Here is a 121,896-nt window from a genome sequence, read left to right as displayed (position 1 = left end):
AAAGAAATTATAAAACAGCTTCCTGAGAGAAAGAGCCTAAAACCTGCACATTAGCTCTGCAAAAATGACACATTTAATCCCCACATCTCTTCAGTGACTGGTATGACTTGCTTTGAGGTGTGCCTTGTCATATTTTCTTGTTTTCCCTTTGGAAATTGTGGCTTGAGAAAACTCATCATCTACTGCACATTTAGCTCTCACAGACTTGTCCATGCTCAAACGTGTGTAGCTAATTTGCATTGACATGGCCCCCACTTTGGGAACCACTGCCGTAATGCATTTCGGTCCACATTTACCTCCTTGTGAGAGATGGTAGTGCATTCAAACTCATGCTCATATCCAACTGTACAATTTAGAGACTATGAGAAAATGGTAGAGGTACTCACTAGTGCCCTAAAACATAAATATGGGGTCATTTATGTTTACAGCCCTAGATTCACAGCTAAGGGTTAGAAAGGGATAACTTCAACCATGTCTCTACAGAAAAAAGCATTTCATTTATCACATAAGTAATCAGCCAGCTCCAAACAGCACCCAATATCACAACACCACACAGCTTTGTATGCCAGAAAAAAGTTCACAGAAATTCAAATCTCCTCTCTTAGCATTTCTGCCAGCATGATCTAGTCAATAAAGGTTTCCTCAATAAAGTTAAAAAAATATGCCCCAATAGTTTATTATCTTGAGCAATATCACAGTATTAATAATCCAGAGGCACTAATTTCATTATATAAATTAAATGTACAGTTGTTCTGATTGAACTCACCTGTTCAATTTCTGGAGGCCGAATTTAGAATTTTGAGAGAGAGAGAGAAAGAAAGAGAGAAAGTGAGCACATCACTAATGACTGCCACATATTCATACACATTCACATAAATCCAGTGTATAAATGTTTATTTCAGCAATATCCAATAATATGTTGTATAAAGTGAGATGCTCAACCATTGTCAACAACTTCAGCATGCACAGGGTAGTGAGAACAGATGTTAGAGAGAGAAAATCTATATCTGCTACAGGGGAAACCTGAGTATGTTTAACCCAAGGTCACAAAATGAGGGTGAGGAAACACCTAGAGAATCTGTGAGCAATTTGCTGGGGATGATAAACTGAGAAACCACACAGGGTTACGCTTAAACTCAGGTCACAGTAACAACTGAGGTCATTTTCACATCTGAGCTGGCTCTAACTTATTCCTAAGGCTAGTTCAATTGAGTGGTGTTCAAAAAGGGGTAGAGTAAAATCAAGGAAATAAATTAAGGGAAGGGTCTTACCTCCTTTAGATTTGTCTTTTCTAAAGAAATGAAATACAGTGAGAAATGCAGAATTACTGTGGTGCAATGCAGCTTCAGTATTTTTAAAGACAGAAGTAAACAGAAGAGAACTGACTCTAACTGAGAATAACAGGATAGTTTCAACACTTAAATAACTGCCTGTTTCTTTTCTGTTACAGAAAATAGAAAGCCTAAATTAAAACACATTACCCACCTTTTTGTGTAACAGAAGAGATTTCCCATAATCCAAGTCCTGCGGAGTGTGAGTTTGATGTCTGAAGAGTGAGAGTTATAGCAAACGAGAAAATAGAAAGAGACAGACTGAGAGAGAAAGAAAGTGAGTGAGAGAGAGAGAGAGAGAGAGAGAGAGAGAGGAAGGAGTACACCACTCTAGCTGCAGGGGAGGACAAAACAGTCAGCTCACATCCTTTCACAACCAGATATCAGAAAGAAGGGGGGTGAGAAAAGGAAAGAAAGAGAGAGGACAGAAAGGTGAAAATGAACTATTTATTTCACGCTGTTTCCTGCATGCAGTGGCTTTATGATCTTAAACACATGTCGCACAAAATGTGCAAGGACTGAGTCAATTCATAATATGTATAGTTTAACCTTATATAATTATTATCATTTGTTGTCATTGTCAGTGCTTTATTTATGAAAACCTGCTGTGAATTTGCATAAATAAATGTCAGTTGGATGCATGGAAACAAAGAGTTATGTCAGGGCACATCTTGCTCAAAGACTAAACATAAACTCTACAGCTGTGTTTATGTTCTAGCTATTGTTAGCTTCTTGTTGCCTGCGCTTGTATTTAAGCATGTCATCTTAGTTATTTTGAAATGCCATTGTATACACTTATACAATGTGGCAAATTTCAGTGGTGGCAAAAAATAATTATAGATTAACTCAGTGGTTTCCAAAAGAGGAGGTATTACGGTGAGTGAGGCATGCAGCAATATGTAATTTTATTTATTAATTAGACAGACACTAACACTATATGGACTAATTAGTCACTGACAACAACTTTTGAGATACAAAATCTAATGAGTTAACCAAGTAACAGGTCATAAACTAACCAATCACACATTAACTACTCAAATTCCAACACTTTATAGAATAAATAGTCATTAACTTACAACATGAATTCTAACCAATCAAAGTCTAGCTAAACATAACTTATCATGGTTTCGATAATGATAAACTACCCATTAATATACTAACTAGTCAGAAATTAACCACTCATAAACTAACTAATCATACATCAACTAGCCCAACACTAACCATTTATATGTTAACTAGTCACTGACTATGAGCTTATAAGATAACCAATCATGCTCACTAATCATAAGTCATATTGTAACTAGTCTCACTACTAATAATTTAAACAGTCATAGTGTAACTACCCTACACTGTAAATTTTTTTTTTATAGTGAAACTACAACATTAACTTTATCGCTGTAATTATATTGCCCCTATATATTTCCTAAGTACAATAACTTACTGCTAATAGCAAAGGATGTTGTGAGACTGACTGTTCAGCAGGAAACACCTGTAGCATGAGGAGTTTGACTTGTGTTTAAAAAATATGAATCACTTGTTTCGAAAGAGATAGTTTGTTCATAAGATTATTTTCAAGACATATTTTCATTTGCATTAATATTTTACCAGTGTTAACAGAGTGGCATTGACAATACTAAGGTCCATACAAGGGCTTTTATGTTGACGGGCCTGAATATGGGTGAATGGGGTTCAAGCTGAGAGCTGTGGCAGTTTTAGCTCTGGAGATCCTGAATATGGGTGGAGTACAGTGTTGTCTCAATATCTCAATATCCTATTTAGAAAAAAAGTGAAAGAATAGCCGGTAATAAATTTCATTCAGTCATTCATTTATTGTCTGTGGGTCCGGAGCCTACCTGGAATCACTGGGCGCAAGGCAGGAACACACCCTGGAGGGGGTGCCAGTCCATCGCAGGGTGACACACAGTCACACATTCACCCAGAGGACATTCACACAGACACGGGGAGAACACACCAAACTTCTCACAGACAGTCACCCGGAGCGGGACTCAAGCCTTCCACAAATTCCAGGTCCCTGGAGCTGTGTGACTGCAACACTACCTGCTGAGCCATCGCCCCTCGGTAATAACTTGTATTTTTGAATAATAACATCATGCTGTAATTGTTATTACAGAACAAGTATTGTAAAATTACACACAATACTGGCAAAACTGCTGCCCGTAAATAACTGTAAATTTACAGGATATTTTTTACAATGTAACTTCTTAATAATAAGTTTGCAGATATGCATTACATTAAGACTTGCAGTTGCTAGACAAACTGTTGGCAACAGAACAAAACTGCCACATTCACCCAGTGCATCTGTGCATGACAGTGCCATATTTTCATATTCAGGCAAGCACTGGAGATGAGGAAAGAGTATCCTGATGTAAAACATCATCATTCCACACAAAAGGCCTTTTCTGCTTATAAGGATGCTTTGTGTGCAAGGGGAATTCCCTGGATGAGGAATCATGGGATGTTTGCCCTGTGCACCTGACATCCATATTTCCTACATTCTCTTACTTTCTTGTCTCCTTTGAGAGTAATTATAATCATACACCGGTTAAGATGTAAAATATCCTATGCCAATGAATTAGAGCTTCACATAGGGCCCACCCTATTTTCTTCTGACCTGCAGCCACAAAATTCCTTTGTTTAAATTCTACATCTAAACACAAATGTTGCTGTAGCTGTTTATGAACCAGTTAGCAACCAGCTACAAATAGCAACATTTAAAGAAGTTAAAACACAGATTATTTAGAGCTGGGTCTAGCGCACAAAACGCTTCCTTCCTTGATCTGGTTCATTAGAGTACTCAGAAAATGCCCCTGGCCAAGTTAATATAGTTCAAAATGAGGAAGTAAGCCTTCCCTGTCTTAGAAAGCATCGGATGTGTTATAAAGAGCCTGAATAAGAGCTTTAGAGCTTTTGTTTTGAAACAGATATAGAAACACTTTTTTCTCATCCAGACACATGGATAACTAGTCTTTGCTTGATATGTAGTGCTGGAATGCATTTGCATATTCTGTTCATAACAGAAAACCACCTGCAAAATTTTCACCTGATCTTGGCATTGATGGAAAGTAATCTGGGAAAACAAGGCATGAAATAGCTATAGGAATATTACTTCAGCAATTTACATTATAACTGTAACTACATATTAAGGATTTGTTGAAATTTAATACTTGAATTTTGAGCTACATTTAGACCCACTTAAAATGATTATCCTGTAACCACTCAAAATTTAGACTATATGGCCAAAATTATATGGAATAATGTGGAATAAGATGTGCTAAATAACTGTTAGTAATATTTTTATGAATATGTGCAATTACAGTTCAACCACAAAGCAAACTCACATCCACTGATGAGGTGATGAGAACCTAGGATCAAACCAATTCCTGCTTAGTAATAAGGTCAACATATAGTTATTTGTCTGTTTCTTTTGCGCTTATTCTGTTTTTCTTTTTAAAAACTATATTCATTTTGTAACTCAAACAAGTCTTCACCGAATGGTTTATTATGATGTACCACATACTTAATATGAAGAAAATATAGAAAAATAGTTGTAAAAAGTGTCATAACTTTGGCACAGGACACGTTCCCCCCTAATGAATTAAATTAATTAATTTAATCTTTTTAATTTGTCTCGCTCTTGCTTTTTTTGTTGTTTTTTTTTTTTTTTTTTTTTACACAGGATGATAAAATTGTAGTTGTCACCAGCTCCATCCTTTGCATGAGCTGCTGGAGGAAGAGGAGCTTGTTGAATCATGCATTTGTTATTAATAAATCTGACCTACTCTTGGTGCACACAAAGTCAGCTGAAGTTGAAGCTGATTTATATCTAAAACACATTTTATTCATTCCGGTCATTTAATGTGATTTATAATCATGTTTAAAACAATAAAATTCCCTCAATATGATCAAGAGCAAAACTATGTAATTAATTAGGTAAGATGAATACATTACTTAATAAATTAATAATGTTACTCAAATGAAGGACATCTTACTTGTGAGGAAGGCACAGGAGTCTTGTTTCTGAGTAGAATTCTAACATTGCTGAAGTCAGTCGGAAATGCAAACCTAAGGTAGACTAACTACAGAAAAAAACAAAAACTAAATGAAAAAGAAGGCACAGGTGACCACCACCATGTAGCTGCAAATGTTTATAGGAGAATATTAGCTCTGATAAAACTGCATTAGGCCCCAGTAGTTATTGCTGAAACAGGAAGCTGATCATTTCCTCTGTGAACTCTGAAGTGTAAGATAAAAAAAAATGCACTCATTTTATATGTAGGAAGTAAGTGTAATAGCCTAAGATTCAGTATGTTCACTTTGGAATATGTGTTTTAATAAACAGGATATAACATGTCTAATAGTAGCACTGACACCTTAACAGGGTCTATTGTACTATTTAAAGGGTATCAAATTGAAATTTGTGACTAGTGTTTTGATGCAGTCCACATCTTGTATTTTTCTGAATGCTATATTAGCAGGAAGTATGTTATCTTCATATTTCTGCTTCAAGCACAATAGTACAATGTAAATAAATTTACATTTTATTTATTGATTGATTATGTACTGCCCCTTAACCACCTTTTTTCAGGATGAGTCACTGCATGTTGCTGATACTTGTCTGCTTAACATGGTCTTAGAGTAATATTACTGAAAGGACTCAAACTTCAAATTTACGATTGTGGGGAAATGCAGTTTGTTTATGTTCCAAACTTCGCATCTTTTAAAGTGGAATGTTATGTTTGAAAATAACGACTGATGTTTTTACTTGGCTGAAGTTTAACTTATCTGTAAGTTTCTATTCTGTGTTTGAATTACCACAGAAACTCATTTGTAACTCAGTTGTTTAGTTTTGTAACACATTCAGAAATGCATTTAACCATCTCTTGAATTTTTAGATATTTCAACCTTAAGTAATCTGAATCAGCAAAAATACATCAATATTACACATCTATTGAGCAAGAGCATAGAGCAAACTTTTCATCTTTTACATCAGTTTTACATCTTTTGTTTTTTTTTCTTTCCGTTGTCTATAAAAATGATAGATGCCTTTTCTGTGCCATGAGCCAAGAAAAAACAGAAAACGTAGCATACCAGACCGAGGTACATTGATTTCTTTTACTGGTTTCCTGACACCAGGGCTTTGTAAATATTAAGCTAGCTTAGAGCACACCTACAGACTGAAGAACTTGCAAATGCTGAGGAAGCATCTTCTGAATTTATTAAAAACGTTTTTAATACATCTTTTCTAGCTAACCATTGGCTACCATTCAAAAAAAAAATCATAAAGAGTAAATTTGGTTACCTTAAGGTGCAAACATTTCAGACTGTTAGCCATACACTACACAGCAAATTCACCATTGTTAAATCAACACTTTTAGTGTTAAATCTGTTAGTGTAATAATTTAACACTCTCAGTGTTAAGTTAACAATAATAGTGTTGATTTCAAACTGAAGAATTTGCTGTGTACTCGTATTATCTCAATTAAAACAAGCATGAAATGGGTGTAAAGAGGAACATCCAACAGGAGTTAGAATCAAGTGCAGGTTTAATAACACAAAGTATGCAGCAACAACAAACCAGGTCAAAACCATGAGATCCATCCAAGGAGATGTGACACAACCCCCCCTCTGACGGGTGGCTCCTGACGCCGAAAAAATTATTTGCCGTGGGTGACACCTCTGCCTAGGGGCAGGTCTGTCTGGGGGATCACGGTGGAAATCCATGATCAAAGAGGGGTCCAAGATGTCATCTGATGGGATCCATGAACATTCCTCTGGTCCATAACTCTCCCAGTCCACCAGATAATACAGTCGTCCAGCACTGCAACAGGAGTCTAGTAGTGCATGAACAATATATGCAGGAGATCCATCCACTTCAAGAAGGGGAGGGGATTCTGCCAACTCTGTCTGCACCTGGGAAGAGGCAGATACAGGTTTCAATAATGAAACATGAAAGGTAGGCGTGATACGATAGGACCTCGGCAATTCGAATCTGTATGAAACTGGCGTTATCTGTCTGATAATCTTAAATGGGCCAATACATCTGGGACTAAGTTTTCTGCATGGCAGTTTAAGTCTCAAATCCCTAGTGGATAACCAGACCATTTGCCCAGGTTGAAATGGAATTGATCAGCTGGTCTCTCAACGCTATTGACATCATCTTCTCAAAGAGAAGCTTGGGCACGGGGGAGCCCACCTGCCCTGACGGAACAATGCCAGTTGGATATGCCATGGATGGATGGGAGAGGTGGCGCGTGGTATGTCTGGTGCCTCTCTCCATTGAGGACATTGAGGATGTATACCTATTTGGATTTATGATCGTGGGCTTTCTGCTGATTGGATTAGGCGGTGCCCTGGTTTATTGGAAAACTAAAATAGTTGAGTCAGTTGTAAACAGCCCAAGGAAACTGACCAACATGATTGATGGGATGGGCAGAGCCGTTGGCACACAGACTGGGACTGTGAGTAGAAGCTTCGATTCCATCAAGGAGCAACTACCGGCTTTGAACTCCAAGACTGAACGTTTGGAAGACCAGAGCAAAAATGGAATTTTGAATCAGAGGGACTATTAGCTCAAAATTCAGCTCAGGTCTCTGATTCTAACAAACTGAACTTTATCTGTTTTGGCTGCCCCTGCTATCAGTGGCCTTGGTTGCTGATAATTTCAACTCCTCCAGAAGGAACGGTCGTCATGGATATCTGCTGGACACATGACTGCTACTGCATTCCCCACCCTTTTCCCCCTTGAACACACTTCCTACTGCTTTTGTCCATGTCACTGAAACTATTTGTGTGTATTGCTTTGTGTGCTAAAGGTGTTGTTTTTTTCAAGATCACACACTGTGCTTCTTTAAGGCATAGTCTATGACCTTCTTTTTTTACCACCACTTCCCTGTTGTAATCCAGCTGTTTCTTCTAACTGTAAGATGGCCTTTTATTTTCAGATAACTGGGCTCTTCCCAATTCCATGGGTTCTTGGTCAGTAGCTGTGTGTTCAGGATTTAAACTCACAGATCTGTATGAAGTCACTCTATGTTTCTTCTCTAATTAATTATCCAAGGCAATTGCAGATCGAATAAACTCATCCAGATTTATAGCAATTCCACGAACAGCCATTTCTGCCTGCAACTCTGGTCTTAAACCTCTCCGAAAAACAGTCAGAAGCGCTGGTTCACTCCAACCACTCCCTGCGGCTAACGTTTAAATTCTATAGCATATTCAGCAGCAGAGTGATTCCCCTGCTTAATTTCACATAGCTGGGTACCCACATCACAACCAGCTTTGGGGTGATCAAAAACGTCTTTAAACAGAGAGTAAAACTGGGTCTCAGATTTGAGTATGTCACTATTTGTGTGATCATAGAGCCATAGCCCAATCCTTGGCCCTCCCAGTAAGCAGAGAAATTACAAAATGAATTCTGTCAATTTCAGAACGAAATTGTTCTGGATGATGTTCAATATACAGGCTGCACTGCATCAGAAAACCCTTATTTATCCAGAGACCCATCATAACTTTCTGGTAGAGTGATGTTAACTGGTGGAGATATGGCTAAGGGTTGGTTCTAGAAGCTTGAATTTCTGCTGCTGGTTGTTCCTAAGATTCAGGGAGTGGAGGAGCCATGCGAAGTAGAACTTCTTGCATGAGATGCAGTAAGTCATCCATTGTTTGCTCTTGGTGGGCCATTCAGTCTTCTAAACCTGCTGATTCCATCTTTTGGCGAAGTCTTCTGTAATGAGGGACTTCCAAACAGGAGTTAGAATCAAGAGCAGGTTTAATAACACAAAGTATGCAGCAACAACAAACCAGGTCAAAACCGCGAGATCGGTTCAAGGTACAAAGCATGTAATCCAAAAGACACAATCCAGAAACCAGTAACCTAATAGAACAAACCAGGGGTCAATACACACAACAGCAAGGCCAGCAAGTGCTCAGAATTGCAATGAAAACACCAAACAAGACTTCTCAATGAAGCCTGCAAAACAAAGGGCTTTTATACAAAATGGCAGACACAGGAATCATGTGACCAGTTCTAAAATTGTGGTGAGAGTGACCTCTGTTAGTGTGGAGGATTATTGGCAGCAGGTGTGACAATGGGATGCTCCAGAGAAGCCACACTAAAGTCTGGGATGCTAATCATTGACTAGATCCCTCAGCACTAGGCTTGGCAACAGAAGTACTGCATTCTCTGGAATGATGGAGCATCATCCAATAGCTTTGGGATAAGAGGAATAATGTTTGTGTTAATCAGCCAACACTAGGACCTGACCACACTAATGGACACAAATCATCTTATAATATTATATCACCTAGTAAAGCTTTTCCAGAGGAATAGACGCTTTAACTGCAGCAAAGGGGACAAAACTCCACTACAGCAGACTGCTGAGTCATAACACATTTACAAAGCAAACAAGAGCTGAGAAAACTACAGAATTAAGGGAGCAAAAGAGGAAAGTGGGCAAAGGAATACAGCGGATGAAAATCCAAGGTGGAGGCAATTGTTTCTTATTTCTGTATGTAGCAAAATCTTCGCGGGGACAGGTGCGGCTGGAGGTGCCGCTTTCGCGGGGACAGGATCGAAGACGTCCACCGAGGCAGGGGCTTGTGCTGCTCGCCGGGCACGTGCTGTAGTTTTAGCGGGTTTAGGGGGACTGATGGGCGCACTCGACCGTAGTTGCCCCGGAGATGCACCCCTGTTAGCCTCACCTCCCATGTCCAGTGGTTTGAGGCTAACAGCCCCTACCCTCAACCCAAGGCGAGGAACAGATGAGAAACAACATGATTAGAGATGGGAATGAAACAACACGACTTGGAATAGGAACCACACAAAGCAAATGACCGATCAAAGGAAGTGACACAAGGGAACTTAAATACAGGAACAGACGAGAAACACCTGAAACAGATAACGAGGGTTAAGGACAAGGAGGTGGAACAAAGGCGGGACAAGGGCGGAGACATGAACAATAACAGACAGGGCCTTGTGCTGAGAGAGCGGGGAAAACAAAAAGGACTGGGCCAGGATGTGACAGTTTGTTTATTCTTTTAAATATTTTTTCTTCTTTGGTTAATTTTTCTTAAATTTGGTTGTTTCAAACCATATGTACACATGTTGTGTTGGCTCACAGAGAGAGTAGATAATCTGACTGAGAATGTGTGAGTCAAATGCAGTGTTATAGTGTCATGCTGAATAAACATTTACATCCTGCTCTGTAAACCAGGGGGGATCATCTGCATCTTTAAAATGATTGGTTCATCTGTCACGTCTGAGTCTCCAAAAGTATCCAATAACACCAAAAAAAAGTCTCTAGATTTCTCGCTAGTCGCTTTTTTGAGGGGTCTGAAAACTCGCTAAGTTAGTGATGAAGTCGCTAAGTTGGCAACACTGAGTAATTGGAAAAATGGAATAGAACTGATCCTTTTCACATATCTTGTTGAATATTGATGATGTGTGCCTATCACAGTGTTTGCTTTCAGTATTCCCCTAATACCCTCTGAGCCAATCACATCTGCTGCACAGAGCCTGCACTTACATGGAAAATCCATCCATTTAATTGCTTTATGAATGTTTAAACACCTGATTATTTGCATTTCTACTTATGTTTCTGCTTATTATTGCTGATATTTGTGATTATGTACATTTGTGTGGAGATATTTCAGTGTTCACAAACTGGACGTGCACTCAGTGATGTCATTGCAAAATCTTTAAAAGACTTCCTGGTAAATCTCCACTGGAAGCTGATGCAGTGGGGATTTTTGTGGCTTATTTTATTACTAGTTTTGCTATAATTAAGTAGATGCTTTTTCTGTGTAATGTTTCTTGTCTTCCAGTTGGAGGCAGAAAGACACAGATTTTCCTCTTACCACAAACATGTGACAAAAAAAAAAACCCAGAACAGTGCCACAGAAGCGGAACCTAATTTCTCACAACAGCAAGAGGTTTTCCTCTTAAGACACCCCCACAATGATCAATTTAAAGCCTGTGTGTGGTGGAGGAAACCAGAGTGAGAAGAGCATGAGGACTGAAACGAGAAACGAGTCAGTGTCAGTTATGTGACGGTGATCGTCTGAATTGTGTGTCCAATCAGAGATGAAGATCCATGAATACATCACCATCATCTTCACATTTTTACTCACCATCCGTGGTAAGATAACATTTATTCTACATGACCTATACATTCAAAGAATTCACTGCAGCAGGTGTTTACTTAATACATTTAATTATACACATAATTTAATAAAAGTATGTGAAATATGTACGTACATTTATTTATAGAATAATTATTGTTTAATGACAGTTAATGACATTTCTGCCATACTATATTATAATTTTTATCATGTTACATTACAAAACTCTGATACTATCACAAGTTGCTTTTTCTAGTACTGTATTGTCAACTGGTGTTTAATATTGTGCTTTTACCAGTTCCTTTATATAGTACTGTATAGTCACAAATTATTTTACCTAGTACTGTATAGTCACATATTGTTTTGTGTAATACTTTATATAGTATGCAACTATCTGGTCAGGTTTTGGTACTTTATAAACATCAGTGACAATGTGTTACTCTGTTGTATTTTAAATTAACAAGTTTTCAATTGTTGTCTCCGACCATGTAAATGTTTCCCTCCTCCCCAGGCTATATTAATGTACAATTTGTATAAATTGTGCTGTAGTTTGAATGTTAGATCCTCTTTTGTAAGTCGCTTTGGATAAAAGCGTCTGCCAAATGCATAAATGTAAATGTAAATGTAACTGTAGTGTCACTGGACCGTAGATGCATTTACACTTTTTGTAGCTTTTGTAAACTAAATGCATGCACTTGAATTACAAAACATATCACTCTTTCCTTAAAGGTGTGCCAGTTACCCTTATTTCGGTGACAAAGGGAGAGAATGTTACCTTTCATTTACCAGATTTACCACAAGATGCACATATCTACAACGTGGAATGGACATTTGAGAAAAACAAAAGCATGTTGCTGGCCATTATTCACTGGAACCCTAGAAATATTATGAAAATTGGTGAAAGGACTAGAGTTGAATTCACAGTGAATGGATCCATCTACATCCAGGGTGTCCAACAAGAAAATGTTGGGAATTACACTTGCAAGATAATTTTTCAAAGCGGTGCAGTGCATATTCACACTGTCTCTTTGACCCTGCACTCAGGCAAGTACAGTTTTGTTTCTATCATACTTTAAATCAATTCAAAATGAATCTGTTCAAGTTCTACATGTTCTCTCAGTGTGGAACATTTGAGGTGCAGCTGCATGACTATTTTGGTTCCCTGTAGCATGAAAGTATTACGAGTGCATAAAAGAGGAGGCAAGCACATGTTCATTACCAAAGCATAATCACAGAAGAAGCAGAGCTGTTAAACTTTGATTAAACTTTTTTATATTTGATATAACCTCCTCAATCCAGAGAGAGGACACTTCAAAAACAAATGATGTTTTGCAAAGAAATATGTTTATTGCAGCCATTTAAATTGCATAATACAATAAAAAAAAAACAGCATGGAGACTCCAATATATTCAGTGTCCAGCATAGAATTTGCATAGAGTTTATTACTACTAACACAGGATCCAAAGCAAAAGCATTTTCTATGTTAACTATTAGGCAAGGCAAGGCAAGGCACGTTTATTTATAGAGCACCTTTCGTACACAATGGCAATTCAAAGTGCTTTACAGAGAAATACAGAAAAACTACAGTAGAATTTGAAAAGTAAAAGAAAATATAAACAATTAGAAAGTATACACCCTATTAGGGGAACCATGTAATTATTTTTATACAGTAAATTTACATACAGATATTGAAGTACATATAAACATTTTGCAGTATATTTCCATTAGTTTAACAACTGAATTGTCTTATTAATGATCCTTATTTATCACTATTCCCAAGTGAACACATTAAACATTTTGCTTGGATTATTTTCTTTTATTTTTCTTAGATTTATTTTCATATAATCCATGTTGCATTTACTAAATGTATTTCATTCAAATTTGTTAATAAAAAATAGAATTACTAAAAACTGAATTATCCACATAAAACTCACATATAAGGTGTCTTCTTTGGCACTGCCAAAATATTCACACTTCTGAACATATTCAACCTATTAATTCACTAGGGGCAAAACCAAATGAAAAAAATACACGCACTGGTCTCTCCTTGGTTTGAGTGCTAATCTTGTATAACAAAATCATGTGATCGCATGAGGTCTAATCCACCCACACTTTGCTTGTATGCACCAACAATGTGTGGCCTTTATTTTATTTTTTTTTTTGCAATGCTCGTAAGGTACAACTGCCCACAAGTTTCGTGACAACTGAGCCACTTATGGCAGTGGTTTTTATCTGTGTTAGCATCGGGCCAGGTTGTTGCATAAGTACACATCCTAAATGTGTAAATATACTAAAAAATATGCTAAACTTGGAATTATTCAAAGCCTTCAGCAAAGTTTAAAACGCTTAGCAAATTTTAAGGAATTAAGAATTTTGATTTCTTGGAAATAATTACATGTGGTGGTCGTAAAATTAGAATATCATGAAAAAGTTTATTTATTTTAGTAATTCAATTTGAAAAGTGAAACGTATATTATACTCATTTATTACACACAGACTGATATATTTCAGGTGTTTATTTCTTTTAATTATTTTACTTATGAAAACATCAAATTCATTATCTCAGAAAATTAGAATATTGTGAAAAGTTTCAATATTGAAGACACTGGGTGCCACGCTGTAATCAGCTAAGTAACTCAAATACCTGCAAAGGCCTTTAAATGGTCTCTCAGTCTAGTTCTGTAGGCTCCACAATCATGGGGAAGACTGCTGAGTGACAGTTGTCCAAAAGACGGCCATTGACACCTTACACAAGCAGAGAAAGACACAGAAGGTCATTGCTAAAGAGGCTGGCTGTTCACAGAGCTGTGTCCAAGCACAATAATAGAGAGACAAAGGGAAATGTGGTAGAAAAATGTGTACAAGCAGTAACCACACCCTGCAGAGGATTAAGAAACAAAACCCATTCAAAAATGTGGGGGAGATTCAAAGACTGCACTGCATCTGGAGTCGGTGCTTCAAGAACCACAATGCACAGATGTATTCAAGACATGGGCTTCAGCGTCACATTCCTTGTGCCAAGCCACTCTTGAACAAGAGACAGCGTCAGAAGCATCTTGTCTGGGCTAAAGACAAAAATGACTGAACTGCTGCTGAGTGGTCCAAAGTTATGCTCTCTGATAAAAGTAAATGTTGCATTTCCTTTGGAAAGGCAGAGAAGGAGAGGCACAGGATCCATGTTGCTTGAGGTCCAGTGTAAAGTTTCCGCAGTCAGTGATGTTTTGGGGTGCCATGCCATCTGCTGGTGTTGGTCCACTGTGTTGTCTGAGGTCCGAGGTCAAACAGCCATCTACCAGGATGTTTTAGAGCACTTCATGCTTCCTGCCACTGACCAACTTTATGGAGATGCAGATTTAATTTTCCAACAGGACTTGGCACCTGCACACACTGCCAAAGCCACCAGTACATGGTATCCCTGTTCTTAATTGCCCAGCAAACTCGCTTGACCTTAACCCCATAGAAAATCTATGGGGTATTGTGAAGAAGAAGGTGCAATACATTAGACCCAACAATGCAGAAGAGCTGAAGGCCACTATCAGAGCAACCTGGGCTCTCATATAACACCTGAGCAGTGCCACAGACTGATCGACTCCATGACATGCCACATTGCTGCAGTAATGCAGGCAAAAGGATCCCCAACTAAGTATTGAGTGCTGTACATGTTCATGCTTTTCAGTCGGCCAGCATTTCTAAAAATCCTTTTTTTTTTAGTTGTTCTTAATTAATATTCTAAATTTCTAAGATACTGAATTTGGTGTTTTCATTAGTTGTCTGTTATAATCATCAAATTTTAAAAAAGAAACACTTATAATATATCAGCGTGTGTAATGAATGAAGATAATATACAGATTTCATTTTTGAATGGAATTACTGAAATAAATAAAATTGTTCATGATATTCTAATTTTATGACCAGCACCTGTATATGATGCCTTCTCATGTTCATTCATTCATCTGTAACCGCATATCCAGTTCAGGGTTGCAGCTATTTTTAATCAGAAATGTTAAAAATCAAGGATGAATTTAGGTAAAATCAGTGATCAACAAACCTATACATAAACATCTTTATTTTGGTTAATACACTCATTCACACACTGTAAAGTTAAGAAACATAACATTATATGCACATTTACATTTTTGGTAAGTTAATCTGTAATCTTCCTGTTTGAGTGACGTATAAATATCTGTTGACACAGACATCATAAGCTCTCCTGGCAACTGTTATAAAACAAAACATTCTATGCCTGCCCATTGCCAAATCAGTCATAAGGACAATAATTAAGAATGGGTGTCTTTCCAGAGAATGAATCTTTGTGAATTACGAACAACTTTAAGAAAATTTTTAATTGTTTCCCAAAAGCTTTCTAAAGGCCTTTTCACACTGAGTTGGATAATTACACACTTAAAAAAAATGCTCATCAAGTTTTGATGAAAAAACAAACCCACACATCCTTCACATGAGTCTGAAACTGATGGACTGTGATGCTGCATGAGATTTTGAATTAGAGACTGATCTATTTTCTGCATTTTGCAGATGCTTTAAAATCAGGTCGACCACTCAAATCACCGTTGTCATGATTACAGACCAAACAAATGAGCAGGAAGATGGCAGGGGAACAGCTCATATGGTTTGAAGCAGAAAAACAAGCAGCACCCTGACTGTAAAACTGAGGAGTTTAAAATATAATGTGAGGAGCAACATGTAAAAGTGGAGCCTAAAAATTCCCCAGTGACATTCTGGAGAATGGGTATTTCAGTGTATTCAGTATATGTCAGAATAATTTAGTTGCTGTGCTTAAATTTCGTTCATACTCAGTAAACCAATTTCTTTCTCTTTCAGTGTCTCCCTGCGATTTGTGCTGAGACAAAAAAAAAACACATCAGACTTGGTGGGAAGGATCCACTGTATTAAAAATCACATCTGTTTTTTAACTAATAAATAAATATATAAATAAATAAATAATACTTGTTGTGAAAAAGGCCTTAATTCTAGTAACAGACTAACAACATAATTCAATCTGTACAATCTGTTCAATAGTACAACAAAATCTACTAAACTCCACCTTTACACTAGCGCACTTCTTATAAAGGAATGGCAGAATATGACTTTATTTAATTAAATTAGAATCAATGTCTCTACTCCCCAAAAAAGAACAGGGTTCTATGTTATGATGTGACTTTTGAGCCCTCAGATGGCACTGCATAAGAAACAGTTTTGCTACAGTCACATTTATACACATGGGCTTCCACTGCATTAAGAAAAGAAACCTGAAAATCTCTTATACAAAGAAAAAGCCATATATCAATTCTATGTGGAAACACTAAGATATTCTCTGGGTCCAAGTTCAATAGAAATGTGTGCTGTGGTCAAACTGAGTTTAACCATTTTTAAAGAAAAGTGTTTTCAGTTTCAATGAGGAACCAATCAGACTGTCATCAGCGATATGTACTAAGACAATTAGCTCTCATGGTACGAGGGTGAACCTGTGACCACAATACTGATGACTTGCACATGGGAGAGGATTCCATGTTGTAAAAGTGAACACTGGGTTTTTAGAGAGACAGATTCTGCCATCAAAATAACACTAACAGTTCAGATCTGTTTCCAATAGCGAATCATGAGGAGGTGTAATGCTTGGGGGAATGTTTTGGAGGCTGACGCAGATGCAACAACATTTACTGAAACAAACAAATAAAACTAAGCAAGACTAACAAAGTCACGACAAAAGTAAAACGTCAAGACTACGAAAGAAGCTAATACTGCTTAACAAAGGATACCAGGTAAACAACAAGAAACAGTAGAAACATCAAGAGCTGACTAAAAAAGGATAAACAGTATACACACTTAAACTACTAGGAACACACAGAATAAACATGCAGATATCTAATGTCCACCAAAGACAACACAGAAAAAGTGTGCTTATAAACAAGAGCACAGACAAGGAACACCTGGGAAGGGAAAAAAAGAGGGCAGGACCACACAGGAGACATCGGTGGAGTTACTGATGACTAAAGTGGGGCTAAAGGAGAGACAAGGGAGGAGACAGGAACAAAACAAAAACAGGGTCATGTGCTATTAAGCAAGGGAACAAGGGAGACACAGACAGCAGGAACACACTAGATAGAGCAAAAGCATGACAGGAGGAGAATCAGACAATTGCAACCAGGACATGTTGAGCCATTTTAAGACTTGTATCACACCACAGTGGGCAAAAATTCCACTTGCAAAATTTTAACAAATACATTTTAACACTAGGTAAGATTTGGGATTTTGCTGGGATTTTCCCCGCAGTGTACTGAAATCATTGAAGAGGAAGGGGATGTGATTTCTTACCCTGCTACAAAAGTTACATAGTGCAGTATCTGCAGTGCTGAGTCCAGAGTAGTAAAGACAGAGGCCTTGTTCTCCCTTTTACAGCTCAGTGGAGCATCACAATGATTGTGAAGCTGCAATTTTATGGTAAAAACATTACATAGTGTTCCTTTAAACAGTGCAATAAATAGGAAATATTTATCACAGTGTAACAGCGGTAACTAGAGGGTGAAAGTTCAAGAACTTTTGTGAATATGGCTTATCACGTATTGCTAGCATCGTTGACACTTTAGCTTATATGCTGCTTAATGGCTATGACTTTAAATTTATCGAACTATCTATCCAGCTAGCAAGATAGATATAGGCTGATTCTGGCTCAGGCTCGGCACTGTCAGCTGGCTGCCATCTTGTCATAAATGTGGCATGCCGTGTCTGGCCCAATTCCGGCTGCACGTTGGCACTGTCGGCTGGCTGCCATCTTGGTGTGAATGCAGCACCCTGCATCTGACCCAATTCCGGCTGCATGTTGGCACTGTCGGCTGGTGGTGACTCAGCATGAATGTGGCTCCCTGCATTTGTCAGAATCCGGCTGCACGTTGGCACTGCAGTTAGCACACTACACTGATCAGAGCATTTATTAAATACTGCGTATTAAGCATATGTGGCCCACATCTACAATACTGGTAACTAAATAGGACAGGTTAATGTGGAGACAGTGCCATGCTGAAAGAAGGAAATATTTATTTAAATTTTTGAAGATGACTGGACTGGAACAACAACTTTAAAATGAACTCTGAATGAGAAATGGGAAGTTGGTAGAACCGCTGTAAGAACACAGAAGAAGAAGACGATGAAGATTTTTATTTTATTAATTTTTTTAAGACAATGAAAATTTGCGCTCTATTCTGTGACTGGGGCGCGCAAGCAGCTCTCACCGGCCTCAGGGAACAGCTTCATCCCGTAAGTATTTCAATTTAACCTTATATTTTTGGATACATAAGAATTTTGGTATCGCCCAAATGTAATTAACATCGTTAATGTTACGAACGTTATTCTATCAACTACTATATGTTACATACTTAATACTGATTCATTTTTTTTCAAATGAAAACTCTTTAGCTAAGCTAACCTGTTTAACTCTAGCTAGCTCCTTTTTTCCTTTGACATAGAAAACATTTAAATGATATGACAATCGCACTTACATGAGTATTTTAATTTCAGTAATTATGTCATTCGATGGCTTTGTGAGCATTTTTGTGGGTTTCATGTCACACAGAACCACTTCCCTCAGTATAAGAAATATAATAAATTAAACTGCCTAAACACAAGACGACAAAGTAATAAGTAGGTTAAAATACATTCTCTCAGTGCTGGTTTTGGTGTAATGTTTTAAGCATAATTCCGCATAAAGGCATTATTTGTTAGTGTCAGGATCACGGGGCAGACGCACTTGCTAAAAAACAGATAAATTTTATTTATAACAATAAATAACAAAACAGAGACAGATTGGATAACATGACAGAATACTTAAACAAGACCTAGACAGAGATACTTGAACAGATAGGAAACTAGACTGACAGAACTGGACAGAGAAACCTAGACTGAGAGAGCTAAACAGACAGCTAAACAGAGAAATACAAACAGACAAACCAAACAAACACACAAAGCATATAGAAGAGACAGACAGACATAAGCAGGGGAGTCAATCAAGGAACAGACAAGACAGACATGCAAATGTGGCATGTCCAACAAGAGGAAGAGAGACAAGAGAACTTAAATACACCACACAGACAAGGGACACCTGGAACAGATAATGAGGGGGCAGGATTACAAATGACACTGACAGGGAGGAGAAACAAAGGCGGGACTAGGGCAGAGAAATAAACAATAAAAAACAGAGCCATGTGCATGAGCACATGGCAGGGAAAACAGACATGACAGAACAAGGGCATGATAGTTAGGGAGTAGCAGTGATTTTGGGATGGTGATTAACGGGTTGAAGGAGGTTATATTGAAAATGATAGAAGCCTATTTATTGAGAGAAAAAAAATAAACAAATGCATGTTAAGTACTTTATAATTGGAGCTAGTTAAAAGTTAGTTAAAATTTTCAAAATTAACTACGAACATGAACTAATTCAAGACTGCAGCAAGAAAACTAGTGGGACAGTGAGAAATTCAGGTGGGCACGGAGAAATGCAAATAGGATTCATTCATTCATTCATTATCTGTAACCGCTTATCCAGTTCAGGGTCGCGGGGGTCCAGAGCCTACCTGGAATCATTGGGCGCAAGGCGGGAATACACCCTGGAGGGGGCATGCAAATAGGAGATTAATTTATTTATTTGAGATCTTTAGCATCAGTTTGTAGCATAATTGCTTGTATAACCGTTTGTACTAAAACCTGATAATCTTGCCGCATTGAAGTTCTGTAGTTAATGAATTTGCATGCAAAAGCAATTTACAGTTTTTCATTAAAAATCTTTAAAGAAATATATATTGAATTGAAGAGAACATGTACATAATTTCTACCTGTAATTACAGAGATGGAATTCAACAAGGAGTACAACTGAGGTGATTACACTTGAGCGTTCTTTCACTACACTGCAGGTCCAGAAGATCCTTGTTGTCCAGGATGCCAGAGATGAAGATACAGCTGATGTTGCCACCATTGTTTATGGCAGTGAGGTATTGACAAAATGTGACAACACAGCAGAGGCTTGCAAACTGTTGATGGAACTGATGAATGCCATGAATCTGAGCTTAAGTGTACTTCCACACATTTGAGGAAACTCAGGCTATTGTAAAGTACCCTTCTGCCATGTAGTAACTTTTTTTTCAACTTTTCCAAACATACTGGTGAAATATTTATTTTTGGATTTTAAGCATTTTCTTATTTGGCCTTATGACCTTATGACTTTTTTAAAGAAATGTTTGAATGTAAATGGCAGTTCTTAGGGTGTAAAACCAATTGTGCTTCTTTGAAAAACAGTATTTGAATGTTAATTGAATTTAGGAAATCACAATACTGCCAATTTCAAATGCCAGTTACAAATGTGTTTTCCATATTGATTTTACGTACTGTTTTTACATTGCAATTGCTGTATGTTTACAGTGTTTCAAGGTTGTATGAAAAGCACAGTTACTGATCTTATTGCATTGAATTGGGCTTTAAAAACTATGCATGTACACTGTCAAAAAAGGTTGTCAATGTTGTGGCATGTTTTGCTGTCTCTGTGGTGGTACCCTCAAGGGTATATATTTGTACATTTAATTAGGGAACATAATTATATTATAATTCTAGATTTTAAAATCGTGTTGATTTCATACACACTGTTTCATCTCCAGAACTTTTATTATGTTTTTTTGTTATATGACACATTTCTATAATGAAAGATTACAAACATGTATCTCTCCTTCTGGAGAAGAGAATGCAAAGAGGAAGAGGAACAAAACTGGATTTTAAAACACTGATGTACTTTTAGTGACCAATATTGTACCTTTTTTTCTGAGAGTGTAAGTTGTTATTTAATAAAACAGTAATTTCTCCATGAACCTGATTCTATCCTTTTCTGAGGGAAGGGTGTGTGTGTATAGAAATAAACTATTACAACCAGTAATGAGCCAGATCTGTGCAGAGTCTGGCACTTATGGTGTGCTTCTGGCCGAGAGTTTCCCAGACTTGGGGTAGAATTATCAGCCGAGACAAACCAGACTCCACGTGCCGGCATCGGGCATGCATGATTCGGTCCGAGTGTGAGCAGATAAAATCTTGCTAGCTGGGTACCTTTAAAATACCACCAGCTTAAAAAAGTTTAAAGTTTAAAATAGACTTCCACCTTAAATAAATGCCCACTTCAAATTACACTTGAAACCTTAAAAAGACTGCCAATACATTTCGATTGCCACCTTTAAAAACATACTCTTTAAGAAACCCACAATTTTATTAAGACGTCCACCTTAAAAACAAAAACGTTATTTGGATTTCCACCTTAAAGGTGACCTTTAAAATATTAGAGAATGCCGAGTTAGAGCAGGTTGAAATTTTGGCCAATGCATTCCTATGGGAAAAATTCCTGCTTTGGAAGCCTGTATTCCGAAATCCGTAAGTCCCTATGACGAGTTGGCATGGGATCTATGACAATGTGAAGTTTCACAGATGTAGCAGATGTGCGAATAGAAGAAGAAGAAGAAGAAGAAGAAGGAGAAAAAAGACGATAAGATTCCAAAGAACAATAACTTGGCTTTGACAAGTCAAATTAAATATGTCTCTGTCCCAATTATTATATTGTGTTGCAGATATCAAATTTTAAATATGATAATTTTCTTGGGAAATTGGGTTTGTACATTTTTTTCTTACATAAAATAAGGAATACAGCACAACTGTTTGCATGTAGATTTTTAGCCACTCTTTAGTCATTCATTTATCTGTTTTTGTTTTTCCCTAACAGAAGACCCAGGTTTTGTTAACTCCACTTTACCAGCATCAGGTAATTCCTTTAATCAACACAGTAAAACACACAGCTTTTTCTCCTTGGTCAAACTGACAATGTTGTATTAGGACAGTTTATACTGAGACTTAAAGGAGCAACCTGTAATTATTACCACCAAAGCATGAGCAAATTTTTGAGCAAATTCAACACAAACACAGAACACGTGTATTGTATAGAAAATTTGTTTATTTGGATAGCAATAGCTTTTCACAACATGGGACTAATTATTAAAATTTCATGGAAGGTTAATTAGTGAACCAATCCCTTTTATGACCTTCAATAATGTGCATTGGAAAGAAATTAATGTGTAGAGTGCGTTAACTGTGACTATTAAGAGATCCAGAGGGTTCCTGTGGTGTGGAAGACATCCTGCACCAATTCCACCATTGTTGCGCAGAAAGATAGTGCAGCGATACCAGAATGGTGTTACCCAGCGTAAAATAGCAAAGACCTTTAAGTTATCATCACCAACCGTGCATAACATCATCAAAAGATTCAGAGAATCTGGAACAATTGCTGTGCGTAAGGGTCAAGGCCGTAAAACTCTACTGGATGCTCGTGATCTCCAGGCCCTTAAACGTCACTGCACTTCAAACAGGAATGCCACTGTCAAGGAAATAAAAGAATGGGCTCAGGAATACTTCCAGAAAGCATTTTCAGTGAACACAATCCACTGTGCCATCCGCCGTTGCCAGCTGAAACTCTACAGTGCAAAGAGGAAGCCATTTCTAAGCAAGCTCCACAAGCTCAGACGTTTGCACTGGGCCAGGGGTCTTTTAAAGTGGAGTGTGGCAAAATGGAAGACTGTTCTGTGGTCAGTCACAATTTGAAGTTCTTTATGGAACACTGTGACGCCATGTCATCCGGACCAGAGAGGACAAGGATAACCCAAGTTGTTATCAACGCTCCGTTCAGAAGCCTGCATCACTGATGGTATGGGGTTGCATGAGTGCTTGTGGCATGGGCAGCTTGCATGTCTGGAAAGGCACCATTAATGCAGAGAACTATGTTCAGGTTCTAGAACAACATATGCTCTCATCTAGACGTCATCTCTTTCAGGGAAGACCCTGCATTTTTCAACAAGATAATGCCAGACCACATTCTGCAGCAATCACAACATCATGGCTACGTAGGAGAAGGATCCGAGTACTGAAATGGCAGCCTGCAGTCCAGATCTTTCACCTATAGAGAACATTTGGCGCATCATAAAGAGGAAGGTGCGACAAAGAAGGCCCAAGTCGATTGAACAGTTACCGGCCTGTATTAGACATGAATGGGAGAGCATTCCTATTTCTAAACTTGAGAAACTGGTCTCCTCTGCGGATGCCACACAGTGGCCACACAGTGGTAAAAAAATGGCCTTGTCCCAACTTGTTTGGGGTTTGTTGACGCCATGAAATTTTGAAACAGCATATTTTTCTCTTAAAATGATACATTCTCTCAGTTTAAACTTTTGATCTGTGATTTGTGTTCTATTCTGAATAAAATATTAGATGTTGGCACCTCCACATCATTGCATTCAGTTTTTATTCACAATTTGTTTAGTGTCCCAACTTTTTTGGAATCCGGTTTGTACACCTGTACATAACAATAATAATGTGATTAATTTTTCTTAATGTGTGCAATAATTTAGAGGTGCAATAATCTATACAATATATTTATATTTATTATCACATCCAATGCTGCTTTACTGTATTTTTAAGAATTTAAATTTGTACATATTTCACATTTCTCGTTTGTTTTCATTTTTTCCGTTTTTTTAAATTATTATTAGAGTGTTTATTCTTTACATAAACGGTTGCAACTGTAACTGTAACCAGCAATTTCCCTTGGGGATCAATAAAGTATTTCTGAACTTGAATCTTAAATAAGAAAAGTGTACTGTATAAACAGCAAATAATGTATAAAAATATAATCATACATAATAGAATGTAAAGTAATAAAGACGATCAGATGAAGATACTGGTGGAGGAATTTGTGGGAGTTTTTCATTTTGTGCTCTATCACTTAACTGATCTGAATCTGAAAACAAAAATATGCAACTGAAAAATATAATTCAAATATCAAATTATATAGGAAAGTGAAAAAATGAAAATAATTTATTTATTTTAAAAATCCATAATTGAATCAAAGTTTTATTGAAACTGAAAAAATCATCCTACGCTTATTTTAATTTTGAGTACATTGTTGTATTTTAATATCGAGTAGTTTAATATATCAAAAGTTTAGTATATTGTAGTTTAATATCAAGATTTGAACTTTCAATTGCAGGGTTTTTTTTTCTTCTAATGAATGAAATTTATTACCTTAATTTAGCTTCATAAATGTCAAGAATGTTTGAGCACTCAGAAACATACAAACAAAAGTTCTTCTATTCCTTGATAAGGGGCTGAAGGATGGCTAAAACTAATTTAACATACGGGCTTATATGTGTATCACCACACCCTCACGTTTGTAATAAACTGACCAGAAATAATGTTAATTTTTAAAACACCATGCTGTTGCTGCAGTGTATTTACCTTTTATTAATTTCTACATTTCTCTTCCCCTAAGTGCCTCTACCTGGTTATATACTCAAGATTGTTGTCCCTGTGTGCTCGGGACTCCTGGCTTTGATTTTGCTTGGTGTTGTATTAATGATCATTTTCAAGCCCAGACAGAAACGTGGCTCCTCAGGTTAGTCAACTTACAATGAAGGACAAAAACATGGTATAATTATAAATGCACTAATCAGTAATTTACAGATTACAGTTGCTTTGGTGCATTTCTCACATCACTATTAACATTTGCACAACATTAAGTGAATTTCTCAAAACAATTAGTACAAACTTCAAAAACTAGTTGATAACCTGCAAAAGCGTGCCACTTGCTCAAAATGAATAGTTCATTCCTCAAAGGCAAGTATTCATATCAATGAAAGTGTCTGTGTCATCAAAATAAAAACTGACACCATTGTTTATGAACAAGATATTCAAATGGATTTGTCATGTTTTCCTTACGACAGTTCACTATGTAAGTGTTTTCCAGTGCAAAAAACTTATTTGATTATTAGATTAGATTATTTGACTTATTAGATTATGGTGACACTACCTGAAAATGCTCAAGACAGCACTATGCACTATTAGCACACCCATTTGAAGTCTACAGTTACAGTAAGTTACACATTATTGTTTTTAGTGAGGTAAATGAGTACAAGACACTATGTATGTTTCACATTTTTACTGCATATAATCTTTGAAATTCTAATTTGTTCACAGCACTGTGCAAAAGCAAAGTACAAACTTATTTATGACAAAAATAAGAAAATAAGAATATTGCAGTACATATTGGAACTGAATAGTTACATACAAAACACTGTAAATCATTCTTGCACATCCATACCTTCCTGTCTGTCTGGCCACATGTTTGTATCGACATCACAGCGAATATCATCCCTGGCAATGCAGCAAGGAAAGTATCTCCTCAAGTGGTGAATCCACCCTCTGCAGGATGCTCTGTGATGTCATCACATGCTGCATCCATGGCCACTAACAGGGCCATTTGGGTCTGTGAATGCCGGTCATATACCTTCCACCTCCAGGCAGAGAAAAACTCCTCTATTGCATTAAGGAATGGGGAGTAGGGAGGGAGATATTCCACCAGCAGCCTTTCATGTGCTGCAAACCACTGTCTGACCAAATCTGAGTGGTGAAAATGCACATTATCCCAACAAAATTGTTCAGATGGTCTCCATTTAGACCCCTCTCATTCTCAGGGATTATGTCCCTGTAAAGAGTGTCTTAAGAAGTCAGCAAATGTTGTGTGTTGTATGGACCACGGTGTGGGTTATGGGTGAGGACGCTGGTTTCTGTAGCCCTAATTTCATCAGGAATCTGCCTATGTACTTGGCTTCTTCTTCCTCTTCCCCTGGTTTGTCCCCTTCCCCGTCCTCCATGCATCCTCACCCCTCTTCCACGATGCTGACCTTTCATTTCTGTGTCACGTTATTGACAAAATGGTACACACTATGTCCTGCTTGGTTCATATATGCTTGCCAATTGAGGGTTTATGGGATTCAGCTTTGAGGGACTGTGGAGAAGTGGCTTAATCATTGGTTACAAACACTCCTCATCAGTGAAAGCAGAGGTTCACCTGAGAGGAATTGTTCAATTTGGGAGACATTTTCAGAAAAAAATTATAAAGAAATGCATAAGATTCTCTTGAGTGCTTTTGACAACTAGCTCAACATTTTTGTATGTAATGATTCAAACAGTGAAATGAGGACTAATGGTGTCATAGGGAAAGACTATTCAGCATTCATAAGTATAGTTTATTTTGACTGACATAACATAAGCAAATGATAATGTTATAAAACAGCAGAGAATTGTCTGGAAGCAATTGATGCATGTCCAAAAGCATTTGCAATTTGTTGGACGTAATGAGAAACTGCTACTATGATGTGCACAAATGACTCTACCTTTCTGAGGTTGAACTAACAGTTATGAGAATTTTAATTCTGATCAGAGAAATGCACCAAAGCAACTGAGAAAAATTGTAATGTAAAACAAATCAATTATGATATATTTTTTCAAAATCACTTTTCAAAACATATTTATTTCCACGTATCTACAATTATTTATTTATGTATTTCCACATTTCTAACTTTCTGTATCTATTTGTTAATTAGGTGGGCTGTCCTAACTTCACTCTAATGCAGATTAATCAGCTTGGCAAACCAGTAAACATCCCAGTGTCTAATAAATACAGAATGTGGACATCACTGCAGAGACGTGCTTAAACAGGGTAAAACTGTTCATGCTTTTAGATGTTTACATTTATCAAACTAAGCACCAGGATGAACACGAGTCCTGTTCCTGTTTCTCACTCAAACACAAGCATAACTGCATGATGTATAAACATGGGGTCACTTCATTAAATGTAAAATCTTTAGTTGTCTTCACACCTGTAACTTTAAGACTGGTTAAATTGAACTCTGGTTTGTTTTCACCCTTGGTGCAGTTTGGTTGGGCAGGTGTGAAAGCAGAAATTGCACTCAGATGCAGACCAAGACAATCAAACGCTGGAGAGGTTTGTTTCTGGTGAGAACATGATCTGACTTTGATCAGACCTAACTATAAAGTGTACATAGCAAGACGGTGCTAAATGGCTCCTGTAGCTCCTGTAGGGGTGACCTGCGCACTGGTTAAAGCCTCTAATAGGAGAAATAGAACAGAAACATACACTGGTCCAGAACACAGGACCTTCTTTCTTTTGTTTACTTTCTTGCTCCTGCCCCAGTGAGGTCTGACTATTCTTACGTGGTTTGTGATGACGTGTTTTGGTGTGCTTGGGTTTATCCTTGTGTGAAAATCAACCAAACCCAGTGGAATACGTTCCTAAATTAAGAACTACTTAACTGATTTAGACCAGAGCAAAGGATCTGCAGTTGTAAAAAACATTTGCATTATTTTTCTACGTATTATAAAAGCTCACTTCTCAGCCTCTGCCAAACCTAGTGCAATATGTGTTCTGGGCATAGTGCTGAAGTGGGAATGTGAAGCATGACTCCATTAATTCTGGTGCTTGATAAATGTAAACACCTGAATGTGTGGATATTGTTTTTAACCCTGTTTAATCTAGCTATTGTTCTGCTGACATGGAACAGAAAATGCAGCAAGGCACGTCTCTACTGTGATGCCCCCATTCTGTCTATTTTTATCTGGACATAAAAGTCACTGGGCGCTTTACTCGCTGATCAATTCGGCTTTACAGTGACATTGGGAAGGCCCACCCAATTAACATACAGTCAGAGTAGAAACTATATATATATTTTTGTATATAACTATACAAAAATAAATGTATAAATGTGAAAATGCAGATATCAGTTCAAGACATTTGTTTAAAAAGATATGTATTCATTTTTTATGTATTAAATTATTTATTTCTGAATTAATTTATTAATATTTTCAGTCATTATTCAATAACGTCATGCTAGTGTATCAACATAATACTGACAAATAAATGTGTCTGACTTTGATAAAGCTGATTTAAAACTTGACTTATTTTTGCAGGTGAAGTTATTTATGGAAACGCACAATATATAAAGAGTGAACAACTAAAAAAAGATGGGCGATGAAATAAAGGCCTGTAATATATACAAGTCAGATGTACTACATCTCATCTCATCTAATAATCCATGGGTTCTTAGACATTTCAACCACAGATCCTATGCATTTTCATGTAAATGAAAGAAGGCTCACAGAAAAATCTAACCCAAATTTTTGTGAAAATAACTCACTGGAAAAAAATGATCTAGTTGCTTTGTTTGCTGTTGTTGCTGAGCTTGCATTTATTAACAATTTCCATTTGTAGCATTTTCATGTTTTTTTCTTATTTTTGAAAAGAGCATTTTATATTTTTTCTTCACATTATGAAAGTCCCATAACTGACATCTTGAGGAATGAATGTACTGAAAAGCAATGTGGTTCTTCATCTATAAATATTATCTGTTACTTTGTGGTGATGAATTCATTGATAATTTTAATGAATTACTTTTTTTTTCTCATTAATTTGTAATACACTGTGCCAGTAATAACCTGTTATAGACCACTTGTTCCCTGTTAGTAGGGGCCCAATTTTGGTCCATAGCTCAGTTGCTGAGAGACCCTGTGTTAGGGTATGTACTGCAAAACCTTTACACAAAACCATTCTGTGTGTGGTTTCAAAACACTTTTTTTTCCTTTGTCCTTGTGTGCACTTGACAGGAAGTTACTGCACTTTTGGTGGGCTCTTATTTGACATTGCTGTGATGCGGGGTGTGTACAAAATATTTGGTATATGCTGTTTTTTTTAAACTTACATTCAGTTAAATTCTTATTAACTGCAAAACTCTATCAAACTTCAGCTGTAAAATTAATATCAATGTTAATTACAATATTAATATGAAGGGGGAATTATTATTTTCCACTTTTTCATATATGTGCAGCCAAATCAGTGGTATTAATACCACTGATTTCAGTTGGATAAGCATGTGTAAACATAACAAACAGTGCATCTACTGAATATTCAAAGTAGGTGTATATATTCTATAGAACACCATCAAAATAAAGTGTTATAATTTCTGTGTGTTATTGTATTCCAGTTTGTTTCCAGCTATATTTATTGGTAAAGAAAATAAATGAAGCAAATGCAATTTTCAAGATGTAATTGCTGAACCATGATTTTGTTTCTTGTTTTTATTTTCTGTGGGTTCTTTCTATGTTTGATTCCTATCACCTAGGCATTTAAATAATGTGTTCTATTTCAGCAAAATTAAAGCAAAGCCTTATGCAACTCATGAATGTGTCAGTTCTGGGTGGGGTTTACATGTTCTATCCATGTCTGTGTGGGTTTACCCTGGGTCTCTGATTTCCACCTACAGTCCAAAAACATGGAGATTAAGTGAATTGGCTTTAAAACCTGTCCTCGTGTGAGTGAATGTGTGTGTATGTGAATGAATGTGTGTGTGCCCGAAGCAGTCCTCCAGGTGGACAGTTGTTCCTGGTTGAGAGTAAGCTGTACAAATTTGGCTGCTGCTTGTGTGTTGGTTTGAGTTGTTTAATGGAATGACACTTTGTGTGATTTTAACTGTAAAGCATCCTTTGCTGTCTAGAAAGGTACTATATAAGTGTAACTATAAATAAATTATAATGTTTCTTACAAATACACAGTTCATAGCTGCTCTAGTTTTAAAGGTCACTGTAGACCTAGTTATTAATATATGTTATCATAAACACAAGTATTAAAACCTTAGATATATGACAGATTCAGTAGGTCCAAGAAATTATCAACTAAAGCCAATATACACATTCTGAAGTTAAGACAATGGAAATATCAAATTCACCCTGTGTGCAGGAAGTGTAGCCCACACTCATGCCCTTAGACATAGATTTGTGTTCAGGTTTAAGCATCTAAGCGGAAAGAGCATCTGCACTGTGGCACAGAGCTTTCTGTGTGTGATAGTTGTTGATCATTCTATAAACAAAGCGAGCACATCCTTTCAATGTGCAATTCATATTTCTATTGAAACACTGTTAAAACACTGATGAATTGCTGTTTGTGATTTTGTGCTCATAAAGACAACAAGAAGCATAATAATCTGTTAAATGTTTACTATGTTTAGATTGTAGTGTGTGTTCCACAAATCCAGCTTTGTCACTGAAGGTGAAGAACAGCTTAAGAGGTTAAAACTTTCATGTTTTCACAATTTCAGGCTTTTTGTTTCTACACTCTCAGAAATAAATGTATGGTTTTATTGATCACTAAAGTTATAAAGAGTGTAAATCCTTTAAAGGTACAACAGTGGTTTTAAAATAAACTTTTGTTCCCTAAAGGTACATTACATTCTCTTCTCCAAAATATTTCATTATATAACTGTTTATAATAAAAAAACAGAAGCCCTGAAGAAGAAATGTGGGTGTATGAAAGGAATCTTAAGAACTCTTTTTATATAATTATAGAATATGATACAATTATGTTCCCTAACAAAGGTACTGTGTATGAACCCTTAAGGGTACTTCCACAGTGACCGTGTTTCTGAAAGTGTACTAACCCTAGCCCACTCACAGTTCTAGTGACAGAAAGAGTGTGGGATTGTCAGAATGTTTATATATGACCTGAATACAAACCACAACACCTACATCAGTAACATCTACATGAGTAAATTACACTGTATACAGAAAAGGGCCCACCCAGTAAACATTTAGCCGTTGATTCAACGTTGAAATAACGCAATGACTGCCGTCTAATCAACGTTCTCTTAAGGTTGAAAATGAAAGTTGAAAAGACGTCCAAACACAGACATTGAAAAGACGACTATTAGACGTATTTTGGACGTCCATTGACGTTATCGATTGGTCACCACTTAACTAACTTATTAAGATGGAATTTGGACTTCCATTGACGTTTAAAATATGTGTTTGATGGACAGACTACTTTAGACCTATTTTGAACGTCCAGGGACGTTCCTTGTTTACTGGGCATACACTTTTCACAGAAATTTATGACCTGAGGTCCCTGAGATCAGATTAATTCTTTTTGCTCCTTTCTGTGATTGGATTTTTAGAGAAATATCTCTGTGAAGTCGTCAGCCAATCAGATGGGGGCTAAACATTTCGACCAGTAATGAATCTCCCTCTCATTTTATTTAGCTGAGAAAAACACAGTGAATACCTACCCCCATCTGTTACATAATCAACGTTCAACAGCAATTATGAGCAATATATATATATACATAGATAGATAGATAGATAGATAGATAGATTTAATAAATAAATTAATCCTTTCTGTTCTCTGCTTTAATTTCAGTGAAAACCTATGCCTATTGCATAGAAAGAAATTAAAAACATTAAAAACACAAAATTAGTTCATTCATTTAACCGGTTCAGCCTTTTCTGGGTCACTGTGGCCCCGGAGCCTACCCGGAATCTCCAGCCACAATAGGGGAACGCCACTGATGCAAGTCTGCTGCTTTAGAGAATAGAGAATGTTGCTCATCTGATTTAAGTAATAAATTAAACCTGTGTGCAGCTATAGGTTTGTTGACGATTAGCAATACATCTGACAATGACTGGAATTGGTACATTAAAATGTTTAGGATTTAACCACGTTTTCATGTTTAATGGTAAACTGAGTGTCTCCTCTTCCTAAGTTGTTTTTGTTGTGCCCGAACTCAAACAGCAGATGGCGACAGAGAGCCAGAATCAAACTTGTGTGACGTCATTCGACCGTCACCTTTGCTTAATTACTTTTGTATATTTCTAATTCTGCTCTTGAATTATAGCTTAATAATTTTATCAGTGAAACTTTTTGTTAATATACTTAAATGTACTAATTTCCTCAAATGTTGTTTTATAAAATAGAAATGGAACATAGGATTACCTCCATTAAAATGATAAATGGTGTGAAAGTCAATATTTCACTCAGGAATGTAGAATTTAGCAAATATTATGATTTCCCCACGTTCTGATTATTATTATTAATTTATTTAATCTATTCAGTTCAGTAGTTTGCATATCTTTTTGTTATTTTAGATTTTTTTTTGCAGTTACTTTACCCAATTAATTTAATTGTTGCAAACAATTGAATAAGAAAAGAATGATGCAGACAAATGTTTCGACGTTCCCGACTTTAAATTTTAAGACGTACATGCTACATGAGTCTTGCATCTACTCTGGAGCACAAACTGAATTGTAAGTGCAATCCACCACAAGGTGGCACCATTAGCATTAGATTTTTGTGTTGCACAAAATAATTGTGTTGCTTCAATGAGTGCAACTATTGATAATAAGGTGAATGTTATTATATTGCACAACTCATGAAGGAACACACACACACACACTTAATTGCCCTATATTATTAACATTTGGGAAATTTTTGGCATTTATTTATTTTATTTATTTGTGCAATTATTTGTCATTGTACAATGTACAATGAAATGTGGCTTCTGCATTTAACCCATTGGTAACAGTGAACACACACACACACACTAGTGCACTAGGGGCTGTGAAAACACATCCAGTGCGGCATAAAATGCAATAAAAATATAATTAATAAAATGCAATACAAAATCTGTGTAAATTCTGCAATTTGTTAATTCTTTGGAAATTGTATTTAACTGAGAAAAGTCACTGCTGTCACTGATCAATTTAATTGTATTTTGTAAATAGAAAGAAACTTAAAAATGGACTCTAACAGCACTTCCTAGACGTTGTGACTGTTGCCTGGTTGTGTTACATCATAATATTGGACTGAAGGCAGGTCTGTCAAGCACATATTCTATGTCAATAAAGCCATGCTGTTGAAGCACATGCAGAATGAAGCCTGACATATCCTTGTTGCATTAGCCATGGACTTCCCAGGAAATGCTTCTTGTTGACAGTATGTGTGTCTCTATAATCCCATTATGTGCCTCCGCATTAATGGTCACACATAACACATCCATTCCATGGGCACTGATGAAGCCCCCATACCATGAAGGGCATTTGCACATTTTGCTGATAAAGCTTTTTCTTTGGCCGAAGTCAATATCTGTTTTTCTGGAAAACAAGCTGAAATATGGACTCATCTGACAACAGCATGTTTCCACTGTTTTTCAGACAATCAGAAGGGGCTCAGAGAAGTCAGTGGCACATATGCACAGACTTGATGCTTGGCATTTTCCTTGTGTACTAGAGGTTCAGGTTGGGCTTCTTGATACAGCAGTGGACTGTGGTAAGTGGGAATGAACCGATGTGGCTATATTTGTCAAAGTGTCATGACTTTCATTCATTCATTTGTTTGTTTGTTCCAATCATTCTGTCATTCATTCACTGATTCAATCATCCAATAGCTCCTTCATTCATTTGTTCATTCATTACAGTGCTGTCTGTGTGCTTGTAAACTAGGAGAGAGGGAGAGAGAGAGAGAGAGGGGGGGGGGGGGGGAAGGAGTGGGGGAATGTGGGGAGGACAAAGAGGAGACAGAGAGAGAAAAACTGTTCTCCACCACTGTGCAGACTGTTGAGGTGAAGGTAAGAACTGAACATTTAACTGATCAACAATTGTGTGATTATCTGTGGTTATTATCAGCCTAAACTTCCTCTGATCTCAGCTCATTATCTCCTATCTCTTATTACTTTTGTTTTGGTGGCTAGTTTATTGAGCCACTAGTAAATCCATGTTCAAGATTTATACATTCTAATTTAGCGTGGTTAGGATTTACATTGAATGGATTTGAAATGGTTACAGTCTGGATGTATATAATGGTAACTCATCTTCTGTAGTGTTTGTATGCATAAATATGCATTTCAAATCATATCTATCTCTTACGTAACATAGGAATACTGATTTGGGGTCAGTTTGTACCATTATGTTATTTGCTTTGCCTATGAGACCCCTAATTAATATATATTTTCCTGTTCTATTCTATGTGAAATCTAACAAATAAACATCACTCATGCACATATAGAGATAACTGTTGACTTTGAGCACAGTGAGAAATAGCTGTTTGGAAACAAATGGGGCTTTGAACACTCAGTGGATTGCTCATGAATAAATGTCACAGCAACACAATTGTCTTTCACTTTTAGTTTTTGGCTGAAATTGCTTCAGTGTAATGTATTTTATTCATTTGCAAATATATACGTATAGACATAAAGTCCCCTGTTTCAGGGTTGTGAGGCTCAGTATAAGTTTATTGCAGCTCCTTTGTTCTTTTAGTAGTACAATAACTGTTTGTAAATATTACACAGAAAGGCACAAGCAGCAGGCATTTAAACAGAAAACATGTCAGAAGACCAATATATCACTATTGCAAATAAAATACGTAAACAGAAGCCAGAGTTTATAAGGAACAAACGGAGCAGTCATGAAACAAATAAAATATTGGTATTTGTACACAGGTGTTCTATTTTTCATCCCGTACTGCTATGACACAATACTGGTAGTGAGTATATGTCCATGGTATCTGCCTGGGGTAACTATGTTAATTCTGCCTTAAGAATTGGACACTGAAATTGGTAAATAAGGAAGGATCCAGTATATTTTATTGATAATAATAATAAGAAGAAGAAGAAGAAGAAGAAGAAGAAGACGAATGATTCATTTTCAAGTACAAAAGAATCACAAACCATTGATTTTACCTGTATACAAATTTTGAAAATGGAGTGGTCTGAATGTCAGACCATTCTGAAACTTGAATTTAGGAGCTTTGGGCTGGTGAAGTCTGTTGTGATGAAACTACAGTGATGATTGTCTCACTGTGTAATCTGCCATTTGCTAATCAGGCAAACTCAAACTATTTTTCTTATTTGGATCTTGTCATGTTTATCTGGACACCTTCTTTTCTGACAACATTGCTTGTCTTTCTGCAGTTGACAGACTCCTAGCAATATGGAGTTAAACTAATTTCACAAGCTCTCATCTGAGGTCATCTGGCTGGAGTGTAAGGGTTAAAATGGACTGCCTCTATAATCCCACGGTCTTCATCATTTTGAAGGAGGAGCAGAGGAGCAGTACATGTAGCGCAAAAAGGACATTTGTATCTTTTTGTGCTAAAGTTCAGCCACTTTGTAAATTCTACTCTTAACCAGAGATACTGCATAAATGAATGCCCCTTCTCTTCTGAGAAGGTTTCAAGAGAGATATTGGTGAATTTGATTGCATTTAGCCAATAGAAGATAACTATGTATGATTTGCTCTGGATCCCCAACACCTAGCTCAATTATCCCATGTTGTGTATGGTGATCTGTAGATCCAGATAACCTTCTCATTTCTTATTCAGATAGGGGCTCTGTATCCCTATACCAAGTGAATTTCATTGGGCATGGAGATCTGAGGCTGATGCTACAGAGCATCATATTTCATTTGATGCTTTCCTCTTTAGATTATACAGTCTATGTGTGATCTATTAAATGACGGTGTCCACAGTGGGTGCATTTGAAATCAGCTGAATTCACTGAATTATAAGGAGTGTCTACAAGCTATGGAATATTTAGTGTGATATTCACTGCGTACTGTGAAGATATTTTTCAATATTGTGATATTGTTACTCTGTTACCCTTACTGTGCTTCTCTTTGCAGGGCAAAAATGTTGGACGCTACTCTGCCAAAGTGCATACATCTACTTGTGTCTATGGTCATTGTTTCCAGAATTTATGGTATGTCCTTGAAGAAAGACAGGCAATACTGTCCTCTTAATTTGCTGGCCCACATTTCACCCTGTCCTTCAATGTTCCCTTATTATTTGTCTGGTGGATCATTCTCTGCACTACGCAGTGCAGTGACACGGAAGTGCTGCTGGTTTTTTTAAACACTACGTCACTCCTTGACTAAGAACCTCCAACCAAATATATTCAACCAACAGCATGTTGTGGCCAGCACCATTTGACCACTGAGCATAACTAGAGCATAACACAAACTGAGAAAAAGTAGACAGTGAGACCCAATGTTTAAAATCTTCAGTAGCCTGCTGTGTTGCTACTGCAACACTGACAGTGAACCACCACTCAAGTACTACAGAATATTGTCTATAATTGTAGAACTACTAAGTGGAGCTGATTAAATGGACAATTTATTAAAAATAATAATTTTTAATTTTAGAATAAATTATATCTATATAAATTATAGAAAATGTTGTTCATTTAAATGTTTTGGCTGATTATTGTGTCTCTCATTTATTTTTTACTAACTCTTTGCACAATGGTATTTGGAGCAATATAAGCATCTACTACGTATTAGCTACATTAGCTTCACAAATGCACTAGAAAATTAAAGATTCAAATTTCAGACTTAAAACATATCGTTGCTCATAATCCATGTCTGGAAGACAGGGATAACTGTGTATTCAGATTTTTTTTTTAATTATTGTTTTAATCCCTTTATGGTTTGTGTATATAATTTACCATTGGTGTGTCTCTCAGGCAGGGTCATGACCCCTGGGCGCCAGGAGGCTGTTGTGGAGCAGCCCTTCACCCTGACCTGCTCACTAGCAAAAACTAAATTAGAATCAGTCAAGCAGGTACGCTGGTTGGACATGCAGAACCAGACGCTCATCTCCTATGTGCTTGGCGACCCACACAGTGTGAGTGGACAGCAACACGTAGAACTGGGGACTGGAGCACGAGACACAAGCAATGTTATAATAAAGCGTGTGAGCCACAGGGATGAGGGCTGCTACACCTGCATCTTTGATGTGATTCCAACCGGCTCCAAAGAGGGACACACTTGTCTCACAGTCACTGGTGAGTCAGACGTAAAGGAGGCCTGCTTTAGTCATTTGGTTATTTTAACCTGATTTCTAAACATACAACAAGATCTAGAGCCCCTGGTTCAAACAAACAATCATCATGCCCCACTAAACCCACTGTAGCCACAAGTGACAAAAAGCAAAGTGAATGTAAACATGGTGTGCGTCAATCTGTAATAGTGATATTTTAGGTCACGGTACATTGTCTGAAATCTAGCAGCTATTTCATACACTTGTAGATATTGGGTGATTTATGGATTCTAAATTTGTATATAAATGAGTATTTTGTTGATTATGTCTTATATACTTGGCTCTTTTGAACAGATCTGAAGTAGATTTCCTCAGTATATTTTGTCTATGTGTGGTTGTTCTGTCATCAAACACCCACAGAATAAAAGGTATGTTATTGGTACATTTACAATCATTAAATGTACAAACAGTGTAAATGTACAACAGTGGTGTTAAAGTCCAGTTTTGTCCCCTAAAGGTACATTACATTCTATTCTGATAAAGGAGAGATTGATATTTCTAAGATTTCAATACAAAGCTGAGTAAAATAAAAGAACACAGTCCTGGAGATGAAACTGGGCATATGAAATCAATACAATTTTTCTTATCCTACAATTATAGTAGGATAAGGTACAATTATATTCCTAGTAAAAGGTACAGAATATGTACCATTGAGGGTACCACCACTGTGACAGCGAAAGGTACCACCACAGTGACAGTTTTTCACACAGTGCATCCTTTGTTGTCTTTAATGTATCAGCGGTTCCTTTTTGTTTGCAGCACCATTGAAACTTTTGTAACAGCACTGTAATGATGAAGAAAGTGGGGTATATAAACACAAAGTAATTTAATTAAAGACTTAGAAAAAATCTTTTTCAGAAATATGTTAACAAAGCGGGGTGGCACGGTGGCACAGCAGGTAGTGTCGCAGTCACACAGCTCCAGGGACCTGGAGGTTGTGAGTTCGATTTCCTCTCCGGGTGACTGTCTGTGAGGAGTTTGTGTGTTCTCCCTGTGTCTGCGTGGGTTTCCTCCGGGTGCTCCGGTTTCCTCCCACAGTCCAAAAACACACGTTGGTAGGTGGATTGGCGACTCAAAAGTGTCCGTAGGTGTGAGTGTGTGTGTGTCTGTGTTGCCCTGTGAAGGACTGGCGCCCCCTCCAGGGTGTATTCCCGCCTTGTGCCCAATGATTCCAGGTAGGCTCTGGACCCACCGCAACCCTGAACTGGATAAGGGTTACAGATAATGAATGAATGAATGAATGTTAACAAAGCAAATTCAGCAATAGGCGAAAGAGCAAAACTAAACGTCTAATTTGAAAAGTGGTTCTTAGGTCAGATGAATATTATGGACAATACCTGGAACGCTCTGCTTTTTTATTTTTTTTTAACAATCCAGAGAGCACAGTGTGTCAAGGAGAAAAAAAACCTGTTCTTTCTAAAAGCATAAAAGTATTTTTGGTATTTTCAGGAGCAGCTGCCAGTAATCTGGTTCTCATCTCAGTTTTCCAGCTTTTTTCACAATTTTTTCATGCTGCATCATACCAGCATCAAACTCCCTAATTATAAAAGCAGAAGGGCATTTATTATACAACTTCTAATGAAGTTTGGAAAAGCAAACATGTCCCAGGGTCTGTAGTTACCTCCTCATCCCACACTGCTGAAATCAATGATATTTCTAAGGTTCTATTTGCTTTTTCTGTAGAAAAAGCCTCTACTCATCAGAGAAGTCTTTAAAGCAGATGTTTGAATGTTGCTGTGGAGATGGAAAACTGATGGAAGGCTTAATATGGCTTAATCTATTTCTGGTTACAGTAGTTGGATCTTCATGTTACAAACACCACAACAACTCATCCCTCAGCTACTCATCCCCACAGCTCCACTGATAGCACTGTGGACATTATACAATGTTTGCTGACTATTGTCATTGAGCATTGATGACTTGGCTCGTCTTTGTCATGTGTGCAGCTGCTTAACATTGTACTACAGTTCACATATTGCAAGCTGTCTTTGTGTAAATAAGTGTCTATTTTTGTAGGCAAGGGATTCTGAAATCAGATGGAGTGTGCAGCTACATTTTGGGAGAAATGGGAGAAACTGGTTTAAAATTCAGATGTGAAGTTCAGGACTTACTGGATTTAGGTTTTGGGATAATCTTTGATTTGACTCATGATCCAACTTGTGATCTTCAGGTTATTAAGTTGGTTGTGTCAGGGGTTGCGCAATCTGGGAAAGTCCTAATGCCCTGACACATGGATTTGTTACAGCTGCCAGCGTGGAAATGAATGGCTCCAGATTGATTGGTTGAACTCTCCATGTGAGATAGAAGAAGAGAGTAAACACAGCCTCTGAGCTCATTACATTGATGTGGTTGTTAGACTCAGTAGAAGAGCACAGGATGATGAAACAAACTTGCCTTTTCCCAAAACCCCTGGCTCTGTCATCGCCACACAGTTGTAAACAGCTAGTGTAGTGCACAGAGTAACACAATGACTAGTTTTCAGTTCCTAGTTTAATAACCCTATCACTCTACACCAATTATAGTCCTTCAGCAAGATTCCTATCAACGCATTCATCTCTGTCTGCACTGACTAAACTCCTAAGTGGCACAGGATCAAAGCACCATCTTAATGCCATAAATGGCTAAAGAAACACTATAGGTATGATTTGGTATTTTTGCTCCTGGGCACCCCCTGTCACTGCAGAATGTAATTCACCTTTAAGGCACTGTCCTGATTAAGGGGTCGAAGGTTGGCCAGGAGAGGGGGTGGAGCATAGGTTTGTTTCTTACCCACCTCCAAAAGTTACATAGTGCAGTTTCTGCAGTGCTGATACCACATTTGCAACAACAGAGACACTATTCTCCCTATGACATCTGTAAAACATCACAATTATTTTGAAGTTGTAATTTTAAGGTAGGGTGGCACGGTGGCGCAGCAGGTTAGTGTCGCAGTCACACAGCTCCAGGGGCTTGGAGGTTGTGGGTTCGATTCCCGCTCCGGGTGACTGTCTGTGAGGAGTGTGGTGTGTCCTCTCTGTGTCTGCGTGGGTTTCCTCTGGGTCCTCTGGTTTCCTCCCACAGTCCAAAAACACACGTTGTTAGGTGGATTGGCGATTCAAAAGTGAATGTGTGTCTGTGTCACCCTGTGAAGGACTGGCGCCCCCTCCAGGGTGTATTCCTGCCTTGCGCCCAATGATTCCAGGTAGGCTCTGGACCCACCGTGACCCTGAACTGGATAAGCAGATAATGAATGAATGAATTTTAAGGTAAAATACTGCCTAGTGTTGCTTTAATATATGCTAGGCCTTAGTGACTGTCCACAGCTATAATGTGTGGTGGAAAAATATGAGCATCAGAGTGTGGAACCAACTGCTGGGTCAGGTTGAGTTCAGACTACTTTACAACACTTAGTCTTACAGAAACCTAGGGCCAAGGTTCATTTATCTAAACATTTTAAATAAGTGGATAAATGATCTCTCTCTCTCTCATTTTCAGTCTTTCCTTTCTCTTGTTTTTTTTTTTCCTCTCTATCTCCTTTTGTTGTTTTTTCTTTTTCTTAATTTGACTTTAGTAAAGGTTATGGTTTAAATATATAATAAAGTAGGTTTTAAAGTTTCTCTCTCTCTCTCTCTCAGCTTCAGTGATTCAGGGTGGTAATAAGACAGCAGTCAGTGGTAAGCAGGTGTCTCTGTCTTGCCGCTATGGTCTTCCTCAGAAGGTGGAGCAGGTCCTGTGGAAGAAGTTGGATCGTGCTGAAGCTCGGGAGGTGGCATCCTACGCTAAGCACGCTGACCCCTCCATATATGAGGAATATGCTGAGCGTGCAAGACTGACCCGCTCACTGTCAGACTCCCAGCTGACTTTGTGGTCAGTGAGGACGGCAGATGAGGCCTGCTACACCTGCGAGTTCCACACCTACCCGGAGGGCACCAAGAGCGCCACCACCTGCCTCACTGTGTTCGGTATGTCCTACACTGTGTAGCTCCACTTCTAACGCCATGGCAGTTCACTTATAATCAGGCTGAGTACCATAGGCTAGAGTCTGATAAGTTGTCTACAATCATTCATTCTCCTACAATCAATCATTGTCCTTCACAGGGCAACACAGACACACACACACACACATTCACTCACACAATCACACCTACGGACACTTTTGAGTCGCCAATCTACCTACCAACATGTGTTTTTGGACTGTGGGAGGAAACCGGAGCACCCGGAGGAAACCCACGCAGACACGGGGAGAACACACCAACTCCTCACAGACAGTCACCCGGAGGAAACCCACGCAGACACGGGGAGAACACACCAACTCCTCACAGACAGTCACCCGGAGCGGGAATCGAACCCACAACCTCCAGGCCCCTGGAGCTGTGACAGAGATACTACCTGCTGCGCCATCGTGCCGCCCTGTCTACAATCACTAAAAGTAAAAAAAAAAATTGTCAGATACCAAACAGGGGTTTTATAACTTAAAGCAATAGAAGAACCATCTCTGATGCTGCATCAAGCCATTTTAAAAGTTCATTAAAACAGAGTTTCTCAAAGCCTGTGCTGGGTCTGCTGCCCATATACAGGTGCAACACACACAAACACAGTGCCACCATGGCAGTGTCTCTGCAGGGCTGAGAATAATCCACCACCCAAATAATATTTAAAATGAAAAGTGTGCAAACAATGTATGCAGATCAACAAATGGATTACAGCCTGTAATTGTAGTATAAAGGACAGTGAATAAAGAAACCAGCTGTATGTATTCATTATGTATGATTATATCTCAAGCTGGCTCACTGTTTTCTTCCACTGCCTCTCTCTGTCTTAACACCCTTCTACTTTCTTTCTTTTCCCCTTTGCTTTTCTTTAATTCCAGCATGCATGCTCTCTCTCTCTCTCTCTCTCTCTCTCAGACATGGTAACACACACACACACACACACACACACACACACATTTCAAATCAAAATTTATGTAACTAGAATTTTTCCAGTGATTATGGACCATTGCTTTTGGTCTGGTCTTTATGTAATTAGTAAAATGTTAACAGGATATTTTCAAATCTAGCAGAAAAATAAAACAAAATTTAAAGTAGGACTGCAAAACCAGTAACTGAAAGATGACACAAATAACTCTTTTGCAATGAAATATGATTTGTCAGGCCAATAGGCAGACAAGCTAATTTGATAATCCAGAATCAGTGACCTTACTGCCCACTGTGCTTTTTCAACTTTCACATTCATTTGGTTTGGACTTTTATGTTATTTTAATCTGAATTGGGCAGACAAACAAAACCCATCCCAGTGTGTGCAGCTGGTGGATTAGGATCACTGAAGACAGAGAGTTGGAAAGGGTATGTGGGTGTCGGGAGGGTGTGATTGTGAAAGTAGCCGATTGTATAAAGGCTCGGCTTTGTGAGCGTGTGCGATTGAGTCTGTGGTTGAAATGCATGATTGTGTCAGACACAGGCACTCTGTTATCCCACTGCCTCTTTCTGTCTGACCACCCCTATCTTTCCCCTTTCCAAAATCCACAATTATACGTGAAGTAATGCCAACTAAATCAGCAGATTCTTTCTCTCTCTCTCTCTCTCTCTCTCTCTCTCTCTCTCTGTCTCTCTCTCTCTCTTTTTCTTTCTGTTCTGGTATGATTTGAACATTTTATTATCTGACTATTCAAATAGGTAGGGGCCTAGCTAATTCTGGGCCATATGCCCAAGTAGTGCCCATGGGCTCCCCCATCAACACCCCCAACCCGTGAAAGTATCCAACAACAAAGGTTCACTACCAGTCCACATATTTAACCACACATTAATCTTAACTACAAAAATGGCCTAATCACACAATACACTGAATTTTAGTTTTATTTGCAAAATGATTAAAAGCTATAACAAATGCCACCAAAGGTATCCTAACATCATTTGCATCAATAAAAAAATATGTGCCATTATATTTTTCTTATGAACGTGACAAAAAAGTCAGCTTTGGATGGAATTGCCTTTAGTCTCGTATTCTAATTAGGCTATAGCCAAACATAGGACACAGTTCAATTCATCAAGCAACTAATTTATTTACCCAAAACATCAAAGTTACATTAGTTAGCAACATCTGTGATCTTTATATGTAAAGGAAAATATAATTCCAGACTCCTCAAAGCCAAACTCCCAACATGGGGCCCTGGTAACTTCCACTTTTCATCCCACTACTACGTCCCTGCAAATAGGTAAAAAGGCTAAATTTACTGGAACAATCTTTAAGAGAAACAAGGTAAAATGAAAGGCATTAGAATATTAAAATGAAAATATGAGAGGAAAGAAAAAAAGATGTATGTATAAAATTATTGTAATGGGACGACTATCTACAGGGGGAGACTCTGCGATAGTAGTCCTGGTAGAATTTACCAAGAGGAAAGACTCAAGTGTAGAGATGAATGCTTAGCACACAGTTGGAACAAGGGTAGTTTTGGTGGAAGAGCAGTGTGAGTACCACTGTTAAAATAATATACAAATTTTTTTTTATACAAATGGAGGTGGGATGACTTCTAAAATATAAAAAACAATAAAATAGTTAAGTAAATATTTTAAATAAAAACATAAAAAGCAAAAAAAAAAAAAAAAAGGTTGAAGTGCAATAAAAAGTTTGTTTGTTTAACTCAGTCATAAGCAAGAAATAACACCCTTGTGTTTCTGCATGCAGTAAATCAATCACTTTTACTTGTTTTTGTTTTATTAGTAGGTGAGATTTAACATTACACAAGCCGACCTAGAGAACAGTAACGGGGAGTTCAGTAACTTAAACCAATAAATGTATCAGCTTTTTTTAGGTACAGCACAATGCATATATTAGAGACACTTCATTGCTTTCATGTCAAATCAAAACAGTTCAGAGGGAAAACACAGTGCACTCTTTGTGCATTACAGTGCATTACACACCAGTGTAATGTAAAATAAAGAGAAATTCAGCTGTAAACACGTAATCAATCCCAAACCACCAGCTTATTAAACTACATGCATACACTCGTAATAAAAACAAAAACATCAATAGACATAGATAGACATATACATATAATCATCATCATCATCATTATCATTTTAATTTTCGTCTTTTCCACTCAGAATATTTCAGAGTGGCAGTGCATGGTGACAGCAACTTTTTTCCACCCTGCTGGGTATTTCAGGAACGCTCCATTTATAGTGATTGAAACACATGCAGGTGCTGGTCACGAAATAGGAATATCATGAAAAAGTTGGTTTATTTCAATCATTCCATTCAAAAAGTGAAAGTTGTATATTATACTCATTCATTACACACAGACTGATATATTTCAAGTGTTTATTTCTTTTAATTTGATGATTATAACTGACAACTAATGAAAACTCCAAACTCAGTATCTCAGAAAATTAGAATATTGTGAAAAGGTTCAATATTGAAGACACCTGCATATTCTAATTCTAATCCAGCATCTGTAATTTTTGTGGATGGGGCACAACACACTCATTTTGGACCCTAAATATAACTTATTCACCTTACAGCATCCTGAAGGTATTAATGCCTTTAAACTTACCAAAACATTCCACAAACCCCCACAAGATAAATGCAGTATCCCATTATGTCATGTGCCATGGATCTCCAGTTATTTTTTTGCAGTGGTTTTTTTAAACACCACTCCATAGAGCATATTTGATATGTGTGCATGTTTATTGATTTGTGGGTAACACTTTATAATACAGCCTGCTCATATTATTCATACAATGAAGTACAATATATAATTTATAAAAAGCATAATAAACCCCTGGAATGTGAGTGAAGCTTGCCCGCTTAATAAACACATAAATCAATGGCTGGCATACACATAGAATTTATACCATAAATTTGGGAAAATTACATGGTAAATATCAGAATTTTTTCCCCTTTAAAGGCTGGAATGTACAACATAAAACGTGAGATGCTGCTTTGTAAATGCTGGGGAAGTACACAATAAAATGCGGGCTGGTATGTATTTTAGATGTGCTGATGCATATAAGGAAGTTATGTGAAGGCACACTTTAAGTACCGGGAAAATTACACTTTAATTTTGGGAAAGTGCACCATAAAATGAGTGAAGATACACTGTAAGTGCTGGGTAAGTACACGTTAAGATGTGGGCTGTATTATAAAATGTTACCGATTTTTCTAGTAGCACTTTCTATGTTTTTTAATTTATATATATATATATAGTCTCCAAAACAATACATGCTTCATTCTTCCAGGGTTAGTAAAGAAGCCCCAGATGAGTTTGTTGGTGTGGATATGAATGTCCACATTCATCTGTAATCCTAATAACTGAGATTGTCTCTTGAGGTGAATGTGTGAAGGGTTGCCATATCTGTACAATCGCTCCACATGAGAAAGAAACAAGTGTGTAAGTTTTTGAAGCACTATCCAATGCAAATTCATAATCATTGATATAAATCATAATTTATATAAAAACAGGCTTTCTCTCCTGATTCTCTTAATACAGAGCAAATGGGGCCTGCAAAGTCTGTATTGCTAGAACAACGTTTGGCTTGCTGAAGCATTCCATACATTCTTCCCGAACATCCATCCTCTCCCAAAGCCAGCTAGACCTTTTTACCCATTTAATAAATACTGACCTCCATTTGGTGACATAAAGATAAAAGGTTAGTTATAAATAAAAACAATAACACCTCATTGACAATGTCTATTTCTTATAGCACCCTTTGGGACACTAATATTTTGCTATGATTTTACATATCATTTCAGATTCTGTAGCTCTTTAAATTGATGCTAATTACAAACTTACAAACTGATCATAAATCAATCAGCCATAACAAAAAATGATTGTGTAGTTTATACCTTTTGTCTGTTTTATCAGCCCACTGACCATATAGTTGCACTTTGAAATTCTACAGACTGCAGTCCTCCTGTTGCTCGACATACTCCATTAACCCAATTTCACCCTGTGTTTCAATGTTTAGGACCCCCACAGGACAGGCATACTTCAGGCTCTACTCATGTGGTTTGTGTGTGTGTGTTATTTCTCTAGTCCTTCCAAAGCCTCAAGTGAGTTACAAAACCACATCTCCAGGTGTGATTGAGGCTAACTGCACAGCTGTGGCCCGGCCAAGGCCTGAAATTGTGTGGAATGTGGAGGGAGATAATAGGACGCTGGGGCCTCCTGTGTTAGAAGCCACTCCGCAGGAAGATGGCACCACACTGGTCATTAGTACCCTTACTGTACGAGCTGGACTCCTGAAGGACATCTCTGTCAAGTGCCTTGTCCACCACAAAGGATTGGAGTCAGCCATTGCTGTATCTATGAACACCAAGAGTGAGTATCGAGAGAGACCAGGAGGCATTGCTGGAGGCCACAACCTGATGGGGATAGGCATTTCAGTCAGATTTGATATTTGACTTCGTGTGGCATTATCTGAACCTAAACCCAATTTCTGTTAAGATATGTTGACATGTCCTCACACTCTGAGATAATAGTGAAATCGGTTGAGGATAAGCCCTGCCTCCTTAAAATCTGTCTGAATTGGGTGCGTTAAACAAAATAAACAGTTATAGCAATATTTTGGTGAATAATTAGGATTAAATTACTTCTTTAGATTTGTACTGGATCTATGACACACCAATGTGAATGAGAAGATTAGAATGAATCAACCATTACCTTTTGCATCAGCGAATCTAATCAGACAAACCCAGCATTTTCACAGGTTTGTTTATCTGTTAATTTGAGGAAAAAATTATATTTTTCCTAAGTGATGTAAACTCATGTCAGTTAGTAGATATTTTAAAGTGCATTTTAAATGTTGTGTTGCTTGCTTCTGTCTTAAATTATTTTATGTTAAGTAATTAATAATGTCTCTGGTTAAGTAGGAAGCACTTTGATAATATGAGCTCTATTTGAAGAGTAAGTGGAGTTTAAGAATGCATATTACAGCACTTTGGTGTCAACAATCTTTTGTGGAGAACTATTTTAAAACTCCTTAAAATCTACATCTGGATATTCTTAACTGAATTTCTATGTGTGAATGAGACACAGCCACTGCAATATCCTCATCTTTGTTCATCTCATTTTCAAAGTTTGGATGTCTCTCCATTGTCTAAACAACACCAGATGCTGTGAGCACAAAGATAAATGTGCAAACTAGTGAAAAAGTGTTTAGTACATCTAGTGCAAATCCATACGAGTGAATATTTCTAATTTTTTAAGTGAAAAGACAGAAAACAATAAGACATTTTAACTGAACTCCCTTTATTAACTCTCTCTTTCTCTCAGTTGGAAAAGCTCTGGCCATTTTGATCTCAGTGACTGCAGTAGCCTTCCTGCTGGTCATCTGTCTGTGTATCTGTCTGTGGAAGTGTGTTCTGCGTAAAGACGGTGAGTCTGTGTGTGATGTGGTCCATGCAGTCTTTTACTGTTGCTAATGTTCTAGGTGTTAAACACACAAAAGTGCAAAAGTGTAATACATAGACTTCGATACCAGAGACAAATTTTTGGGTAACATGATATTACAGTCCAAGCAGAAGCTAGACTCTGTGTGTGTGTGTGTGTGTGTGTGGGTGGGTGGGTGGGTGTGTGTGTGTGTGTGTGTGTGGGTGGGTGGGTGGGTGGGTGTGTGTGTGTGTGTGTGGGTGGGTGGGTGGGTGTGTGGGTGTGTGTGTGGGTGTGTGGGTGGGTGTGTGGGTGGGTGTGTGGGTGGGTGTGGGTGTGTGTGGGTGTGGGTGGGTGGGTGGGTGTGTGTGGGTGGGTGTGTGTGGGTGGGTGTGTTAGGGTGTCAGGCCTTTTTACAGATTACAGGCACAACTGATGCTTAATATGTAAAAGAAATTCACAGAAATGTCTAGCTGTTAAAAACAAAGTAGCCAATGTAAAAAGCCAGATAGTGGAGCACTTGATAAGCAGTGATTAAGGAGGAAGATTAAGTAAAGGACAGTTTACAATGAAGTGGCAGCTGATAGGATTTTGATGTAATTAAAACTCAAAAGTTACTGTTTATCTAACTTGTTAATCACTGTGTTTAGAGTGTTTAGAGGTTCTGCTGCAAGTAAAAATGTTCCTGGGAAACTGGTCAGAAGATTGACTCTCAGAGAACTGTGCTGACCTCCTGGCTCTAGGGCAAAGACTATGATTTTCCTGATTCTCCACAGCTGGCCTTATATCTTTATATTAGGCAGTGAGAGGCCCTTCATTCTCTCTCTCTCTCTCTCTCTCTCTCCTAGTGGAGGAAGGCCAAGGTATGCGGAACCCTTCCAAGGCTATGGATTATCCAGATTAGGTGATGGAGAAATCTTAAGATTCAGCCTCTGACTTTCCATTCTTATGATCAAAGAGGAATTCTATACATTCTACAAGCTTGAGCTATGAGGACCCCATGAAACCACCCCCCACACACACGCACACACTTAGTCTGTTTGGAGACCAGAAGTTCATGAAACCCCCTTTCCAGTTTGACCCTGAGATGCTCACAAAATGTTTTGTCCCTACACTGAGTGGTCTGCTTCAAATTTTATGACCAACAGACAAACAATTAGACCAAAAAATTGCTTTTTAAGTCAGTCAATAGAGCCTAAGAACTGACTCAAAAAACCCACCACATGAGGAGACCCCCCGGAGCATTTATTATACTCATCTTCTGACTTAATCTTAAGGGAGATGGCCAGATGGCCCTAAAGAATGCGCCAATGTTCTCTAAAAATCATAGTTCAAGGGAGGCACAGTGGCGCACTGTGGTGGTGTTTGTGGATTCGATTCCCGCTCCAGGTGAGTGTCGGTGAGGAGTGTGGTGTGTTCTCCCTGTGTCCAAGTGGGTTTCCTCCGGGTGCTCCTCCAATGGTCCAAAAAAACACATTGATATGTGGATTGGTGACTCAAAATTGTCTGTAGGTGTGAGTGTGTGAGTGTATGAGTTGCCCTGTGAAGGACTGGCGCCCCTTCCAGGGTGTATTTCCACCTTGCGCCCCATGATTCCAGGTAGGCTCTGGAGCCACCACGACCCTGAACTGGATAAGGGTTACAAATAATGAATGAATGAATGAATCATAGTTCAATCCAGCATGAACAGCATGGACCAACAGTGCCTCTCTCTCCTTCTCTCATTTTATCTCTGTCCCAAAAAAAGTTATCTTGGACACCAGAGGCGATTGCTCTAAGACTGCAAGGGAAGCTCAGCTTCCCCTAAAATGTCAAAAAATAAGTGATCAAATATATACTGTTGTGTGTACATGTCATTGAATAAATATGCACTACAACGCGCTCAACTTTTGTTCAGAATCAGCTTCTTATCACTGGTAAAGACGCGGCTTCCCCCTCAATCATTCCCGCAGTGATTTAAATAGGGTCCACAGAGTTCAATAGCGAAGCGGCGAAGTGCAGCGAAATGAGACGAGTCATTGGATAAATGCTGGGCTTTGTACCGCCCATCGGACGCTCAGCGTCTCTGGGGGTCTATGGGGCAGTGGGCTGGCCTCGGCTGGCCCAGACACTCAGCTTCTGCATGATGATTGGATGATCTGTCTGAGGCTGAATCCCTTTTGATTGACATGAGCGAATCAGCGATACTTTGGTGTAAAGCTCCGTGGGAGAATTACATTTTCATTCTGTTCTGAGTGCAACCGGAGACTTTCTTAAACCTCTTAGCGGCATTTTCTTTGTTAAAAACGACTAGCAACAAATCAAGCTTCTATTTCTGGTGGGTTATTTTTGTAGCTGCTTGTGTTTGGAGACTGACTTCTATCACCCTTTCTGACTTCTATCACAGTTTCTGTCCAGCGGGTGCTGCTGAGCCCCTCCACCGTCACAAAGCACTCACAGGCGGACACACTTCACATGGGCCAAGGCCGTTTAAGCAGCATAGCTCTGCTGGCCATTGAGAGGACACTAGTCAAGTCCTTGGAAAAGACACCTTGTGTTAGAATTTATGTATAAATAAACCGATCCATTTTATGATGTAGGCCGAAATCTGGAGCAGAGTTAATCATTTGGTCTTTGGGGAACTTGAGACGGTCACGTGTACCTCCCAAACCCAGTAGCCAATCAGAGCCTGGCTACCTCTCAAGGTTGCATAACGGCGCTACTTAGAAAAGAGTTGCTTCCGAGAAACAGAGCACTGAGAGACGTTGAGTTGCTGAATGGAGTCGACTTATATCGGATCAACGGAAGAAAGGAACAAGCTCTGACTCTGAACATTCTGAAAACGACTCTGAGAACACGGACCAATCTTAGAACTGGACAGGGGACGCTCTGGTCAGTTTAGCATTGAGTCATCATCAGATATTTAAACCTTTAGATATAACTCTGTCAGCGCCAGCCTCAATTTGCTATTGTTTGTTTGTGGTTTTCTTTTATTGCCCAGTAAAAGCGTTTTTACATATAGCTGATCAAAGCAGGTGAAACTTATTTTTGGCCAGAATAAGAAATCACCTCTGAGATTAGTATATATTTAGTATATTAACTTTACAGACTTTTAGACGCCACCTCTGAATTTGAAAAAAAAAAGCTTTTCTTTCGAAGCCCCCTCGCTTCGGGGAAATTCCCAACAAGGACAGCCGCAACTATCCCAATAGGGGAATCTCTACTGACGTAACAATGCTCCAAAGAAGAAGCCTGAAGCGGCCTGCTCATCCTGAAGGTCACACCTCCTTAGCCCCTTCCACTGGGAGAACAGAACGAGCCAGGGCTTGGACCCTCTGCTGCAACCACGATGGAATCTCCAACTTCCTAGGTGGTCAGAAGGTGATTGTTGAAACTAATCATCAGCAAGTCACTTTCCTGAACAGCCAACGAATTCGAGAGTGTGTAGTGACTAATGCTTGAGTAGCCTCGTAGCTAATGGCTCTTCAAAGCTTTAACTTAGAGGTATGTCATGCACAAAACTGCAAGAGCCCTCTAGGCACAGGATTTGCCTCCTGCAGACGATGCGAAAGAGATATCCCTTCCCAAGTGCCACAAACTCCTGAAACCCTTGTACCTAACGTGGCTAACCACCACTATTTTGACTCTAACACATGCAAAGACCTTGCCACTACACACACTAATGGTAGGAGTGGGCATTGATGGAATAAACAGGTGGCCTCACAAACCCCCTTTGTGTTGAAATTGGGAGCTCAGTCCTCTCAATACGCTGAAATAGCAGGAATATTCATCACAATTCAGTCTGCAGTCCAGAATTGCATAAAAGCATTGGGGATCTGGACAGACTCCAACTATGCGCGCCTAAGCTTCACATGCCACTTGAAACTGTAGAAAACCAACAACTACACCACATCAAACAAAAAGCCAGTCAAACACTAAGAGCTTTTCGCGGCATGTGAACACTTAGTAGACACACATGACCTAAAGATCTACTGGAAGTAAGTGAGGGGCCACTCTCGAATCCTGGGAGATGACAAAGAACTCAATGACCAGGTAAATAGCTTAGCCAAACAAGTGGCCCACAAAGGCATACCATGGAAATTCGATCCCTCCCTTTATCCAAACCCACCTGACACCAATGTCCTAGCTATTACACGGTCTCGAGCAGCAGAGACAGCGTCACCTGATAATGCTAAAAATACCATTGTCTCCATAAACCCTGCTTTTTCAGACGCCGACTTATTTGCTCTCCAGCCTCGGGACCCGTTCATCTCCAAAATGCTCATGCGTGTCTCTGACCCATCTACATATCCAATCTCGGCTCAAGATCTTGACATCATACCAGACCTTAAAGCGTATATGACGCCAGAGCATCTCTCCAGGTCATCAAAGGCTTGCTTGTTCATGCCACTGACTCACACACTTCACCTGCGTTCGTGGTTCCTCAGTGCCACAAGGGGGTGATGCTAATGCACGCCCATGACTCCCCATCTGCAGGACACAAAGGGGTCAAAGCAACACACCATGCGCTCTGGCAGGTGGCATATAGGTCCCACATGGTAAAAGATGTGGCTGATTACATTAAAGGCTGCCTGGTATGTTGCCAATTTCAACCATCATATCCTCCCCATAGAGCCCCCTTACAAAAGAAAGGGTTATCATTCCCTTGGTCAAACCTCCAGATAGACTGGGTTGGACCACTCACCCAAAGAGTGAGAGGTAACAAGTACTTGCTCACAGTCACGTGTGCATTCACTAAATGGGTAGGGTGCCTCCCGGCACCAAATGACACAGTGCTAACCACTGCCTACTTACTGATGAAACACGTCTTCTTGTGGTTTGGCCTATCCAGCCGTGTCGACTCTGACAGAGGGACACATTTCACAGCAGAGGTCATGCAGCAGCTCTGGCAGCTCTTGGGAGTAAAAGCCAGCCTTCACATTAGCTACCATCCTCAAAGCTCAGGTCAGGTAGAGCGGGTCAACAGAACTGTTGTTAGCATACTGAAAAAGTATGTAGCAGCCAATCAGTGAGACTGGGATGTCAAGCTACCACTTGTACTGATGGCCATACGTGCGACACCACATGAGGCAGTCGGGGTCTCACCCTTTGAGTTGATGACAGGGAGACAGATGACTGCCTCTACATCTGTTATATCAGCCAGGTGAAGCTAGCATAGTAGTATCCTACACCAATCATCAGAATATGGAGGATTTGTGGAAACATCTCAAAGCCACTTTTGCATTTGCCCAGCAGAAACTGGAAAAAAGTTCAGAAGGTCGCAAAGCATATGATCACAAGGCATCTCTTGTCGAGCTTCAAATAGGGGACAAAATGTGGTACTGCATCTTTGTCCAGCCTGTTGGAAGATCGCAAAAAACGGGGGAATTCTCTCTTCCCATCTTCCTCTCACTCTTTAGCAGGCAACAAGCTTCTAGCCAGACTGAGGACTCTCAGGGTGCAAGACCCTAGTCCCTCACTGTTAATTATTTTAGAGTGTTTAATCCAAGTTATTAAACCTTTATCAGAAGGGGGTTATAGTGGTAAATTTTTCTAAAATTGACTCGTCGTAATTACTCAAATCTAATCATGAGCATTTCTCATGGTAGGATGGCCCCACTGCTCATTCTCCTGATCATCAGCTCCCTAGGAACTGTCATACTTCCTGAAGTGATTGAACCGGGTCCCGACTCTGGAATAATACTGAAAGACCAGCCAGGATTGCTAATCACTAATTGTCACCTACATACCCAGAGGGTATTTGTAGGGTTGAATCCCACCAAAGCATGTAGAAAAAACCTACCTGTAACCGCTTTGCAAACTGGCCGGAATGGAGATAGATGGACTGAGGAAGCTATCAGCAATGCAGAAACTGACGTAACTCACATGCTCCACCAGCTACAAAAGTTTACTGTAACACAATCAGAATTAAGTGGTTTTAATAAACGACCTAAAGGTTTCATAGGGGGATTGCTAATGGCAGCTGCAAATGTGGGATCCCTACTGAGCATTGGAACATCTGCTGTCAACGCCATTAACTTAGCCATGGTCAGATGTCAAGTAGGGGAATTGAAGGCTGAAATTCCAAACATTAAATCCCAATTAAATAATAAGCAACAACACCTGGAAACAATTGGGCAAACCCTACAAGGCACCGTTGTGGTACTCAATGCTCACAGTGTAGCTTTGAACAAAACTCTCCAGACAGTTAGCTCCCTGCTTACAGTACAACTTTACCTTGCCCACATCCAACTTGTGAATATGCTATTGTCTGATATGCTACAAGAAATCAGCTCCTATGTGGACAGCTTAGCCATGGGGAGGATTCCCTCCTATCTGGTTCCCCTATCCTTGGTACATGAGATTTTGTCTACAGCCACTCAAGAAGTAGTCACTGATCTTCAGGCCCACCTAGCTAATACCTTAGGTAGCGCCATCCCAATTTATGTCAATCCCCAAGACAGAGTATTGGCATTCATCATTAACCTTCCCATAATGGCGCCCGAAAACATCTACCATTTGAAAGATGTTGTTAATGTTGGGTTCTGGCAGGATTCTGCATATGTTCAAGTTAAGACAACATCTCTTGTAGCATACCAAGATGATAACACTGATCTATACTTGGTACTTAACTTGCTTATGTGCACACTCACCAAAGACACCCACTGCTTATGTCCTAGCAAACCTTTTGTTATTGACAATGCGAATGGGATCTGTGGCTTTAAGCCTATGATGAGTAATACCCAGTGCCCGTTTGGTCATCACACCCCGACGTTTGGTAACCAGTATCCATGCTGAGATTGTTGGAAACCATTGGTTGGTTAACACTCCCTTTAGAGAGGCCATACTAACCTATGATCAGCATGAAACCTCAGAAAGGGTACCACTACCTAGCCAGACTTTCTGGGTAGACGTCCCCATAAATGCAATTCTACATGTGGGAGACCTGGCCCTGTATCATCTGAACCCTGACCAATATGAGAGTGACATATATGTCTCAGATTTCTTCTCCAAACACACCATCGAGCTAGATGCCAAAACACTAACTCACATGGATAGTAAGACATCAGCTTTGAAAATGGATTTGAATGTGCTTGCTGATTTCACCTCCCTCCACAGCAATTTTTTTGTTTGCAGCTCCATGCTCCCTACTGGACCACAAAACAGAAAAAAGGGGGGTGGTGTAGTGGAGGAAGGCCAATGTATACTGAACCTTTTTAAGACTATGGATTATCCAGATTAGGTGATGGAGAAAGATTCAGCCTCCGACTTTCCATTCTTATGATCAAAGAGTAATTCTACATTCTACAAGCTTGAGCTGTGAGGACCCCATGAAACCACCCCCACACACACACGCACACACTTAGTCTGTTTGGAGACCAGAAGGTCATGAAACCCCCTTTCCAGTTTGACCCTGGTATGCTCACAAAAAGGTTCGTCCCTACACTGATTGGTCTGCTCCAAATTTTATGACAAACAGACACACCATTAGACCAAAAGATAGCTTTTTAAATCTGTCAATAGAGCCTAAGAACTGACTCAAAAAAACTCATCATGTGAGGAGACCCAAGACCCCCCGGAGCATTTATCATACTCATCTTCTGACTTAATCTTAAGGGAGATCACCAGATGGCCCCAAAGAATGCACCTATTTTCTCTAAAAATCATAGTTCTATCCGCAGGAACAGCATGGACCAACAGTGCCTCCAAGTGGACATTTGGGAAATCATATGTCACCAAAAGCACCCTGTTGTCCCTGTTCTCTCTCTCTCTCTCTCGTTTTAACTCTGTCCCAAAAAGAGTTATCTTGGACACGTATGTCTTTCTGAATCCAGTTATGCATTATCCATTGTATTATTATTGTTTAATCATGTGATATCCTATGTTATTCTCAGGTAAATGTATACTAACGTGTCTGCATTCATTGATATAAATTTCAATTCACAAGAAGCCAGTTCCTTTCTCAATTTATAAGAATGTTAATTCATCTCTAATAACTAGAATATTTTGTGTACCCACATCAATATACTTAATATATATACGATGTATTAACTCAAGAATGTTTTATCTGGAGCAACGTTAATCATTTGGTCTCTGGGGAACTTGAGACGGTCACATGTACTTCCCAAACCCAGTAGCCAATCACAGAAAGGCTACTTCTCAAGTGGGCATAAAGGCACTAATTAGAAAAGAGTCACTTCCAAGAAACAGAGCGCTGAGAGACGTTGAGTTGCTGAACAGAGACAACTTATATCGGATCAATGGAAGAAAGGAACAAGCTCTGACTCTGCACATTCTGAAAACAACTCTGAGAACACGGACCAATCTTAAAACTGGACAGGGGACGCTCTAGTCAGTTTAGCATTGAGTCATTGTCAGATATTTAAATCTTTAGATATAACGCTGTCAGCGTAAGCCTCAATTTGCTATTGTTTGTTTGTGGTTTTCTTTTATTGCCCAGTAAAAGCGCTTTTACATACAGCTGATCAAAGCAGGTGAAACCTATTTTTGGCCAGAATAAGAAATCACCTCTGAGATTAGTAAATATTTAGTATATTAACTTTACGGACTTCCAGACGCCACCTCTGAATTTGAAAAATAAAAAAAGCTTTTCTTTCGACGCCCCCTTGTTTCTGGGAAATTCCCAACCAGGACAGCCACAACTATCCCAAGAGGAGAATCCCAACTGACATCACAACGCTCCAAAAAAGAAGCCTGAAGCGGCCTGCTCACCCTGGAGGTCACACCTCCTTAGCCGCTTCCACCGGGAGAACAGAACGAGCCAGGGCTTGGACCATCTGCTGCAACTGTGACGGAACCGGTGTGCCCATAAGTTGGTCGAAGTGCGTCAAATAAAAATAAAAATATAATTTTCAGAGCTGATGTCAAATTAAGTGCCTTGGTAAATTTATATTTTAATCATAAGTTAAATTTCATTTTGCACAGACCATATTAGTCACACCAGCCATATGACCTAGCCACTGATTAGATTCATAAGAAGGGTTTCATCAGCATTGATCCCAGTTTGTGAGGTTATAATAATTGTGCTATGTCTATTAAATGATTATTATTCCTTTCCAATAAAGTGTTTTTTGAATTAAAATAATACTTTGTATAGAGTCTGTCCTTGAAGTTTGGAAATCCTGAAAAAAAAACCACATTCTAGCATGACTAGTACCCAAATGTATGATAAATTATTAATATTGTTATTATCTAAAATTAGTAATAATAAAAATAATAATTTATTAATAATAACCATAATTAAGCAGAAATAGTCCAAATACCGATACCACACTACACACTCTCTCCTTCTGTCTAATCATCTAGACAATTGGCACATGTGACAATCTAGACAACTAACGCTGTACAAATTCATAAATCTTTCTCTTTATCTACATACTGTAACGTATTTGTGGAGAGATTTATCCAGGAGTTCATTATACAGGTCTTCTTTAATAAAGTTACTTTGCCTCTACGGTGAATCAACAATCAACTCTGGTCATAAACAAATAGATTGCCCTCACAGATAGTTTGAAGAGAGACCAGCTGTATCAATACTCATACAATTCTATACATTTTTCACTCTTCAGATATTTATTTTAGGTGCAGGAGCTCCAGAGTAAAGAGTATTGTGAAATTTACAGGAGTCAGGGGCAATTTTCCACCATCTTGAAATTGTGCATAAAAACGGAACAAAACCTAACACTGATTGGACTGTGAGGCAGGACAAACCTTCTGGCAGAGCTTAGTCAATGCAAAGCCATGGGTATTTACTGTAGTTGACTGAAAGAAAAAAAATTCCCTCCCTTCCTTTTGGTGGGAACAAACCACCTAAAGAACAAACCACCCCTGTTCCAATGTTTGCCAATTCACTGGGGAAGTTGTGAGTTCAATTTTCAGTGAAACCACTGTAATATATGGACAGTAGTCAATAAGATCATGACCCTTGCTTTGGATTGGCAAGATGGCTCTCCCTCTCTTACTTCCATTAGCCAGCACATCCATAGATGAATTAGACTGTTAGACAACCTAAACAATACTGGACAGTTGTCATTCTCCTCCAAGTAAGAGACAAAGCAGAAGATGAAGGCAAGAAGCAGAAGATGAAGAAAAGAAGCATCTAATATGAAGCATTTGCTTCAGTTTAATAGCATCATGTGAGTTTGGGATTATTTACTATTAATAGTTAACTACCGTAAATGTTACAGAACTAAATAATGTATAACTAGATGATCATTTGCACAGTATCAGGGCACTGCAAAATGACACTGAATTTGTGTTGTTAAGTTGTGTCATTCTGTTGCACATGAGCGTGCAAATATTACCTTGCAGGAAACCTGCAGCCAGTGGAGTGATGCTATCACTGGTGTACCATGATCTTGTTTTTCTAGTGCAATTCTTGTCATTATTCTTGCTTATGCATTGTGTAGATTCCTGCTGTTGCAGGAAATTCTGTGTGCAATGCATAATGTGAGAAAAACTAAATGACTTAGGAAACATCCACTATTGTGTCATCATTTCATACATATTTTTTAGTTTTTAGCAACGTCTAAGGAAATAGATAGTTTAAACAAAATCACAGTCATTTATTCATTTTTATTTATGTTTAATTCTACAGAATGTTTTTTTTCTGTGTGGAAGCTATAGGGAAAGCCCTGGTTCACTTACAGTTCAGTGTGTGTGTGTGTGTGTGTGTGTGCACGTGTGAATTAGTGTGAGATTGCTGGCTGGTAGAAAATCACTCTCATTTGCAGTCTACAGTGTCTGTTTCATGTCTCTAAGCCTCTGGGTGAAGGTGTTCTGCCCCCGGCTGAAAACATGGCAACTGTTTTCTTTTGTAAGAGGCAGGAAGGTGGGTGAGCAGCCACTTCAGACACTGCTTCATACTTCCCCAAACACACACACACATTCACACAGCAGCCATGGGGAGAATTTTCCCAGGGATCTCACTGTATGACTTAGCTTAATTTCATTAGTTTTGGCAGATAGTAAGTTTCACCTTTTCACTTGAACTGTAATTATAATTTTTTTAGACAGCGTCAGTTGGAAACTACTCTGAGCACCTCAGACTCAGACAGTGTCTGGAATTTTCCAACACTATTGTAATAAATAAATAAATAAATAAATACAGCCCACATTTCAGTAAAAATATGGAACTACTTTATAAGCTTTAGAGTCTCCAGATTTGGTCTAGCAGAAGCCACAGATATTTCACATAGTTCAGATATTTCAAAATTCCAAACCACTCCTGCTGATCAGTGCCAGAATAACTGAGCTTCTAAGGTTTGTGGTTTGTCCCTATAGAGATTCCCCTGGATTCTCTGAATCTTTTAATGATATTGTGTAATTTAGATGGTGAAATTTCCAGGTTTCTTGTAATTTAAGTTGAGAGAGATCATTTCTGGATTGCTTCACTGTTTTTGACAGATTATTGAAACCCTCCCCATCTTAATTTCTAAAAGACTTAGATTCTCTGAGACGCTCCTTTTAAACACAATCATATCATTCACTTGTTGCCAACTTAATATATTTTGATTGTAGCACTGCACACCTCGGATAACCCTTTTGTTGCCCCATTGTTTAACTGATAAAAGTACAAAAATAATATTCCAAATGAATTTGATGCCTGAAACACACTCCAAAAAATGGGAGAGATGCAGGTTTTACCAATGTGATACATCAGGGTGTGCATCATCTTTCCTTAGTTTAGACTGTTACCGTCTAGTGCAGACCGCAACATAAAAATGAAATAACGGATAGTGTGATTGCAAAAAAAAAAACTACAACTTACAGTTGTTTTGTTGAGGTCCAACTTACAGGACAGTTTTTGTGAAATGTATTAAAGATAATTGATACAGTTTAGTGAACTTCAGGAGTGACCCAGGCCAAAACAACAAACAAACCCCACACTAACTAGTTTTAGGTACACTAACTAACCTGTGCAGGACGACAAAAACAAAGACACAGTGCTAACCTTACTTCCTTGCTATGTATAAACAGAGACAAAAACCAGTTCCCAAAACAAAACGGCAGCCACTCCCTACAACTGGTACTAGTTACAAATATGTACAAATTACAGACAGGCAACACTCCCAAAAACATTCAACAATTAACAATTCAAAACACAAAGCGAGTACAACAGCACAAAAGGTAAACAATCGAGTGAGGAACCATTCCTCCCATGTGTGACGTAACCCTTTCTTTTATAGCAGATGGTTGAAGCCAAACCATGGACACAGATTCCGGCATCCGGCATGCAGTCAGTCAGGAACCCAGGACTGGATCCTAGAACATATGGACAGGACAGGATAGAGATACAAGAGAAACATCCATGCCCATAACAACACTTTTAAAATATTTGGGAACCAAGGATACTAACTGTTGCATTTTTTCATGTGGAATTCTTTGCCAGTTTTTTCCTCCACCTCACTGGTATTTTCACATTTGTGCAAGCCAGAGTGGCTTTGGGCATTGATACACTTTCAAAACATGACAGATGTTGGTTTTTGTATTAATCACAGATTGAAGAAAAGAAGGTACATTTTGTCTTTAGCACCGATAATCAGACATAATTTTTTCCCAAAAACAATCTGAAATGTCAAGTCTGAGATGAGATTGTGCCCAGAGAACTCAGCAACCTTTCTGCATTGAGGTGTATATGGCTGTTTAGAGTTTCAACCTGAAATTAGAGTTTCAGGTTGCTTAGTAAGATGCATTTAATGTGCAATTATTTTTCGTTGTACAATGTAAAACAAAATTTGTCTTCCACATTTAACCCATCTGTGGCAGTGAACACACCCACACCCACACTAGTGCACTAGGGCCTGTGAACACACTCCCAGAGCAGCGGACAGCAATCTCCGGTGCCTGGGAGCGTTCTTGTGGGTTCAGTGCCTTGTTCAAGGGCACTTCAACTGTGGATGTTCCTGCCAGTCCTGTTTAAGAACATATTCTTATTTACAATGGCAGCCTGGCAAGCAGCAAGAGCTGCTTGAGGAAAGAATGTTTAAAAGAGGATATATATAAAGAGAAAGGAAAACAACATGATTAGATGCACAGGGGTAATAAAAAAACATTTTCAATTGTTCAAACAGCAGAAAAGCATGTACATGTATCAGTAATAACATTTCTGATGTAAGTTTTGAAAGCTGAGATTGACATAAAGGTCTTTATTTTAGTGTTTGCTGAAGTATATTCCAGTCTTTTGGGGCAGATGACTGAAATGATGAGAAGCCAAAGGTGGAATTTGTCTTAGGAACTTTCTGTTAGGTGTACCTGAGTTCTAAAGGGGGCATTTGTAACAAATCTGAGAGTTGAATGTTAGAGCATCAAGCTTCTGAAGGGTAATTTTGCATGCCATTCTAAAACAGTGTCACCGTAATCAAACAGCGGGATTATTGTCATCAGAACCAGAGTGAGTTTTGCAGCATGAGAGAGTGAGGAACAATTTCTGTATAGGAATCCAAGTATAGCCCTGACCTTCGATTGTAACTTTTTGCTATGATGAGAAAATTATAATGAACTGTCTAACCAAATGCCTAGGTATTTTCAAGTTGTAACCTGTTCCAAGATGGTTTCGTCACTGGTAGTGAATTTGGAAAGTAGGTTAATTTATACTACCCTTCCATCCAAATCACATAATCTTTGTTTTAGAGATGTTTAGTGATAAGCTCAGTACAGTAAAGGTGTTTTGGACCTGAAGAAAACTATCATGGATTGTAGACAGTTCACAGTCAAAGGAAGAGTCAGAGGTGTACAGAATTGTATCATCTGCATATAAATGAATAGAAGAATTACCAGCAGCAAGAGGAATATTATTGATATATTCAGAACATAATGTAGGACCCAATATTGATCCTTGCAGGACACCTTTAGTAACTTGACAGGTGTGTGAAAGAACATTTTCTAACTTCACACACTGTAAACTAAGCTCTGGAGTGATCTGAGAACCCTATGCTGCCCAAAATCTTTATTAGAATGGAGTGATCAACTAAATTAAAGGCTTTTGCTAAATCAATAAAAATTGCAACAGAGTGCTGCTTGGCATCTAGTGCTGATGTAACATCATTTAGAACTTTTAAAAATGCAGTGACACAAACATATCTCAGCCTAAAGCCAGACTGTACAGCAGATAATTGTTGTCAGCAAAGTAATCACACCGTTGCTTGTTTATAATCTCTTCCATAACTTTTGAAATGCAGGGCAAGATGGAAACAGTTTGGATCAGCTTGGTCACCATTTTTAAAAAAGAGGGAGAACCATGGCTAATTTCCAATTTTTTAATCTAATTTTGAATTTAATTTTGAATCTGACAGAAAGTAGTTTTGTCCATTTGAGATCTTGATAAACGAGCTTTGTGCCAAGCAGCGTTCTTTTGTCGCAACAATAGATCAGGAGAGAACCATGGGTTAGGGTTTTATTTGATTTTTTTATGCAAAAACTTTTGAGAGGAGCATGTTTGTTAATTACACCACTAAAATGTCCTGCACGCCATGCTTCATTCACAGTAGAACCAGCAACCTTCCAACTTTCCAACTCTAACCATTAGGCCCACTTTTTCCAAATTTATTACCAAAATGTTTACCACATGTGTAAAGGGGTTACTATTTTCCAAATTTGAGATTATATGGCTTTATTTGTTCCAGTAGCATTGCCTTACAATAGGCCTGAGTGGTAGATTTTGTGGTTGAAACTCCAGTAATCATAGATATATTTACAAAAATACTCCACAAAGACAGCAAGAAGCTTAATGTGACCCACAGGCACAGCTAGTAAGTTAGAGTAACCTAGAACTCATGGAGCTTTCATCAAGAGACCATTACTTCTGCAAAGACACCACCACACTCGACCACATCTAGAAATACCCACTTCAAAGTGCAGAGCTGTTGTGGAGTAATACATAAAAAAATTATTTATGATAAAGGCTAAAACAGCACCAAATTCCAGTGTCAGAGAAAGTTAAGAAATTACATGACCATAAAAAATAGCATATATGCAGCAGACCTTTCAGTTTTTCTGTACCAGAAGAAAGCTTCGAAATTTGTTTATCTATGAGGACATTGCTCCTTCATCCATATGTACCAGAGACCCCTGTCAGATTAAATGATTATGTGGATATCTGTAAGACAGTATTGTATTTTAATATTAATATTTTTGACTAGATTTTGGGTTGATTAAGCAATTAATTAAATTAAAATTATGTTTTCATACAGGACCACAAGGCTTTCAATAAATAAAATGAGCATTTAGGAAAATGTATCAATGAACTGTGGCAAATTTGCAAAATAAAAGAAACCATGTGCATAGATAGCACTGTATGGGTTAAAATGTATCTTCTTATGACTTGTTGAATGAATCTTCACTTGTGCATTACATAAACAAGAAAGAAAGTTCAGGCTCTAAAATATGTCTTATATCACATATGAATCTAATTGATCATTTTTAATTAATGTGAAACTCTTAACTCTTGTCCTCTGTCTTTGTGTGTGCATGCTTTACAGACTGAAATGTGATGACCATTTGAGGGTCCTGAAGATAAAAATGAGTCATGAGACATGGATTCAGCAGTGTCCTCCTCAAAATGAGCAATCAAATTTATTAAGCCTCACTCCCAAACATTGTCTAGAGAACCAGTGTGCACAGAGTATGCAGTGAATCTTGACAATAATTTCAGAATACAAAAAAAAAAAAAATATATATATATATATATATATATATATATATATATATATATTTACTCATTCAATACACAGAGAATGATATATTTCAGGTGTTTATTTCTTTTAATTTGATTATTATAACTGACAACTAATGAAAACCCCAAACTTAGTGTCTCAGAAAATTAGAACATTGTGAAAAGGTTCAATATTGAAGACACCTGATGCCACACCCTAATCAGCTAATTAACCCAAAACACCTGCAAAGGCCTTTAGTTCTGTAGGCTACACAATCATGGGGAAGACTGCTGACGTGACAGTTGTACAATAGATGACCATTGACAACTCACACAAGCAGGGCAAGACAAAAGACACATTAACAGAGAGGTGAAGGGAAGGAAAAGATGTGGTAGAAAAAAGTGTACAAGCAATAGGGATAACCGCACCCTGGAGAGGATCATGAAACAAAACCCACTCAAAAATGTGGGGGAGATTTGCAAAGAATGGACTGCAGCTGGAGTCCACACACAGACATATGTAAGACATGGGTTTCAGCTGTGGTGTTCCTTGTGTCAAGCCACTCTTGAATAAGAGACAGTGTCAGAAGCATCTCACTTCCAAAAAGAACTGCTGCTGAGTGGTCCAAAGTTATGTTTTCTGATTAAATTAAATTTTGCATTTCCTTTGGAAATCAATGTTCCAGAGTCTGGAGGAAGAGAGGAGAGGCACAGAATCCACATTGCTTGAGGTCCAGTGTAACGTTTCCACAGTCAGTGATGGTTTGGGGTGCCATGTCATCTGCTGGTGTTGGTCCACTGTGTTTTCTGAGGTCCAAGGTCAACACAGCCGTCTACCAGGAAGTTTTAGAGTGCTTCATGCTTTCTGCTGCTGACCAACTTTATGGAGATGCAGATTTCATTTTCCTACAGGACCTGCACACAATGACAAAGCTACCAGTACCTGGTTTATGGACCATGGTCTCCCTGTTCTTAATTGGCCGGCAAACTCAACTGACCTTAACCCCATAGAAAATCTATGGTATATTGTGAAGAGAAAGATGCAACACACCAGACCCAACAATGCAGAAGAGCTGAAGGCCACTATCAGAGCAACCTGGGCTCTCATATAAGACCTGAGCAGTGCCACAGACTGATCGACTCCATACCACGCTGCATTGCTGCAGTATTTCAGGCAAAAGGAGCCCCAACTAAGTACTGAGTGCTGTACATGCTCATACTTTTCAGTCCGCCAGCATTTCTAAAAATCATTTTTTTTTAGATTGGTCTTAAAGATATTCTAATTTTCTGAGAAACTGAATTTGGGTTTTCATTAGTTGTCAGTTATAATCATCAAATTAAAAGAAATAAACACTTGAGATATATCAGTCTGTGTGTAATGAATGAGTATAATATACAACTTTCACTTTTTGAATGGAATTACTGAAATAAATCAACTTTTTCATGATATTCTAATTTTATGACCAGCACCTGTATCTTATTTTTAATTATTTGTAATCTTATTTTATAGTCAGGGTTGTGTATAAACTGAAATCTGACACACAGACACTTAGAGGCATTTTTACATATGCAGTTTTACCTGTAAATACTCTGTCAGTGGTACATGTGAGCACAAATAGAGGTTAAAAGTCCATGAAAATTAATCCATCAGTTTGCTGAGATGAGATCTGTTAATTTGTGAAATGTTTAAGGTGTGAGAAGCCATAACTTACAGCCATAGTAGAATAACAAATATTGACAAATTCTGTATTTTATGCTACAGACACAGTACTGTAAGACAAACACAGTTTTGGGAACCAAGTACAGAGTCAGCACTCTGTAATAATCTGTTTTAATTGAATAACCCTGTAATTTAGGTGGTAAAGTAGGACAAATATATAAAACAAATACATAAATCCACAAGGTACAACAAGAAAATCACCCCAAGGAAACTGGCAGATGACAAATAAAGAATATGAACTAAATACACAAAAGCTAATGATGCACACAAATGAACATTCTTGGTCCACATTGAACTCAACGTTTAAGACAAATTGCAATGGAAACTGAAAAATCAGACAATAAATAAACATCTGTATGATTAAAGTATGCAGTATTCCTTTAAATCCAGCATCTGATCAGTCATCCAAATAAAAGAACTGCATTATTTATCAGTTCTGCTCTTTTGTACCTGTTTCTGTGAATATTTTTTTTATCTCAGAAAGTTTAGCAAGAATGTTTCAGTCAGAATGTGGCTTCTGTGTTTTGTATCAGTTATTTATAAATTTTTAAAAGATTAGAATACAGTAACACAACACACTAACAACCCACCCACCCATTACACTATATGTATATAAAAATTGCATGTGTGTGTGTGAGTGTGTGTATGTGTGTGTGTAGTAATAGACAGCATCAACTGATGCAGTAGTGGGCTTGGGAAGCACTGGTAATGGGAAAATGCTTCAGTAGAATACTGTAGCATTAGTCACAGTGTGTGTGTGTGTGTGTGTGTGTGTGTGTATTTAGTATATGACTGTGTGCATATATTAATGCAATATATGAAAGCATGCCATCTATTAGCTCATAATGCACAGCATTGTTCATGTGCCTGGTGGATCACTACAGCCAGTGGTGTCCTGGGCACAGACAGCTTGAGGGGGCACAATGAACTCTCTATCTGCTGCATTTGATTTGTCAGCGAAACTATGCATAACTCTAACCATTAGGCCCACATTACCAAAATTATTACCAAAATTTTTACCACATTTACTATTTTCCGAAATACATTCAAGATTATATGGCTTTATTTATTTTAGTAGCACTGTCTTACAATAGGCCTGAGTGGTAATGTTTGTGGTTGACACTCCAGTAATCATAAAGATATTTACAGAAATACTTCACAAAGACATACACAATATAGGCTTAGAGTCCTCATGCTACACTGACCTGATGTAATTCACTAAAAGAGTGATCAGGCTTTGAGGAGGAACTAAAAGGAAGATGAAATAAAATTTAGCTTAATAATTTTGAACGATCCAGTGAACTGTGTGGAGTGTCAGGGCTGTGTGTGGCTGTGTTCATCATATTATGACTTCTGTTAAAGATTAAATTATAACTTCATATTTGAATTTTTCATTCCATCTTAACCAGTGCAGTAAAAGTTAAGTTGCACTGCACTGAACCATAATAAAAGTGCCGCACTTTTAAATCAAAACCAAAGGTTAAATAAGAAACCAACTTCAGCTTCATGCACACATACACAGAAATCTTAAAACAAGAGCAAAGAGAAACCAGGCAATTCTAGTTTAGCTGGACCGCCATTAGCCATATAGCCTCGTAGCTATTGTCATAGAGGTGTTTATGGCATTTCAAAAGCAGAAAATGCCCAAAATACATACCCTTGCCATTGGAAGGTCTGGAGAAGCATTGGTGCTTTATATCAATACCTTTGTTCACATGTGTTTTTTATTATGTGATTGTGTTGTACAGAAAAGATGGAGGGCAGGACTAGGGTGAAAAAAGAAATAAAATATAATTTTCATGTTCATTTTATTTAAAAATAAATACTATGATCTACTATAAAAGACCAAAGACCAGCAAAAATGTTTTGTTACTTATTTATTCAATGTAACAAGTTAAAGCACTTGAAATCTAAGGAGGCTGTTTGCAGCTATATATTTATAAACACACTAATGCCATAAAATGTCTCCCCACCACCTTAAATTCTCTCTATGAAATATGGCTGAACTGACAGTTCCTACTCGCCCATGCACATTTCAACATTCGGAGTCAGTCAGTCAGTTAGGAAACAAAAATGCCTCTTCTAGGTTTTATCATTTTCTAAGATTAATGATAGCTGTCCTCACTGTACATTACATCAAACAATGGGTCAACATGGCCATACCCCACAGCTTAACAATGAAAGAGCCTGGCACATGCAGTGTTTTCAATTGCTCAGTAAATGAAAACTTCTAAGGCCTTTATGCACTACAAATTACTTCTTATACTGAATTATTGATCATGTCATGTACTGATCCACAGTGATATCTGGTAGTGCCAGGCCCCACTGGCAGCAAATGTTGAGGTGCCCCTGACTACAGTGTTGTACAACTAAACTGGATCAGAAGATATAATTAGCCACACATTAGTTCTGAATTATAAGTAATAAAATGAATAAATTATTAAAAATTGTATTAAAATTTATTAAAAGTAATAAATTAAAATAATATTACAGCGGGGGGTCCAGAGCCTACCTGGAATCATCGGGCAGGAATACACCCTGGAGGGGACGCCAGTCCTTCACAGGGCAAATCAGACACACACACATTCACTCACACACTCACACCTACGGACACTTTTGAGTCGCCAATCCACCTGCAACGTGTGTTTTTGGACTGTGGGAGGAAACCGGAGCACCTGGAGAAAACCCAAGCGGACACTGGGAGAATACACCAAATCCTCTCAGACAGTCACCTGGAGCAGGAATCGAACACACAACCTCCAGGCCCCTGGAGCTGTGTGACTGCGACACTACCTGCTGCGCCACCGTGCCGCCCGAAATACCATACCAGTAATGCCATTTATTTTTCATTTTACATCAGCTGTCATTTATTTTAAAACTTTATTACAACCAGAAATGTAACATATGGAATGGAATATACAGTATTTTGGAATGAAACTTCAAAAACAGTGATTTTCAGCACTGGACATTACGGTCAAAACACAGAATACAAAAAATACATATTGATGCAGAATTACTTCTACTAGCCAGCTATATGCAGTACTTACAATTCAATATAATAACAAAGATTTAGAGATGAATATACCAATATGACACAAAACTATGGCAAATAATATGGAATTTAATAGATGGTACATTGGACAGGCCAAAAGAGGTCACATTACAACCCTTTAAGCATTGATACACAGCAGTAAATATCATAATAATGTTTCCCAGGCATTAAAGGCAAAATCTGCAATTGTGGGAAAACAGTGTTCTCTGGTCTGTTTAGATGCAAAAGTGCTGTCTCTTTTAAGGTGGAACCGAATGTTTAAAGAGGAAATGACTTGTTTGTAAGTGGCTGAAATTTAACTTTTCTGTAAGTTTTTATTCATTTAATTGGAGTTTTTTTTAAACACATTAGACTTCTGATCATAGAAACTGACTGGTGAATTTGTATTTTATATTTCCATCAGATAAAGGGGGGGGGGGGGGATGAATTTATTTTTATAGGATTTCTGCATTCCTCACACATCTGCTGCTGTTTAGAGCAGAGTGGGGATCTGCTTTGTTGTCTCTTGGCTTTCGTAGCTCCAAGTCCACATTCCTTGTGCTTCAGACCCTGTTTGATGTGTTCCTCTGTGAACAAGAACCTGAAGAAATTCACCGCAGTAAATATGATGGAGATTAGATTAGATTTTAACCACCATGCAGCCTAATTTCACATATGAGGAGCTATCTTTGAGAGTTGACCAAATCTGGCTTCTAGAAATGAATTTAAACTGATGCTTTCTTGTGACTTGTGTCACACTAAATCCAGTTCTGGCAGCAGTCACATGGAATAAGTCAAGTCAAATATATTTGTGTAGTGTTTTTTTTATAACCTGATTGTGTCACAAAGCAGCCTTACAAAAATAGGGAATTAAAACTAAATTTAAATTAATAACCCCAGGTGAGCAAGCTAAAGGTGACCGTAGCAAGTAAAAGCTTCCTCAAAGCTGGAGGAAGAAACCTTAGAAGGAACCAAGTCTCACAAGTAGGTCATATTCTCCTCTGGTCAAACAAATAATAAACAACAGAGATTTAGTTTACAGCTGCAGGTAGAAGCCTTGCGGTCTGTATACATTGTGCAGTTCTCTAGAAAAGGCCTGTGCTGAATCGGTCCCATCAACTATCCAGGAGGTGCTGCATGGGGATGACAGGAGTCAAAGATGTGGTGTGAAGGTATGGAGTGAATCAGATAATGGGAATGGAGGGCAGATAACTGGCCTAAAGGCAGGTGATGGTGAGTGTTCCATTATTGTCCCACCGGACACCAAGGCATTCATTAACTACAAAGGAGTAGAGAGGGGGGATGACATAGAATGTGAATATTTTCTGTGTAGTTAATGACTCCAGCAGATCTACAATAGCAGAGAACCAGAGAAATTGTGTGTGAACAATGGAATAGTAGCATCAGCATATCAGTTTACTACAATTCCTTATGTCAATGAATCCCTGGATCTACAGCCTTTATGTAAAGGTTAACTACTAAACTACTTAACTACTTTATATGACAAAGTTATTCCTCACTGGAGTCTTCAAAATTCTTGGACCTAGTCAAAGTCCTGAGATCTAGATGTGGTGGTTTATATCAGATTCATAATATTTCAAATTTGGGAAATGATGTTCATACATGTTCACAGCCTACAGTAGTATATGCCCCTCTTTGTGCATGTGAGAAAATTGCAGAATGTGTTAAGTTGTAAAAAGAAAACAATCCTAACCATTGAATATGTAAAGGTTTCCAGCTGCATGAACACCTTGTGCATGTGTGAAAAATGTTCTACATCCAGATATAATTTGAAAATATTTAAAATATTTACTTGATTTAAAATTATTTTGTGTATGTTTGATTAGGATTTGCTGGAACATTTTCACAAGTTGCATTAATTTAAGTTTCACAAGTCTGGGATGTGGACACATGTACTATCTTTAAGCTCAACACTGAAGATACATGCTACAAACCACAAATTACAAGCTTAAATGTTGACTCTGTTCTTATGTCTGGATGACTAGCCAATCAGCATGCTGCCCACCCACTAACCAATCAGCAAATTACTGCAGCACATTGTTTACTTGAGTCGATATAATATGCTTCTTTATTTAAGTACCTCTGTGCATATAAAACTTCCAGACGACACAAAAACAGTGGAATTTAATTCAGACAGCAGTGAGAATTCCTGTAAATGGTTGAAATGACAAAATCCACACATTTGGGGAAATAGTTTTTGCAAAAGTGTCATTTATATTGTAAATATCTACCTCAAGAGACCATCACCTAAACTAATGCTGCCTGTCCTGACATCCAAGTAAATTGTACTGCTTGGGAAGGCTAACCACAGAATTTTATTATACATTTTAATGGCAATAAATACTCTCTCCAACAGCTAAAATTTTATAAACTCTCACTTGATTGAATTATAAAAACTGATTCAATAAACAAAATGCACTAGAATATTTTGCCCACTATTGGCTAATTACATTCTGTCAGGAACACGAGGCGGACTGATGGAGGAGGACGCACTTGCTAAAACACAGAATATTTTTATTTAAATAAAAGATAACAAAACAAAGACCGACAGACTTGGATCACATGACAGGATACTTAGACAAAGAAAGACCTAGACAGGGAGACTTGGACAGAAAGATTTAAACAGAGACCTAGACTAAAGAGATAGATACAGACTAAACCTAAACAGAGGGAACTAGACAGACAGACATAAACCTTGACAGAGGGAGCTTATACAGAGACCTGAACAGATAGAGCTAATAGACTACAGACGGAAACACAAAAGTACACAAAGCACAGGAAAGGAAACAATAACAGACCAGAGAAACAAACTAGAGAGACACAAACCGACTTGATAGGGAGGAGGATGAGGAACAGACAAGACAAAGAGACCAGAGACAGACAAGCAAATGTGGAATGTCCAACAATCACACACAGAGACAAGGGAACTTAAATGCACACCACAGACAAGGAACACCTGGGACAGTTAACGAGAGGGCAGGATTACAAATGAGACACTGATGATGAAGAGGAACAAAGACGGGACTAGGGCGGAGACAGGAACAATGAGTTATGTGCTAAGTGAGCACATGGTTGAAACAACAGACAAGACAGGGCCAGGGCTTGACACTACAGTTTTTCTCAATTACTTTGGTGCATTTCTCACATCACTATTAACATTTGCACAACATTAAGTCAATTTCTCAAAACAATTAGTACAAACTTCAAAAACTAGTTGATAACCTGCAAAAGTGTGTCACTTGCTCAAAATGAATAGTTCATTCCTCAAAAGCAAGTATTCATATCAATTAAAGTATCTGTGTCATCAAAATAAAAACTCCTGACACCATTGTTTATGAACAAGATCAAAGTCAAATGGCTTTGTCATGTTTTCCTTATGACACTTCAAGGAAAGTATGTCCTCGAGTGGTGAATCCACCCTCTGCAGGATGCTGCTGTGATGTCATCACATGCTGCATCCATGGCCACTAACAGGGCCATTTGGGTCTGTGAATGCCGGTCATATACCTTCCACATCCAGGCAGAGAAAAACACCTCTATTGCATTAAGGAATGGGGAGTAGGGAGGGAGATATTCCACCAGCAGCCTTTCATGTGCTGCAAACCACTGTCTGACCAAATCTGAGTGGTGAAAATGCACATTATCCCAACAAAATTGTTCAGATGGTCTCCATTTAGACCCCTCTCATTCTTAGGGATTATAAAGAGTGTCTAAAAATGTCAGCAAATGTGTGTTGTATGGACCACGATGTGGGTTATGGGTGAGGACGCTGGTTTCTGTAGCCCTAATTTCATCAGGAATCTGCCTATGTACTTGGCTTCTTCTTCCTCTTCCCCTGGTTTGTCCCCTTCCCCGTCCTCCATGCATCCTCACCCCTCTTCCACGATGCTGACCTTTGATTTCTGTGTCACTGTATTGACAAAATGGTACACACTATGTCCTGCTTGGTTCATAAATGCTTGCCAATTGAGGGTTTATGGGATTCAGCTTTGAGTGACTGTGGAGAAGTGGCCTAATCATTGGTTACAAACACTCCTCATCAGTGAAAGCGGAGGTTCACCTGAGAGGAATTGTTCAATTTGGGAGACATTTTCAGAAAAAAAAATTATAAAGAAATGCACAAGATTTTCTTGAGTGCTTTTGACAACTGGTTCAACTGGTTGTATGTAATGATTCAAACAATGAAATGAGGACTATTGGTGTCATTGGGAAAGACTATTCAGCATTCATAAGTATAGTTTATTTTGACTAACATAACATATATGCATGTCCAAAGCATTTGTTGGACAGAATGAGAAACTGCTACTATGATGTGCACAAATGAGTCTATCTTGTGGATGTTGAACTAACAGTTATGAGAAATTAATTCTGATCAGAGAAGTGCACCAAAGCAACTGAGAAAAACTGTAAATCACAAAAGGTATTGCATAGACTGCCTTCACTCCAACACAGTTCCACAGTAGCACTGGAGGCCTTTATATCCCTCTGGCCTATGCTTGACATGCTTGGGCATGGTGACGTCACTAATCTCTCCCTCCATCTCTAAGTAGAGGTTTGTTCTCAGCGAGGAAAAAAAAAAAAAAAAAAAAAAAAGAGCAGACAGTGAGCTGTGTTCTATTGTGTGCAGTGATTGAACGGTGCTATGGTGTGGATGTTGGAGAGAGAAATTCTCAGTGTAAAAAACCTGCTTTGTTCACATCTAATCAAGAGAGAACCCTGTTACAATGCTCCAGTTATCCACCCTGCTTTGTATTTGTTGTTGTTGAGTTGTTTTCTATTAGCCCTCACATTACAGTTTTTCTCAGACGATTTAGTACATTTCGCACATCATGATTTACACCGGAATCACAACAAGTGCATTTCTCAAAACAGTTAGTGCAAACAGCAAAACTCAATGGAATACCTGCAAAAGCACGTACCTCACTCAGAATTCTTTTTTTGCCTCAAAAGCAAATATTTATGTAATTAATGTCAGAAGTCGCAGAGGGCGGACTGACAGAGGTGGACGCACACGCTAAAACACAGATACTTTATTAACAAAAGGATATAACAAAACTAAGAGACTTTAACAGAAAGGCAACACACAGGGAGCTAATAGAGACAGAAAGGGAGCTAAGCAGACTAAATTAAAATACAAAGAGCTAGACAGACTAAACCTAAAATGGAGAACTAAAGCAAACGGGAAAGACAGACAGACTAAAGACCTAGACAGAGATACTTAACAGAGACCTAGAAAGCTAAATAAACACAGATAGCTAAAGCTAAACATAAACACAGTGCTAAATCTGAAACTAAACACAGAGGGCTAGAGCAAACATGACAGACAGACTTAATAACATGACACAGGAAAGGACTGAGACCGACAGACAGGACTGGGTAACATGACACGGCAACAATGGAGGCGGAACAACATGACTTGGGGAATGAAACGAATGACCGACAAACAGGAAGTGAGATAAGGGAACTTAAATACATAACACAGATGAGACACACCTGAGACCGATAATGAGGGGGGTGGATACAAATAACACTGACGAGGACACTGACAAGGAGGCGGAACAAGGGCGGAGACATGAAAAATAACAAACAGAGCCATGTGCTAATAGAGCACATAGCGAGGAAAACAGACACGACAGGACAAGGGCGTGACAGATGCCCCCTCCTGAACGTGCAACTCCCAGGGCACGTACACTTACACCCCCCAGGAGCCACATTCACTGGTGCAGAAGCGGCCGGGGCCACAGGCGCAGAAGCAGCCGGGGCCACAGTCATGGGTGCAGAAGTGGCAGGGGACGCCGCCTTCAAGGAACAGAAGCGGCGGGGGAAGCCGCCTTCGCAGGAGCAGGAGCGGCGGGGGACACCGCCTTCGCAGGAGCGGACTGGGTGGCCGCCTTCTTGGGGACAGGAGCGACCGCGGAAGCCGCCTTCTTGGGGACAGGAGCGGCGGGGGAAGCCGCCTTCGCAGGAGCAGGAGCAGCAGGGGACGCCGCCTTCGCAGGAGCGGCCTGGGTGGCCGCCTTCTCGGGGACAGGAGCGGCCGCGGAATCCGCCTTCTCGGGGACAGGAGTGGCCGAGGAAGCCGCCTTCTCGGGGACAGGAGCGGTCATTGGTGCCATCTTCGCTGGGACAGGAGCGGCGGGTGTCGCCTTTGCTGGGACAGGAGCGGCTGTGGAAGCCGCCATCACGGGGACAAGAGCGGCGGGTGTCGCCTTTACAGAGACAGGAGCGGCTGAGGACACTGCAGACACTGGAGCAGCAGCGGTAAGCAGTCCTGCAATGATGTCCATAGAGGCAGGTGATCCTGCAGCGACGTCCATGGAGGCAGGATTCCTGCGATGACGTCCACGGAGGCAGGGGTTTGTGCTGCTCACTGGGCACGTGCTAGAGTTATTGCGGGTTTAGGGGGACTGATGGGCGCACTCTTGAGGGACTTCTTCAACCATAGTTCCCTTGGAGATGCGCCCCCATTAGCCTCACCTCCCATGTCCAGTGGTTTGAGGCTAACAGCCCTGACCTGAGAGGGTAATCCTCGAGAGCAGAAGGGGAAAATCTTTCGTTTAAGAGTTCTCTCGTATCTCTATGGTTAGATCCTGGGCCTTTTCCTTAATTAATTGTTCTGCCCACCGTAATGCTTTTCCTCTAAGGAGAGATTTAAACAAGAGACTAGACTCTGGACAGGACAGGAGACTGAAAAAGGGGAGAAACAGGAGAAGAAACTTGGGACAAGACAGAGGACAGAAACGGAGACAAGACAGAACTAGAGACGGGTGATGAAACACTGGAATGAAGAGGGGGACAGACTGGAGACAAAACTGGAGAGCAGACAGGGGACTGAACAGTTGACTGAAATGGGAAGAGTAGGAAAATGACTGACTTGGGACTGTAAAGGAAATGACTGACTTGGGACTGTAAAGGACTAGACAGGATGGGAGTGGAGACTGGACAGGGTGCTTGACATTGGACAGGACACTGGATGAGAGACAGGACAGAGGGTTGAAACGGGGACTGGACTGGAGACTGGACAGTGGGTTGAAACAGTGACTGGACCAGAGACAAGACAGAAGAAGAGACAGGTGACAAGACACTAGACTGAAACGAGGACTGGATAGGACTTGGCAGGGGAACAGGGACCAGGACGTTTATGGGGACAGACACAAACGCGGTGACCGGGACTGGGATAGAGACACATACAGACACAGGTACAGGTACAGGGACAAGGACAGAAACAGGAACCAGGACAGGACAGGACAGGACAGGGACAGAGCAACAAAACAAAACAGGAACAAAAACAACTGGGGGATGCCCAGGACTAGCAAAAGTCTGTGGGGAAGTATGAGAGACCAGCCTGGGCACAGTTCTGGGGATTGGCCCCGAAGTCCTTGGGGCTGACCTATGGACATGACCTGAAGTGGCCGGGGCCACAGTCCAAGTGCAGAAGCGGCCAGGGCCACAGTCACAGGGACAGGAGCGGCTGAGGAAGTCGCCTTCACTGGGACAGGAGCGGCTAAGGAAGTGCCAATGGCATAGATTTTAAATTTTTTTTTGACAGTGGCATATGCCTCTGTTTTGCGCAAATGCCGATGACATTGACATACATTTTGTGACATTGGCATATACTCCACTTCATTGTTGAACATCTGCCAGTAGACTACGTTTAGCTAGCATATGGATGTTTAAACTAGCTATATATTTAACTAGCACACGTATGCTACTAGCATGTAAACGGACCAAGCAAGTGACATGCTACAAACATAGCATCCCTTCTTCGCACAGTCCACTGTCACTGTGTTCATGGACAACTGAACTACAAGTTCTTCCCAGTTAGGGGTATACGACGCTCCTCAAACCCACCACTTTCAAGATGTCGACATACCACAATGCTGTCGTGCTATAACATGAGAGGCATATATATATATATGTGTATGTATGTATGTATGTATATGTGTACATATAAGATAGATAGATAGATGCCTCCAGCATCTTAAATTTGATTGAAAATCTAATATGACAGTGTATTAAATGAAACATTACTTTTTTAAATTTTCGAATTTAAATTGAAGTAGCAACCCTGCTAAGCCTAATCAGAAAATTGAACACTGGCATCATCTAGGGGCCTAAGGTCTTTCTCAAGAAGCACGAGAAAACAATATGGCGATATTGCATGGTAGGTGTGTTGTACTATTAAATATTAAATGGGTACAAATAGTGGTGTAGCTACCATTATTATTTATATTATTTCATACAGGTAATATTAAATGCAGTGTTATTAGTAATATATGGGAAATACATTTTATACTACTAATATGCAATAGAATGCTGTATAGGAATGCTATTAAAAGTGCAGAGGGCATTACTATAAGGTTTAGTGTGCCTGCGTTCTGGTGTTGCAAGTCTCTGACATGTTAACATCAATACCTTAATGCTATCCTGTATTTATTTTGCTTTTTAGGACAGACATTTAAAACAATTGATGGGCTGTTTCATGACATCCAGGCTCACAGTACTTGTCCATTCTGTATAAAGTGTGATGAGTGCACCCAGGACCACATCTCTAAAAAACATCTTAAGTACTCTGTGTTTTTTAAAGATGCTAGCAATAGTAAGCAGTCTGTTTTTAATCTGAATTTCTATGTTAATAATGGTATATTTATTTTGGTAAATGCTGAGGAAATAATAATGGTCTAAATGTTCCTTTGTGATCAGTGTGATTGTCTTATTATTGAGATTGAGTAAAGGGAAGCAAAGAAATAACTACCCTCTCAAAATCCATTTGCAAAAACATGGTAGGATCTACCTGTCAGTGGTATAAATTTGTCATATGCTGTGGTGTACCTTTGTGTATCTTACATGTCTATAAACTGCTTTCATAGGATGCATTATATATTATTACAGTTTTGTAATGGGTTTTTATTGTAGCTTTCTTTTTCATCTGGCATTCTTCATACTTCTTCATCAATCCTACACTTTAAAAAAAATCTGTAAAAATTGCGGTAAAATACTGGCAGCTGTGGTTGCCAGATTTTCACCGTAAAATATACGGTAACGTTATACGTGGCAATCATAAATTTTACATTTAAGGACTGTTTTGTTTACAGTACATTTCTGTTAAAAAACATCTTATTTACATAAAAGTATAAAAGAAACATTGTTTTGCTATAAAATTAATGTGTAAATTGTGTGACAAATTAGAGAAAGGAGACTGAGATATAGCCATATTTAGATACAGCCAAACTGCATCCTGTATTCAGCCCTTAAAAGGAGATTTTGCTGAAAGGACTAAAGAAATGTTCGGTATCTGGGTGCCACACGCGGAACACAGGCTGATGGTGAACTTTCCTGACCAACACACGTCTGACATAACATGCACAGAAACACAAACACACACACACACAAATACACAAAATGATCACCCCAATGCAGCTCAAAATCAATGTCTCAAAGACAGAAAAAACAAAGAAACTCTGAAAATCACAGAAAATATGGAGAAGCAAAGCATGCTGGGAACTCCCTAATGAGTCTCAGCTCCTCCCAGTCCTTGGACACTTGTACTGCCCCTAATGGGTTGTGTGTTTAACAGTGAAATAATGTATTTTTTACAGTAAAGAGATGTAAAAATTTGTATTTTGGCTGATAAAAGTATTTACGGTATTTCACTGTTACAGAAACAGTTTTCAACCTTTTTAGAGTTTACAGTCATTTACTGTCATGGTTTTACATTTTTCCACCATAAAATTCACAGACATTTTTTACAGTGTACATTCATGCATGCATGTATGTATCCACAGCTCACCTTTATTTTTCCATATTCAATAGGTTGTCAGAATTCTTCCTGCATTTTTTTTCTGTAGTAAATTTAATTGCTATGTGGTCAAATTGATTTTTTTTTACTTTTACAGAAAAGCCAGAGAGAAGTAAAGAGAAAACTGTCCACGGAAGCTAGCTGGTGAGGACAGTTTTAAATGTACCTTCTGTCAATCATCATTTGCAACAGCTGGAAGCCTCAGAAGGCATCAAAAAGAGAGACATGAAAGACAGACAGACCCAATATACTTTGTAGATGTAGAGAAGGGCATTTTCATAACAGCCAAAAGTAGCAGAGGCCAGAGGATACCAATACATGTCCAAAAAAGTACCACATTGCAGGTTATTGAGTGGGAAGTGGAAGAGTGCAGGGAGTACATGACTCTGGCAAAAGCAAGTGGAATGCCAGGTCTCAAGTGTGAACATTTGAGAAGAGTTCCACATGCACATCCATATGTGGCCCCACAAACCCTGAAACATGGGTCTATTGACTTAACGCAGGAAAAAGGCTTACTTTCCAGTTCTAGGAAAGAGGAGTGTGTCCTCATCAACCAGACAGCACACACAGAGGGAAACTGCACAGTTTTCCCCATTTTCTATGAAGAGCATGGTTACTCGGGCAGGTACATATTTCTCTGTATATACAGGCAAAAATGGACGTTGGTGTGTTTATGGAAGGACTAGAGTGACTTTTGACAAACTATCTGGCTGCTGGTATTGCCTTTGTAAAGGCACCAAGAAACAGTACCGATGTATTCACAATTATTTGAGTATGTGGTGGCTTTATCAAGAGAGAGAGGATTTGTTGGTTGAATGTACCCAATCAGCCAGTGAGGGAGACAGTTTTGAGGAGGAAGAGGAGGATGCAGACATTTGTTTGGAGAGGAAAGATGGCCTCTGGCAGATGAAAAGAGTACCTGAGAATTTGCCACAGGAATTAAAGATTCGGGTCAGTCCTCTGCCAGCGAGGTTTGAGCCTACAAAAACAACATGTCCATACTGCCCTGGGCCAACGCCACCTGGTCTCACAGAAATTATGTTTTTTATCAAAAATGCAATCATCTATGACCTAGAGTCTATTCAGAAAAGTCCAAAAGAGTACTTGTAAATGAGTTTGTCCCCCAAGATATAAATGTAAAGGCCACTCTCTAATTACTTTTTCATGTAAAGGTGTCACTGTGTCTGTGTGTGAAAAAGTGCTTGATCTGCAGAACTCCTGTAAGATTTCGGGACTTCACAACAGGATTTCATCACAACACGCTGAGAAAAGCCTTCTTCCATTTTTGGGCAATGACTAGTTATCACTATGACTTCTCTTGTGTACGCTGTGGCCATGAACCACCTGTTTTCATTGCTGATGCCAATTGGAAAGTGGCCTTTGACTCTTTGTAAGGGACAAGTGGCCATTTTTTTGTTTTTTGCTAAACATATATGAATAATATTACATCTTTAATTTGAACATCTCTGCTACAAATGATAATGTAAACTTTGTTTCCAGCATCTACAGTTTCTGAACAGTTTACCTGACATCTAAAGACCGTTTCTGCATCTGTAGATTTGTGTGACATTTGTGTCTGGGGACAAAAACTTTGCTGTGGGAGTTGCACTGCCTCCCCTTGACAATCAGTGCCCATGTATCCCCCAGATATGTTATAAAAGATGGTGGTGATGATTTTGATCATTTTTTGGGACGTCCAATATTATATTAATTAATTGCATTTTAGTTTGTTTGTTCATGCCGTGCTATTTTATTTTTACATGAATGTGTTGTCTTTTCAGTCATTTCACAATGTTTTTTCTCTCCAAGTGAATCTCCTGAAGAGACCATGCACTGACAATATTCAACAAAGTGACCTTACAGTAAATGTTGATGAGAGATGGTCGTCAATGGAAAAGGAATTCATTGCTACAGGTTTTTGTTATGGTAAGTTTGTTACATAATACTGTATCCCCTAGCTGGCTTATTCATTCACATTCACAGGAACACACACATTCACTCATACCTACAGACACTTTTGAGTCGCCAACATGTGTTTTTGGACTGTGGGAGAAAACCGGAGCACCCGGAGGAAACCTATGCGGACACGGGGAGAACACACCTCCTCACAGACAGTCGCCCGGAAGGGGACTCGAACCCACAACCTCCAAGCCTCCAGACTTTAAAGTTTTATAATGTTTTAAAGTTTTCATACCTCATTGTTACTATTTTCATTTTTATAGCTGCTGTTTTACTGTTGGGTACCAATGTGCAGCCTCAATTGGGCCAGATGCAGGGTGCCACATTCACGCCGAGACGGCAGCCAGTCGACAGTGCCAACGTGCAGCTGGAACTGGGCCAGATGCAGCGTGCTGCATTCTCACCAAGCCTCAGCCAGCCGACAGTGCCAACATAAAGCCGGACTTGGGCCATATACAGGGTGCCACATTCATGATGAAACGGCAGCCAGCCGACAGTGCCAACGTGTAGCCGGAACTGGGCCAGATGCAGCGTGCCGCATTCACGCTGAGACGGCAGCCAGTCGACAATGCCAACGTGCAGCCGGACTTGGGCCAGATACAGGGTGCCGCATTCACGCCGAGATGGCAGCCAGCCGACAGTGCCAATGTGCAGCAAGAATTGGGCCAGACGTGGCATGCCGCATTCACACCGAGATGGCAGCCAGCCGACAGTGCCGAACCTGAGCCGGAATCGGCCCAGATCTACCTTGCTAACTGGGAATGCAACAGCTCTTAAGCTGCAAGTTTCAGACACTTCTCAATTTTTTCCAAAAAATCGTTTAACACTCCAGTTGGAATGTTTGAAGCTTGGGGACATTATCATGCTCCTATGAGGGTGCCAAATGGGCCTGCTCCTGCAGAACACTACTTTCATGTAGGGCTGTGTGATATGGAGACAATACTGACACTGAGATTAAATTGCAATGTATTATAATTGTGATACTGTTTGCAGTGTTACAAATGCACTGTTAATACGAGTGCGCCTGGCATTGGTAATAAGGTACAAATGATTAAATTCTTATGTCAGGCTGGATTGCATGTATACATTAATTAATTAAACCCACACATAAGACTGTGATTGGCCAGGAAGGTGATTGGTTTGGGGCTTTTTTTTTTTTAACATGTTGCATCCAGAAGCACAGCAGCAGATTAAAGTGACTGTACTTTCAACTTCAGCCTCTTGAACTCTGTAGCTCATTCTTAGAGATTCTGATTCAGTTAACATGCTGTTTTGTGTCAAAAACATTGAATAAATATTCTGTTCATACATTTTTCTTTCTAAATGAATGAAATTATGCGTTAAAGAATTGGGAAATGAACATGTGCCAACCATGTCTTTATTTCTGTGTTTTGCACTCAAAAATAATAATCCCATAAGAAATGTGTATTATTGTATTATTTCAGTTTTCGTCACGTATTGTGCTAAATTGTATGTGATTTGGTTTAAAGGGTCATATCCCATCATCCCATATTTCGAGCTTTAATCATAATATTTGTGGTGATCCTTTTTATATATAATGTACAGGGGTTAGACAATGAAAGTGAAACACCTGTCATTGTAGTGTGGGAGGTTTCATGGCTAAATTGGAGCAGCCTGGTGGACAACCTTCATTAACTGCACATTGCACCAGTAAGAGCAGAGTGTGAAGGGTTAATTAGCAGAGGGTAAGAGGCTCAAAATATTGCAATGGACACAACATTATGGGTGACATACTAGAGATCAAAAGAGGACACATTGTTGGTGCACGTCTTGCTGGCGCATCTGTGACCAAGACAGCAAGTCTTTGTGATGTATCAAGAGCCACGGTATCCAGGGTAACGTCAGCATACCACCAAGGAGGAGGAAACACATCCAACAGAATTAACTGTGGAAGCAAGAGGACGCTGTCTGAAAGGGACGTTCAGGTGCTGACCCGGACTGTATCCAAAAAACATAAAACCACGGCTGCCCAAATCACGGCAGAATTAAATGTGCACCTCAACTCTCCTGTTTCCACCAGAACTGTCCGTCGGGAGCTCCACAGGGTCAATACACACGGCCGGGCTGCTGTAGCCAAACCTTTGGTCACTCACGCCAACGCCAAACGTTGGTTTCAATGGTGCAAGGAGCGCAAATCTTGGGCTGTGGACAATGTGAAACATGTATTGTTCTCTGATGAGTCCACTTTTACTGTTTTCCCCACATCCGGGAGAGTTACGGTGTGAAGAAGGCCCAGAGAAACGTACTGCCCAGAGTCAAGCATGGGGGTGGATCAGTGATGGTTTGGGCTGCCATATCATGGCATTCCCTTGGCCCAATACTTGTGCTAAATGGGCGCGTCACTGCCAAGGACTACCGAACCATTCTGGAGGACCATGTGCATCCAATGGTTCAAACATTGTGTCCTGAAGGCGGTGCCGTGTATCAGGACGACAATGCACCAATGCGTTTTCCTCCACCAGCATCACGTAGAGACCTGGCCACTATCCTGCAAGAAGAATGGCTTCAAATCCCTCTGACCACTGTGCAGGACTTGTGTATGTCATTCCCAAGACGAAATTGACGCTGTATTGGCCGCAAAAAGAGGCCCTACACCGTACTAATAAATTACTGTGGTCTAAAACCAGGTTTCACTTTCATTGTCCAACCCCTGTATATTCATGATTGTATTAATTATTCTTTATAATTTTCCCGCATCTTTACAAACTTTGCATATTACAAAAATATAATTTAGTTTCATTTATTTTGACACGGTAATATTAAAAAATAAAACCATGAACTTATAAAACATATCCTTACTTTCTCAATCTTTAACTACATCATCCAATTTATACATTTCCATAGTAAAAGAACATTGAAAAAGGTGTACGTTACTGCCACCTGGTGGTGAACACCGAGTATAACAACGCTAACAAAGCTAGGCTAATCTGGAGCACATTTTACGGCACATTTTTACTTATAGTATAAACAAGACAAAACACCAAAGAAATAAGGGGAAAACCCCACCTGCAACGAGTCCAGCATTCACATATAATCAGCTCAATGATTTACTAGCATAAAACTGTAGTTAACAACAATGTAAAATGGCTATAAATTAAACTAGCACATTCATCAGTCACTTAGCACTGTTAATTATCAGAATGTAACAGTTATACTCTGTTATAAAGAGTGCTTTTCTTCTAGATCTGCTGAGAGACAACCTACCCGCAGCAGGGATATCAAACTGCTGCAGATCTCCCAGAATTCACTCTGTTTTATGAGCAGATCCTTATAGCATTTGACCAGCAGGTGGTGCTGAACTCATTTGCAGGCATTTCACAGAACTATTTATATATAAGCATTTTTACACTGTTACACCAGCTGGACCCAGTTTTGGAGTTCAGATGCCCTCTGGTGTAAAAAAGGGCCAATTCTACCTCAAGCCCTGTGCCATTCTCTCTCTCACACACACTCTCACACACTCAATGTTATTGGATTCTGAAGGGCTATGTTCTGGTCTATGACAACACTGGGATCTGTCTCAAAGATTGATTCCAACCTGTAGAACCAGCTGGACCCAGTTTTGGAGTTCAGATGCCCTCTGGTGTAAAAAAGGGCCAATTCTATCCCAATCCTCGTCCCATTCCCATAAACACACACACACACACACACACACACACACACACACACACACACACACACACACACACACACAATTAGTCCTTAAACCACTCAGTTAGCCCTTACCACAGCTGAGCTCCACTTTAACTGTATTTCAGGGCATTATCGGATTTATCAAAGGGGAACTTAACAGGCCTTCTTCTGTTCCTGGGAATATGAGATAGCCTGATATCTACTTCATTCAGACTTAATGTAAATGTTGGTACAGTAGTTTCATAATCTTACAGTGATTAAAAGTAGCACTTGAACTTTTAGCAAGGCAAGCTACATTAGCACAATGTAGTTTAGAGCAATAACCTTAAGCTAAACATTATAGAGTTATAAGTCTTAAGCACTAGCACTGGATTAATTTTCCTACAGAAGGTTTTTTAATGTAATGTAATCGTAATGTAAACGGCTGGTACAGGATAAAGAATGTCCGGAATTTCTACAGATTCCGAGATGTTCAATCTTAAAATACAGGACACTCAACAACAATAAACCTGTGTCATGGCTATGTTTTTCTTTGTCTTTTATTCATTTACAAAGTGGTGGAATGGAATGGGATGGCTATTGCTGAGAAAGCTTGATTTTGAGACAAATAAATAAATAAATAAATAAATAAATAAATAATAATAAAAAAATAACCTTCACTACACACAAACCAAATTCATTACAGAGTCATATCATTACTGACAGACTGAAACCTGACCTGCTGAGGATTTAATCTGCCTTCAAATCACTCAGTAATTAATGCTAGCATCCTGTCAAAACTATAAACTACACAATTTTCATACTGGATCAAGGTCATGTACGTTGTCAGTTATTATAGCAACCCCAAAGTTAAAATAATCCAGCTCCACAAGCACATTAACGCAAGGCAGTAGGAGCCACTGACCTGGTTCTGATGTCCAGTTTGCACCGGATGATGATGATGGAGAGTTCAAAGAGAATGGGGAACCAGCCTCAGACCCACGCACGGTCTTCTGGGGCTACATTCATGTCATCAATTGTGTAGTCTTTAAATGCCTGGCAACACAGAAGATTTAATTTAGATTTAAAGTGGCAAAAAACAATTCTGCACAGAAAAATGCACACTCCTTAATAGATAATAAATAAAAAATGCACACTTAATAAAAAGCTACACAACCCATTTTGACTGGGTCATATTTATAGATCAGCTGGGGTTTCTCTCAATCTGGCAACCGAGGAATCCTGCAGGTTAACTTCTCTAATCCACACTTACACACATGAGCCTAAACCTTTTAATACTGTACCATAACTGATGCTCAGGGCAAGCGCAAGCTTTAAAAAGAAAGAGATTCTGTCCTCTGTGTACTTTAATACAGATTAAATACCAGTGATGGGCAGAAGTCTTCAACATCTATAATAATATTAATAATAATAACAACTATTCATTCTTTCCTAATATCTTTAACTAAGAATACATTTCCCACCGCTTGATTTTAGGCCCGAAGAGTATTTAAAACCATGAAAAGGGCCTATTCTGGTGCAATATACACACTGACTTGAGATAAACTATAAAAAGAATATTTCATATGTAAAAATACAGATTCTGAGGACAGCGCACTTGAATTGAAATGTGTTATAAACTGAGGTCTGACCTGGGGCCTGTCTGAGACATATTTGGCGCAGTGGCGAATCAGAAGAATGGCCTCCATGCTTGTGTCAGGGAACGAGGCGTTACAGGCGAATTCTGATAAACACTTGACAGCAAGGAGTTGAGGAGTTTTGAGCGGATGAGGCAAACTGGACAGCCTGAATTTATCTAGCTCTCTGCTCATTTGAGGCCAGAGTGCATTGCACCAATCCCCTGAAAGAATAGTAGGGTCAGACTCCAAATGTTAGTCACCATCGTTGAGAAACCTAGTTGGTTCTCTGAGGCCAAGAGCACCCCGAGCGAGCCCAAGGCGAGTAGAGCGAAGCCGGACTCATGCGGCGCGGAGCAGGGCCCTGACCTTGTGAAATTTAAAAGAAAAAGAAAAAAAAACACCTCAGAGGTATCACATGACTTTTATAACCACACCCACAATTTGACTAGCCCCTCTAGCCCAGAGAGCAACCTCCATTGGATGCTTGAATTCGGTGTTTTAAATAGGACCTCAGATTTTCATGGATTTCATGGAAATTCACCATGAATAAAAAAAGATTAGAGCTTACACGTTTTCTTCACCATCCTTGAGAACTTTAATCATTTCATAGGACATGTTATCATATTAAACCTAGCCGAAAAACAATCTGTCTCTTTTCTGAGCTGAGTGAAGCCGGACTCAGGCTCGGAGCAGCCCCCTGACCTCGTGAAATTCAAATTGTGGGTGTGTCTACAGAAATCACGTGATAGTCCGTGTTGTTTTTTTTTAATTAAATTGAATTTCACAAGGTCAGGAGGGGGGGCGGCACGGTGGCGCAGCAGGTAGGTGTCACACAGCTCCAGGGACCTGGAGGTTGTGGGTTCGATTCCTGCTCCGGGTGACTGTCTGTGAGGAGTGTGGTGTGTTCTCCCTGTGTCCGCGTGGGTTTCCTCCCACAGTCCAAAAACACACGTTGGTAGGTGGATTGGCGACTCAAAAGTGTCAATAGGTGTGAATGTGTTGCCCTGTGAAGGACCAGGGTGTATTCCTGCCTTGCACCCAATGATTCCAGGTAGGCTGTGGACCCACTGCGACCCTGAATTGGATAAGGGTTACAGATAATGAATGAAGGTCAGGGGGCTCTAGGTCCCTGCTCTGCATGCCTTCGCCTTAGGGACAACACAAAAGGCCTTTATTTTGAAATGACACATCAGAATCACTTCAGATTAAGTGAGTGACATAATCAGGTGTTGTACCATCATTATGAAGTGAAATTGTTCTGTGCAAACTAATAGTTTCCTTTTAATAATTATATAAATTAGGAATCAAAATTTGTACTCTCATTAGGAAGTGGAAATGGTGTGTGCAAAATGGAGAATTTCTCTTAACAATTAGAATAAAAATTACAGAAATATAAACATTTAAAGGTCCTTTATTTTGAAGTGACATGTCCTGATATCTTCATTTTATCCACAAAATAGCAAATATTTGTTTTATATTAATGTATTATTTGTTTAGAAATGTACTTATTTATAACATACATCTCCTGTCAGTGACTTTTGGCTTTTATCTTGACATTCGTTCCGCTACACGCTCTTACTGTAATGTTCAGAATATGCAGTTCCACCAAAACTAAGCAGGGGCTAGTTTGACCACGCTTTTCCAAGTGGAGGCTGGCTTGACTCCAGTCTCCAGGGTCCTGGTGCTGTGGGTTTAAACCCCGCCCCAGGTCACCATCTATGAGGGATTTTGTTCTCCCTATGTCTGCATAGGTTTCCTCCGGGTGCTCCTATTACATCCCACAGTTAAAAAACACTTATATTGGGTATTCAAATGTGCCCATAGTTGTGAGTGAGCGTGTGGTGCGTTGCACCAAGTGATTCCCTGTAGGCTCCAGACCCACCATGACCCTGAACTGGATGAAAAATGAATGACATCAGCAAGGCCTATTTATATAGCTTATGTTTGACTGTACTTTTTGTATATTTCCTGTCATCTCCAATTATTCTGAATTTAAAACATTATATATATATCTGTCCTATATATTCTCATAACAAAATACTAACACGGAGCTCTCAAACAAGCAAACAGGTAAATAAATACATTTTGAACGCTAGTTGTAATATTAAACTTGATGCTTTGTGGGGTTTTTTTTATCTCTGTGGCCCATGAAAGGAATGCCCATCAAACACTAAAACAATTTTGATTAAATGGCTACTCGTATTTATGCATCCACAACTGGAGTAGAGGTGTTGCTCATTCACAAAGGTCATGGGCTGTTTGTCTTTAAGTGCTTATTCCCTAAAGGCAGCTAGGCAGTGCAGTATGCCAACAGGATATGCAATGATTAATGGAACATTAACATTACCAATACAACATTAGTTAGTTATCTCAATAAAATGTTTGTTATGATGATGAAAGACATGACATACCTTGAGAAAAAACAAAAACTAACTTTTCAGTATAAATCTTGTTTAAAGCTATATGACTCCCATTTGTACACAGAGTTTATGTCGACTCTAGAAGCAAACCCAACCCTTTAAATCAATGAGAAAACACAGATAGTTTTCTCACTATTTTCACACTCCAAAAAGAGGACATATCCCAGAAAAAGTGTACGTGGTCACTCTACAATACTGTTTTTGACCAAATCCAAGGTTGCCTAATATTTGGTCCTACCCCATCAACCAAAATATAGTTTATACTGTACAAATTGACCCCTATTTTACCTTCAAATTATTCATTCATCCATTCATTATCTGTAACCCTTATCCAATTCAGGGTCGCGGTGGGTCCAGAGCCTACCTGGAATCATTGGGCGCAAGGCGGGAACACACCCTGGAGGGGGCGCCAGTCCTTCACAGGGCAACACAGACACCCACACCCACACACACACACACATTCACTCACACCTACGGACACTTTTGAGTCACCAATCCACCTGCAACGTGTGTTTTTTAGACTGTGGGAGGAAACCGGAGCACCCGGAGGAAACCCACACGGACACGGGGAGAACACACCAACTCCTCACAGACAGTCACCCGGAGGAAACCCACACAGACACAGAGAGAACACACCAACCCCTCACAGACAGTCACCCGGGGGAAACCCACGCGGACACAGGAAGAACACACCAACCCCTCACAGACAGTCACCTGGAGTGGTAATCGAACACACAACCTCCAGGCTCCTGGAGCTGTGTGACTGCGACACTACCTGCTGCACCACCGTGCCGCCCACCTTCAAATTATTTACAATTATTTAAAGTATATTAATAAAAAAATTATTCATTACTTTTTTTTTAACTCTGTACATTGTTTTGTCTTTTTGGCCCTTGGCTCATCACTACCCTCAAAAGACAAATTCCTTGTTTACATATGTAATGAAAAAGAACTGTACTGCAAACTTGTTTAATGCATTTAATGATAACGAAAGTCTTGGTTGTTTACATTCAAAGCAAATATGGCTAAATACATACATATATTCTAAATGTAAATCATAATATGTGAGATTAAAAATTCAATACATGTGCAGTTATCAGCAAGCTGAAATACTATTAAGAATACTTGAAAAAGCTGTTCATTTGAAAGACATTTTCGTTTATTTGCCAAAGACATCAAGGAACCACTAAACATTATAATGCTCATGACTGGTTACCAGGTAAATCCCAGCCGTTTCTTGGACTGCTGAATGTCATTGGTCTCATTTAACTCCTTTATGCCTTGAGTAGTACTGGATATATAATTGGGCATCTGAACACCTGACTCATCTTGAACAAGATAACCTGGTCTTACTCCACCAAAAACTGGACCCAGTCCCCCACCAACGCCCTCCCTGGCAGCCTTCTGCAGTGGGTAGATGTTTCTCTGGGCTTTAGCAGCTGTGTGAATCACATGCCTTGCATACTGCTGAAACTGATTCTCCTCCTCTGCAATGAGCTTTACATTATTTGTCATAAACTCTTTTTGTTCTTTTCTCATGAGCTGGCCCTGTTTCCATTTCTCAGCCTAAACGAAACAAAAATGACAAGATATGCCATGATAAGTTGTATTAATTATCCTTAAACTTCAAATTATTAAATATTACACTTAAAAAATTACAAAAAGTTAGATTAAATATCAGATTTTAAAATAAACAATAAATAAACAACATTCTGTTAGAACAGTTGACTCACCATCTGATGAATATATGTGTCTTGGAGTGATTTGGCATATTCTTTCCTTTCCTGGGCATTCAACTGTTGCTTTTCAAGAAATATGTTATCTGCTGCTTTTTTCGCATTGAGAATCTCGACAGCTTTCATTTTCTCCTCTTGCTCCCTGTGCTCCTGCTCTTCTCGCTAAAATTATAGAAAGCACATTTTATATGAGCAAAGTACAATGTAAAATGAAATAATGTACAAGGGTATAACCTTAATTCTCTTTCATCAGTGAAATTTTTAATGTAAATATGATTATGTCATGTCAATTTTATCAAATATCTAATCTGTTCATTCATTCATTGTCTATAACCCTTATCCAGTTCAGGGTCGTTGTGGGTCCGGAGCCTACCCAGAATCACTGGGCGCAAGGCAGGAATACACTCTGAAGGGGGCACCAATTTTTCACAGGGTGACACAAACTCACACATTCACTCACACCTATGCACACTTCTGAGTCGCCAATCCACCTACCAACATGTGTTTTTAGACTGTGGGAGGAAACCAGAGTACCCGGAGCAAACCCACACAGACACAGGGAGAACACACCACACTCCTCACAGACAGTCATCCGGAGCAAACCCACACAGACACAGAGAGAACACACCACATTCCTCACAGACAGTCACCTGGAGGAAACCCAAGCAGACACAGGGAGAACACACCACACTCCTCACAGACAGTCACCCGGAGGAAACCCATGCAGACACAGGGAGAACACACCACACTCCTCACAGACAGTCACCCGGAGGAAACCCATGCAGACACAGGGAGAACACACCACACTCCTCACAGACAGTCACCCGGAGCGGGACTCGAACCCACAACCCCAGATCCGAGGAGTTGTGTGACAGTGACACTACCTGCTGTCCTAATTTGTTTGTCCTAATACTTTTTACTTTTTGACCTTCATTCAAAAAAATTCATACTTACATTCAGTTCTAAATCTAAAGTTTACCATGGCTTCCCGGTGTTCTGCAATGGACTTCAGCATGGCTGCTTTCTTCTCTTGCTTTTCATGTTGCTGCTGAGCCTGCCTGGCCTCAGCTTCTGCCACAGCTTTAGAGATAAGCTCTTCCTCATTGCTGGTCTGCTCCTGACGTTGCACAGCCAGTCTCTCAATAATGGCCTCTCTGTGTCTCTGCACTTCCCTGTCCACACAACATTAAAATTAGCAAAAAAATCAAAAACAAAACAATGATGCCTTTTGTACTCTAGATAAAACAACATAAAATAACATAAGAGAGTTTTCCTTTCTTCTGTTGCATAAGAAAATCCCATGAATAAAAATAAGTATTCTATTTGGAATTAATATGGATGTATAAATGGATGAATGTTATAAACGATATGCATGTATAATTCAGCTTTACCATCACCAAAATAATTACCTGTAATATTGAACACTTTACAAATAACAGACAGTACCTAAACATCTCTGCCTCTTTTTCTTTCCTGAGTTTCACCATCTTCTCTTTAGCACTTGCAAATAGCCTTTGCCTATCCTCCTCCACTTCTTGCATCTGAGCTTCAATTGCTTTGATGATGTCCCTATTAGCTAGGTGTTCCTGACAGAGGATTAAAAAACACATTGTTAATACACTGCATTTACTGCATTTTGGTGAGGAAGCAAGAAGTATACTTTACTGTCAGACCATAAACAAAACAGGAATTAAAATTAAAAAACAAACAAAACATCTTTTTTATACATATGTAAAACTTACTTCATGAGCTTTCATAGCATTTTGTTTTTCCTCTAGCTTCTTCTGCGCCTGCATGGATTGCTCCCAAAAATACAGATTTCTGAGTTGCTGGAGTTCCTCTGCCTCCCTTCTCTTCTTCATTATATCCTGCTTTCTTGCATTCTCATGCTCTTTAATCCTAAAAACATGACACACCTTTACAGTATAAAACAGCTCCTTAGAAAGCACAAAAGGGAAACATGTTGTTGATCACCCATACACTTTACTACATAGCCAAAGACCTTAATGTAGTTGTTTATATTTATACATTACTGTTGTTTTAAACTCTCAGCTACTGCTAGAGACTCTTGCTTCCTCTCCAGGACTTTTTGTTGCTCCTGCTGCAGAGCTTGCTCCTCTCTGTGTGCAATCACAGACAAGACTTCTTTATCCACATCTTTAGAAGCATCCTGTTTTCTTTTTTTCAGCTCAATCTGGGCCTCCCTCTCCTTCAATACTTCAGTCAGTAACAAGGCACTCTGAAGAAAATCAGAAATTTACACTAGACAGAATAATCAAATATCATCATGGCCATTTTAAGAATCACTGCTGATCTTGAACCCCAGATAAGCGGCAATTAACCACAGCTATAATCAGTGGGGATTGTGAGAAATTTAAATTAGACTAACATGAAACCCTTTCACTCTGTCCGTCTGATAGTAAAGCTGCATCTTTGCCCTCTCAATTGCCTCTTTTCTTTTCTGTTGTTGGAACTTTGCTTCCTCTATGTCCATTGTTTTCCTCTCCTCCTCTTCAGCCTCTTCTTTTTTTTTCTTTGCCTCCAACTTTTTTTGTCGTTGTCCCTGTGTGTATGACACAGAATCATAAGACTATTCTTAACAAATAAATATGTAAAAAAAATAATAAGTGAAAGTGCATCAAATATCAATAGCAATAAAAGATTTGAGTATTTAAATCACTAAATTTTATCTGAAAAAAAAGAGAGATAAAAGTTACTTACAGCAATGGTGTTCGTCCAGTTTTTTACCACCTCTTTGGATCGCAGGTGCAAGGCCTCCCTCTGTTTTGTGGCTTCCACCAGACTCTCTTGGTGTTTGTTCACCTGATTCAGACTGTCCTGGAGTCGCAGCCATTCTGATTTGGGTAGCACTGTCACTTGGCGTAGATCAATCATTTTACTAGGTTCAGTTTTCACCTCTTCTGAGGTAACTGGTTTTGGATAGAAAGTAAATGCTATAGTGATTTCAAGAACTGTTGTTATGCAGATAACTTTGAAACAGTATAAAACTGTTCAGTGATAAACAATAAAGTCACACTTCAGAGACTGAGTAATTTATTTTAAAGGGGGTTTTTGAATTCTACATTTGCCTGCATGTTTGTATAAACTGGAGAGTTTTAAATGAAAGCATTCTGGATGGCTTTATCTACATAGTAAAAGTTTAATTATGCACTTTTAGAACTAGTGGTGTGTCCCTTTAATGATTTTATGTTTGAAAATTAACGTTTATTTGTTTTTATTTTTTAAATAAATAATTTATGTGCTCAATAAAGCTGTAATGACTAGTCAGAGACTTGCTTCTTATATTTAAGGACAAGGTACTTATTAATAACATAAAGGGTTTTACTATTTACTAGCCGTTTAATATAGCTACTTAACAAAACACTGAGATCGGTGACCCACCTTTTCTGCTTGAGCCCTTCCTTCGACCATACTGCACAACACAAGCAGAAACCGCAGACATTTTTGGACGATTCTGAATACACTTGCATTCAGAGCGTTTAATAAACAGATTATTGGCAAGTCAGTTTGAATATGCCTCTAGAATAACTTTCTTTCTATTCGCCTTGAAAAGACCACGTCTCAAAGCGCAAGGAAAACATTGCCCGGCGCTATACTAGCGTTGCTTAGCAACGGCGTTTTGTGCGCCTCTCTGTCCCATGACAACCTCGCGAGACTACGAGGATTGCGTCATGGAAACGAGACAAACTGCCGTCTGACACTGGAAAGTATGGAAAACCCAAACCAAAAACTATATCACTTTAGATATAAGATACCAGTGTTTTTAAGCATTATTCTGTTTTCTGTTGCTTTACACAAGACAGTTTTTGTACATGTTTATTTGAAAACAGACTGGAATCATTAGGATTAATATACCCAGCCAAGTAAGGAAAAGTTATATACTCTAATTCTAAATTAATTGTCAGTTTTCTCAGCTTCACTCAGTATATAAGTGCACTTTGCCCAGACCCACCACTCCGACTTGACCACCAGAGAGGAGGTATTACTATTTGGGTGGTGGATCATTCTCAGTGCTGCAGTGACACTGATGTGGTGGTGGTCTGTTTGTGTATATTCCGTTTGTACAAGTGAATCAGACACTGCAGTGCTGCTGGAATTTAGACACTTCCAGCTCACTGCTCATGCTACTCTATGAACCACCTGCCACGTTGGTCTATCCTGTAGATGTAAAGTTAGTAGCTCATCTGTTGCTGCAAAGTTTGTATTGCTTGTGCTCTAGTCATTCATCACTGGTCACTGGGTGCTACACCTTTTGGGTGGATGGACAGCTCTTATTCCAGCAGTGACATATAGGGATGTAAAAACGTCAGCTGTACTGCACTGTCTGATCCATTTGTATCAGCACAGCATACACTAATACCAACACTGCCATGTTAATGTCACTGCAGTACTGAGGATGAAAAATCACCCAAATAATACCTGCTTGGTGTTGGTCATATAGTGACTATTCAAGAACAGGGTGAAAATGGGATTAACACAGTATGCAGAGCAACAAATGGACTACAGTCAGTTATTATAGTTACAAAGTGCATGTTTAAAGTAACCAAAACCGATGGACAATGAGTGTTAAATATTAGACTTTTATTTAGCCAGGCAGTGTATGTCATGTTATCTTCTTCTAGACATGATCAGCTGGAAGTAGGACAATACGGCATACAATAGTTTCTTATATTCAGGTAGTTTATTCTAATTCATTATTCAAAATTGGCCAAAATATCCCCATATTTTTGCATGTTGTGTTAAAAGACACATTTTAACTTTATAAAGTATATAAAAACAAAATAGCTCTACATATATTTAATGTAAACAAAGGAGTAACCAATTTGATAAAAAGAAACACAGAAATATTTATTTCATAAAGAGATATGAGCAATCAACATTTGGTAAAAAACTTACTATCCCTGTGCTCAATTTCTATACCATTGTATCCCATCTTTTTTCATTAATGCAGAAGGTTACTGTACTACCCTATGCCACTCAATCTTAATAAATCTGGATTTCTTTAAAGTGTGTAATATCCATTTCTTTTTTATATATATTCTTTCTCTTGCCTCATGTCTTTTCTAGGCCCAACATATATGTATATATATACATATACCATACTGTGCATGAGAATCCAAACTCACCTGGTGAGTATGCAGAAAAACTGGATTTGCATGTAGGCTCAACTCATCTATGCACAAACTTGTTTGTTTTGGCTTAGTGTTGAGATTACAATAAGGATTGCATGTTTAACCAAGAAAAAAGTATCAAATTATCAAATTAAATTTTGAGTTGGGTGTGTGCTGAGGGATGGTGTGTTGCCATGTGGTGTAATACTGGTCGGCTGCTTGAATGTGTCAGTATGGTTATTTGAAACATGCCAACACATATTCTAGTACATGCACCGGCAAATGAACTGAATATGATTTTGTTATGCATTAACCGCTGGTGGACAGGGTGGCCTAATCAGATATACTGTAAAGTCATCTAAAAAGCACCATCTTCAAACTATAATATATAATCCTGTAGAATCCTCTTTTAACACCCCCCAGTAAACAATTAGCCGTTGATTCAACGTTGTAATAACGTAATGACTGCCGTCTAATCAACGTTTTCTTAAGGTTGAAAATGAACGTTGAAAAGACATCCAAACACAGACATTGAAAAGACGATTATTAGACGTATTTTGGACGTCCATTGACGTTATTAATTGGTCCCGAAATAAATTACTTGTATAACACGCATTTTGGACGTCCACTGACGTTATCGACTGGTCACCACTTAACTAACTTATTAAGATGGCTTTTGGACGTCCATTGATGTTTAAAATATGTTTAAAAAAGACTACTTTTAGACCTATTTTGAACGTCCAGGGACGTTCCTTGTTTACTGGGCCTAATACCATGGCAAAATAGGCAGTTCCATTTGTACAGCCCAGGTCCAGGCTAAGAAAAGGGTATTTAACTGCATTTGATCTGATTAGCTGATTAGATGTAACATTTATTAGCATAATAACTTTTTTAGTTGTTGTTCCTGTTATTTTGGGCATGTCTAAAATAAAATGCTAAAGCTCATAGGACAGAACTGTGAACAACAAAGAAGTTAAGATGCCAATGTTCATAAATAAAAATAGAAAATAGAAATGATCAACATTAAATGAGCAAGTAGTAGGACATTTTTAAAGATCGAGGAGAAACCTGTAACATGAACTATCACATGAACCTCAAAAAAATGGTCTGATTTGTATACATTTGGATACTTTTACCCTAATATAAATTAACAATTTAGTATACTTCTTTGTATAAGTATACTTTTTTGCTGATTGAAGGAGCTGTTACTTTTGTATCCCTATAAGTTGTTTTGTGTGAAGGTACTGTCACTTTTCCTTGAGTCATTATTTAACATAACAATATCGCAGTATGACTGTGGATTACGTTGTTACAAAACACGAAGTACGGGATCATTTGTAACAGTTACGGTTTTGAAGTTAATGTTTTGATACTGGATCCAATCCAGAGGAGGCGGGGTTTCTCTGTTTACAGGGCCCTCCCACATCTGGGTCCTGCCCCCGTGTTAATTCAAAGCCCAGCGACGTAGAATCAGTTCACCCTCTCCCTCTCCCTCTCTTATGTCCATCAGCTCCGAGACCAGCATCCCCGAAGAGGAGAGAGAAATATGGCCCCGGTATCAATCAAACGCGTGTTAATCAGCGAGAGTGTTGATCCACGCTGCAAGACGATACTGCAGGAAAACGGCATTGAAGTGACGGAAAGACCCAATATGAGCAAAGATGAGCTGATTGCTCAGATTAAGGTAACTGATAACTTTAACCGGGTCATTTCATGGTCTGTTTGCAGCCGCTCCTATCGTTTGTACTATGTACTGTTAGTGACTTTTTGTAAACTTTCCGAGGCAGTTTCACGGTGGTTGTAGGAGGCTCAGCTGTGTGGTAAAGTGCCCGCCATTAGCGCCTCCGCCTCCGCCTGCTCCTCAAAGGGCTGATGTAACATCAACCAGGACTACAGCATTAAACCTGCTCCAATAACATTAACTGAATACACCTGCAAGAGAGAGAATATCTTTTAACATACTATTCTCTTTGTTTTTAAAGGGTGTAGAGCTGATACACACATAGGCTTTATAGTTTGCCTGCTTTTCACAGCAATTAACTCAGCAAAACAGTCTGGTGTAACACTCACTCGCTGCCAAAAAACAGTTGCCTGCACATCTACTTAGAAATGGTTTGATTGTAATCGGAGTTTTCCAACATGTAATAAAATGGAAGCTAGAAAAAACAACAACATGGAGTTTACGCAAACCCAATGACTTTTAATTTGTTTATTTGCTGCCGTTGTCACCTGTCTGTAAAGCAATCTGAGGTGATTTAAAAGCGATGCGAAACATGCTTCATAAAATAGTTTATTAATTTTATATTATTGTTAATTTATTTATTTCCTCCTCCCATCATGCAAAGCTAGGCAGCGACTTCATGTCATTACTATGGCAACCAGTGTAGACGTTCTTTTCCAAATAACGACCGAATTTCAAATGGATCCTTACGCCTGAAGTAGTGCCTTATGTAGGCTCTGAAATAACGACTTTTACTGTCATATTGTACAATAAATATCGACATAAAATATTTTCTGTTCCACCCTTAAGGGCACGACTCCCTCTTTATGATGTAGAGCCCTAAGTATGTGTAGAAGCCGGTTTTTACTGAGCGCACTATGTAGGAATTCATTTGAGACAGAGAAAGTAAGAGAAGGTACTTAAAAAAAAAAAAAGTTTAGGTTAAGAGAACTAAAACAAACAAACCGACACTGCCTGCAGTGTGAACATGACCTACACCTTCTGGCCGCGTTTGACCCGTGGTGTTGACCCATGCCTCTCCTCACTCTCAGGACTTTGACGGCCTCGTGGTTCGGTCAGCGACCAAAGTTACTGCTGACGTCATCTGCGCTGCCCGTAGCCTGAAGGTGATTGGTCGAGCTGGAACCGGCGTGGACAACGTGGACGTGGATGTGGCAACTAAGAAAGGCATAATAGTCATGAAGTAATGTGACAGCTTTACAGCTTTAGATTTATAAACGTCACTTACAGTTCCAAGTGACAAACAGACCCACAATTTTGAGAAACATTTAGAAAAGTTACTGCATGTAATTCTGTCTATATATATATATATATATACACAGATTTACAGGCTGACACTGAATATCCTTCCAGAGTATGTATTTAGTGGTGAGCCATTGTTATATGTTAAAAAAACATTATTTATAATGATTTTCACCATTTTACAGTACTCCTAGTGGCAACACCATCAGCGCTGCTGAACTAACCTGTGCCCTTGTGATGAGTTTGTCAAGGTAAATTAAACTTTAAGATGATAAAGATTCCGAAACTTTGACAGCATTTTAATGAAGTGTCTATTTTGTTCTGCACATTTTTAAAATTAGGTTTATGCTAGGTGAAGTGTATATACAATGTTCATACAATTTCAGAGTATATATATATTCGGTGTAAGCCTAATTACTTTCATATCTTTTTTTTTTTTCAGACACATTCCACAAGCCGTTATGTCAATGAAAGCGGAAAACTGGGATCGTAAAAAGGTACAGACTTGAGTTTGCACTCTTTGAAAGGCTACTGTGGAATAATTACAGAAGCTTTTGTGTTCACTGTGCTCAGCCAGTCATTACTAATTAGGTGTGACCACTGGATTCATTATGTCATACAGGCTTTTAGGGGAGATTGATCATTGTTTTGTTAATAATTTTTACAGTTCATGGGCACAGAGTTGTATGGAAAAACCCTTGGAATACTAGGGCTCGGAAGAATTGGAAAAGAGGTTGCCACGAGAATGCAGTCTTTTGGTATGAGGGTAAGATCAGCACTTCTAGCTATAGAATGTTACATAGACATTTGCCCAAGAATGTGGTTTGTTGTTCAAGGAAGTGGTGCTAACTTGTCTCGTTTACTGCTAGACTATTGGTTATGACCCCATTACCCCTCCAGAAGTGTCAGCCAGCTGGGGAGTTGAACAGATGTCTCTGGAAGAGCTCTGGCCCCAGTGTGATTATATCACTGTACACACACCTCTCATGCCCTCCACTACAGGTGAGTATAGTTCAAACAGGGAGAAGAACATTAACCAGGGTAGAGAAAAGGCTGCAGCACATCAGTTAAACCAAACGATTAACTTGAGTTGAATCAGTATTGCTGTAGCAGGAAAACCAATGTCTGTTTTATTGTGTAAGATTTTTCAAGTGAATGGACATATAAAAATATTTACAGAAACGGTCTACATTTAAAAAATAAAAACAAAAAAAAAACCACTTTACTCCTCAACTAAACAGTGACGAGAAGTTAAATATCAGTGAGAGTTAATATCTCATTCCTGCTTTTACTTGTTTGCTTGCAGGATTACTGAACGATGCCTCATTTACTAAGTGTAAAAGAGGTGTTAAGGTGGTAAACTGCGCTCGTGGGGGCATAATTGATGAAGCTGCTTTACTCAGAGCTCTGGAGTCTGGACAGTGTGGAGGAGCAGGGCTGGATGTGTTTGAAGAGGTAAGGCGCTTAATACCCAGTTGTTATTTTAAAGATGAAAAATGGACACCATAGGAAAACAAGCATGTTCATATAAATGTTTTGATGTGTGAACATAGTTTATGATGCTGTTTTAGGAGCCTCCAACAAACTGGGCCCTTGTGAAGCACCCTAATGTGGTCTGCTGTCCTCATTTGGGAGCTAGCACTAAGGAAGCCCAGACTCGTTGTGGCCAGGACATCGCACTGCAGATTGTGGACATGGTCAAAGGCAAAGCTTTAGTGGGAGCTGTAAGTTGTATTTATTATTTTGACAATGTTTAACAAAATGCACAGTTGAGGATACTGTAATGCTTAATTATCTGAATAATAAGCATGTGATTGTTGATCAGTGTTTTTGTTATAATTTTGAGTTCTGAAATCATAAAATGATTTTACTGTTTAAAAAAAGATGGAGAAAAATACCACAAATATCCAGGATTAAAGCAGAACAATAAGGAAAGGGTTAACCAGAATGTAAAATAAATAAATTAAATATATCCTTCTGTGTGGGCGGAATGGTGGTGCAGCAGGTCGTGTTGCAGTCATAGCTCCAGGGACCTGGAGGTGTGTCCTGCTCCAAGTGATTGTCTGTGAGAGGAGTGTGGTGTGTTCTCCCTGGGTCTTTGTGGGTTTCCTCTGGGTGACTGTCTGTGAGGAGTGTGGTGTGTTCTCCCTGTGTCTGCGTGGGTTTCCTCCGGGTGACTGTCTGTGAGGAGTGTGGTGTGTTCTCTCTGTGTCTGCGTGGGTTTCTTCTGGGTGACTGTCTGTGAGGAGTGTGGCGTGTTCTCCCTGTGTCTGCGTGGGTTTCCTCCGGGTGACTGTCTGTGAGGAGTGTGGTGTGTTCTCCCTGTGTCTGTGTGGGTTTCCTCCGGGTGCTCTGGTTTCCTCCCACGCTCCAAAAAACACGTTGGTAGGTGAATTGGTGACTCAAAAAGTGTCCATAGGGGTGAGTGTGTGTCGCCCTGCCTTGCACCCAGTGATTCCAGTTAGGCTACTGCACTGGATAAGCGGTTATAGACAATGAAGGAATGAATAAATGAATGTCCTTCTATGAAAATGTAGGAGGAACCAGTGTTTTGTATATGTTATAAGAATTTCAAACCAATATAACACATAAGCAGTCTAAACAATAATAAAAAAAAAGAAATATATAAATTATAACAAAAAACTGCTTTGTGCTATTACATTATTTTAATAATAAACCAACAACATTTGCTTGAATTAAATATTTAGCTGAATACCCCATATACACTTCTGCAGGTGAATGCCCAGGTGTTAGCTAGCACTTTCAACTCTGAGTCACAGCAGTGGATCCATTTGGGTGAGGCCATGGGCCGAGTGCTGAAGGCCTGCAGTTCCTCCAAACAACCCTATGCTCAAGTCCACATCACAACTAAAGGTGAGCTTTAGTTTTACAGCAATTGTCTGTTATGAAATATGGCCAATGGGGTAAAAGTGCATAAAATAAAAGTTCATAAAGTAATCCTAAAATCAATATGTAAATTTTTTTTGTCAGCTAAATTTTCATCTTCCCATATATAGATATAGATTTTTGACCACCTCAAACTGTAATTACATTACTGTGTATCAGTGGGCATGGAAAGATGTGCAGTATTATGGATGATTGATGGTTAAAATAAAATGCATTCAACGTATTGGATTTTGAGCCTCTTTAGTGGCTGGTTATTGCCCTCTAGTGTTGTAAACACGTACTATACACTGAACGGTCACTGGATTAGGAACGTACCTTCTATCTACGCTCATTTTCAATTTTATCAGCTCCCCTGACCTTACAAGAGCACTTTGTAGCTCTACAATTACAGAGTGTAGTCCACCTGTTTCTCTGCATACTTTCTCATCCCCATTTCTCCTTGCTCTTCAACGGTCAGGACTGGCCCAGAGCAGCGTGAAATGTGGATAAGAGTTTTCTGAGAAACAGGACCCCAGTCAATAACTGCAGAATTACAAAGTGCAGCTATGAAGTAAGTGAAGCCAATTGAATGGTGCTCCTGTATGGTCAGTGAAGCACAAAATGAACAATAAGTGTAGATACAAGGTAGGTGTCCCTAATCCAGTGCTTGTTTAGTGCATATTTGATTTCGATTAAAAATAAAATGTGGCCTACTCTGTGTTTTGACGTGAGTGTATTATGTTGAAATATGGTTCTATTAGCATTGGTTATTTACAGGAGATCGTTTAAAGAAATCAACTGGATTCCTGAGCTCAGCAGCTGTTGTGGGACTGCTGACTGAAGGATCTGAGAATTGCCCTAACTTGGTAAACGCACTGCCTCTGGCCGAAGAAACAGGGATTACAGTAAGGATGTGTTTTCTTTTTCAATTAATTATCTATGATCTCTGCCACACACATTTACAACACATTCAGGGTGTTCTGATTCTACAACTATAAACTATGATTTTATACCATGGGTGAATGAATGTACAATATTTCAGTACTTGAATAATAGTAGATGTACTATTGGTAAAATAGTTTGAAAACTGCTTAAAAATGTACATAACAGAAGTAAAAGTGCTTTGATATTTATATTTAATAAATGCATCAATGCTCATCTTGTATGGTTTCCATTCACATGGGTCACCTAAATAATCTATATTATATGCAGTGTCTAATGACTCAGTATATTTATATTTGCAAGTAATTACTTCTCTACTTGCACTAATGTAAATAAATTGGTTGAATACTAGCATGTGCTCAAGCATTATTAAATAAATACTATTTTAAGTACAAATGGAGCTTGGTTTCTATCCTACAGTGGGACCTTGGGGTTCATCTCTGTTCTTTGGTCATACTCCACAGATAAAGAAAAGTCACATTGATGTGAATGGAGCTAATGGGTCCTGCATGGTAGAGGTTTTCGTGAATGGCAGTGTGTATAAAGCCTTAGGCTCTGTGCAGGCAGAGGTACCTGTCCTGCTGGAGCTGAATGGCAGTGTGTTCAAGCAACCAGTCCCTCTGTCTGGGAACCTGCTCTTCTTCAAAGTTGCAGGATCACCTCAGCTCTTGCCCGCTGTTACTGGTGAGTTCCTTGATTAAAGAAAATTAAGCTGATTTAAAGATGATTTAAAGGGGGTGGGGGTGGGGGGGGGTTCTCCAAAGGCACATTAAGCTCACTTTACACAATGTGTTTGCTCTTAAGGTGTTCTGGCAGCAGCTGGTATGGAGATGGACTTCTTTAGTGCCTCCACAGCCTCTGATGGGGACCAGTGGTACTCTGTGGGGATAAAATCTCTACTGGGAGACCTCAGTGCCTTGAAACCATTGGTGAAAGAAGCTGCACAACTCGCTGTATAAATTCTTGCTAGCTAAAAGTTGGTGGGAATTACACTGCATTCCTTAGCCTAACAGGCCTGAGTAGCATTAATCTAGTTTAGCACAATCATACCAGTAATTCAGTATAATAACTGTGAAGAGCTTTGCACAGCTTAAGCTATACCTAGTTCGTAGTTTATAAAGTGTCAATGTAGCGCTAGTACATGCAAGTTGGTTGAAAACTGAATTCCCTTTGAGTTTTACTGACTGATAGACATGCAGAAAAACACTGAAATAAGTGTTTCAATAGACCAGATAATACAAATTCACAGTGTAACAAACGTTTGTTTACATAAATGGATGGATGGATGGATGTATAGTGGGAGCGGCATCGACTGTTGATGTGACTGTGCATCTTTCTAACATTTTTTGCTAACACTAAGTGATAATGTGAACTTACAAAGCCTTAAAACGTGTGTATTGTAGAAATGTGGAATATGTTTGATTAAAACCAATGGGTCAACCAAAACCCGTGTTCATTGTTTTTGTGTTATTTTGTATCTCCCTCAGCGCTGTTTATTTTTGAAGCGCGCACTCTGTTTCCATGGAAACAGTATGCTTCGGGTATTTTTGTTCCGTAAGGTAGCGTTTCCGCTGCTTATGCCATAGTAGATAAAACAAAAAAAAGGTCCAAAATTATGTTGTAAATAAATGTAGGGACCTCCAGAGACTGCAAATGTGCAGAAAGAATGAATCCCTCGTGTGTGCATCTATTCAGTACAGTCTCGCTTTAAAATTCACGTTATGCAATGCTCTTAAGCCTTATTAGGATTAACGTTAGATCCGATTCTGCAGTGGGGTGGGGGGGGGGGGCGGAATATGCAGCATTTCTTTACGCACTGAGGTGGTGTTTTTAGTTTTCCACCTCACGTTTCCTGACGAATTTTACTCGTCTTCTGGAAGCTGACATTATCCACGAAGCTATGTGGAGTGAGCTGAGCCTCTCCGACGTGTACACAGTGACCAAAATAGGGAGCACACACGCCTGGTACTAAACTGAGGGGGTGGGGGTCGCTAGCTATGTGTCTCAACTGTCCCCCACACACTCGCCTTTGGATCTCTGCTCATGAATCATTTCATGCGCTCTTTTTAATAGAAGTCGTCCGTTTTTCTCTCAGGTAAGCTGGGATTTGTAGCTACATTTACTGGGCTTTTGTTTAATGACGGTTCGTTATGCCCTGGATATTTCCTCTTTTGAACAATAATCATGTGAATTATGGATTTAAAATATTCGTGTGATTGTCCTACGACTGTGTTTGGGTATGTATTCCTGAAAAATGCTTGTCAATGTGCTGGGGGTGTTTGTTGTTAGATGTTAGAATTCTCTTCAGTTTTCATTCATTCTCTTGTTTACGTTCAAGGAATCATGTCAGCCAAGGATCACGAAAGCTACGTCTATGAATTCTGCGATGACACTCATTCATCAGAAATGCTGTATGCTCTTCAGGAGTTCTACACTAGAGGCCTGTTCACTGACATCACACTATGCTGCTCCGCTGGGCAGATGTTTCACTGTCATAAAGCTGTGCTGTCAGCACGAAGCTCCTACTTCAAGGTGATGTTCACCTTAGACATGAGGGAACGTTCAAACGGCATCATCAGCCTGCTTGGCGTAGATGGAGATATCCTGAGCATTTTGGTTAATTATGTCTACACCTCAAGAGTGAGCATTACACAAGCCAACGTACAAAGCCTTTTGGAGGCTGCTGACCTCCTTCAGTTCGGCTCAGTGAAAAAAGCCTGTGAGGAGTTTTTGACGCGGTGTTTGGAGGTTGATAACTGTCTTGGAATGCACTCTTTTGCTGAGCACCATGTCTGTCCTGTGCTGAAGCATGAGGCACTGAGGATTATACTTGGCCGATTTGAGGAACTCCTCTGTCAAGAAGAGTTTCTGGGACTAGATCTTAAAAAGCTCATGACAATACTGTCTGCTGAGAACCTCAATGTGTGGAAACAAGAGACTCTATTAGAAGCAGTTGTTAAGTGGGTGACCTTTGACATAGATTCTCGACGAGACAGTGTTCATGATCTCTTGCACTGCGTTCAGTTTGAGGTGGATGACCCGTACCTCAGAACTGCTTTAGAAATTCATAAAACATGCAATGACAAAAAATTACGATCTGTCATCTTTCAGTCTCTGAAACCTTGTGGAAAAGACTTAACTCTAACTAGTAAAAAGCCCCTATCAAACATGTACATAATAGGAGGGTATTACTGGCACCCACTTTCGGAAATTCACATATGGGATCCCATTTCTAACACATGGGCCCAAGGGAAAGACATTCCTGACTATACAAGAGAGAGCTATGGGGTCTCACTTCTGGGTTCCAACATCTATGTCACAGGTGGATACAGGACAGAAACTGTTGACGCATTGGACACAGTCTGGATTTACAATTTTGACACTGATGAGTGGACAGAAGGATGTCCTATGATCACTGCCAGATATTACCATTGTTCTGTGCCTTTACATGGATGTATATATGCCATAGGTGGGTACAGAGCTGGTGCTCCTGCTCATGAGACTGAGTTCTATGATCCTTTAAAAAAGAAATGGTTTCCTGTGGCAGAGATGATACAAGGTATGAAAAATCCTTTAATTTTTAGGTAAAATGTATTTACTTTTCAGTCATCCATTGTTAAAGCCTGAGGAGGCAACCATATTCCTTTTGTCTCATGAGGGTCTTGAAAGCTCACGCTTAATGTTAAAACTCCTAAATCCTTCAGTCATTACTTAGCACTTGGGTAAGTGCCCTGATATGCCTCTCAGCTACTCACGCAGAAAGTGATGTCTGCTTTAATTAGAAACAGTGCTAATAATACCACTAAGGCTTGTGACAAACATGCCTCCTGTTAAATTGTAAACACTAAGGTCAAGGTTTAGTGTTAGCAGCAAATAAGTGATTCATGAATCTGTATGATTTGTCTACTTTGTGTATTTTTGAAGGTGTTGGAAATGCTACTGCATGTGTGGTACAAGACAGAATATATGTAACCGGAGGTCATTATGGATACAGGGGAAGTTGCACTTACGACAAAATCCAAACTTACAGAGCTGACATCAATGAGTGGAGCATCGTAACTACAACTCCCCATCCAGGTAAACTGCTTCATATTTTAAGGACAGGATGTTGGAACAGGAATATGATGGATCGTTTTTATAAAGCAGGTGCAAAAATTGGTGTAATACACCTACAGTAAAGTTGGCACAAGGTACACAAAGATGTATTATCCTGAATATACCATCTTGTTTGTCCCTGAAGTCAATGGATTCTTAATGGATTGTTCCCGATTCCTTTGTCTCAATTCATTGCCTTGTAGGCTACTACTTATATTGTGTCCAAAATAAAATGGCTTCAGTTTAGTTAGCTGGGCTTTGATAATATGGAGTACCATAGTGTTCATAATGTAATAAATTACAATTTAAAATAATGTGACAGTGTATTTGAAAACTGTTCAGTGTACATGTAAGTTTTACATTTTTTTTGTGTATAATTGTACATTAAAAAAAAAACAATTATACAATGTATAATTGTAATTCAAAAATTCTCCTGTGCTGTTGCCATTTTATGGTAATGGTTGCGTAGTATTAAAGACAATTGTCATTTAATTCAGTAAAAATTTAAGCGAAAACTATTTATTTGTCACTTTATTTGTTATCATCAACTAAGAGTTCCTTGGGGGGGTTGATTTTACTAACCCCAGTGTCAGTAAACAAGTAAAAAAATATTTGTAAATGAGTAAATTTCAAACACCTCTTGGGTGTGTTATGGGGAAAATGCTTTCTTTTTTCCATAAAATTATCACTTTAACAGGCATGGAAACAGCATTATATCTAATTAACAAATCCAACCCACTTTTCAGAATATGGGCTTTGCTCAGTGTCCCTGAACAACAAGCTCTATTTAGTTGGCGGTCAGACCACCATCACAGACTGCTATGACCCAGACAGGGATGAATGGAGGCAGCTGGCTGTGATGAAGGAGAGAAGGATGGAGTGTGGAGCTGCAGTAATAAACGGCTGCGTCTATGTGACAGGAGGTTATTCCTACTCAAAGGGCACCTACTTGCAGAATATAGAGAGGTATGACCCTGAACTGGACTGCTGGGAAATCGTGGGTAACCTACCAACTGCAACCCGCTCACATGGCTGTGTGTGTGTTTTCAATTTGTAGAAAATTCACAAATGGAGTCCCATTTCTACCACATCATTCCAAATGTAAAGATTATCAACACTGTCATGAGTAAAATAAATATACACATTCACAGAGAGCCCTGCTCAACAAGACATAAACCAATTAAAAAAAACTCCTCAAACACAAACATGTCAAAGTATTATTATTATTATTTTTTTTTTTGCTTAATTTTTTGCTAAATTCTCTGATTTAACACATATCTTTATAAATCTGACTAATGAAAAAAATATATTTACAAATTTGACTAATGTTTACTAGAGTCACTGTGTTAAAGTGTGTTTGTGTTAAAAAGAAACCACAAGTGTTTTAGTAATAAGTGTCAATTAGTGATTTCTTATTATACAATGGTTCAGAGAAATGCTAAATGACTTATCTGAAACCACAAAACAGATGGTATGAATACTTTTTCACCACAGATGTACTGAGACTGCACTGTGTGGTATTTGTATCATTTTTGGCAGTAGATTTGTTATAAATAAATCTTTTTTCACATGAAATCTAATATACTGATGTGCTTTTGTTCAAATCTAATAAACTATTACTATACTAAATTTTCTTTTCTTTAAATCTGAGCTACAAATATTAAAATAGTTCATCTCGTTACATCTCCATCTAGAGGAAGCCAGAGGAACTGTGTCAACAAATTCTTTCCTGTATTCCTTAAAACTTAAGCTCTCTCCAAGTTAGCTGTTCACAAATACTGGTAGTTTGACAGAAACTTGCATTAAACTTGTAGAGCAGATTTTTCCTCTTATTCTTGATCTTGTTCATTAGAATATCAGTTACATTAAGTTTTAACTGCATCAACAAAATAAAAAAAATAATAAAAACTGGGCACTTACTGTTAAAATAATAAAATTTATTTTTAAATAAATCCATTGCAGCATTAAAAAAGACATTTTAGAAAAATACAGTAAACAGATTTTCCAAGCTTCATGGTGGGGTAAATCGAATGAAGTCCACCTGGATATCAACCTAGATTTTTAAAATATATAACATTTGCTTTAATATACTTCTATATTAACAATATATATCATAAACAGTGTTTTGTTTTTGTATTTATTTGACATTTTTGGCTTGTATTTGGTTTAAATACATTTTAATTTTACAAAATTAAATACAAAAATTTTAAATAGCTGTAGTGCTGAAAGTCAAGAGTCTAATTTATAATTCTTACCGATTTCTTTTTGTGGAACTTGTAGGATGCTGGGAGGTCATACCTAAGCTCTATAAATGAGAGCACATAAATTATATATTTTAAAAAAAGCTATATTATAAGCAGTTTTCTGAATTTTGTGGCAATATTAATAGCAACAAATGTAAGGCATGGGCAATAAAATGTTAGCAATACGTATCACAATACATTGACACATCAATAATGTTAAGAAAAAGCATATAATGAATATGCAATATTTTGCTTCATAAATACACCCCAAACATGCTTATGCCCTGGATGTTGAAAACCAAGATCCCTTCATAATGGAATGTGCTACGAATGACACGCAAACAGCCAATGTAGCTTTCTGCTACCTCTTGAACAGTGGGGAGAGAAAGAGGGAACATGCACTGTCCCAAGCAAGAGTGGTGAATAAACTGTGGTGTGTTGTCAGGAGCTTTAGCCTACAATGTGGAGCTTTAACCTACAAGTTAATTATTAATAAAAGTACACCATTTTACACAGAGGCCACCATAGAACACTACATGCTAAATAATGCCATTAAAGTGTGTATTACTCGCAAATTTGAGCACAGTAATGTGATTGTGAGTTAAGTTTCAGTAGCCAAAGAGCTAATTAGCCAATTAGCCTCAGCTAACAACAAGAATACTAACATGATCTGTTTATTTAGTGCTAATGATGAAGGAAATATGAAATGGCTCTTGCTTGTGTCTTGACACAATTAATTGTAAGGTTTTCATAATCAGAGCAGAGCCTGAACATGAAACTGTGAAGATGTTTATGTTTTAAGAATGTATTCACGACAGAGGTATCACATTTTTCACGGTAAGAGAATTAAGCTAGTTTTTCAGTGTGTCATTTTTTTCCTTATCTGGAGAGGATAATCAAAATGTAAATGTACATAGGTCTAATGAAATCTTTCATTGTCCACTTGAATAATTTGCATCCTGTGCATGTAATTTACTAATTCATTCATTGTTTGTTACCAATCACGGGGGGCCCAGAGCCCACCTTGAACCACTGGATTCAAGGCAGAGGGGGGGCCTGTTCCCTGCAGGGTGAGACACACCCACACACTCACGCCTATCGACACTTTCAAGTAGCCAATTCACATACCAGCGCATGTTTTTGGACCCATGTGAATAATTTTATAATAAATATTCAAATTGTACAGAATAATAATATAATAAAAGCATTAAAACATTTTATGTATTCCACACATTATATGAATTACAGTATTTTAAGTGTGACAATATTATAAAATTACATTTATATTATAAAGGATAAAATGTAATAATAATGAATGTCAAAAATTTTACTGTGATAACATTTTTATCCCAGGCCTATATGTAATTGGGATTGGCGTTGTACTTTTACCATTATGGGGGTTTCTTTAAAGATTTCTTCACATTCACCCATCTGAGTTATAAAGTTTTTTCAAGATGATTTTAAGGCAACTACATTTTTAAGAGCGTAGATAACACTATAATCAGACATAACATTTGGCATGCTGATATAACAGTAAGTCAGACGGTACCTGCAACCACTTCCATTTTAACTTTCCAGTCGTTTGCCTTCTTCTGTATGTGCTGTAGAACAGAAGAATTTTTAGAGCAGAGCTTTTCAAAATGTTTATCCTCCCTCCTCTGTTGTGAAAGAAACTGTACATCTTCCAAGTTTAATCTGAATACTTACATCTCTTGTAGAAGTCTTATGAAGAGAATATACGGCACCCCTTGCCATTGAAATTGCTGTCTTCAAAAACTGCATATCTATACCTTTTAAAAAAAACAGAAAGGAGGAGGGTAAAAAGAGGAGAAAATGTGATTAGTGATGAATACCACGATTATTTTACATCATGATCATTTTATGCCATTTGTTTTTCCTGGAGACAATTGACAGAAAGTGCTTGATTACCTTGGTTGTGTTTTGTGCCAAACGGTGGGTTCATAATGACTGTGTCAAATTTATTTTCATATAATGATCCGATGGAGCAGATATCACTCCGGACCATGTCAATATTTGGTAGTTCAAATTCCTCCACATTTCGTTTGAAAATGTCCAGTGCATCACTGTCGATATCAAATCCCACACAAAGTCTGTTTGGAGATACAGATAATAACATTATATTTTTATAATTCCAACATTTTTACCATCAACAAAAAAGATTCACATTTATTCTCACCCTGCATCCAAAACTGCAGCTCCTATACTAAGTACTCCACACCCACATCCCAAGTCAGCCACCAGTTTATTCTCAATGTCATTAAATGTCTTGTGTATTGTGTACAACATACAACCTAAAATAAGAAAAGAGAAATGCAATGTAGAGATAACATGACAGTCAGTTATGATACCCAGTTTAATTAAGATAAATCTCCAATGAATTAATGTTAACTAAGCCAAACACTCTGTGGTAAGTTACCTGCTATATGGGGACTGGTGGGATACTGTTCCAGAAGTATTTTTGGCTCCTCAAATCCATCTACTTGCTGAAGACAACTTTCCAATTCTTTAAGTTTCATAACTGCAGTATATTAGAGTGGTTTTGCTGAGGTCAAAACAAAATGATTTCTTAAATGTCAGAGGACCCTACCACAGCAAGACATGAACTGACCGGACAAATCAGTGCTTGCCTGCAAGGCGACTTTCAGTGACGTTTCATTAATCCTGCAACAAAAATGAGTTTTATTCATGATAAAATCTCTTTACCCATATTCACCATATGCATCATTGCCAAAATAATAACGAAGAAAAAATGGGGTACACTTGCATGAAGAAAACTTATAAATGAGACCAAGTATTAAACTGGGCATAATGTGGGTTTACTAGGACAGCGAAAGGAAACCTGTACAGTAACCAATGGTTCTCAAACCTGTCTCTCTGATAGAAAAGACAGTAAACACTTTTGACACAACTAGAGAAAATCTAAAATTATGGATTGCCTAAGGCAGGGTTTCCCAATACTGTTGAGCCCATGCTCTTCATATTTTCATGTTTGTCCTATACATCTATTCCAGCCCACAAGACTTTACTTATTAGCTCATACTGAATTAGGTTGCACTAGCTTAGACAAAAAATTAAAACATGCAGTGTTGGGTTGTCAGGACTGGGACTGGCTTGGAACACTGATATCCAGTACAATTTCTGGCTCAATCCATTAATCAGGGGGTTTACTGGGTGTATTTGAGAAGGAAAGCTACAAAACAGCCCTCCGGGACCAGCATGGGGAAACCCTGGTCTTGGAAGCCCTGTGTAACACTTTGAGCACTGCTCTAGACTTGTACTTCCATAACCAGTCCCCTGCACATTTTAGTGTTTTCCTTGCTATCAACATTCTGAATGCAAGTAATCGGCTCATTAGCAACCTACCATTAAGTTAAGGCTCTATAACGCACGAGGGCCTTCCAAACTGGGTTTAAAAAACTCTGGGCCCCTTCAATTCTTTGTGACATTTTTGTGTTTCCACACTCTAATACATGTGACATGACCAAGGAGGAGTTTGTTGATTAGTTAATGTTTTGAACCAGATGTGCTGCCAGACAGAAGGCACAAAAATGTGGAAGGACTGGCACTGTTAAACCTCTGATCTAGCCTAAAATACCTACATCGCAGTTCTAATCTGAGGTCATAAACCAAATGTTACATCTTTTCACACCAAGTCTAAATCCTGTCTATCTGTCAATGCTAACAGATCAGAATAATCTAAACAGGAAAAATGATGGAACATCCACACTTAGAGAGTAATAATAATATAGTAGTAATAGTAATAATAGCTGGGCAGCACTGTGGTGCAACTCTCACACAGCTCCAGGGTTCTGGGGTTACGGATTTGAACCCCGTCACTGTCTGTGAGGAGTTTGGTGTGTTTTCTCTATGTCAGAGTGGGTTTCTAACCACAGTGTAAAAAACATTGTGTCCAAAGGTGCGAGTGTGTATGTGAATGTGTGATTGTGTGATGCCCTGTGATGGACTGGCACATAACGTGTAATCCTGCTTTGCACCCAGTGATTCTGGGTAGACACATAGCCACTGTGACCCTGAATTGGATTGACTGGATAGCTGAATATTCTAATGGCAAATTTACACTCAGTGTTGAGTGTAAACTTATGAAATCTTTATTTAAAAAAACAAAAATACAAGTACTACTTGGTTGCTCCCTGTCAGTCTAGAATTATTTAAAGCTTTCACTAAAGAAAAACATATTCTGACATCAAGCTTGTTCCAGTTTTCATTAATAATTATTGACAGATCAGTTTTTCAGGATGAAGCCTTGTCATGGACAAATTATTTAAATTTCCACCATTTCTATCAAACTGAGATCTGAGCTGTTTGTTGGCCATGTCACCGAGGCGTTAAGCTTTTCCTAAATAAAAGCTTTTTGTCTGTGGAAAGCTGCATTATCTTTATGAGAAATGACTTCTTTATCTTCAAACAAATTTTTTATGTCCAAAATCTCAGTGTACACCTGTGCACTCACTGTTGAGGTAATGATTCCCCTCTTGTCCTTTACCTGACACGCCACTCCATATCATAAATGAGTATGGATATTTTAGAGAAGATTTATTCAAGCAGTCACTAGGTATTAATCAGAACGGCACCAGATAAAAGTCCCATAATCATCTCTTAAGCATTTCATTTAATAATCCTTTCCACTGTCTCAAATGACAACTCTGGTTGAGACTATGCTTTATTTTAAATAGTTCAAAAGCTCTTTAAGATCTGTAAGCACTCACTTTAACACTCAGAATACTTGACATTTTTAGACTTCCGGCATTTGATTTAGGAATGCATTTTAAAACGGAAATACATATATTTTTCCCTCAACATGGAGTGATTCCAGCAGTGATTCTGGCAAAATATTACGCTCACTAGAATAATTTAATTAAAAGTGATTTGAATGGTCTTTCACGAAGCTAAAATGTTCAGCAGATTAACGAAAGTTGTTTAAACTTGTTATTGACATATCTGAATTTTATATATTATATATAATAAAAGCGTTTAAGTGTAATTACTACCATAATTACTAAATATCGATTATTGAATTTAATCTCTCTTTCGGGAAATAAGTGACACTTATTCTTTATGGGTGTGATTTTCCTCTCTTTCCTTTGGCAAACACAGGTTACGTAATAAAATTGAATTTAAAGAGCTCACCTGATTTGACTGGACTACGACTCCACACCATGAGTCTCCGCTTCGCCGTCTGTTTCTCTTCATTCCCTTCCTGAGTTGCCGAATCTGTGCTAGACGTCAAAATAAGAGTCCTGACTCAGTAACGTTGGATACCGGAAGTCAACGCGATAAAACCAAGTTGTCTGTGTAATAAATGCAAGTTTAAGAACTTTTAATAGATATAAAAATAGACATTTTTCTTTTTTATACTAGAAAACGAGCAACTTGTATGTACAGGGTCAGTATTTACTTCAGGATGGGTTAGACACTATAGGACTGGACACCCAAAAACATTCATTCATTCATTGTCTGTAACCACTGATCCAGGTCAGGGTCGCGGTGGGTCGGGAGCCTATCCGGAATCACTGGGCACAAGGCAGGAACACATCCTGGAGGGGTGTGTCAGTCCTTCACAGGGCAACACACACTTACACATTCACTCACACCTATGGACACTTTTTGAGTAGCCAGTCCACCCAACAACTTGTATTTTTAGACCATGGGAGGAAAGCTACACAGGGAGAACACATCAAACTCCTCACAGACAGTCACCCGGAGCAGGACTCAAACCCACAACTGGAGCTGTGTGACTGTGACACTACCTGCTGCGCTACAACCCACCTGGGTCCCATGCCCTAGATCACCTAAAGCCCAGGCCCATGTTGAACCCAGCAAAGTCATGTTCCTTCGATATGGGACCCAGGTGTGCTTGCTGGAGTGCTGAAGTGCAGAATTTTGAAACACAAAGTTTAAATACTCCACATTTTAAAGCTTACATAAACTGAAAAAAAAATCACTGGTATAATAATTGGATTGTATTTTGATGAAGCTCAGTTTTTCCATGTCATATATGAGCAAAAATAATGTTTCCATTTCTGTGCTTTCTTGCCACACTCAGGGCCGGACAGCTGAAGTCACTGATCCTGTTTTTGCTTGTTCATGAAGGGGTATGGGAGACCATAAACAACATAAGAACATGTAGATGAAGAATTTGCTGGTCTGCTCCGGCTGCTTTAACGGTGCAGTGAGCCCGTTTTATTTCCTATTATGTGGGTGTAGATGGAGTGTTTTTAATGTATGCAGTTTAAGTGTAGGGTGGAGCAGTATTTAGTAAGGAAGCATTTTATAGCTTAAATGGTTAAGGAGATTGAGTGCGAGCGATGGGGAGATGTGGTCAGGGCAGCTGCGGTAAGAAAACCTAAAGCCTGCCGTCTGACCAGCACCACAGTAACAGCATAGTTCCCATTCTTCCTCCAAACCTCAGGCTAGCCACGCCAGTTCTTCTCACTGAACGCTCAGATCTACCCTCCTCCTGCTCAGGGATGAATGGAGGCTGGAGGAGTGCATACAGTCAGTGTGTGTGAACAGTTGTAACTGTGGAATGTAATTCATCATAATGTTTTTTCCTCCTTTTTTTGTGGTGAATTTGGGATCTTGTTTTTTTCCCTGTGGGACAGCTCTGTTTACATCAATGGCTAAGTGCTGAGGAGAAGCATGGTACTTGTTAGTCAGACTTAGTATTCATTGTGCAGAGTTCACTGACTCACACACTCAGGGACATTTATACATGCACATGTTTAGTATTATGAATGGATGTAAGGTTGGACAGATGGATGGATGGTGATGTTCGTCCATTCTGAGACTTTCTGAATGGACTTCAGTTTGTAATATCAGTCATGATTAACAGGGGGCAGCATAAGACAACATTAGACATTGAAGCTAAAGCAATGGACCGTTGTCCACTCCTGATTATGCCGTTCCCAGACCGGGCTCCTTTGCCCTCTGCATTCTGATGTTTTTCCTGGCTTTCTGTGCCAGGCCCATGGCAGCCATGATGAGGAAATGATAATGGACAGTGGTCAGCGCGGCACTAGCTGTCAGCCTCGTTTAGAGAAATGTCATTCCCTTCCTTTTCTTCCTTCTGGCCGCCAGCTGCTGGTTTAAACTGTATCTGAAAGCATGAAATTCTGTGTCTCCCCAGTGCAATGGTGTAATGGAAGCTCTTGTTATGGTGTAGTTTATGTCATGTGCTGAGGTTATTAAGCAGAACACTACACTGTACATAACTGGCTGAAAACATCTTTACTGTGTCAAATATATGATACCTACAAAAGAACTTGAGTTACCACGCTGCTAGATTAACAGTCATTCCTGAGAAGACCTCTCTTTCTGAATAAGAAAAGAGAGAAACGGAGATGTGTGAATGAGTGGTGGAGTCCGAGCGCCAGGGTGACGCAGTCAGCCGCAAGTGAGGGCTTATAAAATGTGAATCATCTTGCACCCTGTTTTTAGCCAAACCATGAAAATGCTGGAATGAGAGGGCACTTAATTTAGACTCCTCTTTTTTAACTTTCCTGTGGCTGGTAATTCATGCATGGCAGCGAGTAGACCGGATTTTGGGGTAGAAAGCAACGAGAAGCGTTAGGCCAGGGGAGGCGGCACCATCTTCAGCACCCAACTCTGGAGCCCATTAGTGAACCCACCAAGCTGCGTTACTCAGTCAACTGGCACCAAGCAGAAGAGTAGATAAGAGAGGAGAGAGGAAGGAGGGGACGTCATTAAAAAGTAACAAGGCATAAAGACTGACATTATATCAGGTAGCAGATCTCTTCTCTTCTCTTCTCTTCTCTTCTCTTCTCTTCTCTTCTCTTGTCTTCTTGCCTCTCCTATATGGACATATGAGTAGGAACAGTTTTAGATTTCCATATCCCCACATTGTTTCAGAGACCAAAATACCAATATAAATTGTCACTGAAAAATAAAATATATGCTTAGCAGGTCAATACTTTTTTAGATGTTATTAGAGACGGTTGAAATGTGTATATACAAAGGAAATCAATAGAAGCAGTGATGTCATTGTGCTCTTTCCTTTTTACTGGAAAATATCCCGTTGCCGAATGACCTTACTCTTCTTTAAACAAACATGAACTATTATGAAATTCTTGAGATAAACACGATGTCTCCTACATGTAACTCCGAGGTTAGTGTTCTTTTATAGATACACTGTAGCTGTACAATGCTAAGATTGATCATTAAAGGACTTGTTTGCTTTCAGGAAAATACCGTCAACAATAACTCTGGTCTTGCAGTATCTCCTATTTATAATACATTTAATGTTTAAAGATCCTGAAATGGTTCTGTTTTGTATTTCAAATATTCTGTAGTGTAAAGTCTTATTTCATTGGCACATTAGGGTCATGAGTAAAATATCGGAGTCCACTTTACATTACTTTATTTCAGCAATAACTACAATATCTGAAGAATCATGTAGTGCTGCTAAAAGTGTAATGGTCATGTGGGGATGAAGGAAGTGTGATTATTGTAGGTTAAAGTCCTGGGAAGACTGGCAGGAACGTCGGTGTTCACAAGAAACAGCAATTACACTGTTATTGCCCATGAGCTGTGGCCTTCAGACAGGACTAGAGTAAACTCAAAGGCTATTTGAGAAAAGTTGTTTTTCGCATTGGGTTTATGGGAAATGTTAATAATTATTTTAAAAATGTTGATTGAAAATATAATATGTCTGAAATTATTTTTATATTTATATTTAACTGTGCATCTGGAGTTTTTTATTTGGAGTTTAGCATTTATTATCGATTGTATGATGATTTTTTCAGACATTAAATGCACAGGTGTCCCATTGTCCCTCAGAACCCACTAAGAAGCTGGTCCTCAGTAGAATGCAGTTAATCCAACATACCATTCTATACCATTCTACAAAACAGGCATCACATGTGACTATAATGCCAGTCATGGGCATTGCAAAACCAAGTGCAGGGTGCATTTCCCAGTATATAATGAGTGGAGCCTGTGAGTTGAGGTGAACCAAAGGATTTGTTTTTTATCCTTTTAGAGAAAGAGCTGTGCCCTGGCAGCTTCTAAAACTCCTACATTATCTAATGATATTACCACAGAGTATTGGCTGCGCTGTTACAGTGAGCTATATTCTGTGACTGCTCTCTTTCTCCTTTCTCTTCGCTCTCTTTCCAAGGGGAAGCTTGTTGACAAATTAAGACGTGTCATTTCAGTTTAAAGTGCGCTGCATGGATTGTAGCAAGCATTCCTTGAGCACATAGCAACACACATCCACACAGTCTCAGCATATAATAAGCACTGTCCCGACTGTGTGGTTTGTGTTTCCCCATGTGCAATCGTGGAGAAGCCACATGAAAGGGCCTCGGTATTAAAGGACAAGTCTTGGTTGGGAGGGATTTTGTCATGCAACAAGAGTGCGTTTTTCACTTTTTTCTCCACTTTTTGGAGAGAATTCAGCCATGGCCGCATTAGGCAGACCGCACTTTTCTGCCTCTCCAAAGACCCTCACCACCAGAAGAGCTGTTTTACTGCCCAGGGCTTTTAATTAGGAGATAATAAGGAATAGCTGTTCAGTTACTGGCAGACACCTGTTTTATGTGCAGAGCTCCCTTATCAAGCCACATTAATGAGTTGGAAATTGCAGTATTTCCATTGCAAAAGATGTCTCATGAGAATACAGGAAAAAGTAAATGACTCTTTGCTTAATGGCCACTTTTCTTTTTCCTGTTACCTACTGAGCTGAAAAACATACAAAAGGTCCCTCTAGAATCCAGCAATGTGAATTAGCATATCCTTCTTTAGTTTTCTTTAGTTTTCTGTGCTCATGTATTTGTCCCTGCTCAATAAACAACAATTGAAAGGGAATAGTTTCCACCCTGTGGTGTTCCTTATTCTAGAAATGCTGAATCCAAATTTTATGTTATGCAATGTTGTTTGGATGGTAGAACTTTGACCTTAGAACTTTGATAGCAAATGAGCAAGAACAAAGGTGTCAAACGTGAAAAGTAAAGGCAAAAAAAACTGTCTGGCTTCTTTAATCAAGCAGGTGAAACAAAATTCAGGGAAAGAGCTGGCTTTCATGCATCAATTTAATTCTTTACTAAGGGATTTGATCATCTTTGCACACTTAATTTCCACTGTAAATATCTCTGTCTGTTGGCCTATTCATTTACAGTACATGCCCCCATCCATCTGTTCATCCATTCATTCATCCATTCATTCCTTCATTCATTCATCACCACCTGTTGTCTATTCCTCTTCAGACAGGCGAGAAAGACAGAAGTGCACGAAGACAAGAAGCATCCATTATTACAGAGAATCCCAGAATAGACATCTTTTTATTACAAGCCGGTCCAGTGGTGGTGGTGAGGAAATTACAGGGAGCTCTTCTCACACATAAAAAAGGTCGCAATGCTGAAACCAGGAACCTCAATAAAGGCTGGATTAGAAAATCTTTAGTTTTTTACTTCCCCCACTTTTTTTTGAAAATTTTCTTCATTTTTTTCCCCTCTTCAGAGTTTTGTTTAATGTCGAGCTCCAGCAAGCTGTTTTGTGGCTTCTCTCTCAAGCCTGTGGTAGGAAAATACGCTCACTTGTGGCCAGCCGGGATGCCACTCTTGAACTTAACATCTGTTGAGAAGAAGATGTTGAAAGGGACGGGGGTATGGCATGAAAAAAGCTGCTAATCTCATGTTCAGATTTTCAAATTTGTGTCATGTGTTGAGTCGGAGGACAAAAACGGCATCCTCAGTCTGAATCAGAGTGAGGAAAGATCAGTGACTCTTTAGATCTTTGGACTCTTCATGGTTGCATCTTGAGTGACATCAAAGTGTAACAGGGAAGAAAGAGCTTGTAAGTGGTTCTTCACCCGAGATATGTATCCTCTCCTTGATTGGGCTTTGAGGTACTCCATAAATAGCTGGCAGTCTACATGCGGTAATATGCAACATGTGTAGCTAGAGCTTCAGGGAATTAGACAACTTCAAAATGTGACATGTTTTTTGAGCCTTGCTGTGTCTTTAAATGCTCCACCTGGAATATATATGCTTTAACAAGTCAGAGTTATAAGTGTGGTATGGTATTTTTTTCCTCAGACTGAATGGCGTTCAGAGAAACATGCCCAACAGGCTCCAGGTAAAGACGTCTCTGCTTTTGTCTCTGATCTGAGAGCAGTATCTTACGGGAAGTCTAACCCTAACCGTCACATCAGAAACCACTAAACAGGCCCCAGAACAGAGGCAGCAGGCAACGTCTACCACCACCGCCGCAGTGTGGAGAGCCAGCAGCCTGGCGGTGGTGCTGGGCATTGTGGGCCACTCCCTACATGCTGCTAATTGGTGTAATCACTGCAGTAATGAAGTATGGTGGTTTCTGCGAGTGTGATTACAGGTCGTCAGCTCCTAGAGGAAATGAGGGGTTGGGGAGCTGAGGAATTCTCTCTGATATGGGTGTTGTTGCTCTTTTACGGGATGTGCTAGTGAGGCGTGTGCTGTTGTTTTGACGCTGCTGCTGATGGTGGCCGATGTCAGGCTTTCTGTGGGAAGTAAACAAGTCGATCTGTGGGGCTGCAGACGGCCTTTGATATCTGCCAACTTCCTTCGAGTTCTTATCTGAAGGTATAAGAGTTTGGCACTTTCTACAGGATGTTGAGCTGTGCTGTCTGCGTGTGTGCGTGTGCTATGTGATGAAATTTTGTCTGAATAAAAGGACATAGTTGGGAAGTGCTACCAATGGCAGCATTTCCCTTCCAGACTAGAAGTTACACATTTACTTTTCATGAAAGTTAATATGGCTTGGCAGGGTTATTCTTTGAGGGACTACTGTAAAAATACACACAGCTAAAATGACTAAACTGGAGCTTCAAAGGATGGGACAAAATGCCATATCCAGATTTACTGTGTCTTGTAAAAATTGTTTTTTGTTTTTTTTTAATAATTCAATCAAATTCAGTATTGGCTGAGATGTGTGTGTGACTGGGTGAGTGTGGGCAACTGTAAATGGTTGTGAGTGTGTGAATGACTGGGTGACTGAGTAATACCCTGACATGAACTGGTGCCCTGTCCAAGGTGTGTTCCTGTATGTGCCCAAGGATTCTGGGAAGGCGTCTGACACACTGTTACCATGACCAGAAGGTGTCAGTTATGGAAAATGAATGAAATATTTAATGAAATAGAGTTCACTCAAGTAATGCATTCTATGATCATATCTATAAGGGCTGTGGCATAACTACAGGAAGGAAAAAAATCACATTGGGTTTTATCTGTGCCCATATATTAATACTAACACAACTGAGCCCTTCCAATGAAGAACAACATATCAGCACTGCTTGCTTGTCCAGTATTAGTAGTCCTTCACCAGCAGGAGCATATTTTAAAATAGAAAATAATAGCCAAATGAAGAGAATTGCTGTATCTCACATACTGTATATGGTCCTCAATTGCAAAGGCTCAGTTGTACACTCAGTAAAGGATGATTTTTTCTTAACAATGACAATAACTGTCATCAATGGGGCATAGACACCCCGAGCACCTCCCTTTTATTCATAATTTTCTTATTATAGCTTGCACCATAATCATGAATTATAACTATAGACTGCTGAAGAGTTTTGTTATTATAATCAGAGAGTGTTGTAACATGAACAATTATATTGTTTAATAAAGTTGATGTTAAATATTAGTGAGGGGTAAATCATTTTATCTGAGCAAAAGTGAGGGAACTAGCATTTTTTTCTACATAGAAAGTGACTTTTGGATAACGGGCCCATTCATTATTTCTCTGAGAATCTAGTTGCACCGATGTATCAGGGCCAAGCCAGTCTTATGAATTGGACTTTTCCATTTTGCTGCTTCCATCGCGGTGATATAATCTTCTTCTGAGGAATCAGTGAGTCAGAAACACGCATCTATTTCAGTTTCTGTAATGTGGTGTCATCTACTTGGTTTATTTTTCTGAGCCTCACTTTCCTTGGGCAATTCTGAATCACCTTTAGTATGTGAGGATGATAAACCTATCCTTATTCTACAGACCTTAACACAAACACCTAGCTACATTTAGGACAGCTTACTGCCCAATGTTTTTACACACAGATGATGAAATAGGACATTCACCATCAAAGTCCACTGTGGGGTATTTCTGGAGAATAATTTTCCTCCATCTGTAACGCAGAAAGAAGCAGTCTTGTTTTCAGTTTGTTTGCTATGGTCAGCTTGTCCTCAGATGAAGAAGAACGAGCTAAGTCTTCTTTATCCTCCTCTCTGACCTGCCATCAACCCTACACCCCCACCTTGCCCCTGCCACGGGACTGTGGGCCTAAATAGGGACTGTATGGAGCTTATGGTGGAATTGATTCAGAAAGAGAGAGAGAGAGAAGAGGCGGTAAGGAAGTGATTCATAGTCTTTATGGTTGTCGAACGTGTTTATGAGGACAGCATTATGAGAAGCTCTGTTGAACTGTAATTGCCTGATAAATCAGTTGTCAGGAGCTGCGTCAGTGACAGCGCGGCACTAAAAAGCCTTCTAGAAGGAAACGAAACAGTCTGTTTGCACTAAACGAAATTTAGATTGACTTTCAGGCTACAGGAATTTAGTAAGAGTTATTCAGAACAATTTTGTCCGTGATTCATATGATATTAATAATGATGCGATCTGAACTATTTATACTTGTCTCACATTCTTTTTTTGGTGGCTTGACATATTCTGGTATGTTGTTATTCAATCTCCTTTTATATCCAAGCAGCTGCATGCCTGATAAGACCTGTGCCATTACGTTTTGGAGATTTCAAAGCTATTAAGTTTGGTTGAGTGGGACTTACCAATTTAAGTGTTGACAGAAGCCCACGGTTGCAATGTCTACAACAAAAACATTGCCATTTTCATTTTATATTAATAAAATATATAACAAATAAATAACTTAGATCACAGCATTATAACACCTTATATTTACATCTGCCATTAATGTGTTTATAAATACATTTTATTCAAAACACACTTCACATAACGTCACAATACAATGTATTAGTTGTATCATTATTTGAGATGGAGCCATAAAGTGCTTTTGGTGGGTGGGGGGCTCAAGCGTTTGTGTCACAGCCATGCCACTCCACTCCAGGGTCCTGCGGTTGTGGGTTCGAGCCCTGCATCGGATGACTGCCTGTGAGGAGTTTGGTGTTTTCTCCCTGTGTCTGCGTTGGTTTCCTCTGGTTTTCTCCTTGGTTCAAAATCACACGATGGTAGGTGGAGCAGCTGTGTGAAACTGTCCGTAGTGAATATATGAGGGTTTGATACCCTGTGAAGGACTGGCGCCCTGTCCACATTACACCCAGTGATTCCAGATAGTTTCTGGGCCCACCATGACCCTGAACTGTATAAGCAATTGCAGGCAATGAATCAGTGAATGAAACTCTTTGGACTTCCTATCAACACCATTGTGGACAGCTCTAACTTAGCGAGTGTCTAGTGCTCAGCACATTATACATCAGACCACTCTTAGGGGATTTTCTGCATGTGAATTAATTTTAAGAATTTTGGCAGAATTGTTTTTAAAAGTCTGGAATTTCCATTTAGTCACAGTGTTGTACCACAAATGCCAAATTAAAAGTGAAATC

General features: G+C 39.0%; 5 protein-coding genes and 2 long non-coding RNA genes across 10 annotated transcripts; 3 read left to right on the top strand and 4 right to left on the bottom strand.

Moving 5' to 3' along the window:
* Positions 1–1,270: 1,270 nt before the first annotated feature.
* LOC136664199 (uncharacterized) lies at positions 1,271–5,463 on the bottom strand. Its single transcript, XR_010795090.1, has 3 exons — positions 5,342–5,463; positions 1,486–1,698; positions 1,271–1,291 (listed from the first exon to the last, which is right to left on the bottom strand). It is a non-coding gene; the product is annotated as an uncharacterized lncRNA (long non-coding RNA).
* A 1,326-nt stretch (positions 5,464–6,789) lies between these two features.
* LOC136664198 (uncharacterized) lies at positions 6,790–85,221 on the bottom strand. 2 transcript variants are annotated; one of them, XR_010795089.1, is made up of 3 exons: positions 84,866–85,221; positions 84,139–84,269; positions 6,790–7,262 (listed from the first exon to the last, which is right to left on the bottom strand). It is a non-coding gene; the product is annotated as an uncharacterized lncRNA (long non-coding RNA). The 2 variants fall into 2 exon arrangements; XR_010795088.1 differs by lacking the exon at positions 6,790–7,262 and adding an exon at positions 67,802–68,402.
* zgc:113337 (uncharacterized protein LOC503741 homolog) lies at positions 33,732–49,270 on the top strand. Of its 2 annotated transcripts, none has more exons than XM_066641295.1 (7): positions 33,732–33,802; positions 35,853–35,929; positions 36,692–37,012; positions 40,662–40,988; positions 46,064–46,348; positions 47,303–47,404; positions 48,247–49,270. In XM_066641295.1, exons 2-7 carry the CDS (start codon positions 35,860–35,862, stop codon positions 48,300–48,302), a joined length of 1,161 nt encoding a protein of 386 aa, XP_066497392.1. In that variant the 5' UTR covers positions 33,732–33,802; positions 35,853–35,859; the 3' UTR covers positions 48,303–49,270. The 2 variants fall into 2 exon arrangements, with proteins under 2 accessions (XP_066497392.1, XP_066497393.1); XM_066641296.1 differs by lacking the exon at positions 33,732–33,802 and adding an exon at positions 35,202–35,214.
* A 3,032-nt stretch (positions 85,222–88,253) lies between the features above and the next one.
* cfap210 (cilia and flagella associated protein 210) lies at positions 88,254–92,613 on the bottom strand. Its single transcript, XM_066641169.1, has 9 exons — positions 92,412–92,613; positions 91,731–91,939; positions 91,399–91,572; positions 91,043–91,248; positions 90,752–90,908; positions 90,456–90,595; positions 89,989–90,181; positions 89,007–89,171; positions 88,254–88,839 (listed from the first exon to the last, which is right to left on the bottom strand). The coding sequence occupies exons 1-9, from the start codon at positions 92,470–92,472 to the stop codon at positions 88,486–88,488; spliced, it is 1,659 nt and encodes a 552-aa protein (XP_066497266.1). The 5' UTR covers positions 92,473–92,613; the 3' UTR covers positions 88,254–88,485.
* Positions 92,614–95,597: 2,984 nt separating this feature from the next.
* On the top strand, positions 95,598–102,393 carry phgdh (phosphoglycerate dehydrogenase). Its single transcript, XM_066640933.1, has 12 exons — positions 95,598–95,825; positions 96,914–97,065; positions 97,310–97,375; positions 97,567–97,621; positions 97,792–97,890; positions 97,994–98,126; positions 98,431–98,579; positions 98,696–98,848; positions 99,860–99,998; positions 100,788–100,915; positions 101,417–101,636; positions 101,757–102,393. Exons 1-12 carry the CDS (start codon positions 95,688–95,690, stop codon positions 101,909–101,911), a joined length of 1,587 nt encoding a protein of 528 aa, XP_066497030.1. The 5' UTR covers positions 95,598–95,687; the 3' UTR covers positions 101,912–102,393.
* A 356-nt stretch (positions 102,394–102,749) lies between these two features.
* Positions 102,750–106,580, top strand: klhl23 (kelch-like family member 23). 2 transcript variants are annotated; one of them, XM_066641027.1, is made up of 5 exons: positions 102,750–103,047; positions 103,291–104,274; positions 104,422–104,511; positions 104,877–105,029; positions 105,794–106,580. In XM_066641027.1, the coding sequence occupies exons 2-5, from the start codon at positions 103,296–103,298 to the stop codon at positions 106,102–106,104; spliced, it is 1,533 nt and encodes a 510-aa protein (XP_066497124.1). In that variant the 5' UTR covers positions 102,750–103,047; positions 103,291–103,295; the 3' UTR covers positions 106,105–106,580. The 2 variants fall into 2 exon arrangements, with proteins under 2 accessions (XP_066497124.1, XP_066497123.1); XM_066641026.1 differs by having other exon boundaries at positions 103,291–104,511.
* A 410-nt stretch (positions 106,581–106,990) lies between these two features.
* Positions 106,991–112,570, bottom strand: mettl5 (methyltransferase 5, N6-adenosine). Its single transcript, XM_066641139.1, has 8 exons — positions 112,460–112,570; positions 109,728–109,972; positions 109,488–109,602; positions 109,220–109,401; positions 108,998–109,080; positions 108,840–108,891; positions 107,303–107,352; positions 106,991–107,100 (listed from the first exon to the last, which is right to left on the bottom strand). Exons 2-8 carry the CDS (start codon positions 109,825–109,827, stop codon positions 107,059–107,061), a joined length of 624 nt encoding a protein of 207 aa, XP_066497236.1. The 5' UTR covers positions 109,828–109,972; positions 112,460–112,570; the 3' UTR covers positions 106,991–107,058.
* Between the last annotated feature and the right edge of the window lie 9,326 nt (positions 112,571–121,896).

This window comes from Hoplias malabaricus, chromosome 12, assembly GCF_029633855.1.
Source record: "Hoplias malabaricus isolate fHopMal1 chromosome 12, fHopMal1.hap1, whole genome shotgun sequence".
In the NCBI taxonomy this organism is placed as follows: domain Eukaryota; kingdom Metazoa; phylum Chordata; class Actinopteri; order Characiformes; family Erythrinidae; genus Hoplias; species Hoplias malabaricus.
This window is presented reverse-complemented; position numbering and strand designations above follow the sequence as displayed.

Coding starts and splice junctions, on each gene's coding strand:
- zgc:113337 (XM_066641295.1), top strand. CDS start 35,860: ATGTTGGACGCTACTCTGCCAAAGTGCATACATCTACTTGTGTCTATG. Junction 35,930..36,691: donor CATTGTTTCCAGAATTTATG/GTATGTCCTTGA, acceptor TGTGTCTCTCAG/GCAGGGTCATGACCCCTGGG. Junction 37,013..40,661: donor CACTTGTCTCACAGTCACTG/GTGAGTCAGACG, acceptor TCTCTCTCTCAG/CTTCAGTGATTCAGGGTGGT.
- cfap210 (XM_066641169.1), bottom strand. CDS start 92,472: ATGTCTGCGGTTTCTGCTTGTGTTGTGCAGTATGGTCGAAGGAAGGGC. Junction 90,909..91,042: donor GCTGAGAGTTTAAAACAACA/GTAATGTATAAA, acceptor TCATGTTTTTAG/GATTAAAGAGCATGAGAATG. Junction 88,840..89,006: donor ACACATATATTCATCAGATG/GTGAGTCAACTG, acceptor TGTTTCGTTTAG/GCTGAGAAATGGAAACAGGG.
- phgdh (XM_066640933.1), top strand. CDS start 95,688: ATGGCCCCGGTATCAATCAAACGCGTGTTAATCAGCGAGAGTGTTGAT. Junction 99,999..100,787: donor AGTCCACATCACAACTAAAG/GTGAGCTTTAGT, acceptor GGTTATTTACAG/GAGATCGTTTAAAGAAATCA. Junction 101,637..101,756: donor GCTCTTGCCCGCTGTTACTG/GTGAGTTCCTTG, acceptor TTTGCTCTTAAG/GTGTTCTGGCAGCAGCTGGT.
- klhl23 (XM_066641026.1), top strand. CDS start 103,296: ATGTCAGCCAAGGATCACGAAAGCTACGTCTATGAATTCTGCGATGAC. Junction 104,512..104,876: donor TGTGGCAGAGATGATACAAG/GTATGAAAAATC, acceptor GTATTTTTGAAG/GTGTTGGAAATGCTACTGCA. Junction 105,030..105,793: donor AACTACAACTCCCCATCCAG/GTAAACTGCTTC, acceptor CCCACTTTTCAG/AATATGGGCTTTGCTCAGTG.
- mettl5 (XM_066641139.1), bottom strand. CDS start 109,827: ATGAAACTTAAAGAATTGGAAAGTTGTCTTCAGCAAGTAGATGGATTT. Junction 109,081..109,219: donor TGGCACAAAACACAACCAAG/GTAATCAAGCAC, acceptor TTTTTTTAAAAG/GTATAGATATGCAGTTTTTG. Junction 107,353..108,839: donor TAAAATGGAAGTGGTTGCAG/GTACCGTCTGAC, acceptor TCTCATTTATAG/AGCTTAGGTATGACCTCCCA.